The 138,982-nt window shown below is 48.4% G+C and overlaps 2 protein-coding genes and 1 long non-coding RNA gene across 17 annotated transcripts; all 3 read right to left on the bottom strand.

The window, feature by feature from the left end:
• Positions 1–38,356: 38,356 nt before the first annotated feature.
• Positions 38,357–70,847, bottom strand: LOC144112122 (uncharacterized). 15 transcript variants are annotated; one of them, XR_013310214.1, is made up of 14 exons: positions 70,699–70,847; positions 70,157–70,241; positions 69,115–69,226; positions 65,673–65,821; positions 64,091–64,205; positions 60,718–60,866; positions 56,580–56,694; positions 53,148–53,296; positions 52,606–52,690; positions 49,010–49,124; positions 45,576–45,724; positions 45,034–45,118; positions 43,991–44,102; positions 40,685–40,708 (listed from the first exon to the last, which is right to left on the bottom strand). XR_013310214.1 is itself a non-coding variant. In XM_077645177.1 (11 exons), exons 4-10 carry the CDS (start codon positions 65,700–65,702, stop codon positions 45,621–45,623), a joined length of 777 nt encoding a protein of 258 aa, XP_077501303.1. In that variant the 5' UTR covers positions 65,703–65,821; positions 69,115–69,226; positions 70,157–70,241; positions 70,699–70,847; the 3' UTR covers positions 43,991–44,105; positions 45,576–45,620. The 15 variants fall into 15 exon arrangements, 1 of the variants encoding a protein (XP_077501303.1); XR_013310215.1 differs by having other exon boundaries at positions 49,010–49,121; XR_013310210.1 differs by lacking the exons at positions 40,685–40,708; positions 43,991–44,102; positions 52,606–52,690 and adding exons at positions 38,357–38,744; positions 39,948–40,043 and having other exon boundaries at positions 44,931–45,118.
• Positions 70,848–74,140: 3,293 nt separating this feature from the next.
• LOC144112208 (uncharacterized) lies at positions 74,141–86,762 on the bottom strand. Its single transcript, XM_077645178.1, has 6 exons — positions 86,494–86,762; positions 81,981–82,025; positions 79,466–79,595; positions 75,726–75,874; positions 75,081–75,268; positions 74,141–74,252 (listed from the first exon to the last, which is right to left on the bottom strand). The coding sequence occupies exons 1-5, from the start codon at positions 86,507–86,509 to the stop codon at positions 75,213–75,215; spliced, it is 396 nt and encodes a 131-aa protein (XP_077501304.1). The 5' UTR covers positions 86,510–86,762; the 3' UTR covers positions 74,141–74,252; positions 75,081–75,212.
• Positions 86,763–88,669: 1,907 nt separating this feature from the next.
• Positions 88,670–89,518, bottom strand: LOC144112105 (uncharacterized). The gene is made up of 2 exons (XR_013310201.1): positions 89,376–89,518; positions 88,670–88,918 (listed from the first exon to the last, which is right to left on the bottom strand). It is a non-coding gene; the product is annotated as an uncharacterized LOC144112105 (long non-coding RNA).
• Positions 89,519–138,982: the final 49,464 nt, after the last annotated feature.

Below are 138,982 nucleotides of genomic sequence, written 5' to 3'. Positions count from 1 at the left end.
ACCAAGGTAATGTTCAACAGTCTAACAAGGAAACAGCAGTTCAAAATTGGCAGCGAGAGCCTGGAAGTTGTAAACGAATACGTATACTTAGGGCAGGTAGTGACAGCTGATCCGAATCATGAGAGTGAAATAACTATAAAGATAAGAATGGGGTGGAGCGCATATGGCAGGTTCTCTCAGATCATGAGTGGCAGTTTACCGATTTCCCCCAAGAGAAAAGTGTACAGCTGCTGTATCTTACCGGTACTCGCCTGCGGGGCAGAAACGTGGAGGCTAACGAAAAGAGTTCAGCTTAAGTTAAGAACAACGCAGCGAGCCATGGAAAGAAAAATGATACGTGTAACGTTAAGAGACCGGAAGCGGCCAGAGTGGGTGAGGGAGCAAACGCGGGTTAATGACATCCTAGTTGAAATCAAGAGGAAGAAATGGGCTTGGGCAGGGCATGTAATACGAAGGCAAGATAACAGCTGGTCCTTAAGGGTAACGGAGTGGATTCCAAGAGAAAGTAAGCGTAGCAGGGAGCGGCAGAAAGTTAGGTGGACGGGTGAGATTATGAAGTTTTCAGGCAAAGGGTGGATGCAGCTGGCAAAGGAGAAGATTAATTGGAGAGACATGGGAGAGGCCTTGGCCTTTGCCCTGCAGTGGATGTAGTAAGGATGATGATGATGGATCCCAACAAACACAAAACCTCCTCAAAAATCTCCCAGAAATATCCCATCAGGACATTTGGAATCTCCTCAGGAGGTGCTCATTTTTCCCAAAGACATCCAAAAAACGTCCCCATAACTAGCCGTGTCCAAAAAGTTGTGCGTCCCAGAGACAGCCCCAAAATGTTAATGATAAATTTCTCGGGTCTGGCTCAATAAAATTATTTCTTTTTCATGGAGACTTCAGGCGCCTAAGCGCACATATGTGCCAAATTTCAGGCACATGCTTACGTTACAGGTGGCGTAATACATCTGTCCACTCGCGTGAATGCTTGCTGGCTAGGCCATTCAGACTTACCTGTTTGCATGTAATGTGCTTTAACAAGGTGAAAATTTGGGCTGGTTGGTGCATATGATGTGTTATGTTTGCTTGAACTATCGCCAAACCCCAAAGCTACTGGAAGGCTCAATATGTCCTGTCCCAAATCTGGTTTTATACCTTTACAGTCCACCAGAACATCGTTAATGTTTTCTACAATGCTCCCGCATCCTACACAAATATCACTTCCCTGTTCATATATAATCTTGTGACGGGAGCAGCGCAGCACGAGACAAAGAGAGAGAAGAAACACGACGCTGAATAACAACCAGCTTTTTAATGCACGTTCGTCGAATATATACATATCGCTCGTATAAGAAGGAAAAGCAAGAAGCATGAAAACGCAAAGATGTACACGTGGTGAAATATTAAGACATCGCACGCAGATAATCATTTTCTCTGTCACGAAGCGCTATTGAAGGTATGCAGACGCATACGTCGCTCTTTGGTCGGATGTTGAAGGCTTCTTCAATCTCCCTGGTCCGTTGATCAAAATATGACTGGATGACCATTGTGTTGATAAGCTGCGGAGCGCATTCATGTTCTCTCCAGTGTTTTGCTAATTAACTGCTGATGGCGCCCTTGAAGCCGTTTATTCAAACAGCGCCCTGTTTGACCAATGTAGGTGCGTCCACATGACAGGTATTTCATAAACCCCGCTTTCCCTCAATTCACATGTTGTTTTTTTTCTGGTGTTTTTACTTGCATTGATTTTTTCTTTGCTCGCTGTTGACTTTGGCGCACAGGCTTCTTTACTTGTTGGGTGCTGACATGAGCACTTTTACACCAGCTCTTGCTCCTACCTTTTTGAGACTGTGGTAAATGCCATTAATGTAAGGAATGACCGCGTACGGCTTCCTTTATTCTGATGTGGTTGTGACATATTTGCTGCCTCTAAGTGCTTGCAGAATCCCTTCTGCGACACTGGATAGCAGTCTCGTCGGGTAACCTGCTGCTTTCATCCGACAATTCTGGGTGTCAAAACTGCCTTGAACTTCATGATGACAGGATCTCGTCAATGCGGCTCTCATTGCTGCTTTTTTCTACCCCCTCTTGATGATATTGGAGTGCGCAGATGTGTAGGGGAGCAGTCCCTTCTAGCTTCGTGGTCCGTACCGCCAGCATATGTGAGCGCCTAGAAAGGCTAGCGTGAAGTCAAGAAATCGCATAACGTTGTTTTCTAGGAGTTCACTTGTTATTTCTAGTCCTAGTTTTTCTAGTCCTTAGTAAAAGCAGCAATGAGAGCCGCATTGACGAGATCCTGTCATCATGAAGTTCAAGGCAGTTTTGACGCCCAGAATAGTCGGCTGAAAGTAGCAGGTTACCCGACAAAACTGCTACCCAGTGTCGCAGAAGGGATTCTTCAAGCACTTAGAGGCAGAAAATATGTCACAACCAGATCAGAAGAAAGGAAGCCGTATGCGGTCATTCCTTACATTAATGGCATTTCCCACAGTCTCAAAAAGGTAGGCGCAAGAGCTGGTTTAAAAGTACCCATATCAGCACCCAATAAATTAAGAAGCCTGTGCGCCAAAGTCAACAGCGAGCAAAGAAAAATCAATGCAAGAAAAAGCACCGAATAATAAACATGTGAAATGTGTCAAAAGGGGTATATATAATGCCTCTGTCATGCGGACGCACCTAAATTGGTCAAACAGGGCGCGGTTCGAATGAACGGCTTCGAGAGCGCAAAAGATCCCTAAAGGGCACCATCAGCAGTGAATTAGCAAAACATTGCAGAGAGCATGAATGTGACCTGCAGCTTAGCAACACGATAGTCATCACGTCATATTTTGATCAACGGACCACGGAGATTGAAGAAGCCTTCAACATCCGACAAAAGAGCGACGTATGCGTCAGCATACTTTCGATGGCGTTTCGTGACAGCAAAATTGATTATCTGCGTGCGTTTCCCTAATATTTTACCACGTGTACATCTTATGCGTTTATCATTCTTCTGTCCTTTCCTTATTGCACGAGCGAGATGTATATATTCGACGAACGTGCATTAAACATCTGGTTGTTAGTCAGCGTCGATTCCCGCCTCTCTCTTCTTTGTTTCGTGCTGAGCTGCTCCTGCCACAAGAACATGAAATGTGCTACAATCTTACACACAAAAGAAATATGAATTCAAAATATCGCCCGAGCCCGCCCATATAACAGGAAATAGCAGCGCAATGCAGATGTAGTTTCAGTTTATTAGATGTGCTCTTTGCTTTTAAATGAATACAAACAGGAGACGCTGCGTTTGGCGCATGATGGCCTTAGCTGCCTATGTGCCATAAAACCCAACACACACACAAACAGGAGACGCATATGTATGCACCATTTAACACACAATGTATGGAGCACTACAGCACCAGCATAAAATAATGGCCAAATATTTCTCTAGCTATGAGAAATCTGAAAAAAATGAAGCAATATAAACATAATATAGGCTAAAGTTGATGCACTTTAAGCAAACATTCTAAAGGGTACAAAAGCATATATGCACACGCAAAAGCAAACGCATGTAAAGAGCAACCTGGGTGCCAAAAGGAAAGATGATATGGGCGTACGATACAGATAAGCGGATTCAGGTCACGGATCTTCTGCAGGGTGAAACCTCCCTCCCGCTTTGCGTTTCGCACGAGCCTCTGAGTAAGCTGGAGCGTGTTATAAAAAAGGGGGAAAAATTAATTCTACGAGGCGAAAACAAAAAAACGAGCATAAAACAATATACCTTGACGACGTTGCCAACGGAAACCCGGGGATAAAAAATGCTGCAACTATATATATATATATATATATATATATATATATATATATATATATATATATATATATATATATATATATATATATATATATATATATATATATATATATATATATGAATTCAATGCAGCCTTCTGTCCTGCGCCTCCTTACGACACAGCGAACGCTCAAACATACGTGTTACATCCTTGTTACGCCCCCGTTTTATTTTCTTGTAACTCAGTGTGGAGATAAAACTGCTTGGATCCGGATGGAAAGGGGGACGTCTTGAGGTAGGAGCCCTGACGCGCCGCACCCATGGTACAAAAGACAGCGCGTGTGGCACAATATGGCGTGGGAGGCGAGATCAAGATGATCAAGACACAAGCAATCCGGTGGGGGTGGGTTGGGAGTCAGCGACGCGAACACAACACAAACTATACCTCTGCGACAGGACGCCAATGTAGGTAGAGCAGGTTAATCGATGGGCGCTCGCAGCAAGTCTGGTGGGCCTCCGAGGATCTCTCCCGCCTATGACCGCAGTGGACGGCCACGCTGCCACCAACAACACGCCACAGTCGTCGGAGGCACTGAGGGATGCAGAGCGCGCGCTAGGAGTCACCCATTGCCTTGAAATCCGCTGCCGCGAAAGACGCCTGTAAGAGCGCAATTATGGTGTAGGGCCGTGAAGCTGCGCAAAAGACTTGCGATGCGCCGCCCGCCGCTGCACCAGTTCCAAAAGGAATTACGTGGGCACGCCGAGGTGCGCGGGAAAGCTGCCATGAATCCGTAGCTACGAAGTTCACGGCAGCCCACTGATGAGAGCAAGAGCTGCCGCGCGCTGGGGCTTGCGCGCGAGCGGCTAGGGGCTGCGCGAATACGCGTGCGCAAGATGGCTTCCGTCCAGCGAGGAAGCCGGGCGAGCGACGGGAGGCCATTACTGCGCCTCTGCTAGACAGCGGCGCAACGAGGACTGCTGGTAGTTCGAGATGCCTGCAGGGACCGCCGCATCGTGCTGAAGTTGGAAACACTATAGACCTCCTGCATGTTTGTAAACAAACGAGGTGGCGCTGCAGTCGCTCGCGGGTTCGTGGTAGGCAAAAGGTCGGGGAGTGGCGTTGCGGATAGGTGTTGAGCGCGGGTTTTCAAGGTTGTAGGTGCGTTTTCAGTTCCTGCAAATCATAGCAATGGTTGATGCTTCCAACTTAGTAATTTGTCGAAGTACACGAGCTCGCGTTGGCCACGTGCGGCATATTCAGAGAAATAGTTTGCCACTGTGTATTGTATATATGGTTAGTAGTAAACATGCAGAAAGCGTTCTTGCCGTTGATTTATACGGTAGGCATTGAATAAAATAAGTTTTGGCACTCTGCACTAGCCGGAATGATTTTACTTCGGGACAGTAGTGAGGGGAAGTGCTGGCGTTGCTTCGGCGGAGCAGACGTGCGCTCATCTTCTGCTGACATAGGTACATGTAGCTCTGTGAGAAAAGTGGGGACAGCGCATGTCACTTATCGCTGTCTCGCTTAGCGCTGTTTTTAGCCGCATGACCACGCACCAGCCAGGCCTACTTGTCCTCTTGTTAAGCTGGCCGATTTGGTGAAAATTTGATTTCTAGAATTATTTTCTTTCCGAGCCCTGGAGTCTTGTTTCGTGACGAAAAATATAGCAAAATATTGAGTACAAATTTATAAATGACGCTTTTTAGATGTGTGGTCGTCAAAAATTGTGAGGCAATTTCTTTGATTTCAGTGCCGCATTTCTTTGACGAAAGCGAGAGCGAAGAGGCCATAAACGAGGGAATGAACTTTAAGGTTCGGTTTCTGACCTCTCACATTTTCTGCGACTGGATCACTCGCCTTCGTAATTCGCATGAAAATCAAATGATTGCATTTGTCGCAAACTATTCCTGAGACGTTGAGGAGCGTAATCAATCTCTCGATTTTTTCCTACACGTGCAGTACTGTGTTAGTTATTTTTTGTAAGAAACGTTTTCATGTAACTATGCATGCATAAGTACTGATCATCTAGAAAAAGAAATAATCGCGTCATCATACAGAACAGTGCTTTGTGTACGTGCAGGCATAAAAAAATGCGCACTATCTACTCAATTATTTAAGACCTTGGGGTGACTTGACGATGGTGTTAATTATTATTACCCAGAACTGCACCAGGTATAGCAATAATACAAGGAATTACTGAGACTAGCGTAGGAATTTCATATTTGCACAAAGTTTAGTTACATATCGCATGCATAAATAAAGAATGAATGAATGAATGAAAAACTTTATTGGTTCCTTTAGGAAGAAGTAGCAGTAGAGGACGAAGTGTTCGTCTTGAAGCTTGGGTCCTCCTTGTCCGTGGGTGGGCCCCTAGTCCAGGGCTCCACTGAGTCGGGCCACCTCGCTTCCGTGTGCTATGAGGGCCCTTTGGACCCCTAGCTCGCAGCTGGTGAGCCGGCTCTCCCATTGCTCCGCACTTGGTGTTTTGTGTTTGTGGAATGCTTGGTTTCTTCCGCACTCCCATGTGACATGATATAGTGTTGGTTTTGCTCCGCACCACGGACAGTTGGCGCTATACTGTGTGGGGAACATCTTGTTTATTATGTATAAGTTTGGGAAGGAGCCTGTTTGCAGTCTTCGCCATCCTGTGGCTTCCTCCTTGGATAATGCTTTATGTGGTGGGTGGTATTGGAATCTTAGCCCCTTATATAGGTTTAATAATTCCGAATAGCTGTCCCCGCAATTAATCTGGGGCCCCTCCGGGGCTAATGACGTTCCTGCTCGGCTGGTCATTCCTCGAGCTAGGTTGTCTGCCCCTTCGTTGCCCCTGATCCCTGCGTGACTCGGTATCCAGATTATATTGTGTATTGGTCGTCCCTCAGGGAGCAGAGCTCTACTGAGGATCTTGAGTGCCGTGCTGCTAAATCTGCCTCTAGTATAGTTCCGGCACGCCTCTTGCGAATTCGTTAAGATGTTAAGGGATCTCCCTGTCCTATATCCTTCATTCGCTGCCAGGGCGGCAGCAATCTCCTCTGCCTCTATGTTAGATACTTCGGCTGTGAGGCTTGTGATGTGTTCTCCGTGGTAATTTACAACTACTGCTACCGCGCTATTTTTGTGTGTTTGGGGGTATAGGGAGGCATCAGTGTAGACTGTGTTGTCCCGATGCCCCATGCTCCTCTCATAAAATTCTGCCCTAACCTGTCTCCTGTTAGCATGGAGGTTTGGATCCATGTTTCGGGGGATAGGTTGTATGCATAGCTTCTTTCTTAGCGGGTCTGGTATTGCGGCCCTGCTATTTTGTGGCTTTTCTATTTCCCGACCTAGCTTTGTCAGGAGCGCCCTTCCAGTCGTTGTGTTGCTAAGTCTTCGTATTTGTGCCTTGAGCTGGCATTCTCTTAATTCTTCGAAGGTGTTGCTGATTCCGAGTTGCACGAGCTTGTTGTTGGATGTATTTCTTGGGAGATGAAGAGCTGTTTTGTATACCTTCCGGAGTATTGTCGCCGCTTGCTCCTTCTCTGCTTTGATAGTCACATGGTACGGCAATGAATATGTTCCCCGGCTGACCATTAGGCTGTTGACTAGCCTGAGTGTGTCCTCTTCCTTCATGCCATACCTCTTGTGCGCTACTCTGCTGATCATCCGGCCTTCTTGTCCTGCCGCTTTGCTTAGCAGGCTGAGTGTATGACTGCACTTCCGGCTTCCTTGCAGCCACATGCCGAGGATTCTGATCATCTTTTGTTCCGGGATGTTCTGGCCCTCTAGTTTTATTTCGAGTGGAGCATCCGTAGGGTGCCTACCCACTCTAAGGAGCTCAGATTTTTCCGTGGAGCATTTAAGTCCTCTTTGTTTTGTGTATTCCTCAATGCAGGTGGCAGCCTCTTGTAGCGCCTCCTGCTTCTCCCCTAGTGAGCCTTGGGTGGTCCAGATGGTGTATCGTCTGCGTAAATTGCATGACTAATCCCCTGGACTTGGCTGAGTTTCTTGGCGAGGTTGAACATCGCTATGTTAAAGAGTATTGGCGATATTACTGAGCATTGCGGAGCGCCCTTGAATGGCGTTTGAAAGGTGTCACTCCGCAGGTCTCCTAGGCTTACCGTCGCTGTTCTGTCCGTGAGGAAGCTTCTAACGTAGTCATGGACCTTCGTCCCACAGTTGGTGGTGTTAAGTCCTTCCATAATGGCGGCATGAGATACGTTGTCAAAGGCCCCTTTAATATCGATGGCCATGACAACGTTCTCCCCGTTCTTTGGCATTGTTTCGAGTACCTCTTCTTTTAGTTGTAGCAAGATGTCTTGGGTTGATAAATTTGCCCTGAATACGAACATGGTGTTGGGGTACCATTCTCTGTCTTCTAGATGCGTTTGTATTCGTCGGGTAACTGTTCTCTCGTACAGCTTCCCTAGGCATGATGTTAGCGAGATCGGTCTGAGGTTTTCAATTTGGAGTTTCTTGCCGGGCTTGGGGATCATGACGAATACGGCGTGTTTCCACTCCGCTGGGACCGTCCCTTCTTCCCATTGTTTGTTTAGGTATAGGGTGAGTTGGCTGATTGCTTCGTCGCTTAAATTTCGGATTAACGAGTTATGAATCTTGTCCGCCCCTGCTGCCGTATTTTTCGTTGTTGCCCTTATGGCCTCGACGACCTCTTCTCTTGTGATGGGTCTGTCCGTGGTTGGGGTTTCTGCGCCCTGGTAGTCGCCTTGGTAGCCGTCTACCTGGTCCTTCCCGTAGCATTTCTCTCGTACTGCCTGGAGCAGCTGTTCTTCTGTACCTTCGTACTGATGAATTAGCCTTTGGATGGATTTGCTGCTTTCCGCCTTGCTTTTGCTCGGATCCATGAGTGTTCTGAGGATCTGCCACGTTCTAGCCGTGCTGAGGGTGCCATTCAGCGAGGTACTAAACTGCTGCCACCCTTGTCTTGCCAGTTGCGTTGCATATTCCTCTACTTGCCTGGTGATTTCGGCAATCTTCTTCTTTAGCTTTCTGTTTAGCTTTTGGCGCTTCCACCGCTTGGTCAGGCCTCGTCTTGCCTCCCAGAGCCTGAGGAGTCGCTTGTCCACTTCTGGTGCTTGTTCTGTTCGATCCAGATCTTTAGTGTAGAGATCCCTGATTTGTCTAAGCTGTTGGCTCCAATCTTCTGCCGAAGTTATGTCGTCCTTAAGTTGCTTGCAGTGGGTGCGGAAGGTATCCCAGTAAGTTAGGTTTGCCTTGCCGATCTTCCTTTTGACGCTTCCTGCCTCTGTGCTGACCCTAATGATGTAGTGGTCGCTGCCGAGATTTTTTTGCAGGTTCTCCCATTCGACTTGCTTAGCGCCCCTGACAAAGGTTAGGTCGGGACATGTGTCCACGCTTACGCTATTACCCTGTCTAGTAGGCTGACTTTCATCTGTGAGTAACTCGCAGCCTATGTTTTCCGCTGCTGTGCATATGCCGCGCCCCTTTTTATCTTCGATCCTGCTGCCCCACTGTGGGCTTTTCGCATTAAAATCCCCTGCTATTATTAGGGTATTCTGCCCTGCAAGCTTCTTTGCTTCCGCAAAAAGCTTAATGAAGTCTCCTTTATTTTTAGGTGGGCTGTACAAATTTACTATAAAAGTGCTTTTAGCTTTTCTTTTTCTCTTGGGAATCACTTCAGTTATTATGTGTTCTAGCTGTGTGTCTTCAAACTCCTTATGAGCTATGGTTGTGATTTTGTTGCTAATGAGAGTTGCTGTTCTTCCGTTCTCCTGACATGAGTATCCTTTTAGGGTTGGGGTGCAATTTGTCTCTTGTAGAAGTATTAGATCTGGTGGGTTTCCTCTAGTGTTAATGAATTGCTGTAAGAGCCCTTGCTTACACCTGTAGCTCCGGCAATTCCACTGCCATATCTCTAGTTGTTGCTGTCCTGCCATGTTATCGTATTGGTACTATTGTTTGTTCCCTGGGATTCTGATCCAAACCTGCGCTCATTGTAGAGGCGGTCCCTAGCGTCATTTACTGTCTTCTGTGTGTTTTGACTCTTTACATAGTTGCGGAAGCTCTGATCTTGCAGGGCTATCTTTTGATTTAGTTGCTGTATCTGCTGCTGCATCTGCTGCATTTGCTGCTGCATGAATGTCTTTAGATCATCTATTGTTGAGTTTCCTCCTTCATTAGTTTGTAAACTTTCTACACTCTGTTGTGGGGGTGAGGGTGCCCTGACAGGCGAGCAGCCTGCCTTTCGCATCTCTTGCATTTCCGCTATTAATTCGCTTATTTGTTTCTTAAGCTGTCTGTTTTCCTCTCGGGTCTGCTCTTGTTCCTTCCTGATGTTATTAATTTCGGCAGTAAGCCTTTTTCATTTTCTGTCTGTGTGTTTGTGTTGTTGTTGTGCGGAGCAAAAAGCGTCTTGGGAGGGCCGGCTCCCCAGCTCACCTTGACTCCGCCGCTCTTCTTCGGTTGCTGCTTCGGCTTCACCCAGGACTGCTGGCCGCCCAGGGGTGGGTGTGACACGTCCCGCTCCCGGCTCCGGCCCTAGCCCTGGCTGCTGCTGCGCCCCCGGCTGCGACTCCTGGATTCGCTCCGTTAGTAACCTTGCCGCTCCTGGTCCTCGTTCCGGAACCAGCGCGGTCTCCGTGCCCCGCCTCTGCTTCGGCTGCGGCCGCGTCGCTGCTGGCTCTGGGGTCCCCATCGCAGTTCGTTGATTGGCTTCAGTCGTTGTGCACAGTCCTTCGTGCCCGCCGCGTGGGAGCCCCCGCATAGCAGGCACTTGGGTGTACATTGATGTCGTTCTTCCGGATCTTTCTGGCCGCATTGTCTGCATACCTTGATTCCCGGGTTCGGACAGACGTCCGATCGATGTCCGTGTTGGCAACAAACGTAGCATATTTGCCGCGTCGGCCTATAGGGGTAGCACCACATCTCTCCTCCGTAGTACAAGACTTGCTTGGGGAGGATGGGGCCATCAAATGTGATGACGGCTGTGCTCGATCGGCCTAGCATCCTTGCCGCCAGGATCTTCACCTCTTGTGTGCGGGTTCGTAAATTCGCCTTGAGTTCTTCGGCCTGGGTCCCCGGGTCCACTCCGTGGATGACCCCGCGCAGCGTTCCCTCCGGCGCCGCCACGTGTGCGTTGATTCGGTAGCTATGCTCTCCAAACTTCAGTTGCGTGATGCGCCTGATTTGTTGAGCAGCGCTTTCGTTATCGGTACTGATTATTATGATATTCGAGCCGGTGCGCAGTCGGATGATGAGATCTTCTGCCTTGCATCCGTGTCCGGTAGCCGCGACCACCGCCCGCTCCACTTGGTGCGTCTGCAGGTTCTTCACTGCCAGTCCTTTCGGCCGAAGGACTACTTTTAAATCATCCCTGGGAAGCGGAGGCAGCCTTCTCCTCGGCGCTCCTTCCCCCTCTCCTTGTTTAGGTGCAGCTGGCGTACCACCTGTGCTCTTCGCCGCGCCTAGGGAATTTTCGTTCCCTAGCGCTTTTCCCGCCAAATCTCCTGCTTGGCTTCCACGTTGGCGTTTCTTTTGCCGCTTGGACATGGCTATCTCCCAGTCCGCGTCCAAAACCTTGTTCTGACTTGCCTGTAGCGTTGTTGTCGCTGGGGTGCTGCTTTTTAGGGCATGAAAGGCTGTCGCTGGTCCGTGGGCGAGGGTCTCCCCTGTAGCGTCTTGATAGTCTTCTTCCATATTTTCTTGGGTTTCCGCCATAAAATTCGTCTGGTCTTTTAGCGGTGCGCGTTCTACGCTGGGATTTAGTGCATGGGTCATCGCTCCGTCGCCTCTACCGCTGACCGAGGCCGGGAGGGCCGCAGAGCCCCACTACTGTGTTAGGCCTAATAGCCGTAGCTTCGGTCGGCCACGTGGGAGATCTTCAAAACCGTATAAATCCAAGAATATTGGACCCACCGGTTTGAAAGAGGTGTCCTCGTGGCCCGCTTCGCTTTCGGCGTCGCCTCCCACCAAAATTTTGGCAGTCCAGTCGAGTTAACCGGGTCAAAAGTCCCGAAAACTGCAGAGTGCATGTGAAGTGCGTCCGCTCTCCTCGGCTGCTCGCAGCGCCACCATGCATAAATAAAGAAAACACTTTTCATTGCCGCGTCCCCTCTCAATCTCGCCACCTGTCTTTTAGTAGCACGCGTGCGGCTGCTTCTTTCCAAACAAGCTTCGCGATCACGTACTACATCATGAAACATGACACATGCATGATGCAATGAAAAAGCATATGGCGTTTAGCACACTTAAGGTGCGCTATTCTAAGCACACCAGTGCGACTGCGCAAGATTTACACAACTTACCAGACTTCTTTCTACTCGAATCAAATAATTACGTCGTCATATCAAGAAACAGTTTCAAGTAAATATTAAATGCCATAAAACACGCCATTAAAACATGCTGTGCTATTAACAAAAAAAAAACGCATTCCTTGGGGGCGAGTGAACCTGCCGGCACCCCGTGCACACCGGCTCGAGTTGATAAATACGTGTGCAGCTAAATATGTCTTTTTTTCCTTGAGCAATTATCAGCCTACTATCCTGATGTCCAGGTGAATGAACGCAGTAACTTGCATGCTATTAAGTGCATTGAGTGGCAGTGCCTATCGACTCTCAGACTTCGCGCTTTACTACCGTGGCCCAATACCTGTTAGCCAGTTTCCGAATGCGGAATTTATGTGCGAGAAACCTATCGAGGCTAATTTAAATTTTTTTATGCTACTACGCGGATCCAGCAGTGACGCAGCTGATCAATACATGCTGCTTCTGCAGTGCACAGGCTTGAAGCAGCCGCCGGTAGCTGCGGTAGGCACGGGCAAGCGGAACCTCTTTTGCCTACCATGCGAAAGTCGCCGCTAACATCAGCGTCACCGCATCTTGGTGACGTCGCGGGGTGAAGGAGGTCTATAGAAGACGGACACGTTGGTGACCGCCGCTCCCGGCGATGCGATGAAAAGGCAGACCGCCATCGCCTGCTCGCCTGCAGCATGGAGCCGACGGCCCACGAGAGAGATGCGGGGTGAACTGCGCTTCCTTTGGCTGTTCGAACAAAACTGTTTGATCTCTCAAAACGACGAGTGCAAGAGCAAAACCTCTCCCCGTAGCTTTTGGCGCGAGGGATAGAGAAAAGAGTCAATTTGCATTTTTTGTTGAAAAGCATTGGTCGCAAAAGCATTCTCCCAGTTACCTTTCTGGGACCAAAATTCTATGATTTGTTTTGTTTCTGCTGAACACCTTCGAAAAAACGTTTTTAGGTCAATATAGTGGGCGCACTGCCCTACGGCTTGTGTTTCTGTGTCCTGCCTCTACGAAATGGTAATGATAGATAAATGTTGTACAGGGACAGGGACATTCCATCCTTTCTGGGCGCACCTGGGGAGGTACGTTGTTTGCTTGGATCCGCTGAAAGGTGGCAGGCGCAGAACAAAGACCGAAAGGTAGAACATTAAATTCATAACAGCCGTAGGGAGTGACAAAGGCCGTTTTCTCGTGATCCCGTTCATCGACCTCAATTTGTCAGTAGCCACTTTTAGGTCGTTGGACGAAAAATACCGAGCGCGCCGAAGGCGATCGAGAGAGTCGTCAATACGTGGCAATGGGTAAACGTCCTTTTTCGTGACTGCGTTCAGATTCCGGTAATCGACGCAACTACGCAGAGTGCCGTCTTTTTAACGAGGACGACCGGCGAGGACCTGGATGACGTCATCTTCCAGCATCTCCTTAACTTGTGACTTAATGACGTCGCGCTTTGTAGACGATACGCGATAGAGGTGTTGACGGATTGGGTGTACGTCATTGTACATCCCGATGTGGTCCTTGAGTCTGTGCGGCTTGGCTAGGGAGCGTCGCTGTGTCGGGGTGAACGGTGACCGCGGACTTCGGAACCGTCGAGGCGTCGATATGTCGAGGGAGTGTCGCAGCGTTCGAGTGTATGGTGACCACGGACTTCAGAACCGTCTAGACATCGATATGTCGAGTGAGAGTGGCTGCGTCGGAGTGAATGGTGACCGCGGACTTCAGAACGGTCTAGGCGTCGATATGTCGAGGGAGCGTCGTTGCGTCGGAGTGAACGGTGAGCGAAGAATCGGAACAGTCGAGGCGTCAATATGTCGAGGGAGTCTCGCTGCATCGGAGTGAACGGTTACCGCGGACTTCGGAACCGTCGAGGCGTCGATATGTAGAGGGAGCGTAGCTGCGTCGGAGTGAACGCTGACTGCGGACTTCGGAACCGCCTAGCCGTCGATATGTCGAGGAAGCGTCGCTGCGTTGGAGTGAATGGTGACCACGGACTTCAGAACCGTCTAGGCGTCGATATGTCGAGGGAGCGTCGCTGCGTCGGAGTGAACGGTGACCGTGGACTTCGGAACCATCGAGGCGTCGATATGTCGAGGGTGCGTCGCTGCGTCGGAGTGAACGGTGACCACAGATTTGAGAACCGTCTAGGCGTCGATATGTCGAGAGAGCGTCGCTGCATCGGTGTGAACGGTGGCCACGGACTTCAGAACCGCCTAGCCGTCGATATGTCAAGGGTGCGTCGCTGCGTAGGAGAGAATGGTGACCACGGACTTCAGAACCTTCTAGGCGTCGATATGTCGAGGGAGCGTCGCTGCGACGGAGTGAACGGTGACTATGGACTTCGAAACCGTCGAGGCGTCGGTATGTCGAGGGAGCGTCGTTGCGTCGGAGTGAACGGTGACCACGGATTTCAGAACCGTCTAGGCGTCGATATGTCGAGGGAGCGTCGCTGCGTCGGAGTAAACGGTGACCGCGGACTTCAGAACCGTCGAGGCTTCGATATGTCGAGGGAGCGTCGCTCCTTCGGAGTGAACGGTGACCGCGTACTTCGGAACCATCGAGGCGTCGGTATGCCGAGGGAGCGTCGCTGCGTCGGAGTGAATGGTGACCGCGGACTTCGGAACCGTCGAGACGTCGATATGTCGAGGGAGCGTCGCTGCGTCGGAGTGAATGGTAACCGCGGACTTCGGAACCTTCGAGGCGTCGATATGTCGAGGGAGCGTCGCTGCGTTGGATTGAACGGTGACCGCCGAATTCGGAACCGTCTAGGCGTTGATATGTCGAGGGAGCGTCGCTCCGTCGGAGTGAACGGTGACCGCGGACATCGGAACCGTCTAGGCGTCGATATGTCTAGGGAGCGTCGCTGCGTCGGAGTGAACGGTGACCGTGGAATTCGGAACCGTCTAGGCGTCGCGTCGATATGTCGAGGGAGAGTCGCTGTGTCGGAGTGAACGGTGACCACGGACTTCGGAACAGTCGAGACGTTGATATGTCGAGGGAGCGTCGCTGCGTCGGAGTGAACGGTGACCGCGGACTTCGGAACAGTCGAGACGTCGATATGTCGAGGGAGCGTCGCTGCGTCGGAGTGAACGGTGACCGCGGAATTCGGAACCGTCGAGGCGTCGATATGTCGAGGGAGCGTCGCTGCGTCGGAGTGAACGGGGACCACGGACTTCAGAACCGTCTAGACGTCGATATGTCGAGGGAGCGTCGTCGCGTCGTAGTGAACAGTGACCGCGGACTTCAGAACCGCCGAGGCGTCGATATTTCGAGGGATCGTAGCCGCGTCGGAGTGAACGGTGACTGCGGACTTCGAAACCGCCTAGGCGTCAATATGTCGAGGGAGCGTCGCTGCGTTGGAGTGAACGGTAACCGCGGATTTCGGAACCGTCGAGGCGCCGATATGTCGAAGAAGCGTGGCTGGATCGGAGTGAAAGCTGACCGCGGAATTCGGGACCGCCTAAGCGTCGATATGTCGAGGGAGCTTCCCTGCGTCGGGATGAACGGTGACCGCGGACTTCGTTTCAGTCATTCAGTCAGTAGTGGCTTCGTGACCGTGCACCGAACAGAACGTCGTGAAGCGCGTCGTCTCTTCAAGGGTAAGGTTATAGGCGCACGTGACGTAAGGCAAGATCTGGTCCCAGTTCTTATGGTCGGCGTCGACGTGCATAAAAAGCATGTCGGCAATGGTCGTCCTGAGCCGCTCAGTGAGTCCATTTGTTTCAGGATGGTAGGCGGTACTTTTATGGCGACTGGTGACACTTAGCCGCATAACTCTGAGTGAGGGCTATGTGAATGGCGTATCTCTATCAGTTAAAACGACCGCAGGGGCGCCGTGACGGAGGACGGTGCTAACGATGAAAAAGTTAGCAAGTTGCTGCAAGGAAAGACTTTCATCTCACAGCACGAGGCGAGGTAGTCGGTGGCAACTATAAAGTGCCTGTTGCCCGATGATGATGTCGGAAATGGTCCCAGCAAGTCCATGCTGACCTGGAAGAAAAAAATTCGAGGCGGATCAATGCGCTTCAGTTGTCCGGCCGCCTTGAGAGGTGGTATCTTCCGACGTTGCAAATCGCGGCAAGTCTTAACATAGCGCTGGACATTTGTTGCAAGCCTGGGCCAATAAAGCTTCTGACGTACCCGTGCCAAAGTTCGAGAAAAGGGGTGGCCAGACACAACTCGTCGTGGCATGCATGCAGAACTTCGTCGCGAAGCACCGTTGGAACCACGAGCAGGTACGGAGTGTCCTTGGGGCCATAGTTTATCTTGTAGAGGATGCCACTCCGCAAGCAGAACGACGACAGCCCGCGCTTGAAGAAACGAGACGGCCTTTGAGGTAATCTACGAGGGGTCGCAGCTCGACGTCATCTCTTTGTTGTTGAGCGAGGACGGCGTGGTTCAAGCGCCAAGAGAACCGAGATCGCCTTCTATGTCTGAACACGGGACCGGCAGTCGGCATCGCTGTGTTTGTTGCCGGACTTGTACATGACGGTAACGTCGAATTCCTTCAAGAGTAGGCTCCAACGCGCCAGCCTCCCTGAGGGGTATTTATAGTTCGCGAGCCAACAAAGGGAGTGATGATCGCTCACGACTCGAAACGGACGACCATACAAGTATGTGCGAAATTTCGTTACCGCCCAAAGCACTCATTTTCCGTGGTAGAATAATTCGCTTCAGATCACAACAGTGCGCGGCTTGCATAAGCAATCACGCGCTCAACGCCATCTCGCCACTCAACAAGGACGGCACCCAGGCCAATGTTGCTAGCATCGATGGATGTCTAGTTCCGTGTCCACCTCTTCGTCAAAATGGCCAAAGATGGGTGTGGTTTTGATGCAATTTTTGAGGTCCTTGAAGGCCTTCTGCTGTTCCAGGGCCCAGATGAAAGGTTGCTCGTCCTTTGTTAAGCAAGCTAGAGGCTCGGTTAGTCGGGGGAAGTCTCGCACAAAACGTGTGTAATAAGCGCAGAGCCCCAAAAGAATGGCGCACCGCATGCTTATCAGTGGGGGTCGGGAACGCAGTGACGGCAGCCGTCTTGTCGGGGTCAATTGATTGGTAGTCGGTGGCGGGCGCTTGGCCGGAGCTGATCACAGCTTAATTGCAGGTAGCACCTATGTAGCGGCCCTAGATCTACAAACCAGACGGGATCTACAAGGACAAAGCGGACAGTATCACCTCCGATGCGTATCACCTTTAATGCAAGAAGGAGCAGCCTAAAAAAACCACTGCGCAGCGTGGTCACTATCACCAGGGCATCGTGCTGAGCGCTTCCTGCGCCGCCCCGCCGAATTCCAGGAGGATAAAAGGCGCCGTCAGCGAGCACTGCGCGCAGTCGGTGGCGGGCGCTTGCCTGTAGCAGAGCTGTAGCTAATCACAGCTTTATTGCAGGTGAGAGTTGTGCCTTTTGCACTCTCAGATTTGCCTTTTGCCCATCACCGACTGTGTTTCTGTTTCATCGTTCAATTTTGTGACTTTGTCAGTTTCTTTCAGATGTTCGGAAGCAGTGCTCTCCGAAGGCAATTACTTAAACTGTTCTGGTTGCAATAAGGCGTTTCATTATAAAAGATAAGTTCAGGGGTTACTGCAAAGTCTGCTGCGGGAAGAGGTTTTGGAGCATACGCCGACTGGCGCTGTCTGCATTGTCGTTCACGGAGCGGTACGGATTCAGAAAATGAAAACGCGTGTTTGTCAAGAGCTCTCGAGCAGCTCTTTGCTAAGATAGAGAGCGTGTTGCCTGTTAAGGACGTCATCAGCTCACTTTCCCATAGATTGGATGAGCTGCTGTTGCTGAAAACTAACGTTGAGCCGCTAGAAGAATTAGTCGAAAATATATACGCCTCTATTTCTTTCTTATCTGGGAACTATGATGACTTAGTTCAATCCACTGCTGACCAGCAGACCACAATCCAGAAGCTTGAAGATGAAGAGCTTACTCTGAATACCACAGTGGCGGGCTAAAGTGAACAACTACTACACCTTGAGAAAGCGATTAATAACATGGAACAATATAGCAGGCTGCAGAATTTAAAAATGCAGGGCTTCTCTCTTAAGCAAGGTGAGCAGGTGTCAGAGGCACTAAAGAACTTAGCAGAGACGTTGAAAATTGAGTTGACTCAGGTATTGAAGCAGCTCATTGAATCCCGCAGAAAAATGGAAAAAAATAATTCTGCAGGTGAGATTCACTTCTATCGCTGCAAAGGAAAAATGAATGAGTCATCGAAGCCAGATCACGCCCGTAGTGGAAAAGAGGCAGCTACCTGAAATGTACTTTAACGAGAACCTCACCACATCAAACAAGAAACTGCTTTGGGAGGCTATGCAGAAAGGCAAGGCAAATAATTTTAAATTTGTTTGGGTAAGTCATAGAAAATTTTTTACTAGGAAGACCGAAGTATCCTCAAATTTTGAATCAAGGGTTCTACCGGTTTAGATAAACTAGTTTGAATCATGAACTGTGCCTCCCACAATGCGCCAAAGGAGGACGCGTTCTGTGTACTTCTTGTAAACATACGTAGCTTGCGAAAAGATAGGAATGAATTTTTGGTTGTTGTTGACAAGACTAAGAATACTTTTGATGCATTCGTACTTACCGAAATTAACATCCCTTCCACACTTCTCTCCTCTTTTTTGTTACCCAGTTACTCCCCAGCAAACAACGTTCCTCCCCAGGAGCGCCCAGAAAGGATGGAATGTCCCTGTCCCATTACAACATTTTTCGAAAATTTCCAGGCCGTAGAGGCAGGACATAAAAACACAAGCAAAAGGGAAGTGTGCCCACTAATGTCCTAGAAACGTTTTTCAAGGGTGTTAAGCAGAAACAAAAACAAATCATAGCATTTTGGTCCCAGAAAGGTAACTAGGAGGACGTTTTTGGGACCAATGCTTTTCAACAAAAAATACAAATTGACTCCTCGCTCTATTTTTTCTTTCCCTTGCGCTAAAAGCTACGGGGAGAGGAGGTTTTGCGCTTGCACTCGCCGTTTTGAGAGATCAGATAGTTTTGTTCGAACAGCCGAAGGAAGCGCAGTTCACCCAGCATCTCTCTCGTGAGCCGTCGGCTGCAGGCAGGCGACGGCGGTCTGCCTTTTCATCGCATCGCCGGGAGCGGCGGTCACCAACGTGCCCGTCTTCAATAGTGTTTCCAACTTCAGCACGGTGCGGCGGTACCTGCAGGCATCTCCAACTACCAGCAGTCCTCGTTGCGCCGCTGTCTAGCAGAGGCGCAGAAATTGGCCTCCCGTCGCTCACCCGGCTTCCTCGCTGGACGGAAGCCATCTTGCGCACACGTATTCGCGCAGCCCCTAGCCGCCGGCGCGTAAGCCCCAACGCGCAGCAGCTCTTGCTCTCATCACTGGGCTGTCGTGAACTTCGTAGCTGCGGATTCATGGCAGCTTTCCCGCGCACCTTGGCGTGCCCACATAATTCCTTTTGGAAGTGGTGCAGCGGCGCATCGCAAGTCTTTTGCACAGCTTCACGGCCCTACACCATAATGGCGCTCTTACAAGCGTCGTTCGCGGCAGCGGATTTCAAGGCAATGGGCGACTCCTAGCGCGCGCTCTGCATCCCTCAGTGCCTCCGACGACTGTGGCGTGTTGTTGGTGGCAGCGTGGCCGTCCACTGCGGTCTTAGGCGGGAGAGATCTTCGGAAGCCTACTAGACTCTTGCTGCGAGTGCCCATGGATTAACCTGCTCTACCTACATTGCCGTCCTGTCGCTGCGGCATAGTTTGCGTTGTGTTCGCGTCGCTGACTCCCAACCCACCCCCACCGGATTACTTGTGCCTTGATCACCTTGATCTCGCCTCCCACGCCGTATTGTGCAGCCCGCGTGGTCTGCTGTACCATGGGTGCGGCGAGCCAGGGCTCCTTCCTCAAGATGTCCCCCTTTCCATCCGGCTCCAAGCAGTCTTATCTCCACACTTAGTCACAAGAAAATAAAACGGGGGTGTAACGAGGATGTAACGCGTATGTTTGAGCGTTCGTTGTGCCGTGAGTAGGCGCAGGACAGAAGGCTGCGTTGAACGCATATATATAGTTGCAGCATTTTATTTCATCCCCGTGTTTCTGTTGGCAACGTCGTCAAGGTATGTGGTTTATGCTCGTTTTTTATTTTCGCCTCGTAGAAATAATTTTTTTTCCTGTTTTGATAACATGCACACGATTACTCCAAGGCTCGTGCGAGAGGCAAAGCGAGAGGGATGTTTCACCCTGCAGAAAATCCGTAACCTGAAACCGCGTATCTGCGTCGTACGCCCATATCGTCTTTTATTTTGGCACCCAGGTTGCTGCTTACATGCGTTTGCTTTTGCGTGTGCATATATGCTTTTGTACCCTTTAGAATGTTTGCTTAAGGTGCATTAACTTTCATCCTGTATTATGTTTTTATTACTCTATTTTTTTTCAGACTTCTCAGAGCTAGAGAAAATTTTGGCCATTATTATTTGCTGGTGTCGTAGTGCGCCGTACACTGTGTGTTAAATGGTGCATACTTATGCGTCTCCTGTTTGTATTCATTTAAATGCAAAGAGCACATCTAATAAATTGAAATTACATCTGTATTGAGCTGCTATTTCTTGTTATATGGGCGGGATCTGGCTTAAAGCGGGGTTTCTTCATAAAGCGGGGTTTATGAAATACCTCTGTCATGCGGGCGCACATACATTGGTCAAACAGGGCGCTGTTTGAATAAACGGCTTCAAGAGCACGAAAGATCCTTAAAGGACGCCATCAGCAGTGAATTAGCAAAACATTGCAGAGAGCATGAATGCGCTCCGCACCTTATCAACACAATGGTCATCCCGTCGTGTATTGATCAACGGACCAGGGAGATTGAAGAAGCCTTCAACCTCCGACCAAAGAGCGACATATGCGTCTGCATACTTTCATCAGCGCCTCGTGGCAGATAAATTGATTATCTGCGTGCGATGTCTTAATAATTCACCACGTGTACATCTTATGCGTTTTTCATGCTTCTTTCTTTTCCTTCTTATACGCGCGAGATGCATATATTCGACGAATGTGCATTAAAAATCTGGTTGTTATTCAGCGTCGTGTCCCACCTCTCTCTTTGACTCGTGCTGCGCTGCTCTCGACACAAGATCATGCACCAACCAGCCCAAATTTTCACCTTGTTAAAGCACATTTCATGTAAACAGGTAAGCCTGAATGGCCTAACCAGCAAGCATTCAGGCGAGTTGACAGATGTATTACACCACCTGTAACGTAAGCATGTGCCTGAAATTTGGTACATATATGCGCTTAGATGCCTGAAGTCTGTATGGAAGAGAAGAAATATTTTTATTGAGCCAGAGCCGAGAAATCTAGCATTAACCTTTTGGGGCTGTCCCTGGGAAGCACAACTTTTTGGACACGGCTAGTTGTGGGGACGTGTTTTGGACGTCTTCGGGAAAAATGAGAACCTCCTGGGGGCATTCCAAATGTCCTGATGGGATATTTCTGCGAGATTTTGAGGAGGTTTTCTGTTTGTTGGGTCTAGTTTCTTTCACACGCTCAGCTGGGATATGCGGCGGAATTCTTGTTTTTGTTCACAGCAAATGGAATGCCTACCCTTTACGGTCAAAATTTTGCTTTGCAGAGTGCGTTGCATTGTAGATATCATTCTCAAGTTCGGAGGTTACACTTCTAGGAATTTACAGGCCTCCTTCCATAAATGTGAATAAATTTCTTTCTTAGCTAGACAACTTTTTGGGCTCCCTTCTGCTAAATCATCCTATATGCCTCATTGAAGACTTCCATATTTACACCTTGTCTACAGAATTTTCATCTGTTTGCGAATACCTAAATACCTTGGCAAGACATGATATTGAACCGACGATAAAAGTCTACACAAGACAAGAGTACCTGGGAAAGCATTTCGTAGCTTCTTGTATTGATCACATCAATACAAGAGCTCCGTTTGCCCAGTCTTTCTCGTCGGTAATTACATACAAACTTTCAGATCATTGCTTTGTTGGTTCTCATATCCTTATTCCTTCTTTAAATAAATCATACCACAATGAGGAGCGAATTTCATTACAGACACTGCCACATTCAATAATCTTATAGCAGACTTTAACTCGGTTTCGTTGCACGAGGAAGTTAATTCTTTTAACGTGTACGACAGATTTGTTCAGGTTATCAATTCCGCAACTGCCTTACTACAAAAAGGTCAAAGTGATGAAAAAACGCCACCCAAATCTTCTTTCGGTAACAAGTGACGTTCTAAAGACCACTGCAGAAAAAGGCGCCCTTTGGACACGTTGCAAGCGTAGTCCCAAAAACATAAGCTTCAAGGATAATTTCAGGTTGTTTAGAATAAAAGTTACTGCCGTGATTCGAGCCTCGAGACGTAACTACTTCAATTCGGCTTTTCGTAACAACCGACATTCTTCACATAAAACTTGGTCAACTATCAATTGCCTCTCTGTACGAAACCCAAAACAATCGATTAGCGATTCATTTGCTAAATCTTTCGAAGACTCGCCCTCTGCGACCTCTGAGTTTATTGTATTTTCCTCTCAGGTTTCCAGGAAGTTCCCTCTATCACACTATGAGGTTCCGCGGTCTATATAATGCACAGCTTCTTCAGCTTTTCTCCCCTCTATTACACTCCAGGGCCTTCATAGCATAATTTTTAGCTTCAATTCGAAGAAAGATGCAGGTGTTGACAGTATCAGAATAAACGACCTCCAATGTAATTTTACGTGATTGCAATCGGTACATCTTTATATGTGGAACAGTTTTATTACTGAATGCTTCATTCCACACGATTAAAACGTTGCCATAGTTAAACCGTCTCACAGAAGTGGCTTTTTAAAGGCTATTGAAAATTATTGTCCTATTCCAATTCTACCTGCGATTGCGAGATTTTCGAAAAGCACCTACTCAGAGTTACGTACCGTTTTGTTATCACGAATAATATCCTATCAGAGGCACAGTTTGCCACATTGAAGATAAGGGATCGTTTTTTATTAAAAAGTTTTACTGATATTTACTCAAGTTTTAATAATAACGAATTCGCATGTGGTCCATTTTTGGATGCCAGCAAAGCTTTTGATTGTGTTTGCCATGACCTACTACTAGAGAAACTTGATGTCATGGGGTTTAGGGGTTCTTTTAATGATTTGCTGAAAGAATATTTTTTTCTAATAGGGCTCAAACTGTTGAAATAAGCGGGCATCGAAGTTAAGAATCATTTTTGCCAGCAGGTGTTCTCCAGGGCTCTGTTTTATCGCATTTGCTTTTCAACTTATTTATAAATGATTTATCAAATGCTTTAGCAAAATGTTACATTTTTCAATACGCTGATGAGACGCTATTGTCAACAAATGCTTCGCTGCCTCCTGCCAAGGATGCTCTTAGAGCAGTTGTGATGCATGTTATGGACTGGTTCTTAAATAATTCTATTTCAATTAATCAACAAAAAATAACTCATTTGTTTACATAATCCCCATAAAACGCTTTCCTTTGTTGAACCATTGTTTTTACATTCCTCGCATTGTCTTAGTTGCTGTTGCATTCCTAATAATTTTTGAAATAGTGTCATGTACCTTGGTATACTTTTTCACAGAGATATGTCTTGGAATAGTCATGTTACCGTAGTATGTAACAGGCTTCGTGGTTTATCATGTCTTCTATACAATGGTCGATATTTATTACGTTTTCAGACTCGCAAGCTTATTGAACAATTCCTTATTTATGGTATCCTCAGATTTGGAGTCACTGTGTATTATCACTGCTCAAAGACTTCGCGAATGAAATTAAATGTTATACTAAGTAACATCCTTCCATCCCTGGCACACAACACGGACGTTTCACCTCACAACAATTTATTTTCGTTTTGACAGAGGCCCTCTTTTAAAGCCCTCTTCCTTCATGTGGTTATTCGTGCTCACTTTTGGGAGAGTGCATTTTGGTTCCTTTCATTCCTGCTCGTCGTTTTTGACATCACCGTTTTACGCTACCTCGCTGCTACACTCATTATGGCCACTTCACTCGTTATTATTACATACCCAAAATTTTCAATTCTCTGCCTAATTCGACCTTTTCAGTTTCTTCGCTGTCACAACAAAAGCACTTCTTAAAAACCCTTATGTCGGTAACTTAAACTGTTTCTTTGTTCTTGTTTACTTTAGGTATTAAAATTTATCTAGCTGCCGCGGTGGCTCAGCGGTATTGTCGCTCGGCTGCTGACTGTAAAGTCGCGGGTGATCCCGGCCACGGTGGTCGAATTTCGGTCGAGACATATTTGATCTTAGTGAACAAATTTCAGGTGGCTGCCTAGCGAGCAAATGCAAAGAATGTCCTTTTTCTGGAAATCCACATACCCCAAACTTTAATCTATGAGTGTACTTTGTGCCCAACTTGGCGTCAGGTAGCTTGCAACTGTGTGGTAAGGATCCCTATTTTTACACTTGAATTTTTGAGGCATATGAGTGAGACTGCCCGTGGGAGCAGCTGTAGTGTCTTTCACTGTAAACACATTTTTCATGAACTGGTACAAAGCTGTTTTCAGTGGGGCATACTTGTATTTTGTTTCTGCAACTTTTTTGGAGAAGCCAAGTATTTTGCATTTAATGAAATATTCTCACTTCCGTTGCTTACGACTTCCGAGTTCTGCAAGATGTAAACTTGCTCTCACAGCTACTGATGATTACTGGGCACTCTGGAGTTATTGCAAAGAACTGAATGTGGTCTGTCAAATTGGCTTGCTCTAATGACATATTCTGAACTTAGTGTGCACTGTTTTCGGCAGGAAACATGCCCTGTTTGGCTTTTAAATTCGTCTGTGGTCTGTACAGTACCCTTCTTGCTACGTAAACCATCTCTATGGCCAGCTTGAAGATTTTCTTGTGAAGACTGCAGTTAAGTCATTAATAAAATCTGCCCGAATTTGATACGCTTTACAGCTGTGGTCGTTGACTGCTTCACAGTTCCATGCATATAACATACGCCAAGGCGTATGTCAGATTTCGGACATTCTGTGGGCTTTTAATAAACCCATGGCCCCGAGAGATGTACTTGGTGGTTGTAGTTCTAGCTTGCTTCATGATGATGGCGAAGGCAATATACCTGCGAATATCTTCAAAAGATCCGCTGGCGAATACCCGGGATGGTTATATTTCGGCGGATCTCCCACGGATAACCGTGTGCCCCAATGAAGGACATTCCTCGGACATCCGATGAATGTATACTGGTTGATTGGGGTTCACGGAACTTGACGTCGCACTTGCGTCTCTGCAGTCTTACCCATTCTTCCTTGTACTCCTGGGCACTCGGGGGTTGCCGGCAATGAGCTGACTAGCCAGCTCGCCCGTGAAACCCTTGTCCAGGCACCACTGATCCCCTGGCCCAGGTCCTTCCCTTTCGCGACATCATCGAAGGGTATTACAGTGCTCTCCGCCTTGATCGTTAACTCTCTCTCAGCCTGATCTTTCTGTGCAGGAGGATCACATCCTTTCATCGCGATCCTCATGTCCCTACTGCCCTGCCCCTGATGCCAAACTCTAACGCCGTTTATTCTCCTGCCCTGTTGTCGGCAACCCGATTTCCTGTCCTGTTGGTTTCTTCCTCGTCCCTTGTATCTTTTGCGCGGTTTCAAGATGCATTCTACTACTAGTCACCAACTAGCCCGCCTCTCGCTATTATTCTTTCCCACTCCTCCCACACACTCGGAACCTAGCGGGACTGGCTTGGAGCTGTAGGTGGCGACCAACAGGGCCTACTCGTGCAGCAGACATTAATGTCCTACCTGCACCAAAAGTTTTAGAACTAAAGCTCCCTCCATTGGATGAGTGGTTATGGCGCTCGGCTGCCGGCCCGAAAGACGCAGGTTCGATCCCGGCCGCGGCGGTCGAATTTCGATGGAGGCGAAATTCTAGAGGCCCGTGTGCTGAGCGATGTCAGTGCACGTAAAAGAACCCCAGGTGGTCGAAATTTCCGGAGCCCTTCACTACGGCGTCCCTTATAGCCTGAGTCGCTTCGGGACGTTAAACCCCCCTAAACCACAAACCACATCCCTCCATTGGCTGTCTATTGCAGCCCTGCACTGGTCTCATTAGCCAAGCGCGAACTCATCCCTTTATCCTACCAGTGTCGGTAAAACGCCCAAATATGCACACCAGCACGGTTTTACCTGTACAAATTTCGTCGCGATCTTTCATGTCCCTACTGCCCTGCCCCTGACGCCAACCTCCCTATACAGTTTTTTTTTATTTCATGCCCTGTTGTCTCCAATCGGGTTTCTTTCCCACCCCTCCCACACTCGCGGCTCGACAGGCCTGGACGACGAACAGCACGACAGCGACTTCTTAGTACCTAAGTGTTGTGCCTGAATAAAGTCCCAGACTGCTATTATGAAAAACAGGGCCGAGTCTGACAATGCGCAGAACGCTTACGCGATTGTTGGGTGAGGCAACGAATATTCAGCGCCTTGGCACCTTCCATTTGTGTGGCAGCGTTCATGTTCGTTAGTGACTGCGACATTGCAACTAGCGTGGAAAGCACAAGGACAGAGGCAAAAGGAACAGACGAGACAGCACGCTAGACTTCAACTGACGTTTAATGCACACGTAACAGATTTTAACACTTGCTTTCGGCGCATGCTCAGGAGACTGTGCCCCCGCCCCCCTCCACTTTATCAAGAAGCAGGTTGTCAAAACAAGGAATAAACATTTAAATGAAATTGATGCGCAAGTTTTTCAACAAATAGATTATCTCCTTTTTTGTGAGGGCTACTGAGGGTGTGCTCACGCACTTGTCCCCTGCCTTGTCAATGCAAAATGCCTCAAATATTTCCCTGTCACCCTGCCTATGAAGCCGCCTCAGCACTCTGGTGTGGCTAAAGAGTGGAACACATTTATCTTCATTACCGCCTGCTGTTTTTATTTTGCATTTGCGGCAATGTGCGGCCAAATGGCCTCCGGCCATCAGAGCTGCGACTGTAGACAGGTGTTTTCGTAGCCTTTCATTAAGGCACTGGCCTGTTTGGCCAATATAACACTTACCACAGGTCAGTGGGATCAGGTACACTACACCGATGGTGCAGTTCACAAACCGCGTGGCGTGTTTTGTTGCGCAGATTTTTTCCTGGTAAGCATTGTTCACCATTCGGCACATCCTAGACAGCTTTTGTGGGGCTGTCAAAACGACACGGATGCCGCACTTTCCCGCAGCCTTTTTGAGGCAATGGGACAAGTTGTGCATGTATGGCACCGGCACCGGACGTCCCCCCGGGCCGTCATTGCAGCAGCCTGCTGTCTTGCGTCCCTGTCGGAGCTCTTTAATAAGGCTCCCAGCGACGGACGCGAGTATGCTGTCAGGGAAGCCAGCGCTACGCAGACGGAGGACCTGCTGTTCAACACTCACGTTCACTTTGTGTTCACAAGACTTCTGAAGAGCGGCTCTTAGGCAGTTCAGTGCTATCCCTCTTTTTACGGTTCTCGAATGGGCCGAATTATAGCTAAGAACAGGCTTTTTTGAACCAGGGAAGTATGTCCAGCATAGTGATCTACTACTAAAGCTAATGCTGAGGTCAAGGTAACGTAAGCAACCCTCATCAGGAACCTCACGAGTAAAACTCAGACCCTTACCACATTCTTGGAAAACACTAAAAACACTCTTGACCATGTCATCTCTTCCATCAGGCGACACACTTTTTAAAACAACAAGATAATCATCAACGCATCTAAAAATTTTTGCAACAAAAGTCTTGTCCACACGCGAAAAAATTTCTTTGTCAATAGACGCTAAAAACAAGTCGCTTAAAACCGGTGCAATACGCGAACCAATACATATGTCTTGCTTCTGCAAGTACGAAGCATTGTCAAACTCAACAAGTGTAGAAGAAATGTAAAAGCTAAGCAATTCTAAAAAGTTATCTACTGAAATCCCAGATGAATTTTGGAAGACAGTCACACCCAGCGCATCAATGCGCTCTCTGACCGCTGTGCAGAGTTGTGCCTGTGGTATAGAGTAAAAAAGATCTACTACGTCAACGGAAAAAGCATAAAACGCATCACAGGTTTTTTCATGTCTCGAAAGGAAGTCTATTACTTGATTGGAGTTCCGAATTAAAAAGGGATCATCCAGAGTCAACAAGTTAAGGTGTTTTTGTAGAAACTTGGAAAGCTGTCCCCTCCAGCAGAGTTTTTCCGTAACTATTGCCCTAAGAGGTATCCCTTCCTTATGGGTCTTAGCAGAAAAAAACAAGCTCAACCTATCCCTTTCTGAGCAAACAATACTTTTTCCGAGGTTTACAAGGTTCATATCTTGGCATAGCGCAGACGCTCTTTTCTTCACTTTAGAAGGATGGCTCATAACGCGGACGAAATTCTTGCTTATAGCTGCGGCTGCTTTCTCACCAAAAAGTGACCTAGGCATAACAACAAAACAGCCCTCTTTATCAGAAACAAGCAAAGTCAGTGATTTACTTTTTAAGAACTCAACCGTATTTTTGACCGCTGACTTTTTTGCAGATTTTAAGGGACCTGAAGGAAGACAGTCGACGGCATCTGACACACACCTACACTTTTCTTCACTGCTAGCACGGTTCGCTATGTTCCTTACAATACCTAGAAGAGAAACAGGGTTCTCTTCGGGCTCAATGCAGAATTTTGGACCAAGTTTTAACACCACTTCGACCTTTTTAGGTAGCTTCTCCAGACCAATACAAGTTATCGGTGCAGTCCTAGCAGGCAATTTTTTGCAACGGTTCCTCCAAGTAGTTAAGCTCGGCAGGCACTGCTTCCACAAAAATTCGCAAACATTTGAAGCCTCACGAGTTCTCGTTCTAAGCACAGCCTCACAGTCCCGATGTACACTCACTTGCGACGAGGTGACGACACGTAGGCACACATGCAAGTGCCTCACTTGCCGCCATAGTTCTGACAGCATAATTTTGACGATGCGTCTTGCATGTTGAACGGAAGGGGCGCATGGAGCAAACAAGGCTTGAACCTCCAAGGGAACCAGACGGTTGTTGAGCGCAAAGGTAAGAATCCTGGCACGGCACGTTGCGATGGCGATCAGGTTCACAAAGGTCGTTGACGGTTCACGAAGAAGAAAGTTGGGAAGGACAGGGCCCAGTGTACTAGAAAGGAGTATGATCATGGAAGACAGTTGGGCTAGTTGGTGTGTATTCGTTAGTGACTGCGACATTGCAACTAGCGTGGAAAGCACAAGGACAGAGGCAAAAGGAACAGACGAGACAGCACGCTAGACTTCAACTGACGTTTAACGCACACGTAACAGATTTTAACACTTGCTTTCGGCGCATGCTCAGGAGACTGTGCCCCCGCCCCCCCTCCACTTTATCAAGAAGCAGGTTGTCAAAATAAGGAATAAACATTTAAACCAAATTGATGCGCAAGTTTTTCAACAGATAGATTACCTCCTTTTTTGTGAGGGCTACTGAGGGTGTGCTCACGCACTTGTCCCCTGCCTTGTCAATGCAAAATGCCTCAAATATTTCCCTGTCACCCTGCCTATGAAGCCGCCTCAGCACTCTGGTGTGGCTAAAGAGTGGAACACATTTATCTTCATTACCGCCTGCTGTTTTTATTTTGCATTTGCGGCAATGTGCGGCCAAATGGCCTCCGGCCATCAGAGCTGCGACTGTAGACCGGTGTTTTCGTAGCCTTTCATTAAGGCACTGGCCTGTTTGGCCAATATAACACTTACCACAGGTCAGTGGGATCAGGTACACTACACCGATGGTGCAGTTCACAAACCGCGTGGCGTGTTTTGTTGCGCAGGTTTTTTCCTGGTAAGCATTGTTCACCATTTGCACATCCTAGACAGCTTTTGTGGGGCTGTCAAAACGACACGGATGCCGCACTTTCCCGCAGCCTTTTTGAGGCGTAGTAGATATTTTTTACTCTATACCACAGACACAACTCTGCACAGCGGTCAGAGAGCGCATTGATGCGCTGGGTGTGACTGTCTTCCAAAATTCATCTGGGATTTCAGTAGATAACTTTTTAGAATTGCTTAGCTTTTACCTTTCTTCTACACTTGTTGAGTTTGACAATGCTTCGTACTTGCAGAAGCAAGACATATGTATTGGTTCGCGTATTGCACCGGTTTTAAGCGACTTGTTTTTAGCGTCTATTGACAAAGAAATTTTTTCGCGTGTGGACAAGACTTTTGTTGCAAAAATTTTTAGATGCGTTGATGATTATCTTGTTGTTTTAAAAAGTGTGTCGCCTGATGGAAGAGATGACATGGTCAAGAGTGTTTTTAGTGTTTTCCAAGAATGTGGTAAGGGTCTGAGTTTTACTCGTGAGGTTCCTGATGAGGGTTGCTTACGTTACCTTGACCTCAGCATTAGCTTTAGTAGTAGATCACTATGCTGGACATACTTCCCTCGTTCAAAAAAGCCTGTTCTTAGCTATAATTCGGCCCATTCGAGAACCGTAAAAAGAGGGATAGCACTGAACTGCCTAAGAGCCGCTCTTCAGAAGTCTTGTGAACACAAAGTGAACGTGAGTGTTGAACAGCAGGTCCTCCGTCTGCGTAGCGCTGGCTTCCCTGACAGCATACTCGCGTCCGTCGCTGAGAGCCTTATTAAAGAGCTCCGACAGGGACGCAAGACAGCAGGCTGCTGCAATGACGGCCCGGGGGGACGTCCGGTGCCGGTGCCATACATGCACAACTTGTCCCATTGCCTCAAAAAGGCTGCGGGAAAGTGCGGCATCCGTGTCGTTTTGACAGCCCCACAAAAGCTGTCTAGGATGTGCCGAATGGTGAACAATGCTTACCAGGAAAAAACCTGCGCAACAAAACACGCCACGCGGTTTGTGAACTGCACCATCGGTGTAGTGTACCTGATCCCACTGACCTGTGGTAAGTGTTATATTGGCCAAACAGGCCAGTGCCTTAATGAAAGGCTACGAAAACACCGGTCTACAGTCGCAGCTCTGATGGCCGGAGGCCATTTGGCCGCACATTGCCGCAAATGCAAAATAAAAACAGCAGGCGGTAATGAAGATAAATGTGTTCCACTCTTTAGCCTCACCAGAGTGCTGAGGCGGCTTCATAGGCAGGGTGACAGGGAAATATTTGAGGCATTTTGCATTGACAAGGCAGGGGACAAGTGCGTGAGCACACCCTCAGTAGCCCTCACAAAAAAGGAGATATTCCATCTGTTGAAAAACTTGCGCATCAATTTGGTTTAAATGTTTATTCCTTGTTTTGACAACCTGCTTCTTGATAAAGTGGAGGGGGGCGGGGGCACAGTTTCCTGAGCATGCGCCGAAAGCAAGTGTTAAAATCTGTTACGTGTGCATTAAACGTCAGTTGAAGTCTAGCGTGCTGTCTCCTCTGTTCCTCTTGCCTCTGTCCTTGTGCTTTCCAGGCTAGTTGCAATGTCGCAGTCACTAACGAATACACAGCAACTAGCCCAACTGTCTTCCACGTTCATGTTCAATACATATGGCCTCCAAGACAGCGAGATGCGGCGATGTTCAGCCGGGCTCATCAAACCATGTCTTAACGCCGCGATCTATCAATGAGACTTACCGCGATCTCTCAGTGTGAGACATTTGGGATCATTGCGTAGTCGGAGTGGGAATGGAACCAGAATTGAAATATATGACGGAGTGAAAGGTAATGGACTTAGAATTGAAGTCCAATAAGGTGGCGGTTTGGGCTTGTTGGTAGTGCATGACGTAAAATATAGCGCAACACTAGACAAGGACATGAAAGAACACACACGAGCGCTAGCTTCCAACAGTTTATTGCGGAAGAGAGCGTGTAGATATATATGACATGGCGATACACTGCGCAAGCGTGGCAGACACTCAATTGTTAGTGGCTTCTGAGGTAATCTAATTCCTTACGAGATAGCCCAACAGAAAGTTTCGCTATGCACTTATCACCTAAGCTATCTATCATTTCTGCTTCGATTATTTCTCACGTGAGTTTGCAAGTGTTTTTGGCAATGGCAGGCTTGAAAAAGAGGTTTACATTTGGATTCGCATTTTCTGCAGTGCGCATCTAAGAAACCACCTTTCTTTTCTTTAACATTGTAATGATTTTCACTAAGGCACTCGTTCAAGCACCTTCCACTTTGACCTACATACTTCTTTCCACACGTCAATGGTATGCAGTACACAATGAATTCCGTACATTTAACGAACTTGGTTTGATGCTGCACGGGCATGCACGGTCATTTCCAAAAATACTTGCAAACTCACGCGAGAAATAATCGAAGCAGAAATGATAGATAGCTTAGGTGATAAGTGCATAGCGAAACCCTCTGTTGAGCTATCTCGTAAGGAATTAGATTACCTCAGAAGCCACGAACAATTGAGTGACTGCCGCGCTTCCGCAATGTATCGCCTACATATATCTACAAGCTCTCTTCCGCAATAAACTGTTGCAAGTTAGCGCTCGTGTGTGTTCTTTCATGTCTTTGTCTGGTTTTGCGCTATTTTTTACGTCAGAATTGAAGCAGGATCATAAGTGGAATAGAGCTCTTGGCGTGTAAATGGAATGGCAGCAGAATTGAAATAGATTGCGGAGTGAAAGGTAATGGACTTAGAATTGAAGCAGGATCATAAGTGGAATAGATTAGCGTGTAACAGAAAAGTACTATTGCATTTCTTACACATCATTCCAATTGATCGCACCTAATTTTTTTAAAATTTAATGATCATAATCAGTAGAAGTTCAGTGACGCAGGATGTGGAGTATCTGCTGAGAAAATTTAGCATAGTGAGCAGTACGAACGAAAGTAACTTGGAAAAAAATGCCCTGCCTTTTTAGCATAGCCGAGCTTACTTGGGACGAGAAAAAAGGGTAGCTTCTCGGCATGGTTTACGGAAAAAGCGTACAGGCGCAAAAAGACAGAGACAGCACACACACAAGACAGAACTGGCGCCAACTTCCAACTAAGTTTATTCATGAAAAAAACCCTTAATAACCACACGAGCAGGCAAAGATAAAAGTAGAGCAAAAACAAGCATTGATATATAAAAGCAGTCACAACAAAAGCACACGTGCAAAATGACCAAGCAACGATTTTATCACTGATAATGAACCATTAAGGAAACTAATCTCTTCTTCTGGCAACGACACAGATGGCTTGCTTATGCAGATATGACCCCTCTGCTTGATGTGATAAGCTTCTTATGATTTCATGCTCTAATCTGTCTTTAGACCTTGCAATGAATTTATTATTTTCAAAAACCGGACGGCACTTGCAGCTTTTGCAGTGAGTAGCCATGTGGCTGACATAACCATTTTTTATAGCAATCTTGTGCTGCCTCAAGCTTTCGTTAAAGCACTGGCCTGACTGACCAATATATTCCTGACCGCAGCTTAGAGGCACGAAGTACAGAGCGTCAGCCGTACAATCAGTGGCGCGGATTTGGTGGTTCTTATTGCATTGCCTGACCATTCTTACTTTGTTCAAGGTGTAAACGCGCGACAGCTTGCAAGGAGCAGAAAGAACCACATTGACCTTATACCTGGTGGCCGCTTTCTTTATATTGTGTGAAAGCCGATGAATATAGGGAATTACCACTCTCGGTTGCTTTTATTTATTCTTGTTTTTTGGGCCTGATCACCTTTTAACATCGGCTTGCGCTTCTTACAATGTTCTCACTGATACTAGTGATGAGGTGTTTTGGGTGCCCTGCTTGGTTAATGCGTTCAGTTTTCGCATCAAAACTCTATGCCATCTTATGCTCACAAGATTTTTCCAATGATGCATTCAGGCATGCCGCAACGATTCCAAGCTTGATTACCTTGCAATGTGCATTACCGAAGGGAAGTAGCTCTTTGCACGATCTGGGGTTGTATGACCAACCAACATGTCTGTCCTGCATAAAAACAAGTCTCAGGTCAAGAAACTGCAGGCTATTGTCGCGGGAAACTTCTTGCGTAAAAAGAAGCCCTTTGATTCATTTCTGAAAAAAAGGTGACAATGTTTTCAAAGATGGCGCTTGGTTTTGAACCTACGTGATCGGTTAGCACAATTAGGTAGTCATACAGATGTCTGAATACCTTAACAACGTTAGAGGTCAGTAAAAGTCGGCCACTAACACGTTTGTTACCACACGATAAATAAATGCCACTCAATATATGTGCAAGAGACGACCCAATAGAAACACCATCGCGCTGAACATAAAACTGATAGCTGAAAAATATGGTGCCAGTCCTAGCTGTCTTCAGTGTGTGCTGTCTCCGTCTTTTTGCGCCTGTACGCGTAAACCACGTCATGATACAACCAACTAGCTCAAATCAAAGTCTTGCTGTAGCTTCTCGAGCTGGACGTGCTTCGTCGCCAGGAGTCGGTTCTCGACTTTGCATGCTTTACCAGGACCGTTTGAGCGCGTCGAAGGGCGGTAGAGATGACAGGGACGGTCAAGAATAGCGGTTTTCAGTTGCCTTTTGTCAAGAGTTGACAGCAGTACAATCAGTCAAAGCACGACCCCGGCGGGCGCGTCTTAAAGACTGATTCTTTCAATCCGCGGGAGGTGAGTCAGCTCTCACTTCCGTGTAGCCATTCGAAGTAGCCGTCTTTTTATTCCTTTTTTTTGGGGGGGGGGGAGGGGGTGCGTAAAATCGGGGAGGGAAAGGCCAGTTTGTTTTAGGCTAACGATTAGAGTTGATCGAATATGGATGTTTTTTTCTTACAAGTTCGACAAAGGCTATCGTGTAATTGAGTTAGAAATTGCCGTGCTACCAAATAATGACACTCGCAAGGATGTAGCGAAGATAGTTCCCGAGTAGACGATCAACTGCTTGCGTAGGAGGAACCGCTGAGTGCTAGCAAGTTCCTTTGTGTTTGAAATTTTAGAACAGGTTTTCTCTGTATCTTTAGTAGATTCAGACGTGTGAAACTTGGTTGCGGTACCAAGGCTTGTTTCTACAGTGACGGAAGTATGGCTATTGCGTTGCGGAGGCAATAAAAGTAGGTGTATTTGTGCGTATTTGCGTACTTGCGTTTAGCGGCGCCTGGTTAGTTAGCCCATCGGGGCATACGAAGATTAACCAAATGAATGGAGGCTGCAGAATTTTGTGGAGAACAGCTGTAGCAGCTTTGTGTATAGATGACAGTGACGAGGTGTCACAGTGACACAATGAGTTTAAGGGAAGTATCTCGCTAGTACGAGAGTGAGTAAGGTCTGTGATGCGCAGTCGCATCTTTGAGAGTTGAACTGAATCATTGATTCTCGAGCCTCGTGTCTCGAGCGATCAAGCTTCTTTGAGAAAAACCCGCACATTTAACTCAGCGTGGGCCAAATTTTAATCACTTTCAATATTCGGGTGGTTTAGGAGGATCAGATCTTTGATTAATAAGGGATGAAGTTTCTATTCAAAATTTTTAGGCTTTGACACACCACCGCTTATCGTACAACGTGGCAGTCTTTATATGGCGGCCTCAGATGCGACGCGGACGCCCGCTTTGACCCTTAATTCGGGCAAAATTGACGGATCATTATTCTCGAGCATGATTTTGTTTGGCATTAGAAGGAAGCCTGCTGGGTCTTGAGTGAATTCCGGGCGCTTGCGCGTGGGGCAGTGCTTTGTTTTTGAAACGTCCCATCTATGCTTTCATTTGTTAGCGGTTTGGTGCTTTCGTTTTGCTTTTGAAGTTCATATCGCAAGCCAGGAAATCAACGTGGACGCAAGCCCATCTCTTCATCTCCAGCGGTTGGGAACGCTGGCTAGTCGAGATTTTCTGGGCCGCGGAGGTATTGTTCCATTCGGACGTCCGCCAGTCTGCATTAGCGGCGTCGTCTGCAAGGCTTACCTGTTGGAAACCAACACTAAGCTTATCGCGATGGTTCCGAGCCAGGCGATAAGAATCGCTCCCACGTTCCCGACTCGAGTACCCGAGAGTCTCGCCCGGGTGGATTCCGGGAACCAAGTAAGCGAAGCGGAGGCGCCGCCGCAGGAAACCAGCGGCAACAATTTTTCCCAAATGCCCGTGACTAAGCTCAGGGAACTAATGTGACCTCATTCTCGGTAGGAGACGTTCAGCGTGGGGACGCGGCAGTGAGCTGGAGGTCATCGTCTGCTAATCTTCGCAGGCATGGCAAATGACGAAGCGACTCCTTCCGGCTTCTTGACTTGACCGTGCGATCTTGCCCGGCGTGTCGGCTGTGGGTGGGATCTTTCGGCTGGCTACGAAATAATCCTCCCCGCAGTCGGAGCGGACCCGAGGGCATCCTCCTCTCTCCCTGGCTCGACACATGACGAGGGAGTGTTCCTGTGTGCTGTGGTGCGCGTTTGTGCGCGATAATACAAGTTTTAGGCCACGCCCACCCTGGTGGAGACGTCCTCAACCTGGGGAATATAGGGACGGAGAACTGTATAAAACTGGACAGCGAGTGCAGTGAATCATGCTTCTTTGTGGCTCCTTCTGGATGCTCGATCATGTTGTAGAAAACTAACTGATTTAGCTTTCGTTTCTAATGACAGTAGACTGTTATCGTTTATATAACTTCGTTTATTGCAAGAAACAAGAAAGTCAAACTGTTCGTTAGGAGGGGAGCAAGAGCTCGAAAAATTACATGCTCATCGTTGGGGCTCCCCGCTCGTTCTGCCCTTTTGCCTTGCCCCTCCAGACGGAGGAGCTCTCTGCTGGTCTCTACCTTTGGCCCTCTCCCTCGGGTTCCCAGAGTCCCGTCGCCCGAGAGGAGCCGCCGCCGGCCATAAACAAGCGAGAGGTGTCTGGGTTTCGTCCCATGAAGCGTATTTAAGAAAATCACGTACAAAGGACACACAGGTTAAACACGAAAAGAAAACGAAGTTTCAACACATCATGCTCCAATTTGGGATGCTCCATTTTGGGATCCTCCATTATGACCCTACCTTAAGATCCTCTCTTCGGAGAGCAGTTCATTTTGATCTCTATCTATGTAAATAAACCCTATCATAAGCTTCCTCCCATCATCCAACTCCTTTAATTCGTCGGCAGTCCTGTCCTGGTAGTGGTGTTCGGAGCAAGCGTCGTTCCTGACCTGTGGTTTCGTCTAGAGCGACTCCGGATTCCTCATCCAACACCGGACTGATAGTGTCAACGTAATCATCTGAAGAATAGCCTGTACGTTCATTTACGGATGACTTATCTTCCTCTAATTTTCTAAGCAGTTACTCTAGTAAATACCTCGTAGGCAGCGTTCAGTAAGCAGATCGGTCTGTAATTTATGTCCTTGACGTCTCTTTCAAATGTTAATGTGAGCGTTCCTCCAGGATCTCGATACGTTCCAGGTCGTGGGACACTGCGTATACCGAGTGGCTAGTTCTTCTAGCACAAACTCCTCTCCTCTTCAACGTATCTGCAGTTACCTGATACTCAGCACCGCTTTCGTTCGTTTCATTTCTTGGAAAGGTTCACTTACTTCCTCTTTCGCTACCGGCGGAATGTACAGTTAATCTGTACCACTGCTTGTGTCATGTCATCCTTACTATTTCGGGTACTAAAAAGAACTGTTTAGAGTTCCTCGGCCATTTTTATTCTCTGAAACATATAGTAATAACCTTGCCCTGTTTGTCATTTTTTCATATATCTGATTTTCGTTGGTGCATAGCCTCAACTTGACAGCTTTTGGGCTACATACGGCGCATAGAGCATGCCAGCTTCTCTTTACATTTAACTTTCTTGTTCGGTTGCTTCATGTTTACAGATTTCTGTCGTCAGTTAAGTAAGTTCCATGTACGTCTAATGGTTTTATAATTTTCTGCTTCTAAAATGCATTATTTATCCGCCTTTCTGAGAGCTTACCACTATCTTAACTCTCCCAGCGCTTACTTCTTTTGCACGCTCCGTAATGATATTTGCAATATTATACTTCTTCGCTTGCTAAGGCCCTCGTCCCTGGTTAAAGGGTAATACCTCTTCTGCCGTACCATCAAGCTGTCCGCTGCATTTTCTCTGACCACTAACTCATAAATGTTATTCTTATTAGCTTCTTCCCCTCTTCAAACCTAGGCCGATTCCCGAAAGCTCCCTCCATTGGCTGCCTATTGATGCCCAGTACCGTGCTCACCGGCGAAGCACAAACTCTTCTCTCTGCCCTACAGGTGTCACCCATATGCCCGGTTCTGGCGCCAACCGCCATGGAGCCGTCGAGGAAATGCACCCTCACCTGTCAGTTGCCCTCCGGGCGGGCGCGAGTCCTGCCGCAGATACAGAATGGCTGGTGCTGTGCCGGAGCATCCTTTTGTCAGAAATTCCAGCCAATGCAAGGAAGCATGCTGTCATGCAGCCACGGGCATAAAGCAAGCCCGAAAGAGGGGAGCCGAGAGAGCAAAGCATTGAAAAGGTCTTCATCCATCGTTACCGAGAGGGCCCCTTCTGATGAAGCCGTAATGCTGTTGGACTCAGTTCCGAACACTTGTACTTTAATGTTCGAAGTACTCTGCATACAGCTGTTTTCGTTTCATTGCCTTCAGGTTTCTTCGGCTTGTGTGCCTCTGCGTGGGAGCTGCGTCAACTGCCAGAAGGCTCGACCGCACTACCGTGATGACAAATCGCCTATCACTTGTGTGTACTGAGTGTTTGCCTTACACATTGCTGATTCCACGTCTTTGTGGAGCTTTTCGACTACCTCATGCATGAATGAAAGAATGCACAACCTTCAGCTTGTAGCTCTCATTCAGCTTAAGTACAATACTTGCCACTCTGTCATTCATGCTGTAGAATTCCTCTACCTTGAGAGTTATATGTTATATGTCCTTGAACGCTTCATGGATTGCATCCTGTGTTTTCCTCCCTGCATGAAAAACAAGGTTTAGTCAGCAATAATCACCTTGCGGCCTGCAATTAGATTCAGTGTTGCGGGCAAGTGGGCAAGCAATGCAATGGAAGATTTTGTTATAGCCGCCATGTCGTTATCTGCTCTCTCGCTAAAACCTATGTGTGTCACAAAAATCGCCTAAAGCAATGAGGCTACTATCCTCGGCTTTCTGAACTTTACTTGCTGCCATATAATGAAATCTTCCACAAAATGATATAAGCACCCTTACTTCCCCGTCTTGAAAATGTGCTCCACGAAAAACACGTCCAATAATGTCACTACACTTCAATTCAGGTATATCGAACTCAAAGCAGATCGCGAAACACTTTAATATATGATAATTCGATGCAGAAAAGCGGCAATAAGCGTGTTTACCTGTAACCTACAAGCAACAATACACTGCACAAAACTAGTGAGGCGCTTCTTACAGCGACGTGCGGCCCACCAGCATGCGAGAAGTGCACCGCTCCCTAGGTGTTGCTCGGCTTAACCTGCTGCACATCGAAGTCGCAGCAGACGGTGCTTTCCAACAAGCCATTGCCTGTCAGAGGTTGTCTGACCCTCTTAGCAGTAAACTATAAACAGAATATTTTCATCGCAAGATTGGTACAGTTCGTTCCAGCAACACCCCCAGGAGACCGAAGCTCAGCAGGTAAGGGCAGCCGCTAGGCTTCCTTAGGTTGTCTTAACTGCATGAAAGCGAGGTGATAGAAGAGGCCCATTAGCCGCCGCGGTGGCTGAGTGGTTATGGCGCTCAGCTGCTTGCCCGAAAGGCGCGGGTTCGATCCCGGCTGCGGCGGTTGAATTTCGATGCAGGCGAAATTCTAGAGGCCCGTGTACTGTGCGATGTCAGTGCACGTTAAAGAACCCCAGATGGTCGAAATTCCCGGAGCCCTTCACTACGGCGTCTCTAATAGCCTGAGTCGCTTTGAGACGTTAAAGCCCCATAAACCATAAACCAGAAGAGGCCCATTGGGAGAAGCACCACTTGCCACGAGTTCGAGAAACGCGCAAAACACTGGTGCATTTTTTCACAGGACTTTCAAAGCAATGCCCTAACTGTTCGAAATACAGAATAATGCATTATTTCCTCAATAATATTACCTTATTACAAAAGTGCATATGATCAGAACCTCAAGGGTATAAATCAGAGCTAAAAAGTACAGGAGGAAGCCTCACCTGTGAACACTATTTTGCCGGAAGGAAATATAGGAGAAGAGTGACGCGGGGTGCTCCGGGCGGTATATCAGTCTTGGATACAATTTCGGCCCGTAACTGAAAAGATAACACGCACTCTATTGCTGAACCGCCCCCAATCACGAAGACAGATTTCAATACCAAGCACAATATCATTGAAAATCCTCACTTCTATGCGCTCCCAGAGCGTTGTTGGAACCAATGAAACACTTGCGCACAGCACCTACAAAAACAAAACTTTACTCAGCCTCTAAAAAGCCCCTGCCCTGTCTGCAAAAAAACTCGCCCCTCCTCATCCCCCCGTCTAACCAATCCTGAGTATGCCGAGTGCTTCGAAAATGATCCTGGTTACGCAGTCCCGGTGCTAAAATTTAAGTGTATTTGAAGAGCCGAGCACAGCCACAGTCAGCCACAATGTTTGACAACCTTATGTTACTTAGCGCCCAGTCTGAACGACATGATTCTATGGAAAACCAGGCCTCATGAAGAAATCGTTTCTGACACGAGCAAAATTTAATCGTCTCAAATGTATCTCAAATGCAGAGCTCTCGACTGCAGCGTGCGACTGGAGCGACCCAGGATTAGACCACCAACCTGGTGTCCGGGAACAGGCTGGGCCGGCATCAGGACGTTGGCGGCCGAGTCGATCAGGGTTCCATACGGCACCCAGATGGGTGTGCCTTGCGGTGCGGGGGTCGGCGGCCCGCCCATCGCAAACGACCAGCCCAGGGCCCGGAAATCGCCTGTGTGCGTGAATGAGTGTAGGGGAGAGAGAAAGCAAAATCAAAGAGGTTACGTATTAAGTCTACCAGCCAGATCTTATTCTGCCTACCAAATACCGGGTATAATAACACTACAAAAGCGATCATTCCAGATCACTACACAATGATCTCAGCCAGCTCGCAGCTCACCGCTCCGCTGCTCCAGCGCTGGCGGGGCAGAGAATGTCACGTTTTAGGTGTGTGACGGAATGTTGCGATTTTAATGGTCGCTCTGCACCCTCCCAACAGTGTATGGTTTTCAAATGGCGCGAGAAATGGCCCAAATTAGCTGAGAAACATCGGCGAGGGGTAATCGCGGTTTAGAAACCCTAAAACTGAATGGCTAACACTAATGGCCGGCTAAGAATCTTCACTTGAAATCAGCTGCCTATCGGTAATCGCTAAAATTGAATTATTAGAATTTAGTCAATCACTAAATATTTAACGTGACTCACTTGTTTTTAACGTCCGCGAACACTGGTATTACTACATCGAAAAAACCTTCTCTTTAGTCCGGAAACCGTTCTTTTTTTTTTAACTAGTACGAAGCTTCCTTGAAACACCTGGCATATGAAACGCTTGCGCCTGGCGGTGGGATATTTCGGAAAATTTCTTTCAAGTACGGCCAGAGAATTGCTCAGATCTGGAACAAGAAACGGGAAACCAGGGGACATGTTCTCTAATCATTCATTCCATTTCCAATTCCTTTTGGTCGCGACATCAATCTTCGTATACGCAACAGCCAATGAGGATCCAAGCGACCAACCACAAACAAAGTTGCTTTGGCCGTGACACTGCCGCTTACCAGCGGTCAACTTTCTGTGGAACTGCAGCACAGGCTAGGCAAAAGGGGAAGGAGACTGGCCTTTGTTCCCGTGTCATAGGGAATGGGCTATCTCGGCGCTAGAGACCCCGCGCAGTCTCTCCAGCTTCCTCTCTTCACCCCTCATTATCATTATCAGCTTGACTACGGCCCCTGCAGGGCAAAGGCCTCTCCCATGTCTCTCCAATTAACCCTGTCCTCGGACAACTGCGGCCACCATATCCCCACAAACTTCTTAATCTCATTAGCCCAGCTAACCTTCTACCGCCCCCTTCTACGCTTGCCTTCTTTTGGTATCCACTCCGTTACCGTTAAGGAGCAGCGGTTATCTTGCCTTCGGTTTACATGCCCTGCCCAAGCCCATTTCTTCCTCTTAATTTCGACTAGGACGACCCGTTTATGACATCCTTTCACCACTCCGCACCTCTAAACCGAACACCTGCCTATATATAGCCTCTGATGCGATGGCACAGAAAGTTGACTGCGAGTTCACCCACTCCGCATCCAGTTCAGCTGAACTACTTGAACCACCAGTTCCTCTTTTTCTATTTTTTTAATTAGTTTTTGGGGGAAGTAAATGGCACAGTATGTCTGATATATCGTTGGACACCTGAACCGCGCCGTAAGGGAAGGGATAAAGGAGGGAGTGAAAGAAGCAAGGAAGAAGAGGTGCTGTATTGGAGGGCACCGGAATCATTTCGACCACCTGAAATCTTTAACGTGCACTGACATCGCACAGCACACGGGCGCCTTAGCGTTTTGCCTCCATAAACACACAGCCACCGCGGTCGGGTTCGAACCCGGGAACTCCGGATCAGTAGTCGAGTGCCCTAACCACTGAGCCACCGCGGCGGGTACCAGTTCCTCTGACGAGACAGGATTAGCGCCGATCACGGAGTAAGATACACGGGTGGGGACACAGTGACCCACGCAATGCGAAGAACAAGTCCCCTAGTTTCAGTAGGTGTCATGAAACGATTCTCCGATAGGCGGCCCATTTTCGCACGTTATTTTTTGCATGGTTAGAAACGACCGCCCTGATGACAAAACAGTAACTAATAGTGCCCTCTCGTTCTTTCGTTCGTTCAACCGACAGTTGGCCGCCATCCCTTGCGTTACTCAGGCGCTCCCGGTCTGATTGCGCTGAACAATGGCCGGCTGCCCAAACACCACAAAACAAGCCCACGAGCTGGCATCTCGCTTCTGTGGCAAAGAGAAAGTTCATGTATGTCTTCATAGATAGTTCATTTAGCTGTTTCACCGCACGGCGGGTAGAAGACGCTATCACAGGCCTTGTTTGGAGGTGCAAGAATGGTACTTTTTGTTTCGGGCGTCCAGCGCGTTTCGAATGCTGTGTCCTCATGCTGTGTCCATGTGTTGCAGGGAAGATTAAATAATTTTCACAAATAGCATTTTTGAGGCAAATACATGGCTTTTGCGGGCACGGTATTGCCAGGTTTGGCGGACACCAGGAAACCGGTGAATCATTTTAACTCTTAAAATGGTTAACTAATTTTCAATAATTAACTTTCAGAGATAGAAGCCTAGCTGCAGTTAGAGAATTGTAGCCGGTCGAAAGTAACCGCCGTTTTTTTAGATCTTCAAAAACGCGATTACCCTCAGCACTGTGGCCCCACATATTTTGGCTGCATCATACCAAAATACCTGTGCATTTGAAGAGCATGCAGGCAATGCAACCCCTCCAGTGCACACAACTACATTCGAAGTAGCCAAATTTTGTCGATCCACAGCGGCAAGGGTAATCGCGTTTTCTAAATTATAAGAACTGGTATGGCGGTTACTAACAACCAGATAGAAATACAGATCTCTATTTGCAACCGGGTGCCTAAATCTACTAGTGAAAAAGTTAATTATTAAAAATTAGTTAACCAGCTTACTAGTTAAGATCATTCATCGTTTTTCTGGTGTCCACCGACGTTTGCAATACCATGCCGCGAAAGCCATATTTTTACCTCAAAAATCCTATTGTTGAAAATCGCCGAAATTACTTTTTAAAGTCTTCCCTGTAACACCCCGTGTAACTTACGCCGTGGTGCCTATCACACGTTCAAATGCATCGCCCCCGTCGTTCATCGGCGCCGGTCCGCCAGTGTGACATGGGTGCGTGTGCGAGTAAGTGGCGTGTTTCTGCCAAGTTCACCGACGAGTCTTCTCCCATTGCCTACGTCCAATGGCTCCAGACCAAATGTACTAAAACAGAAATTAATCGCTGCAAAATACGACCCCTAATGTCCTTTCACTGTTCACGCACCCTTCCGACCACTTTTCCACCCTTGTTACGTCACAAATCTGGTCTCTCCAAGCGAGCCGTAACGAAGTCGCACGCGTGACAGACGAGGGTACACCGGTGCACAGTACAAACAGAGAGGAAAACCTCGAAAAAACCGACACCGACAACGCCACTCAAAGTGACCACTCACTGATGGGGTAATCGGTCTCGAGGGCCGCGTCCGCATGGCCGAATAGTGGAGAGTCACAGCGCCAAGGAGTCCTTGCCTCGATTTCTTCCACTGGCACAGGAAGGAAGCTCGTCTGCTAATGTAAAAAGAGGATGCGCACAATCATCTCGCTATACACTATTAACACACCTGACAACATGCTGGTGCTTCACAAACGTTGCTGGGCCCGTCCTCACCGTCGCTGCTATCGTTTTCGCCAAGGTATACGTGTGCCGCAGCAGGTTCTGTATATTATTACCTTTCAGAAGGCTACGAAAATAACAAATACGCGTTGCCAATTTCCAATTTTCAGCAACTTCCTAATCCCATCGCTCGCTCGTTACGATTTTTGCAGTCAAAATTTTCCGTAGCCTTGCCTAAAAGTACTAATGCCCTCTGCTTCGTGTTGAACACGAGTGAGACGAATGGTTCGATTCGAGGCCTATCTCCTATCCATTCCTAATAATCGAAAATACACGAATATTTTATACAAATCGGACACTCGAAATTGCAACGACAAGCATGCAAAAATTCTCCCATCAGAGGCCAAGGCTTGGCGAGGTGCATTCAGAGCTGCACAGGAGCACAGCAGACGGACGGAGTTCTGTCACAGCTTCAAGGCGTCAGTTCGTATGATCGCCCGTCATTATTTTTTCACCCACAGGCAATATCCGCACAAAAATGAAACAGACCTTAAAAAAAACTTGTAGAACCAGACAAACGCAATGTAACGGGCACACAAATCAAAGATAGGGTGCGGAAAGCGCAAAGCGGTACAAAGCAGTGCAATGAGGGGCTGCCTGTGCCGCATGCAAGGGCAGGATTGATCAAGCGGCACAGAAGAGCAGGAATGCTACGAAATGCAGAAAAGAAATTGAAATCAAATCGAAAATTAGGCAAAGCTTATCCGCATTTCAAACACCTGAAGCTGCTGTGCCCTTTACGGCCATGTCAGTTTTCTGCTCCTCTGTTGCGCTTTGCGCTATCCTCAGCTTTCGGAGAAAAAGTGCTACGAGTGGCCGCACCTGGCACAGCGTAGGGGGGCACCATGCCTTCACCACCAGAGCCACGTCCGTGCATTCGCATCGCAGGGACCTGCATTAAGACGAACTGCAAAGCAAGCAAAGCAGAAGCCATGTCATGAGGCGTGAACGTGCGCAATCCGAAACGATGGTGCCACAGGGACAACCAAATAAAGACTGCATGGTACGCAAGAGCAGGCCCCTTCCAGTAAACACTCTGCAAGTCAAATACAGCCTGGCCCAATGCAGCACCCCCTTCAACACCAACCAAAGCACAGAGGTGAGGGCTACAGCAAGCATCACGTTCACCTTTAAACAAAGAGGAGTAAAGAGGGAGTAAGCTGTCCCATAGTGCACTTGCGTGTCTTTGTTTAGAGTCCACCAACCGGACGCATGCGCACTGAGTGTCATGGGTTGACCTCGGCAGCCCGAAGAGAAGGACAGAAAATCGGAGGAAGTACGATCCAGATGTTCCACCGGCATCTCAAATGCAGAGCTCTCGAGTGCAGCGTGCGCCTGGAGCGACCCAGGGTTAGACCACCAACCTGGTGTCCGGGTACAGGCTGGGCCGGCATCAGGACGTTGGTGGCCTAGTCGATCCGTGTTCCGTACGGCACCCAGATGAGCGTTCCTTGCGGTGCGGGGGTCGGCGGCTCGCCCATCGCAAACGACCAGCCCAGGGCCCGGAAATCGCCTGTGTGCGCGAATGAGTGCAGGGGAGAGAGAAAGCAAAATCAAAGAGGTAACGTATGAACTCTACCAACCAGCTCTTATTCTGCCTACCAAATACCGGGTATAATAACACTACAAAAGCGATCATTCCAGATCACTACACAATAATCTCAGCCAGCTCGCACCTCACCACTTCGCTGCTCCAGCACTGGCGGGGCAGAGAATGTCACGTTTTAGGTGTGTGACGGAACGTTGCAATTTTAATGGTCGCTCTGCGCCCTCCAGACAGTGTATGGTTTCCAAATGGCGCAAGAAATGGCCCAAATTAGCTGAGAAACAGCGGCGAGGGGTAATCGCGGTTTAGAAACCCTAAAACTGAATGGCTACCACAAATGGCCGGCTAAGAATCTTCACTTGCAATCAGCTGCCTATCGGTAATGGCTAAAATTGAATTATTAGAATTTAGTCAATCACTAAATATTTAACATGACTCGCTTGTTTTTAACGTCCGCGAACACTGGTATTACTACGTCGAAAAAACCTTTTCTTTAGTCCGGAAACCGTTCTTTTTTTTTTAACTAGTACCAAGCTTCCTTGAAACACCTGGCATATGAAACGCTTGCGCCTGGCGGTGGAATATTTCGGAACATTTCTTTCAAGTACGGCCAGAGAATTGCTCAGATCTGGAACAAGAAACGGGAAACCAGGGGACATGTTCTCTAATCATTCATTCCATTTCCAATTCCTTTTGGTCACGACATCAATCTTCGTATACGCAACAGCCAATGAGGATCCAGGCGACCGACCACAAACAAAGTTGCTTTGGCCGTGACACTGCCGCTTACCAGCGGTCAACTTTCTGTGGAACTGCAGCACAGGCTAGGCAAAAGGGGAAGGAGACTGGCCTTTGTTCCCGTGTCATAGGGAATGGGCTATCTCGGCGCTAGAGACCCCGCGCAGTCTCTCCAGCTCCCTCTCTTCACCCCTCATTATCATTATCAGCTTGACTACGGCCCCTGCAGGGCAAAGGCCTCTCCCATGTCTCTCCAATTAACCCTGTCCTCGGACAACTGCGGCCACCATATCCCCACAAACTTCTTAATCTCATTAGCCCAGCTAACCTTCTACCGCCCCCTGCTACGCTTGCCTTCTTTTGGTATCCACTCCGTTACCATTAAGGAGCAGCGGTTATCTTGCCATCGGTTTACATGCCCTGCCCAAGCCCATTTCTTCCTCTTAATTTCGACTAGGACGACCCGTTTATGACATCCTCTTTCACCACTCTGCACCTCTAAACCGAACACCTGCCTATATATAGCCTCTGATGCGATGGCACAGAAAGTTGACAGCGAGTTCACCCACTCCGCATCCAGTTCAGCTGAACTACTTGAACCACCAGTTCTTCTTTTTCTATTTTTTTAATTAGTTTTTGGGAGAAGTAAATGGCACAGTATGTCTGATATATCGTTGGACACCTGAACCGCGCCGTAAGGGAAGGGATAAAGGAGGGAGTGAAAGAAGCAAGGAAGAAGAGGTGCTGTATTGGAGGGCACCGGAATCATTTCGACCACCTCAAATCTTTAACGTGCACTGACATCGCACAGCACACGGGCGCCTTAGTGTTTTGCCTCCATAAACACACAGCCACCGCGGTCGGGTTCGAACCCGGGAACTCCGGATCAGTAGTCGAGTGCCCTAACCACTGAGCCACCGCGGCGGGTACCAGTTCCTCTGCCGAGACAGGATTAGCGCCGATCACGGAGTAAGATACACGGGTGGGGACACAGTGACCCACGCAATGCGAAGAACAAGTCCCCTAGTTCCAGTAGGTGTCATGAGACGATTCTCCGATAGGCGGCCCATTTTCGCACGTTATTTCTTGCATGGTTAGAAACCACCGCCCTGATGACAAAACAGTAACTAATAGTGCCCTCTCGTTCTTTCGTTCGTTCAACCGACCGTTGGCCGCCATCCCTTGCGTTACTCAGGCGCTCCCGGGTCTGATTGCGCTGAACAATGGCCGGCTGCCCAAACACCACAAAACAAGCCCACGAGCTGGCATCTGGCTTCTGTGGCAAAGAGAAAGTTCATGTATGTCTTCATAGATAGTTCATTTAGCTGTTTCACCGCACGGCGGGTAGAAGACGCTATCACAGGCCTTGTTTGGAGGTGCAAGAATGGTACTTTTTGTTTCGGGCGTCCAGCGCGTTTCGAATGCTGTGTCCTCATGCTGTGTCCATGTGTTGCAGGGAAGATTAAATAATTTTCACAAATAGCATTTTTGAGGCAAATACATGGCTTTTGCGGGCACGGTATTGCCAGGTTTGGCGGACACCAGGAAACCGGTGAATCATTTTAACTCTTAAAATGGTTAACTAATTTTCAATAATTAACTTTCAGAGATAGAAGCCTAGCTGCAGTTAGAGAATTGTAGCCGGTCGAAAGTAACCGCCGTTTTTTTAGATCTTCAAAAACGCGATTACCCTCAGCACTGTGGCCCCACATATTTTGGCTGCATCATACCAAAATACCTGTGCATTTGAAGAGCATGCAGGCAATGCAACCCCTCCAGTGCACACAACTACATTCGAAGTAGCCAAATTTTGTCGATCCACAGCGGCAAGGGTAATCGCGTTTTCTAAATTATAAGAACTGGTATGGCGGTTACTAACATCCAGATAGATATACAGATCTCTATTTGCAACCGGGTGCCTAAATCTACTAGTGAAAAAGTTAATTATTAAAAATTAGTTAACCAGCTTACTAGTTAAGATTATTCATCGTTTTTCTGGTGTCCACCAACGTTTGCAATACCATGCCGCGAAAGCCATATTTTTACCTCAAAAATCCTATTGTTGAAAATCGCCGAAATTACTTTTTAAAGTCTTCCCTGTAACACCCCGTGTAACTTACGCCGTGGTGCCTATCACACGTTCAAATGCATCGCCCCCGTCGTTCATCGGCGCCGGTCCGCCAGTGTGACATGGGTGCGTGTGCGAGTAAGTGGCGTGTTTCTGCCAAGATCACCGACGAGTCTTCTCCCATTGCCTACGTCCAATGGCTCCAGACCAAATGTACTAAAACAGAAATTAATCGCTGCAAAATACGACCCCTCATGTCCTTTCACTGTTCACGCACCCTTCCGACCACTTTTCCACCCTTGTTACGTCACAAATCTGGTCTCTCCAAGCGAGCCGTAACGAAGTCGCACGCGTGACAGACGAGGGTACACCGGTGCACAGTACAAACAGAGAGGAAAACCTCGAAAAAACCGACACCGACAACGCCACTCAAAGTGACCACTCACTGATGGGGTAATCGGTCTCGAGGGCCGCGTCCGCATGGCCGAATAGTGGAGAGTCACAGCGCCAAGGAGTCCTTGCCTCGATTTCTTCCACTGGCACAGGAAGGAAGCTCGTCTGCTAATGTAAAAAGAGGATGCGCACAATCATCTCGCTATACACTATTAACACACCTGACAACATGCTGGTGCGTCACAAACGTTGCTGGGTCCGTCCTCACCGTCGCTGCTATCGTTTTCGCCAAGGTATACGTGTGCCGCGGCAGGTTCTGTATATTACAGTCGAACCTCGTTATAACGAACACTGATATAGCGAATTATCGGTTATAGCGAACTAATTACGAATTTTGGTTGGTCATGCTACATTTCAGTGACATTTATTCTTTTATAACGAAACCGAAAACGCGAGATCCGCCGCGATATCGGCTGTAACGAAGAAATATTTGGTTTACACGAGGCTCAGAACTTGAAAGTAGCATAAAAAAAAACAAAAACCAAAATGAAAATCGAAGGCCGATACACAGCTGAATTTTTTTTTTATCGTTTGAAAAAGTTTTGCCGTCTGGCACAAAAATCGCGTTTGGATGGTCGCGTCACCTGTGAACAGAGCGCGAAAACTCTGAAAGCTCATGACATGACAGAGGGCCGAAAGGCGGCGCCACTTGTCCAGCGGTAAAGAAAGGCAAGCGCAGCAACATTGGCAACTTTGAGGCCGGCGTTCTGACATCAGCACAGCGGCCAGTCTTGTTGTTGCAGCGCTCGAAATGGCATCGAAGAGGAAAGCGATCTCGCTCCAGACAAAGCTGCAGATACTGAGAGCTGTGGACAGTGGCCGCAAGAAAAAGGATATTGCTTCGGAATTCGGCGTTCCTCCAAGTACGTTATCCACCATTTTGGCCACTAGAAAGAAGATTGAGGGCAACACCGAGGACGCCATAAAAGCCGACCGTAAATGAGTTAGGCCTTGCCATCACCCGGACGTGGAAGCGGCTTTGCTTTCTTGGTTTAAAGATGTGAGGGCGCGAAATTTGCCGGTGTCGGGAGCACTTCTTCAACGGAAGGCCCACAGCCTGGCCTGCGTACTGGGGCATGACGATTTCTGTGCAAGCAGCGGTTGGCTGCAACGTTTCAAAGATAGGCACGAGATCGCGTGCCACACTTTGTCTGGCGAAGGGTCCGCTGTCGACATGGAGACATGTCAAACGTGGCTGGAGAATTTTCGTCCTCTGCTCCAGGAGTACGACGAGTGCGACGTATACAACGTCGACGAAACCGGCGTGTTTTTCAAGTTGTTGCCAGAGCGGTCACTGGCGATGAAGAACGAGACCTGCCATGGGGGCAAGAAAAACAAAGACCGGGTGACTGTCGTCGTTGCCGTGAACATGGACGGCTCCGACAAAAGACGGCTCACCGTCATCGGCAAGTCGGCACATCCGAGGTGCCTGAAAGGCGTCCGGAATTTGCAGGTTCAATACACGTCGAACAAAAAAGCGTGGATGACGACCAAGCTTTTCGAGGACTGGCTGAGAGCGTTTGACCAGGACATGGAGAGGCAGCACAGGAAGGTCCTGTTGCTTTTGGACAACTGTTCGGCGCATAAAGTTTCGATCGTGCTGAAGGCAGTTCGCTTGCAGTTTTTGCCACCGAACGCAACTTCTGCTTTGCAGCCTTTAGACAAAGGCATTATTCGTTCCCTTAAGTGCAATTATAGGAAGCGTTTGGTGACGCAACTGGTGTTTGACATCGATCGACATAGATCGACAACAATAAACATCAAGACGACACTCGAAATGTTGTACGGGTCGTGGAATGAGGTGAGGCAGTCGACAATAAGGAACTGTTTCGCGGATGCCGGTTTTGTTCTGCCTGCCGACAAAGAAGAAGTGCAGCCCGAAGACCAGGCAGAGCTGGACAGAACTTGGGATCGGCTGGCAGTCCCAGGCGTCGAATTCGACGATTTCGTTTCGGCCGATGAGAACTTGGCCGTGGCGCCCGAGCTGACGGATCAAGAAATTGTGGATCGCGTTTTGTTGCCCGAGGATGACAGCAGCAGCGACAGCGGTGAGAGTGAACGGGATGAACCAACGATGAGCAGTGCGGATGCCGCGGACATGGCCAGGAGGCTGAAAGGATATTTGGAAAAACTCCCGACGACGAAAACTGCTGACGTAGAAAAGGCCCTCTTGAGCATGGACAATGTAGAAAACTTCATTCTGCGCAGCGCTGTGAAAAGCCACCAGACGAAGATAACATCTTTCTTCAAATGAACGAATGCAAACCTGTTTGGCTGATCCCGGGCTGGCGTTGCATATGTCTCCTCGCCCAACGCCGCCTCTCCTCCTTCTCTTCTCGCCCAACGCCCCCTCTCCTCCTCCTCCTCTTCTCTCAAAGCTGCTTTGGCAGCTTTTTTTTTTCAACGGTCCCTCTCGGGGCCACCAATCGCGCTTCGGCAGAGCACGCAGGCGCGATGGTTCCCGCTGTGTCTCACTCGAGTTCCTCTCTCTACACCAAGTCGCCTATGCGCAGACACATGGTGCAGTCGTTTCGCGCCACGCACTTTCACGTGCGCGGCGACGTAAGAACAGTCGTGTCAACCTTCCCATATTCCGGCCTATTTTGATTGAATGCCACAAGGAGACAGGTAAGGATAACCACGTTTGTAGTGGGTTCAAAGCCAAGTATATAATGCATTTTAGTGTCTAGAATATTTGCGCGAGCCAAATTACGAATTTGTCACAGCCGATATTTATGTCTACTGTTACAACGAATATCGGATATAACGAACTGATTTACGGTCCCGATGCTACTTCGTTATAACGAGGTTCGACTGTATTACCTTTCAGAAGGCTACGAAAATAACAAATACGCGTTGCCAATTTCCAATTTTCAGCAACTTCCTAATCCCATCGCTCGCTCGTTACGATTTTTGCAGTCAAAATTTTCCGTAGCCTTGCCTAAAAGTACTAATGCCTTCTGCTTCGTGTTGAACACGAGTGAGACGAATGGTTCGATTCGAGGCCTATCTCCTATCCATTCCTAATAATCGAAAAGACACGAATATTTTATACAAATCGGACCCTCGAAATTGCAACGACAAGCATGCAATAATTCTCCCATCAGAAGCCAAGGCTTGGCGACGTGCATTCAGAGCTGCACAGGAGCACAGCAGACGGACGGAGTTCTGTCACAGCTTCAAGGCGTCAGTTCGTATGATCGCCCGTCATTATTTTTTCACCCACAGGCAATATCCGCACAAAAATGAAACAGACCTTAAAAAAAACTTGAAGAACCAGACAAACGCAATGTAACGGGCACACAAATCAAAGATAGGGTGCGGAAAGCACAAAGCGGTACAAAGCAGTGCAATGAGGGGCTGCCTGTGCCGCATGCAAGGGCAGGATTGATCAAGCGGCACAGAAGAGCAGGAATGCTACGAAATGCAGAAAAGAAATTGAAATCAAATCGACAATTAGGCAAAGCTTATCCGCATTTCAAACACCTGAAGCTGCTGTGCCCTTTACGGCCATGTCAGTTTTCTGCTCCTCTGTTGCGCTTTGCGCTATCCTCAGCTTTCGGAGAAAAAGTGCTACGAGTGGCCGCACCTGGCACAGCGTAGGGGGGCACCATGCCTTCACCACCAGAGCCACGTCCGTGCATTCGCATCGCAGGGACCTGCATTAAGACGAACTGCAAACCAAGCAAAGTAGAAGCCATGTCATGAGGCGTGAAAGTGCGCAATCCGAAACGATGGTGTCACAGGGACAACCAAATGAAGACTGCATGGTACGCAAGAGCAGGCCCCTTCCAGTAAACACTCTGCAAGTCAAATACAGCCTGGCCCAATGCAGCGCCCCCTTCAACACCAACCAAAGCACAGAGGTGAGGGCTACAGCAAGCATCACGTTCACCTTTAAACAAAAAGGAGTAAAGAGGGAGTAAGCTGTCCCATAGTGCACTTGCGTGTCTTTGTTTAGAGTCCACCAACCGGACGCATGCGCACTGAGTGTCATGGGTTGACCTCGGCAGCCCGAAGAGAAGGACAGAAAATCGGAGGAAGTACGATCCAGATGTTCCACCGGCATCTCAAATGCAGAGCTCTCGACTGCAGCGTGCGCCTGGAGCGACCCAGGATTAGACCACCAACCTGGTGTCCGGGAACAGGCTGGGCCGGCATCAGGACGTTGGCGGCCGAGTCGATCAGGGTTCCGTACGGCACCCAGATGGGTGTGCCTTGCGGTGCGGGGGTCGGCGGCCCGCCCATCGCAAACGACCAGCCCAGGGCCCGGAAATCGCCTGTGTGCGTGAATGAGTGTAGGGGAGAGAGAAAGCAAAATCAAAGAGGTTACGTATTAAGTCTACCAGCCAGATCTTATTCTGCCTACCAAATACCGGGTATAATAACACTACAAAAGCGATCATTCCAGATCACTACACAATGATCTCAGCCAGCTCGCAGCTCACCACTCCGCTGCTCCAGCGCTGGCGGGGCAGAGAATGTCACGTTTTAGGTGTGTGACGGAATGTTGCGATTTTAATGGTCGCTCTGCACCCTCCCAACAGTGTATGGTTTTCAAATGGCGCGAGAAATGGCCCAAATTAGCTGAGAAACATCGGCGAGGGGTAATCGCGGTTTAGAAACCCTAAAACTGAATGGCTAACACTCATGGCCGGCTAAGAATCTTTACTTGAAATCAGCTGCCTAACGGTAATCGCTAAAATTGAATTATTAGAATTTAGTCAATCACTAAATATTTAACGTGACTCACTTGTTCTTAACGTCCGCGAACACTGGTATTACTACGTCGAAAAAAACCTTCTCTTTAGTCCGGAAACCGTTCTTTTTTTTTTAACTAGTACGAAGCTTCCTTGAAACACCTGGCATATGAAACGCTTGCGCCTGGCGGTGGGATATTTCGGAAAATTTCTTTCAAGTACGGCCAGAGAATTGCTCAGATCTGGAACAAGAAACGGGAAACCAGGGGACATGTTCTCTAATCATTCATTCCATTTCCAATTCCTTTTGGTCGCGACATCAATCTTCGTATACGCAACAGCCAATGAGGATCCAAGCGACCAACCACAAACAAAGTTGCTTTGGCCGTGACACTGCCGCTTACCAGCGGTCAACTTTCTGTGGAACTGCAGCACAGGCTAGGCAAAAGGGGAAGGAGACTGGCCTTTGTTCCCGTGTCTTAAGGAATGGGCTATCTCGGCGCTAGAGACCCCGCGCAGTCTCTCCAGCTTCCTCTCTTCACCCCTCATTATCATTATCAGCTTGACTACGGCCCCTGCAGGGCAAAGGCCTCTCCCATGTCTCTCCAATTAACCCTGTCCTCGGACAACTGCGGCCACCATATCCCCACAAACTTCTTAATCTCATTAGCCCAGCTAACCTTCTACCGCCCCCTTCTACGCTTGCCTTCTTTTGGTATCCACTCCGTTACCATTAAGGAGCAGCGGTTATCTTGCCTTCGGTTTACATGCCCTGCCCAAGCCCATTTCTTCCTCTTAATTTCGACTAGGACGACCCGTTTATGACATCCTTTCACCACTCTGCACCTCTAAACCGAACACCTGCCTATATATAGCCGCTGATGCGATGGCACAGAAAGTTGACTGCGAGTTCACCCACTCCGCATCCAGTTCAGCTGAACTACTTGAACCACCAGTTCCTCTTTTTCTATTTTATTAATTAGTTTTTGGGGGAAGTAAATGGCACAGTATGTCTGATATATCGTTGGACACCTGAACCGCGCCGTAAGGGAAGGGATAAAGGAGGGAGTGAAAGAAGCAAGGAAGAAGAGGTGCTGTATTGGAGGGCACCGGAATCATTTCGACCACCTGAAATCTTTAACGTGCACTGACACCGCACAGCACACGGGCGCCTTAGCGTTTTGCCTCCATAAACACACAGCCACCGCGGTCGGGTTCGAACCCGGGAACTCCGGATCAGTAGTCGAGTGCCCTAACCACTGAGCCACTGCGGCGGGTACCAGTTCCTCTGCCGAGACAGGATTAGCGCCGATCACGGAGTAAGATACACGGGTGGGGACACAGTGACCCACGCAATGCGAAGAACAAGTCCCCTAGTTCCAGTAGGTGTCATGAGACGATTCTCCGATAGGCGGCCCATTTTCGCACGTTATTTCTTGCATGGTTAGAAACCACCGCCCTGATGACAAAACAGTAAATAATAGTGCCCTCTCGTTCTTTCGTTCGTTCAACCGACCGTTGGCCGCCATCCCTTGCGTTACTCAGGCGCTCCCGGTCTGATTGCGCTGAACAATGGCCGGCTGCCCAAACACCACAAAACAAGCCCACGAGCTGGCATCTGGCTTCTGTGGCAAAGAGAAAGTTCATGTATGTCTTCATAGATAGTTCATTTAGCTGTTTCACCGCACGGCGGGTAGAAGACGCTATCACAGGCCTTGTTTGGAGGTGCAAGAATGGTACTTTTTGTTTCGGGCGTCCAGCGCGTTTCGAATGCTGTGTCCTCATGCTGTGTCCATGTGTTGCAGGGAAGATTAAATAATTTTCACAAATAGCATTTTTGAGGCAAATACATGGCTTTTGCGGGCACAGTATTGCCAGGTTTGGCGGACACCAGGAAACCGGTGAATCATTTTAACTCTTAAAATGGTTAACTAATTTTCAATAATTAACTTTCAGAGATAGAAGCCTAGCTGCAGTTAGAGAATTGTAGCCGGTCGAAAGTAACCGCCGTTTTTTTAGATCTTCGAAAACGCGATTACCCTCAGCACTGTGGCCCCACATATTTTGGCTGCATCATACCAAAATACCTGTGCATTTGAAGAGCATGCAGGCAATGCAACCCCTCCAGTGCACACAACTACATTCGAAGTAGCCAAATTTTGTCGATCCACAGCGGCAAGGGTAATCGCGTTTTCTAAATTATAAGAACTGGTATGGCGGTTACTAACATCCAGATAGATATACAGATCTCTATTTGCAACCGGGTGCCTAAATCTACTAGTGAAAAAGTTAATTATTAAAAATTAGTTAACCAGCTTACTAGTTAAGATTATTCATCGTTTTTCTGGTGTCCACCAACAATTGCAATACCATGCCGCGAAAGCCATATTTTTACCTCAAAAATCCTATTGTTGAAAATCGCCGAAATTACTTTTTAAAGTCTTCCCTGTAACACCCCGTGTAACTTACGCCGTGGTGCCTATCACACGTTCAAATGCATCGCCCCCGTCGTTCATCGGCGCCGGTCCGCCAGTGTGACATGGGTGCGTGTGCAAGTAAGTGGCGTGTTTCTGCCAAGATCACCGACGAGTCTTCTCCCATTGCCTACGTCCAATGGCTCCAGACCAAATGTACTAAAACAGAAATTAATCGCTGCAAAATACGACCCCTCATGTCCTTTCACTGTTCACGCACCCTTCCGACCACTTTTCCACCCTTGTTACGTCACAAATCTGGTCTCTCCAAGCGAGCCGTAACGAAGTCGCACGCGTGACAGACGAGGGTACACCGGTGCACAGTACAAACAGAGAGGAAAACCTCGAAAAAACCGACACCGACAACGCCACTCAAAGTGACCACTCACTGATGGGGTAATCGGTCTCGAGGGCCGCGTCCGCATGGCCGAATAGTGGAGAGTCACAGCGCCAAGGAGTCCTTGCCTCGATTTCTTCCACTGGCACAGGAAGGAAGCTCGTCTGCTAATGTAAAAAGAGGATGCGCACAATCATCTCGCTATACACTATTAACACACCTGACAACATGCTGGTGCGTCACAAACGTTGCTGGGTCCGTCCTCACCGTCGCTGCTATCGTTTTCGCCAAGGTATACGTGTGCCGCGGCAGGTTCTGTATATTACAGTCGAACCTCGTTATAACGAACACTGATATAGCGAATTATCGGTTATAGCGAACTAATTACGAATTTTGGTTGGTCATGCTACATTTCAGTGACATTTATTCTTTTATAACGAAACCGAAAACGCGAGATCCGCCGCGATATCGGCTGTAACGAAGAAATATTTGGTTTACACGAGGCTCAGAACTTGAAAGTAGCATAAAAAAAAAACAAAAACCAAAATGAAAATCGAAGGCCGATACACAGCTGAATTTTTTTTTATCGTTTGAAAAAGTTTTGCCGTCTGGCACAAAAATCGCGTTTGGATGGTCGCGTCACCTGTGAACAGAGCGCGAAAACTCTGAAAGCTCATGACATGACAGAGGGCCGAAAGGCGGCGCCACTTGTCCAGCGGTAAAGAAAGGCAAGCGCAGCAACATTGGCAACTTTGAGGCCGGCGTTCTGACATCAGCACAGCGGCCGGTCTTGTTGTTGCAGCGCTCGAAATGGCATCGAAGAGGAAAGCGATCTCGCTCCAGACAAAGCTGCAGATACTGAGAGCTGTGGACAGTGGCCGCAAGAAAAAGGATATTGCTTCGGAATTCGGCGTTCCTCCAAGTACGTTATCCACCATTTTGGCCACTAGAAAGAAGATTGAGGGCAACACCGAGGACGCCATAAAAGCCGACCGTAAATGAGTTAGGCCTTGCCATCACCCGGACGTGGAAGCGGCTTTGCTTTCTTGGTTTAAAGACGTGAGGGCGCGAAATTTGCCGGTGTCGGGAGCACTTCTTCAACGGAAGGCCCACAGCCTGGCCTGCGTACTGGGGCATGACGATTTCTGTGCAAGCAGCGGTTGGCTGCAACGTTTCAAAGATAGGCACGAGATCGCGTGCCACACTTTGTCTGGCGAAGGGTCCGCTGTCGACATGGAGACATGTCAAACGTGGCTGGAGAATTTTCGTCCTCTGCTCCAGGAGTACGACGAGTGCGACGTATACAACGTCGACGAAACCGGCGTGTTTTTCAAGTTGTTGCCAGAGCGGTCACTGGCGATGAAGAACGAGACCTGCCATGGGGGCAAGAAAAACAAAGACCGGGTGACTGTCGTCGTTGCCGTGAACATGGACGGCTCCGACAAAAGACGGCTCACCGTCATCGGCAAGTCGGCACATCCGAGGTGCCTGAAAGGCGTCCGGAATTTGCAGGTTCAATACACGTCGAACAAAAAAGCGTGGATGACGACCAAGCTTTTCGAGGACTGGCTGAGAGCGTTCGACCAGGACATGGAGAGGCAGCACAGGAAGGTCCTGTTGCTTTTGGACAACTGTTCGGCGCATAAAGTTTCGATCGTGCTGAAGGCAGTTCGCTTGCAGTTTTTGCCACCGAACGCAACTTCTGCTTTGCAGCCTTTAGACAAAGGCATTATTCGTTCCCTTAAGTGCAATTATAGGAAGCGTTTGGTGACGCAACTGGTGTTTGACATCGATCGACATAGATCGACAACAATAAACATCAAGACGACACTCGAAATGTTGTACGGGTCGTGGAATGAGGTGAGGCAGTCGACAATAAGGAACTGTTTCACGGATGCCGGTTTTGTTCTGCCTGCCGACAAAGAAGAAGTGCAGCCCGAAGACCAGGCAGAGCTGGACAGAACTTGGGATCGGCTGGCAGTCCCAGGCGTCGAATTCGACGATTTCGTTTCGGCCGATGAGAACTTCGCCGTGGCGCCCGAGCTGACGGATCAAGAAATTGTGGATCGCGTTTTGTTGCCCGAGGATGACAGCAGCAGCGACAGCGGTGAGAGTGAACGGGATGAACCAACGATGAGCAGTGCGGATGCCGCGGACATGGCCAGGAGGCTGAAAGGATATTTGGAAAAACTCCCGACGACGAAAACTGCTGACGTAGAAAAGGCCCTCTTGAGCATGGACAATGTAGAAAACTTCATTCTGCGCAGCGCTGTGAAAAGCCACCAGACGAAGATAACATCTTTCTTCAAATGAACGAATGCAAACCTGTTTGGCTGATCCCGGGCTGGCGTTGCATATGTCTCCTCGCCCAACGCCGCCTCTCCTCCTTCTCTTCTCGCCCAACGCCCCCTCTCCTCCTCCTCCTCTTCTCTCAAAGCTGCTTTGGCAGCTTTTTTTTTTCAACGGTCCCTCTCGGGGCCACCAATCGCGCTTCGGCAGAGCACGCAGGCGCGATGGTTCCCGCTGTGTCTCACTCGAGTTCCTCTCTCTACACCAAGTCGCCTATGCGCAGACACATGGTGCAGTCGTTTCGCGCCACGCACTTTCACGTGCGCGGCGACGTAAGAACAGTCGTGTCAACCTTCCCATATTCCGGCCTATTTTGATTGAATGCCACAAGGAGACAGGTAAGGATAACCACGTTTGTAGTGGGTTCAAAGCCAAGTATATAATGCATTTTAGTGTCTAGAATATTTGCGCGAGCCAAATTACGAATTTGTCACAGCCGATATTTATGTCTACTGTTACAACGAATATCGGATATAACGAACTGATTTACGGTCCCGATGCTACTTCGTTATAACGAGGTTCGACTGTATTACCTTTCAGAAGGCTACGAAAATAACAAATACGCGTTGCCAATTTCCAATTTTCAGCAACTTCCTAATCCCATCGCTCGCTCGTTACGATTTTTGCAGTCAAAATTTTCCGTAGCCTTGCCTAAAAGTACTAATGCCTTCTGCTTCGTGTTGAACACGAGTGAGACGAATGGTTCGATTCGAGGCCTATCTCCTATCCATTCCTAATAATCGAAAAGACACGAATATTTTATACAAATCGGACCCTCGAAATTGCAACGACAAGCATGCAATAATTCTCCCATCAGAGGCCAAGGCTTGGCGAGGTGCATTCAGAGCTGCACAGGAGCACAGCAGACGGACGGAGTTCTGTCTCAGCTTCAAGGCGTCAGTTCGTATGATCGCCCGTCATTATTTTTTCACCCACAGGCAATATCCGCACAAAAATGAAACAGACCTTAAAAAAAACTTGTAGAACCAGACAAACGCAATGTAACGGGCACACAAATCAAAGATAGGGTGCGGAAAGCGCAAAGCGGTACAAAGCAGTGCAATGAGGGGCTGCCTGTGCCGCATGCAAGGGCAGGATTGATCAAGCGGCACAGAAGAGCAGGAATGCTACGAAATGCAGAAAAGAAATTGAAATCAAATCGTAAATTAGGCAAAGCTTATCCGCATTTCAAACACCTGAAGCTGCTGTGCCCTTTACGGCCATGTCAGTTTTCTGCTCCTCTGTTGCGCTTTGCGCTATCCTCAGCTTTCGGAGAAAAAGTGCTACGAGTGGCCGCACCTGGCACAGCGTAGGGGGGCACCATGCCTTCACCACCAGAGCCACGTCCGTGCATTCGCATCGCAGGGACCTGCATTAAGACGAACTGCAAAGCAAGCAAAGCAGAAGCCATGTCATGACGCGTGAACGTGCGCAATCCGAAACGATGGTGCCACAGGGACAACCAACTGAAGACTGCATGGTACGCAAGAGCAGGCCCCTTCCAGTAAACACTCTGCAAGTCAAATACAGCCTGGCCCAATGCAGCGCCCCCTTCAACACCAACCAAAGCACAGAGGTGAGGGCTACAGCAAGCATCACGTTCACCTTTAAACAAAGAGGAGTAAAGAGGGAGTAAGCTGTCCCATAGTGCACTTGCGTGTCTTTGTTTAGAGTCCACCAACCGGACGCATGCGCACTGAGTGTCATGGGTTGACCTCGGCAGCCCGAAGAGAAGGACAGAAAATCGGAGGAAGTACGATCCAGATGTTCCACCGGCATCTCAAATGCAGAGCTCTCGACTGCAGCGTGCGCCTGGAGCGACCCAGGATTAGACCACCAACCTGGTGTCCGGGAACAGGCTGGGCCGGCATCAGGACGTTGGCGGCCGAGTCGATCAGGGTTCCGTACGGCACCCAGATGGGTGTGCCTTGCGGTGCGGGGGTCGGCGGCCCGCCCATCGCAAACGACCAGCCCAGGGCCCGGAAATCGCCTGTGTGCGTGAATGAGTGTAGGGGAGAGAGAAAGCAAAATCAAAGAGGTTACGTATTAAGTCTACCAGCCAGATCTTATTCTGCCTACCAAATACCGGGTATAATAACACTACAAAAGCGATCATTCCAGATCACTACACAATGATCTCAGCCAGCTCGCAGCTCACCACTCCGCTGCTCCAGCGCTGGCGGGGCAGAGAATGTCACGTTTTAGGTGTGTGACGGAATGTTGCGATTTTAATGGTCGCTCTGCACCCTCCCAACAGTGTATGGTTTTCAAATGGCGCGAGAAATGGCCCAAATTAGCTGAGAAACATCGGCGAGGGGTAATCGCGGTTTAGAAACCCTAAAACTGAATGGCTAACACTAATGGCCGGCTAAGAATCTTCACTTGAAATCAGCTGCCTATCGGTAATCGCTAAAATTGAATTATTAGAATTTAGTCAATCACTAAATATTTAACGTGACTCACTTGTTTTTATCGTCCGCGAACACTGGTATTACTACGTCAAAAAAACCTTCTCTTTAGTCCGGAAACCGTTCTTTTTTTTTTTAACTAGAATGAAGCTTCCTTGAAACACCTGGCATATGAAACGCTTGCGCCTGGCGGTGGGATATTTCGGAAAATTTCTTTCAAGTACGGCCAGAGAATTGCTCAGATCTGGAACAAGAAACGGGAAACCAGGGGACATGTTCTCTAATCATTCATTCCATTTCCAATTCCTTTTGGTCACGACATCAATCTTCGTATACGCAACAGTCAATGAGGATCCAAGCGACCAACCACAAACAAAGTTGCTTTGGCCGTGACACTGCCGCTTACCAGCGGTCAACTTTCTGTGGAACTGCAGCACAGGCTAGGCAAAAGGGGAAGGAGACTGGCCTTTGTTCCCGTGTCATAGGGAATGGGCTATCTCGGCGCTAGAGACCCCGCGCAGTCTCTCCAGCTTCCTCTCTTCACCCCTCATTATCATTATCAGCTTGACTACGGCCCCTGCAGGGCAAAGGCCTCTCCCATGTCTCTCCAATTAACCCTGCCCTCGGACAACTGCGGCCACCATATCCCCACAAACTTCTTAATCTCATTAGCCCAGCTAACCTTCTACCACCCCCTTCTACGCTTGCCTTCTTTTGGTATCCACTCCGTTACCATTAAGGAGCAGCGGTTATCTTGCCTTCGGTTTACATGCCCTGCCCAAGCCCATTTCTTCCTCTTAATTTCGACTAGGACGACCCGTTTATGACATCCTTTCACCACACTGCACCTCTAAACCGAACACCTGCTTATATATAGCCTCTGATGGAATGGCACAGAAAGTTGACTGCGAGTTCACCCACTCCGCATCCAGTTCAGCTGAACTACTTGGACCACCAGTTCCTCTTTTTCTATTTTTTTAATTAGTTTTTGGGGGAAGTAAATGGCACAGGAGGGAGTGAAAGAAGCAAGGAAGAAGAGGTGCTGTATTGGAGGGCACCGGAATCATTTCGACCACCTGAAATCTTTAACGTGCACTGACATCGCACAGCATACGGGCGCCTTAGCGTTTTGCCTCCATAAACACACAGCCACCGCGGTCGGGTTCGAACCCGGGAACTCCGGATCAGTAGTCGAGTGCCCTAACCACTGAGCCACCGCGGCGGGTACCAGTTCCTCTGCCGAGACAGGATTAGCGCCGATCACGGAGTAAGATACACGGGTGGGGACACAGTGACCCACGCAATGCGAAGAACAAGTCCCCTAGTTCCAGTAGGTGTCATGAGACGATTCTCCGATAGGCGGCCCATTTTCGCACGTTATTTCTTGCATGGTTAGAAACCACCGCCCTGATGACAAAACAGTAACTAATAGTGCCCTCTCGTTCTTTCGTTCGTTCAACCGACCGTTGGCCGCCATCCCTTGCGTTACTCAGGCGCTCCCGGGTCTGATTGCGCTGAACAATGGCCGGCTGCCCAAACACCACAAAACAAGCCCACGAGCTGGCATCTGGCTTCTGTGGCAAAGAGAAAGTTCATGTATGTCTTCATAGATAGTTCATTTAGCTGTTTCACCGCACGGCGGGTAGAAGACACTATCACAGGCCTTGTTTGGAGGTGCAAGAATGGTACTTTTTGTTTCGGGCGTCCAGCGCGTTTCGAATGCTGTGTCCTCATGCTGTGTCCATGTGTTGCAGGGAAGATTAAATAATTTTCACAAATAGCATTTTTGAGGCAAATACATGGCTTTTGCGGGCACGGTATTGCCAGGTTTGGCGGACACCAGGAAACCGGTGAATCATTTTAACTCTTAAAATGGTTAACTAATTTTCAATAATTAACTTTCAGAGATAGAAGCCTAGCTGCAGTTAGAGAATTGTAGCCGGTCGAAAGTAACCGCCGTTTTTTTAGATCTTCAAAAACGCGATTACCCTCAGCACTGTGGCCCCACATATTTTGGCTGCATCATACCAAAATACCTGTGCATTTGAAGAGCATGCAGGCAATGCAACCCCTCCAGTGCACACAACTACATTCGAAGTAGCCAAATTTTGTCGATCCACAGCGGCAAGGGTAATCGCGTTTTCTAAATTATAAGAACTGGTATGGCGGTTACTAACATCCAGATAGATATACAGATCTCTATTTGCAACCGGGTGCCTAAATCTACTAGTGAAAAAGTTAATTATTAAAAATTAGTTAACCAGCTTACTAGTTAAGATTATTCATCGTTTTTCTGGTGTCCACCAACGTTTGCAATACCATGCCGCGAAAGCCATATTTTTACCTCAAAAATCCTATTGTTGAAAATCGCCGAAATTACTTTTTAAAGTCTTCCCTGTAACACCCCGTGTAACTTACGCCGTGGTGCCTATCACACGTTCAAATGCATCGCCCCCGTCGTTCATCGGCGCCGGTCCGCCAGTGTGACATGGGTGCGAGTAAGTGGCGTGTTTATGCCAAGATCACCGACGAGTCTTCTCCCATTGCCTACGTCCAATGGCTCCAGACCAAATGTACTAAAACAGAAAATAATCGCTGCAAAATACGACCCCTAATGTCCTTTCACTGTTCACGCACCCTTCCGACCACTTTTCCACCCTTGTTACGTCACAAATCTGGTCTCTCCAAGCGAGCCGTAACGAAGTCGCACGCGTGACAGACGAGGGTACACCGGTGCACAGTACAAACAGAGAGGAAAACCTCGAAAAAACCGACACCGACAACGCCACTCAAAGTGACCACTCACTGATGGGGTAATCGGTCTCGAGGGCCGCGTCCGCATGGCCGAATAGTGGAGAGTCACAGCGCCAAGGAGTCCTTGCCTCGATTTCTTCCACTGGCACAGGAAGGAAGCTCGTCTGCTAATGTAAAAAGAGGATGCGCACAATCATCTCGCTATACACTATTAACACTCCTGACAACATGCTGGTGCGTCACAAACGTTGCTGGGTCCGTCCTCACCGTCGCTGCTATCGTTTTCGCCAAGGTATACGTGTGCCGCGGCAGGTTCTGTATATTATTACCTTTCAGAAGGCCACGAAAATAACAAATACGCGTTGCCAATTTCCAATTTTCAGCAACTTCCTAATCCCATTGCTCGCTCGTTACGATTTTTGCAGTCAAAATTTTCCGTAGCCTTGCCTAAAAGTACTAATGCCTTCTGCTTCGTGTTGAACACGAGTGAGACGAATGGTTCGATTCGAGGCCTATCTCCTATCCATTCCTAATAATCGAAAAGACACGAATATTTTATACAAATCGGACACTCAAAATTGCAACGACAAGCATGCAATAATTCTCCCATCAGAGGCCAAGGCTTGGCGAGGTGCATTCAGAGCTGCACAGAAGCACAGCAGACGGACGGAGTTCTGTCACAGCTTCAAGGCGTCAGTTCGTATGATCGGCCGTCATTATTTTTTCACCCACAGGCAATATCCGCACAAAAATGAAACAGACCTTAAAAAAAACTTGTAGAACCAGACAAACGCAATGTAACGGGCACACAAATCAAAGATAGGGTGCGGAAAGCGCAAAGCGGTACAAAGCAGTGCAATGAGGGGCTGCCTGTGCCGCATGCAAGGGCAGGATTGATCAAGCGGCACAGAAGAGCAGGAATGCTACGAAATGCAGAAAAGAAATTGAAATCAAATTGAAAATTAGGCAAAGCTTATCCGCATTTAAAACACCTGAAGCTGCTGTGCCCTTTACGGCCATGTCAGTTTTCTGCTCCTCTGTTGCGCTTTGCGCTATCCTCAGCTTTCGGAGAAAAAGTGCTACGAGTGGCCGCACCTGGCACAGCGTAGGGGGGCACCATGCCTTCACCACCAAAGCCACGTCCGTGCATTCGCATCGCAGGGACCTGCATTAAGACGAACTGCAAAGCAAGCAAAGCAGAAGCCATGTCATGAGGCGTGAACGTGCGCAATCCGAAACGATGGTGCCACAGGGACAACCAACTGAAGACTGCATGGTACGCAAGAGCAGGCCCCTTCCAGTAAACACTCTGCAAGTCAAATACAGCCTGGCCCAATGCAGCACCCCCTTAAACACAAACCAAAGCACAGAGGTGAGGGCTACAGCAAGCATCACGTTCACCTTTAAACAAAAAGGAGTAAAGAGGGAGTAAGCTGTCCCATAGTGCACTTGCGTGTCTTTGTTTAGAGTCCACCAACCGGACGCATGCGCACTGAGTGTCATGGGTTGACCTCGGCAGCCCGAAGAGGACAGAAAATCGGAGGAAGTACAATCCAGATGTTCCACCGGCATCTCAAATGCAGAGCTCTCGACTGCAGCGTGCGCCTGGAGCGACCCAGGGTTAGACCACCAACCTGGTGTCCGGGTACAGGCTGGGCCGGCATCAGGACGTTGGTGGCCTAGTCGATCCGTGTTCCGTACGGCACCCAGATGAGCGTTCCTTGCGGTGCGGGGGTCGGCGGCTCGCCCATCGCAAACGACCAGCCCAGGGCCCGGAAATCGCCTGTGTGCGCGAATGAGTGCAGGGGAGAGAGAAAGCAAAATCAAAGAGGTAACGTATGAACTCTACCAACCAGCTCTTATTCTGCCTACCAAATACCGGGTATAATAACACTACAAAAGCGATCATTCCAGATCACTACACAATAATCTCAGCCAGCTCGCACCTCACCACTTCGCTGCTCCAGCACTGGCGGGGCAGAGAATGTCACGTTTTAGGTGTGTGACGGAACGTTGCAATTTTAATGGTCGCTCTGCGCCCTCCAGACAGTGTATGGTTTCCAAATGGCGCAAGAAATGGCCCAAAATAGCTGAGAAACAGCGGCGAGGGGTAATCGCGGTTTAGAAACCCTAAAACTGAATGGCTACCACAAATGGCCGGCTAAGAATCTTCACTTGCAATCAGCTGCCTATCGGTAATGGCTAAAATTGAATTATTAGAATTTAGTCAATCACTAAATATTTAACATGACTCGCTTGTTTTTAACGTCCGCGAACACTGGTATTACTACGTCGAAAAAACCTTCTCTTTAGTCCGGAAACCGTTCTTTTTTTTTTAACTAGTACCAAGCTTCCTTGAAACACCTGGCATATGAAACGCTTGCGCCTGGCGGTGGAATATTTCGGAACATTTCTTTCAAGTACGGCCAGAGAATTTCTCAGATCTGGAACAAGAAACGGGAAACCAGGGGACATGTTCTCTAATCATTCATTCCATTTCCAATTCCTTTTGGTCGCGACATCAATCTTCGTATACGCAACAGCCAATGAGGATCCAGGTGACCGACCACAAACAAAGTTGCTTTGGCCGTGACACTGCCGCTTACCAGCGGTCAACTTTCTGTGGAACTGCAGCACAGGCTAGGCAAAAGGGGAAGGCGACTGGCCTTTGTTCCCGTGTCATAGGGAATGGGCTATCTCGGTGCTAGAGACCCCGCGCAGTCTCTCCAGCTCCCTCTCTTCACCCCTCATTATCATTATCAGCTTGACTACGGCCCCTGCAGGGCAAAGGCCTCTCCCATGTCTCTCCAATTAACCCTGTCCTCGGACAACTGCGGCCACCATATCCCCACAAACTTCTTAATCTCATTAGCCCAGCTAACCTTCTACCGCCCCCTGCTACGCTTGCCTTCTTTTGGTATCCACTCCGTTACCATTAAGGAGCAGCGGTTATCTTGCCATCGGTTTACATGCCCTGCCCAAGCCCATTTCTTCCTCTTAATTTCGACTAGGATGACCCGTTTATGACATCCTCTTTCACCACTCTGCACCTCTAAACCGAACACCTGCCTATATATAGCCTCTGATGCGATGGCACAGAAAGTTGACAGCGAGTTCACCCACTCCGCATCCAGTTCAGCTGAACTACTTGAACCACCAGTTCTTCTTTTTCTATTTTTTTAATTAGTTTTTGGGAGAAGTAAATGGCACAGTATGTCTGATATATCGTTGGACACCTGAACCGCGCCGTAAGGGAAGGGATAAAGGAGGGAGTGAAAGAAGCAAGGAAGAAGAGGTGCTGTATTGGAGGGCACCGGAATCATTTCGACCACCTCAAATCTTTAACGTGCACTGACATCGCACAGCACACGGGCGCCTTAGTGTTTTGCCTCCATAAACACACAGCCACCGCGGTCGGGTTCGAACCCGGGAACTCCGGATCAGTAGTCGAGTGCCCTAACCACTGAGCCACCGCGGCGGGTACCAGTTCCTCTGCCGAGACAGGATTAGCGCCGATCACGGAGTAAGATACACGGGTGGGGACACAGTGACCCACGCAATGCGAAGAACAAGTCCCCTAGTTCCAGTAGGTGTCATGAGACGATTCTCCGATAGGCGGCCCATTTTCGCACGTTATTTTTTGCATGGTTAGAAACCACCGCCCTGATGACAAAACAGTAACTAATAGTGCCCTCTCGTTCTTTCGTTCGTTCAACCGACCGTTGGCCGCCATCCCTTGCGTTACTCAGGCGCTCCCGGGTCTGATTGCGCTGAACAATGGCCGGCTGCCCAAACACTACAAAACAATCCCACGAGCTGGCATCTGGCTTCTGTGGCAAAGAGAAAGTTCATGTATGTCTTCATAGATAGTTCATTTAGCTGTTTCACCGCACGGCGGGTAGAAGACGCTATCACAGGCCTTGTTTGGAGGTGCAAGAATGGTACTTTTTGTTTCGGGCGTCCAGCGCGTTTCGAATGCTGTGTCCTCATGCTGTGTCCATGTGTTGCAGGGAAGATTAAATAATTTTCACAAATAGCATTTTTGAGGCAAATACATGGCTTTTGCGGGCACGGTATTGCCAGGTTTGGCGGACACCAGGAAACCGGTGAATCATTTTAACTCTTAAAATGGTTAACTAATTTTCAATAATTAACTTTTTAGCTATCAGAGATAGAAGCCTAGCTGCAATTAGAGAATTGTAGCCGGTCGAAAGTAACCGCCGTTTTTTTAGATCTTCGAAAACGCGATTACCCTCAGCGCTGTGGCCCCACATATTTTGGCTGCATCATAACAAAATACCTGTGCATTTGAAGAGCATGCAGGCAATGCAACCCCTCCAGTGCACACAACTACATTCGAAGTAGCCAAATTTTGTCGATCCACAGCGGCAAGGGTAATCGCGTTTTCTAAATTATAAGAACTGGTATGGCGGTTACTAACAACCAGATAGATATACAGATCTCTATTTGCAACCGGGTGCCTAAATCTAATAGTGAAAAAGTTAATTATTAAAAATTAGTTAACCAGCTTACTAGTTAAGATTATTCACCGTTTTTCTGGTGTCCACCAACGTTCGCAATACCATGCCGCGAAAGCCATATTTTTACCTCAAAAATCCTATTGTTGAAAATCGCCGAAATTACTTTTTAAAGTCTTCCCTATAACACCCCGTGTAACTTACGCCGTGGTGCCTATCACACGTTCAAATGCATCGCCCCCGTCGTTCATCGGCGCCGGTCCGCCAGTGTGACATGGGTGCGTGTGCGAGTAAGTGGTGTGTTTCTGCCAAGATCACCGACGAGTCTTCTCCCATTGCCTACGTCCAATGGCTCCAGACCAAATGTACTAAAACAGAAATTAATCGCTGCAAAATACGACCCCTAATGTCCTTTCACTGTTCACGCACCCTTCCGACCACTTTTCCACCCTTGTTACGTCACAAATCTGGTCTCTCCAAGCGAGTCGTAACGAAGTCGCACGCGTGACAGACGAGGGTACACCGGTGCACAGTACAAACAGAGAGGAAAACCTCGAAAAAACCGACACCGACAACGCCACTCAAAGTGACCACTCACTGATGGGGTAATCGGTCTCGAGGGCCGCGTCCGCATGGCCGAATAGTGGAGAGTCACAGCGCCAAGGAGTCCTTGCCTCGATTTCTTCCAATGGCACAGGAAGGAAGCTCGTCTGCTAATGTAAAAAGAGGATGCGCACAATCATCTCGCTATACACTATTAACACACCTGACAACATGCTGGTGCGTCACAAACGTTGCTGGGTCCGTCCTCACCGTCGCTGCTATCGTTTTCGCCAAGGTATACGTGTGCCGCGGCAGGTTCTGTATATTATTACCTTTCAGAAGGCTACGAAAATAACAAATACGCGTTGCCAATTTCCAATTTTCAGCAACTTCCTAATCCCATCGCTCGCTCGTTACGATTTTTGCAGTCAAAATTTTCCGTAGCCTTGCCTAAAAGTACTAATGCCTTCTGCTTCGTGTTGAAGACGAGTGAGACGAATGGTTGATTCGAGGCCTATCTCCTATCCATTCCTAATAATCGAAAAGACACGAATATTTTATACAAATCGGACACTCGAAATTGCAACGACAAGCATGCAATAATTCTCCCATCAGAGGCCAAGGCTTGGCGAGGTGCATTCAGAGCTGCACAGGAGCACAGCAGACGGACGGAGTTCTGTCTCAGCTTCAAGGCGTCAGTTCGTATGATCGCCCGTCATTATTTTTTCACCCACAGGCAATATCCGCACAAAAATGAAACAGACCTTAAAAAAAACTTGTAGAACCAGACAAACGCAATGTAACGGGCACACAAATCAATGATAGGGTGCGGAAAGCGCAAAGCGGTACAAAGCAGTGCAATGAGGGGCTGCCTGTGCCGCATGCAAGGGCAGGATTGATCAAGCGGCACAGAAGAGCAGGAATGCTACGAAATGCAGAAAAGAAATTGAAATCAAATCGAAAATTAGGCAAAGCTTATCCGCATTTCAAACACCTGAAGCTGCTGTGCCCTTTACGGCCATGTCAGTTTTCTGCTCCTCTGTTGCGCTTTGCGCTATCCTCAGCTTTCGGAGAAAAAGTGCTACGAGTGGCCGCACCTGGCACAGCGTAGGGGGGCACCATGCCTTCACCACCAGAGCCACGTCTGTGCATTCGCATCGCAGGGACCTGCATTAAGACGAACTGCAAAGCAAGCAAAGCAGAAGCCATGTCATGACGCGTGAACGTGCGCAATCCGAAACGATGGTGCCACAGGGACAACCAACTGAAGACTGCATGGTACGCAAGAGCAGGCCCCTTCCAGTAAACACTCTGCAAGTCAAATACAGCCTGGCCCAATGCAGCGCCCCCTTCAACACCAACCAAAGCACAGAGGTGAGGGCTACAGCAAGCATCACGTTCACCTTTAAACAAAGAGGAGTAAAGAGGGAGTAAGCTGTCCCATAGTGCACTTGAGTGTCTTTGTTTAGAGTCCACCAACCGGACGCATGCGCACTGAGTGTCATGGGTTGACCTCGGCAGCCCGAAGAGAAGGACAGAAAATCGGAGGAAGTACGATCCAGATGTTCCACCGGCATCTCAAATGCAGAGCTCTCGAGTGCAGCATGCGCCTGGAGCGACCCAGGGTTAGACCACCAACCTGGTGTCCGGGTACAGGCTGGGCCGGCATCAGGACGTTGGTGGCCTAGTCGATCCGTGTTCCGTACGGCACCCAGATGAGCGTTCCTTGCGGTGCGGGGGTCGGCGGCTCGCCCATCGCAAACGACCAGCCCAGGGCCCGGAAATCGCCTGTGTGCGCGAATGAGTGCAGGGGAGAGAGAAAGCAAAATCAAAGAGGTAACGTATGAACTCTACCAACCAGCTCTTATTCTGCCTACCAAATACCGGGTATAATAACACTACAAAAGCGATCATTCCAGATCACTACACAATAATCTCAGCCAGCTCGCACCTCACCACTTCGCTGCTCCAGCACTGGCGGGGCAGAGAATGTCACGTTTTAGGTGTGTGACGGAACGTTGCAATTTTAATGGTCGCTCTGCGCCCTCCAGACAGTGTATGGTTTCCAAATGGCGCAAGAAATGGCCCAAATTAGCTGAGAAACAGCGGCGAGGGGTAATCGCGGTTTAGAAACCCTAAAACTGAATGGCTACCACAAATGGCCGGCTAAGAATCTTCACTTGCAATCAGCTGCCTATCGGTAATGGCTAAAATTGAATTATTAGAATTTAGTCAATCACTAAATATTTAACATGACTCGCTTGTTTTTAACGTCCGCGAACACTGGTATTACTACGTCGGAAAAACCTTCTCTTTAGTCCGGAAACCGTTCTTTTTTTTTTAACTAGTACCAAGCTTCCTTGAAACACCTGGCATATGAAACGCTTGCGCCTGGCGGTGGAATATTTCGGAACATTTCTTTCATGTACGGCCAGAGAATTGCTCAGATCTGGAACAAGAAACGGGAAACCAGGGGACATGTTCTCTAATCATTCATTCCATTTCCAATTCCTTTTGGTCACGACATCAATCTTCGTATACGCAACAGCCAATGAGGATCCAGGCGACCGACCACAAACAAAGTTGCTTTGGCCGTGACACTGCCGCTTACCAGCGGTCAACTTTCTGTGGAACTGCAGCACAGGCTAGGCAAAAGGGGAAGGAGACTGGCCTTTGTTCCCGTGTCATAGGGAATGGGCTATCTCGGCGCTAGAGACCCCGCGCAGTCTCTCCAGCTCCCTCTCTTCACCCCTCATTATCATTATCAGCTTGACTACGGCCCCTGCAGGGCAAAGGCCTCTCCCATGTCTCTCCAATTAACCCTGTCCTCGGACAACTGCGGCCACCATATCCCCACAAACTTCTTAATCTCATTAGCCCAGCTAACCTTCTACCGCCCCCTGCTACGCTTGCCTTCTTTTGGTATCCACTCCGTTACCATTAAGGAGCAGCGGTTATCTTGCCATCGGTTTACATGCCCTGCCCAAGCCCATTTCTTCCTCTTAATTTCGACTAGGATGACCCGTTTATGACATCCTCTTTCACCACTCTGCACCTCTAAACCGAACACCTGCCTATATATAGCCTCTGATGCGATGGCACAGAAAGTTGACAGCGAGTTCACCCACTCCGCATCCAGTTCAGCTGAACTACTTGAACCACCAGTTCTTCTTTTTCTATTTTTTTAATTAGTTTTTGGGAGAAGTAAATGGCACAGTATGTCTGATATATCGTTGGACACCTGAACCGCGCCGTAAGGGAAGGGATAAAGGAGGGAGTGAAAGAAGCAAGGAAGAAGAGGTGCTGTATTGGAGGGCACCGGAATCGTTTCGACCACCTCAAATCTTTAACGTGCACTGACATCGCACAGCACACGGGCGCCTTAGTGTTTTGCCTCCATAAACACACAGCCACCGCGGTCGGGTTCGAACCCGGGAACTCCGGATCAGTAGTCGAGTGCCCTAACCACTGAGCCACCGCGGCGGGTACCAGTTCCTCTGCCGAGACAGGATTAGCGCCGATCACGGAGTAAGATACACGGGTGGGGACAGAGTGACCCACGCAATGCGAAGAACAAGTCCCCTAGTTCCAGTAGGTGTCATGAGACGATTCTCCGATAGGCGGCCCATTTTCGCACGTTATTTTTTGCATGGTTAGAAACCACCGCCCTGATGACAAAACAGTAACTAATAGTGCCCTCTCGTTCTTTCGTTCGTTCAACCGACCGTTGGCCGCCATCCCTTGCGTTACTCAGGCGCTCCCGGGTCTGATTGCGCTGAACAATGGCCGGCTGCCCAAACACCACAAAACAAGCCCACGAGCTGGCATCTGGCTTCTGTGGCAAAGAGAAAGTTCATGTATGTCTTCATAGATAGTTCATTTAGCTGTTTCACCGCACGGCGGGTAGAAGACGCTATCACAGGCCTTGTTTGGAGGTGCAAGAATGGTACTTTTTGTTTCGGGCGTCCAGCGCGTTTCGAATGCTGTGTCCTCATGCTGTGTCCATGTGTTGCAGGGAAGATTAAATAATTTTCACAAATAGCATTTTTGAGGCAAATACATGGCTTTTGCGGGCACGGTATTGCCAGGTTTGGCGGACACCAGGAAACCGGTGAATCATTTTAACTCTTAAAATGGTTAACTAATTTTCAATAATAAACTTTTTAGCTATCAGAGATAGAAGCCTAGCTGCAATTAGAGAATTGTAGCCGGTCGAAAGTAACCGCCGTTTTTTTAGATCTTCGAAAACGCGATTACCCTCAGCGCTGTGGCCCCACATATTTTGGCTGCATCATACCAAAATACCTGTGCATTTGAAGAGCATGCAGGCAATGCAACCCCTCCAGTGCACACAACTACATTCGAAGTAGCCAAATTTTGTCGATCCACAGCGGCAAGGGTAATCGCGTTTTCTAAATTATAAGAACTGGTATGGCGGTTACTAACAACCAGATAGATATACAGATCTCTATTTGCAACCGGGTGCCTAAATCTAATAGTGAAAAAGTTAATTATTAAAAATTAGTTAACCAGCTTACTAGTTAAGATTATTCACCGTTTTTCTGGTGTCCACCAACGTTCGCAATACCATGCCGCGAAAGCCATATTTTTACCTCAAAAATCCTATTGTTGAAAATCGCCAAAATTACTTTTTAAAGTCTTCCCTATAACACCCCGTGTAACTTACGCCGTGGTGCCTATCACACGTTCAAATGCATCGCCCCCGTCGTTCATCGGCGCCGGTCCGCCAGTGTGACATGGGTGCGTGTGCGAGTAAGTGGCGTGTTTCTGCCAAGATCACCGACGAGTCTTCTCCCATTGCCTACGTCCAATGGCTCCAGACCAAATGTACTAAAACAGAAATTAATCGCTGCAAAATACGACCCCTAATGTCCTTTCACTGTTCACGCACCCTTCCGACCACTTTTCCACCCTTGTTACGTCACAAATCTGGTCTCTCCAAGCGAGCCGTAACGAAGTCGCACGCGTGACAGACGAGGGTACACCGGTGCACAGTACAAGCAGAGAGGAAAACCTCGAAAAAACCGACACCGACAACGCCACTCAAAGGGACCACTCACTGATGGGGTAATCGGTCTCGAGGGCCGCGTCCGCATGGCCGAATAGCGGAGAGTCACAGCGCCAAGGAGTCCTTGCCTCGATTTCTTCCACTGGCACAGGAAGGAAGCTCGTCTGCTAATGTAAAATGAGGATGCGCACAATCATCTCGCTATACTCTATTAACACTCCTGACAACATGCTGGTGCGTCACAAACGTTGCTGGGTCCGTCCTCACCGTCGCTGCTATCGTTTTCGCCAAGGTATACGTGTGCCGCGGCAGGTTCTGTATATTATTACCTTTCAGAAGGCTACGAAAATAACAAATACGCGTTGCCAATTTCCAATTTTCAGCAACTTCCTAATCCCATCGCTCGCTCGTTACGATTTTTGCAGTCAAAATTTTCTGTAGCCTTGCCCAAAAGTACTAATGCCTTCTGCTTCGTGTTGAACACGAGTGAGACGAATGGTTCGATTCGAGGCCTATCTCCTATCCATTCCTAATAATCGAAAAGACACGAATATTTTATACAAATCGGACACTCGAAATTGCAACGACAAGCATGCAATAATTCTCCCATCAGAGGCCAAGGCTTGGCGAGGTGCATTCAGAGCTGCACAGGAGCACAGCAGACGGACGGAGTTCTGTCTCAGCTTCAAGGCGTCAGTTCGTATGATCGCCCGTCATTATTTTTTCACCCACAGGCAATATCCGCACAAAAATGAAACAGACCTTAAAAAAAACTTGTAGAACCAGACAAACGCAATGTAACGGGCACACAAATCAAAGATAGGGTGCGGAAAGCGGAAAGCGGTACAAAGCAGTGTAATGAGGGGCTGCCTGTGCCGCATGCAAGGGCAGGATTGATCAAGCGGCACAGAAGAGCAGGAATGCTACGAAATGCAGAAAAGAAATTGAAATCAAATCGAAAATTAGGCAAAGCTTATCCGCATTTCAAACACCTGAAGCTGCTGTGCCCTTTACGGCCATGTCAGTTTTCTGCTCCTCTGTTGCGCTTTGCGCTATCCTCAGCTTTCGAAGAAAAAGTGCTACGAGTGGCCGCACCTGGCACAGCGTAGGGGGGCACCATGCCTTCACCACCAGAGCCACGTCCGTGCATTCGCATCGCAGGGACCTGCATTAAGACGAACTGCAAAGCAAGCAAAGCAGAAGCCATGTCATGAGGCGTGAACGTGCGCAATCCGAAACGATGGTGCCACAGGGACAACCAACTGAAGACTGCATGGTACGCAAGAGCAGGCCCCTTCCAGTAAACACTCTGCAAGTCAAATACAGCCTGGCCCAATGCAGCACCCCCTTCAACACCAACCAAAGCACAGAGGTGAGGGCTACAGCAAGCATCACGTTCACCTTTAAACAAAGAGGAGTAAAGAGGGAGTAAGCTGTCCCATAGTGCACTTGCGTGTCTTTGTTTAGAGTCCACCAACCGGACGCATGCCCACTGAGTGTCATGGGTTGACCTCGGCAGCCCGAAGAGAAGGACAGAAAATCGGAGGAAGTACGATCCAGATGTTCCACCGGCATCTCAAATGCAGAGCTCTCGAGTGCAGCATGCGCCTGGAGCGACCCAGGGTTAGACCACCAACCTGGTGTCCGGGTACAGGCTGGGCCGGCATCAGGACGTTGGTGGCCTAGTCGATCCGTGTTCCGTACGGGACCCAGATGAGCGTTCCTTGCGGTGCGGGGGTCGGCGGCTCGCCCATCGCAAACGACCAGCCCAGGGCCCGGAAATCGCCTGTGTGCGCGAATGAGTGCAGGGGAGAGAGAAAGCAAAATCAAAGAGGTAACGTATGAACTCTACCAACCAGCTCTTATTCTGCCTACCAAATACCGGGTATAATAACACTACAAAAGCGATCATTCCAGATCACTACACAATAATCTCAGCCAGCTCGCACCTCACCACTTCGCTGCTCCAGCACTGGCGGGGCAGAGAATGTCACGTTTTAGGTGTGTGACGGAACGTTGCAATTTTAATGGTCGCTCTGCGCCCTCCAGACAGTGTATGGTTTCCAAATGGCGCAAGAAATGGCCCAAATTAGCTGAGAAACAGCGGCGAGGGGTAATCGCGGTTTAGAAACCCTAAAACTGAATGGCTACCACAAATGGCCGGCTAAGAACCTTCACTTGCAATCAGCTGCCTATCGGTAATGGCTAAAATTGAATTATTAGAATTTAGTCAATCACTAAATATTTAACATGACTCGCTTGTTTTTAACGTCCGCGAACACTGGTATTACTACGTCGAAAAAACCTTCTCTTTAGTCCGGAAACCGTTCTTTTTTTTTTAACTAGTACCAAGCTTCCTTGAAACACCTGGCATATGAAACGCTTGCGCCTGGCGGCGGGATATTTCGGAACATTTCTTTCAAGTACGGCCAGAGAATTGCTCAGATCTGAAACAAGAAACAGGAAAACCAGGGGACATGTTCTCTAATCATTCATTCCATTTCCAATTCCTTTTGGTCGCGACATCAATCTTCGTATACGCAACAGCCAATGAGGATCCAGGCGACCGACCAAAAACAAAGTTGCTTTGGCCGTGACACTGCCGCTTACCAGCGGTCAACTTTCTGTGGAACTGCAGCACAGGCTAGGCAAAAGGGGAAGGCGACTGGCCTTTGTTCCCGTGTCATAGGGAATGGGCTATCTCGGCGCTAGAGACCCCGCGCAGTCTCTCCAGCTCCCTCTCTTCACCCCTCATTATAATTATCAGCTTAACTACGGCCCCTGCAGGGCAAAGGCTTCTCCCATGTCTCTCCAATTAACCCTGTCTTCGGACAACTGCGGCCACCATCTCCCCACAAACTTCTTAATCTCATTAGCCCAGCTAACCTTCTACCGCCCCCTGCTACGCTTGCCTTCTTTTGGTATCCACTCCGTTACCATTAAGGAGCAGCGGTTATCTTGCCTTCGGTTTACATGCCCTGCCCAAGCCCATTTCTTCCTCTTAATTTCGACTAGGACGACCCGTTTATGACATCCTCTTTCACCACTCTGCACATCTAAACCGAACACCTGCCTATATATAGCCTCTGATGCGATGGCACAGAAAGTTGACTGCGAGTCCACCCACTCTGCATCCAGTTCACCTGAACTACTTGAACCACCAGTGTCTCTTTTTCTATTTTTTTAATTGGTTTTTGGGGGAAGTAAATGGCGCAGTATGTCTCATATATCGTTGGACACCTGAACTGTGCCGTAAGGGAAGGGATAAAGGAGGGAGTGAAAGAAAAAAGGAAGAAGAGGTGCCGTAGGGGAGGGCACCGGAATCATTTCGACCACCTGAAATCTTTAACGTGCACTGACATCGCACAGCACACGCCTTAACGTTTTGCCTCCATAAAAACACAGCCACTGCGGTCGGGTTCGAACCCGGGAACTCCGGATCAGTAGTCGAGTGCCCTAACCACTGAGCCACCGCGGCGGGTACCAGTTCCTCTGCCGGGACAGGATTAGCGCCGATCACGGAGTAAGATACACGGCTGGGGACACATTGACCCTCGCAGTGCAAAGAACAAGTCCCCTAGTTCCAGTAGGTGTCATGAGACGATTCTCCGATAGGCGGCCCATTTTCGCACGTTATTTTTTGCATGGTTAGAAACCACCGCCTTGATGACAAAACAGTAACTCATAGTGCCCTCTCGTTCTTTCGTTCGTTCAACCGACCGATGGCCGCCATCCCTTGCGTTCGTCAGGCACTCCCGGTCTGATTGCGCTGAACAATGGCCGGCTGCCCAAACACCACAAAACAAGCCCACGAGCTGGCATCTGGCTTCTGTGGCAAAGAGAATGTTCATGTATGTCTTCATAGATAGTTCATTTAGCTGTTTCACCGCACGGCGGGTAGAAGACGCTATCACAGGCCTTGTTTGGGGGTGCAAGAATGGTACTGTTTGTTTCGGACGTCCAGCGCGTTTCGAATGCTGTGTCCTCATGTTGTGTCCGTGTGGTGCAGGGAAGATTAAATAATTTTCAAAAATAGCATTTTTGAGGCAAATACATGGCTTTTGCGGCACGGTATTGCCAGGCTTGGCGGACATGAGGAAACCGGTGAATCATTTTAACTCGTAAAATGGTTAACTAAATTTCAATAATTAACTTTTAACTATCAGAGATAGAAGCCTAGCTGCAATTAGAGACTTGTAGCCGGTCGAAAGTAACCGCCGTTTTTTGGAACTTCGAAAACGCGATTACCCTCAGCACTGTGGCCCGATATTTTGGCTGCATCACACCAAAATACATGTGCATTTGAAGAGCATGCAGGCAATGCAACCGCTCCAGTGCACGCAACTACATTCGAAGTAGCCAAATTTTTTCGATCCACAGCGGCAAGGGTAATCGCGTTTTCTAAATTATAAAAACTGGTATGGCGGTTACAAACAACCAGATAGACATACAGATCTCTATTTGCAACCGGGCGCCTCAATCTAATAGTTAAAAAGGAAATAGAAATATTAATAATTCATAAATGCGAGATCAATAGGGCAATTATTTGAACATTACTGATCATAAAGGAGAATAAAAACAACCACACGCCGCTGGTGGGATCTGAACCCGCGACCTCGAATCCCACCGGAGGCATGTGGCTGCTGTTTCTTCTGCTTTCGAATCAATTATTAAAAAAGTATTTATTTTATTAAGCTTATATTCATGACCACCAGACATTATTTTTAAAACAATACATCCCCTATGCTTCGTGGTGTCGATGACTACAGGCTTTTGTCATGTATACGTTTTAACGAACTTCTATTTTCCCTTCCCCTTGTCTGCTCTCTAGCAATGTTTGAAATATCCGTATATATACATTCGTAAAGAGCTTGATCCCTTAATGTTCCGAGAAAAGGTGCAAGAAAGTAAATGTCCTGTTTCAATGTTCTCACAGTTATCCCATCATGCACTTTTGCCAGGTTTGTGCGAGATTTACGACTGCTGCGACCTGACAATCGCCCATGGCCTTCAGTGAAAGTCTCACGAACTCGTGGCTCCTCTATTCCCGAGAACATTAAACTGTTCACCTCTCAGTAAAATACTGACATTACTAAATAGCTGTATTTGGTCATGCATCACAAAAACATAGCGCGCGACGACGAAGCGCAGCGAAGGAGTACAGGTTTTTGTTTCCTCAACGTATTTCCTTCTCTCATCCAGCGCTGAAATGGCAGCGCTCTACCAGTAAATTATATGTGCTTGCAATTGAAGCAGAAGCGCGGATCTACCCAAGCGGATCCCAAAAAGCACTTGCCCTCAAAGCCACCATCGTTGTTCGACTGAAGCGCCCCTCTAAATATAGCCAGCTGGCGAGCGTTCCAATCCATGTACTTACGATTCGCGGCGCTTGTAATCTTCCGCCTGCTCCTTGTACATCCGCCTCCTAGTCCGACGGGACTGACGCTGGACCCGTTGAAAGTATAGATGCCCGCTTGGGATGTAGCCAGAATTCCCGGGAGCAATATCTGCGCATCAGTCACGCTGCAGGCACTGAGCAAGGACCGTGGCCCCCTTTCAGAGGAACGCTGAGGACAACATACATCGAACTTCTAACCAAAAAAGAAATTTCCAGCCCCACCCCCCAAAAAAAATTGGGCAGACACACTCAAGAGTGCCTGCGTGTGAGAATGCGAAAGCATTACTGTCCCTGGGAGCACTGTTCACGTGTGTAATGTTCGTACATGCATTAAAGTTCTTTTGTGCTTCTTCGCCGTTTGCGTGTTTGCGCGGGCGACCACGGTTCACTTTGTGTGGTGCCGATGTCGGAACTTTAGACGTTAATGGTTCGCTGTTCATTACACGAGCACACACACAACTGGCCGCAATAAAATCCAGTGACGATGTATGACACCACCCATCCACACACGCTCACATATGACACTAGCCGGAACGCTGTACGACGAACGATTGCATCAAAATTCTGGTACGAAAAACTGGGAATTGAGGGTGCATATGAAGTCGTTTCAAACCCCTGTCGCAAGCTCAACTCCAACTTGACTACCACGTATGCAACCTGTAGGGGTCGACGAGTCGGCATCGAAATCTGTCGCAGTAATGGCCTGGATCGAGATAGTGGCTGGTGGCAGGCAGCTAGCTACATGGGCGCCGTATTGTCGAACACCGGCAGCCGTTGGGAAGACAGGCACAACCATGTGGCCGCCTGTCAACCGTTCGTCAGATGGCAAGGGCCAATGCCTTGGTGCATGCAAACCGAAGAGCTTCATTCGACCCGACACCGTCCCTTTAGGAAGCCGCCGGTGAAAGCAGAGGTCGCTACGGGGCGCAACAAAGATTGTCCCCCAAAGGGAGACTGATTGCGCGACAGTGACCTCTCCAACTTACCACACCGTCGTAAGCGTGGACACCGCACGGGGTGTCATAACTAAAGGTGTTCTACGAAGGCACCGGATTGACCCATGCAGAAAGGGACTCCGGGATCCGTAGATTTTTTTGTTACCTTGAAAGAGGGTTTCGTGTGCACTATCAAAGTTGTAGGGCGGGACCCGCTTTTGCGCAGATTGCTCTGTGCATTGCATTTTGTTGATAATATGATTACTTTTTTGGACTTTGTCTTTTGGGGAGGAGTTATTAATACTGCCAAAGTTGAAGGGGGCAGCACGCAGCAATGCAGCAATCGTGTTGAGGCTTGCCTGCTTCCTGTATGTGCCCGAGGGTTTAAAACCGAGACCACGGGACCCCAATCCGTCGTTCTGGGCTGGGTTTAGATGCTCTGTATCTTTGGTTATGACGAGGAGGGAAGATTTTGCTGTTAGCCATTTCCGTCTCATTTGCCACTGTCTTTAATATGCTGTACATTGTGTAAATCTCCTGTATATAAACTTCCGTCCATTCTCGCGTCAAGTCCCCCCGTTGCTAGCCGTAATTACACCGTACAGGGCACATCAGGTGCAAGGAGCCTTCAAGTCAACAAACAGTCTCTGACGGCGCACCCCTGGTGCAAGGAAGAGAACCATCGTAACTTTACTGACGGTATATACCTTAAGTAAAGTTACGATGGTACTCCTCCTTGCACCATTGGTGCGCCTTCAGAGCCGGTTTGTATATGCAACGAGAAATCATATGACACCACAAGGGACGGTGTACGACAAACGGTTGCGTCAAAATTTCGGCACTAACGTAGTCGGCAGAACTGGCGCCACATTGAGGCCAGCTAGTGGGGAGTGTGTATAGACAAACATGTACGTGAATATCTGAAATGGTGGTGCTCAGCTTGTGTGCGCGTCATAAGGCCGCTTGATGACGTCACCCTAATTTTGTTGCCATCACTAGGATTTTGTGTGCCATCTGAGGGTACACACATACACACGCCACCGGCTTTTCTCGTAATTGAACTAGTAATGCTTTCACATTTAAATAAAAAGCAGTCTTGAGTGCACCGCTTTTTTTCTTTGCGGAGATGATCGCTGGCGTCAACACCTGTAATTGGCTGTTGGTATTCTCTAGCATATAAAACCTCTATTTTCAACGAGAATGGCCTCAGTAGTTTACAGATTAAAGTCAAGTTAAGTTTGTCCTCAAGTGCCCAATAAATGTAAGTGATTTTACAAACACATCAGTCCATGCATCGCGTCCACATTTCTTCACAAGTGAGTCGACGTTTACTCTGCGAATGTCGTTACGAAGCGTAGCTTATCTTTTTAAGTTGGCTTCCTGCGCACGCGTTTTGCTAGCAATTCTTTCTCATGTTCGACACAAGCGTAAATGAAAATACTGTTGTAGGGTGTGCACGCCGCTTTTCCTTCATTAGCGGCAGCACCTGTGCGTAACCCTATCGCCTACTGCATGGGCGCAAGATAAAGGCGGCTATAGAAATAGTTGAGGGGACTTACCCAGGTCCCAGTTCTCCTCCTCGACGCTTTCCTCTGGATCCGTTCCTGCAAAGAAACGTCGGTGTCACATGTTCAGGGGCTTCGACGTGTTGCCACGCGACCAAAGTTGCTCGTTGCGTGCTCTGCAGACTGCGCGAACTCAGTCCACGGGAAAACTGAAGAAACAAGCAGCGGCGTGACTCATGCAATCGCACTGGTATCAGTTAAGTCCTAAATGGGCGACAAGTTTACCGAGCAGGAAAGTGGTTTGGTTTGCTTTGGTTTACGCGGGTTTAATGTCCCAAAGCGACCGAGGCTATGAGAAACGGCATATCCAGAAATTTTGACCACCTGGTGTTTTTTAACATACACTGACAACGTACAGTACACGGTCCTGTAGGATCCATCGAAATTGTACCGCCGCTGCGGGAATCGCATCCGCGTCTTTCGGGTCTGCAGCCGAGCGCCGTAAACACTGAGCCACCTCGAAGGCAGGCGACAAAACACCGTGAAGCACAGGGTACCGGAATCGTGCATAAGGCAGACACATGCTTGACTGAGAAAAGGATAGGATTATTAATAAACGAATTCTGAGATAAGCACCAACAACGGAACGGGCTATAGGAAAAACATTGGTGCTAGTAAAAGAGAAGCTTCAAAAGTCCGCGTACATTTAGTGAGGTTTTTTTGCCGAAAGTTTTCTATTCTGGAAAAATACTACCCGTAATCATTCCCTTCTGTACATAACCTCCATACATATCACAGCTCCCTTGAAGGAGGCAGATCTACTATTGAAAGCACTCGTGAATTTTTTTTTTTGCACCACGGTGCGGATGACGTATTTTCAAACTACGCAGTTTTTCCAACGCACGCTCGCCTTTGTTCTGGACAACAGACAAAAATCGAGGAGAGCTAGGTCCGGTGATTCAGTTGGATGATGCAAAAAAAAAAATGATTCTCAAGAGGTGAATGATGAAGGCGATGGTCATGTAGCGATGGGCTGCACGTTGCCGCCGTGAAGGAACTAGTTGCAGAAATGTTTGACCAGGGATGGCACGCTTTGTGTCACTCGAAAAACTTCCCCGAGTTGTTTCACAGACCGCACATCGCCTGTAACGGTCTGCTTCTCCCCAAATTCCGTCCTGAGTGGAAAGCAAAAATGGCGAACATCCATCAGACGGATTGCATTAAACTGAGCAGTTGCGCTAGTTGGCACGTGTTCATGGTTAATGAACGACGACGCTGCGTTGACCACGACGTCTTTTTGGGCTCGTTAACCGTGATCACTCAGATGAACTTCATTTATCTGGCTTTGCCTGTTCCGGTGCTGATTTTCACTGCGGGAACCCTTTTACGGAGCCCACAGTGGGCCTGCGCCCCTGTAGCGACGTCGATGACGAAGAGGTTGGAGCCTGAAGCGTGAGCTCGAGCGCTCGCGGGTCTCAGAACATTATCTGCAACTGGCCCAGTCAGCAGCGTCTACGGACCGCTCCGCTGTCTCACCAGCCGTAGCTACCTGGCATCCCTCAATAAATGTGGACGACGTTCAACACATCCCCCCTCCAAGGCCCGGAGGATATCCCGGAAGTTCTTCCGATCCGTTGCGATTCACTGCGATCGTTCTATGATAACTCAAGAGGCAGTGAAGCGCTTTAAAGCTACATCAGGGTGCCTCATAACGCGCAGGTACAAAAGGAAACATAATCAAGATGACACATGTGCACTGTGCGGTAAATTTGTGGAAACAAACACCTTATACTCGAATATCCAGGCACATTCACTCTCCTTGAGGCACTAGAGTTTAGAGATAACATTGGTCACGTAAGTAAATCAGCGCGATAGAAGTTAGCAAAAACAAGATTGGTGGCTCAAAAGCAGAGAGGTGACATAAGGTTAGTAGTGTAGGACTGAAAGCATACTTAAACGGCGAACTTTAACACGCAGTTGTGACAGTTAAATAAAAATAAAGCCGGGCATAGTGGCAACTGCCTCCACACGGTTTCAAAGGGGTCGCTACTTTCTTCCGTTTTTCATTCCTCCCTCCGTTTTCCTTCCCTTCCTTCCTTCCATCCCTCTCTTCCTTGAATAATTGTGCGGCGCGTCGCAGCAGAAATTTCCAACTTGATGTAACCTCGCCGCTCATCGCCACGACGACTCAAAACAGGTTTTTCCGCCGCGGTGGCAGGATTCGCTAGCATTTTCGCTTGCATGTGGAACAGGCTTTTCCCAGCGCAGAGTAGCACATCACCACTGCTTCAACAGCAGAAAATTTTTATCGCTTCACTAACGAGTTTTCTCTTAATTCCTGTTGGCAGTGAAATCTTGACTTTGTTCCCTCTTTATGTAATGCCTTCGGGCCTTCAAGGGGGACATGCATAAAGAAACGATTTTTTTTCCTAAAAGTACCCTTTTTGGTATTTTCTTGCATTATTATGTGTAAGCCTTCCTCTTCCATGTCCAACAATACCAGCGTCAAATATACACGCGGAATTACCACAACCTCCGATATAAGCATGCCACGTGGCCGAAAAATGACCAGAACTGAACTACTTTCAAGACTGTAACAAATCTTAATACCGGCGTTTCTCACCATTGCCGCGCTGCAGGTCGGCAGAGAAAGCCTTCTTCTTTCAGGCGCGTCCTCCAGTAGTTTCACAGCTCTAAAAAATAGAATGTCGAAGCTACCGATCTCGGCTACTGGTCCGGTGTTCCCGGGTTCGAACCCTACCGCGGTGGCTGCGTTTTTATGGTGGCAAAACGGTAAGGCGCCCGTGTGTTGTGCGATGTCAGTGCACGTTAAAGATCCCCAGGTGCTCGAAATTATTCCGGAGCCCTCCACTCCGGCACCTCTTTCTTCATTTCCTCTTTCACTCCCTCCTTTATCCTTTCACATGTCCAACGATATACCAGACAGATACTGCGCAATTTCCTTTCCCCAAAAACCAATTATTATTATTATTAAGCTACTGATCTCGCGTCCCCAGATGCTGCACTGTCTCATTGAATAAATTCAAACGCGTTTTCCTGCTTTTATCCTTTTCAAGCAACCTCAGTGCCTGTGCACGGCATTCTTGCACTTATGCTTGTTACATCCCATAGAAATTTGGTGTGGATATGCTTCACTGCAAGCAGAATGCAGTTGTGCTATATTTATTGCAATTCTTAGTTGCGGATAGAATTCAACTCTTTTACAGTCATTGTAAAATGATTATTTTTTCACAGATATGTAAAATCACTGTAAAATGATTTTAAACAGACATTCTGAACAGTATGATTTTATTCGGAAATTTCATGCCAGCCACTCTTTTTCTCACAGCATAAAATGTATCATAGTCGGTATAATGGGATATTTTTCAATGCTGTTGTATATTTATACCGGTGACGAATAGATGCACAATAGCTTCGGTATATTTCATCTGCATGACCTGCAAAAATTAAGCCAAGCAAGATAGGCGAGAAGGAACACCGCATATAGAAACAACTAACAAAGGTCTCTCTTCTGCAAAATTTTCAGCCACTTGGAACAAATATTTACAAAAATGTTTTCTTCCTGGAGGGTGTCCCCTTAAGGAAACAAAAAATGCATATGGTTTACGGGGATTTAACGTCCCAAAGCGACTCAGGCTATGAGAGACGCCGTAGTGGAGGGCTCCGGAAATTTCGACCACCTGGGGTTCTTTAACGTGCACTCTCATCGCAATAAATTAAATATATGCCAACGTTGCCTCTAGTACGAATTCGTAGTATGCTGCGTAAGAGCTAGTACATGCGACAGTTGGTCTAGTATGAACTAGAATATGAAAAACATCAACTGATATGGGACACCCGCAAGCACACATCAGCTCTTATGTGTTTGGTATGAAACATATCGGCTCAAGAGTAGCTCGTATATAAACTCGTGCGTGTTTCGTTTGGGCTGAAGTATGCTACATTCATGCTTGCACAGTCCTGACTTTCTCTAAAAAAATAAAGAAAGGCTTCGAAGCTTCAGTATGACTTCTAAAACACACATCATTCTTGAGACCACGTGGCCATCCACTTGAAGGCTGCAGTGCGGCAAACTAAGTATCACAGGGACCGTTACGCTGTGATCACTGCATACTCACAGCAAAAACTGCCTACATAAAGTTGGAGCTTATTTTCATTAGAAATTAGAGTTCCGCTTCAGTACAAAGCGGTAGTGCAGCTTGGTTTGGTTAATCGCGTTTTAACGGCCCAGAGCGACTCAGGGTATGAGAGACGCACATAAAACATGACATGAAAAGTAGTAGATGAATGAGGTATAAAAAACTGTTTAACTGATTATGATGAAAAGGTTTATAGCAAAAAGTGGACTAAATCAGATTACTACCTATAGCGATGGTAGCAAGTGAACTGGCACAGTATATCACACATTTTGCGCGGCAAGATTGTGATGTTCGCGGCTAACAAAGAAACCATCACCTCGTGCTTTCAACCCCAGTCTCTTACGAACAAATGCTATATGATCCTTCTGCATGGCCCGAAAGTAATTTTCCAGCACTGTACTACTCACCTTCATAGGCAACCATCTATGGCATTCACACTAAGCCGTACCACCTATGGCATTCACACACAGCCTTCTTTCATCCAAAGTCAGCGCAGTACAGCATTCCAGCGTTCCAGAAGAGCTTCAGGCGCTTCCTGCGTCTTTCGAATTGCTCAAGTGCCACACCGCTTTTGTCCGCCGACCAAACAAAACCACGCTTCGGTAATAACAGAGATCTAAAGCAGCACCACGCCACACAACAAAATGACTACGGTGCCGCATGTTGACTGTTGGATTGGATTGGACTGACCGCAAACTGACATATGTGAAGACGATGACAGAAGTATTTTGCGGGAGTTTTGAATTTACGAATGCTTTCAATTGAAAGTTTAACGAACAAAGTGGATATGATGTCGCACAATTTCGATAATTTGTAGAGGTATTATAAACTTAGAATTAGTAACTGAGATGCTTCAAAATTGTGCAACACCTGCTTCCACCCTTAAATTACTTTGGGCCATTGGCGGCCCTTGCTCTACAGAAAGGATCGTGGAATCGGTCCAGTTTACAAAAGTATTCGCGTCAAACCCTGTAGCTGATGCAAAAAATTTCATGGAAGCAGATACGCATTTTGAATTAACGCGATTTCGAGCCAACTTGCGCATAATATTCATAAAATCTATTTCCGGGCTAAGTCTTGATAAACAGAATACAAAATATACATGCACGAAAGGCGCAATTTTTTGTGCGAAAAATAAAAAAACGTCCATACTCATGTCCTGGGAAAATACTCAGCCGTACATACCTCGGACGTACGCTTCGTCTCTCATGCGGATATACAATACTGGACACTGGTCGTACGTCCGATGAACGTACGGATAATTATGTCCGAAACCGGATTCTGTTCGTACGTCCGATGGACGTCCAATATCGTCAAAGGACGTTCGGTTCTAGTTCGGACGTCCGACGGATATCTGTGGTTGCTTGGGTGGCGCACACGCATAGAGAAAAAAAGTACAGGGCAGATTGCTTATTCAACCGTTTTTGTGCACTAAACTACCGTGGATGGTGTCGTCATACTCCGCTCCTTTTATGGGTACCGTCGCTTGCCGCAGTACACGGTGAAATAATAAAGGTTCATAAAAAATGGTGATGATATATCTCTGGTTAAACCTGGAGTGATGCGATAGCTACCGCTGGCCGAGTGTAACTTGTTTGGTTGAATTGCAAAATCAATCTTTCGCCGCTCCGTTTCTCTGGGCGTTCTTTCTTCATCTTCGTCCCACTTGACACGGAGAATGCGCACAGCTGTTGCAGCTCGGTTTCGCCGGGGCGCCGCGCTGAAGGCAGCAGCAGGTGCTCCGAACCACGTGGCTGGTCGCATGACCAACCACGTGACCAGCCACGGCGCCGCTCCGCCGGCAGCTGCTCCGCATCACGTGACCAAGTGGCGGTGGCGGCGCGCCGCCACCACCACGCTGAAGGCTCGAAATGCTACCGCAATGTTGCTATCTCTACAAAAAAGCAACATCCATTATGGCAGGTTGTCCACCTTACACGGCTATTAATACTGCGATATAGCTGCATAGTAAAAGCATTCCGCAAGAACCTGGCATCATGTGAATTGATGTGTGAAGCCTCCCTCCCCCCTGCAGAGGCAACGCGCACCAGCCACGTGCCCACCCCCTCATCATAGCAAGGGGACTGCCAGCCTACCTCTTCACCCCTCCTCTACGCTGGAATTAACTGTGCGTTCCCTGCAGATAAGTTGTATCCTACTACAAAGCGCAAGAAGAGGCGAGGAGGAAAGAAGCGCAGCTATGGCGCCATGGGCAAGGCGAAAACATTGCAAAGGCAATAAGCTGTGCCAGCAAGAAGGCAAAGCATTTGTCGTAAAAGCGAAAGCGAGGTTGAAAAAAGGAGATGCGAAAGACAAAAGCACCCTGCTCTCGCAGCTTCAAGGCGTCAGTTCGTATGATCGCCCGTCATTATTTTTTCACCCACAGGCAATATCTCCACAAAAAATGAAACAGGCCTTAAAAAAACTTGTAGAAACGGACAAACGCAATGTAACGGGCACACAAATCAAAGATAGGGTAAGGAAAGCGCAAAGCGGTACAAAGCAGTGCAATGAGGGGCTGCCTGTGCCGCATGCAAGGGCAGGATTGATCAAGCGGCACAGAAGAGCGGGAATGCTACGAAATGCAGGAAAGAAAGTGAAATCAAATCGTAAATTAGGCAAAGCTTATCCGCATTTCAAACACCTGAAGCTGCTGTGCCCTTTACGGCCATGTCAGTTTTCTGCTCCTCTGTTGCGCTTTGCGCTATCCTCAGCTTTCGGAGAAAAAGTGCTAGGAGTGGCCGCCCCTGGCACAGCGTAGGGGGGCACCATGCCTTCACCACCAGAGCCACGTCCGTGCATTCGCATCGCAGGGACCTGCATTACGACGAACTGCAAAGCAAGCAAAGCAGCAGCCATGTCATGAGGCGTGAACGTGCGCAATCCGAAACGATGGTGCCACAGGGACAACCAAATGAAGACTGCATGGTACGCAAGAGCAGGCCCCTTACAGTAAACACTCTGCAAGTCAAATACAGCCTGGCCCAATGCAGCACCCCCTTCAACACAAACCAAAGCACAGAGGTGAGGGCTACAGCAAGCATCACGTTCACCTTTAAACAAAAATAAGTAAAGAGGGAGTAAGCTCTCCCATAGCGCACTTGCGTGTCTTTGTTTAGAGTCCACCAACTGGACGCATGCGCACTGAGTGTCATGGGTTGACCTCGGCAGCCCGAAGAGAAGGACAGAAAATCGGAGGAAGTACGATCCAGATGTTCCACCGGCATCTCAAATGCAGAGCTCTCGACTGCAGCGTGCGCCTGGAGCGACCCAGGCTTAGACCACCAACCTGGTGTCCGGGTACAGGCTGGGCCGGCATCAGGACGTTGGTGGGCGAGTCGATCCGGGTTCCGTACGGCACCCAGATGAGCGTGCCTTGCGGTGCGGGGATCGGCGGCCCGCCCATCGCAAACGACCAGCCCAGGGCCCGGAAATCGCCTGTGTGCGCGAATGAGTGCAGGGGAGAGAGAAAGCAAAATCAAAGCGGTAACGTATTAACTCTACCAACCAGATCTTATTCTGCCTACCAAATACCGGGTATAATAACACTACAAAAGCGATCATTCCAGATCACTACACAATAATCTCAGCCAGCTCGCACCTCACCACTTCGCTGCTCCAGCGCTGGCGGGGCAGAGAATGTCACGTTTTAGGTGTGTGACGGAATGTTGCGATTTTAATGGTCGCTCTGCGCCCTCCCAACAGTGTATGGTTTTCAAATGGCGCGAGAAATGGTCCAAATTAGCTGAGAAACAGCGGCGAGGGGTAATCATGGTTTAGAAACCCTAAAACTGAATGGCTACCACTAATGGCCGGCTAAGACTCTTCACTTGCAATCAGCTGCCTATCGGTAATCGCTAAAATTGAATTATTAGAATTTAGTCAATCACCTAAATATTTAACGTGATTCGCTTGTTTTTAACGTCCGCGAACACTGGTATTACTACGTCGGAAAAAGCTTCTCTTTAGTCCGGCTTCGTGTTGACGTCCTGTCGGGCGGGCATAACGACATAAGTCTGCTGACATGAGCACACCGACTGCCACTGCCTTAACTGCTATTTCATTGCGAGTGCAGGTTCTTGGGTTTTTCTCAGAGCACCCCACGCTAATATTGCTCCGTCTTTGCCAGCCCGGCAATAGAACGCAATATTTCGGGATGAGTTATCCTCTATTAGCCTTTCCAGGCACATGCTCTCAAACAACCTCTCACTACCCTCCACACTGCCATACGTGTCGTCCGCCGGGCATCCACAAGGCACTCGGACTTCTACGAGGCTTATGTCTGTCATCGTGCCAAGCCATCGAACTCAACAAAATTCTCTACTATGTTCCCTATCCTACCGTTACGCAAAGACAACTAGAGAAGTTAGGACCCGATCTTTAATCCCTCTACGACCAGCCCACCAGCTCCCCATCCAAACTTCTACACCACATTTCCGCGATGCCGGACTCTTTCTCATTACACGATCCGAACTTAATCTTATACGTCTATCGTCAACTTGTGCAAATCTCCTCCAGACACCAATGAAGATGGATCCTCTCTCAGCCTCAAATTCCTTTTATACCCACAAGACATAGGTCCCTGACCTCTCAGATGTCTCATCTTGCGCCCATTCCCATAAAAATTTGCCCGCCCCTTCACCTACAGCGGCAGCAGGCTCAAGATGGCCATCACTCCCTGCCACTCTATACAGTCACCCATACCTTACGCTGGCGCCTCCATACTCGGATGTCTCGCCGCGGCAGCTAAGCTGACACACTCTCCTTTTCCTGTTTTCTAGCGTGTAATGGGATTTCGCCTCGGAGATCCTCTCAATCGTGTATGCTGTCCAGGAATTCGCTCATCTTGCCCCAACCGAGCCGTACGTCGAGCACACTGACTCCCAAGCCGCATTCCGTGATTTTCAAAAGCAAATCATAGCCCCGGATATACTCGTACATTCCGGACAAGGTGTAGCTCTTCTGGATAAGATACCTCGTACACTTACAACAATAAGGATCCCTGGGCATTCAGGATTGCTGGAAATGAGCGATGCAATCAGCTCACCAGCGAGACTCTTCACCGAGCTCCAGCGGTTCTCTGGTAAAGCTCATCACTGTGTGACGAGGGCCTTTTTTTTAAAAAAACCATCTCCCAGACCTACCCTGTAATGTGGAAGAAGTTAGCCAATCTCCCTGCCTCACATCTTCGTCTCTCTATTTTCCACGCCCATAGCAATTCGCGAAATTCACACACACTCATCGAACGAGCCAAACTTTATTTATACCACTTCTCTTCTAATCCCGCCTGCCCCAGCTGCCATATAGGCGTGTAGAACTAAATAACTCCAAAGGGCCCCTTTCTATCCAATGGGGAAGTTCAATTCTCATGACCCTTTTAATATGACAAAGGAGGAATTAGTAGATGAAAGGAGATAATCCATTCACTCTGTGGTAGGAGGAAGGCCCCTATCTCTATTGTGGCGCCCCTCCCTGCATTGTGACGCTACCAAAGTCATGAGACGTCATTGGCTAGAAGGGGGTTCTTTGACGCGGAAAAGCCGCTGCGTTCTTGAGTTCTATCCGACTATAGATTTATGCCGGTCTTGAATACCTTGTTTTCTACTGTGCGGTCGCTCTTATACTCTTACTACCCACCTTCATCCACACTCATCACTTGGCGTGCTTGGCTGTTTTCTTCCCGTGAAGAGGACCAGCTAGGCCTAGTGTGGCAGACAGAGCATGTTTTGAGCTCTTGATTTCTGCGCTGCAAGAAGCGTTACTACTACTACTGTTGCTATTGTGCTATATAACTACTGCAGAACGCGGGAACTATACATTTCCGCCGCGGTGGCTAAGTGGCTGGGGCGCTCGGCTACTAAGACGAAAGATCAGGGTTCTTTCCCGGCCGGATTTTGCAGCCGAAAGAGAGAAGGCGCCCGCGTGCCATGCGATGTCAGCGGTCGTTGACAGCACAGTTCGTCAAGATCAATCTGAAGGAGCCCTCCCATGCGACGTCCCTTATAGCCTACGTGTTGCTTCGGCACTTTGAACCACGCAATTTGCTATTTACAATTGGAGGCAGCAGAAAAACAAGTTTGCGTGTCCCCTTTCTCTAAAACCTGGAGCTCCCAAAAGCACATTATGTCTGTGGAACTTTATGACTAAGCTTCCGAACATTTGCAAACCAAACCAACAGTAATGAATGGAGGGCGTGTGTAAAGTAAAAAAGAGATGCAGATACCCACGCAAAACACGGGGTAAAAATGCCACGGAAGCGCATTCCCACTCAGAGCCTGCATTATGCCAAGGCTGTCTTTCTTTCCGCCTACTGCTTCATCATCTTCGTATTCTCAGAAGGTCATCTAGATGAAAAAACGTAGCACGTCATCCTGTTTCCTCCACGAATTCAATATCGCTATTTTCTTGGTCATATTTATGCCATGCACGCTTTCTTCTGGAGTCATTTCTCTTCTTTATTCTCATACAGGTGTTGATACGCAATTCCTTATGAACTCGACCGTCCCAGAAGCTTGGAAGAACGCAAATATATTCCTAATTCATAAGAAAGGAGAAGTCAAGGACTTCAAATATTACATACTGATCAGCTTGCTGTATTTTGCCTGCAAGGTGTTTACTAAGGTTTTCGCTAAAAGAATCAGGGCAACCTTAGAATTTAATCAAGCAAATGATCAGGCAGGCTTTCGTATACGATATTCCACAATAGATCATATTCACGCTATCAATCAGGTGATAGAGGAATGCGCAGAATATAACCAACCCCTGCATATTGCTTTCATTGATTATTCGAAAGCATTTGACTCAGTGGAAATCTGAGCAGTCATAAAGGCATTGCGGAATCAGGGTGTAGATGAGCCTTATGCCAAAATACTGGAAGATATTTATATAGGAACTGCTCAGCTACCATAGTCCTCCATAAAGTCAGCTATAAAATTTCAATAAGGAAAGCCGTTAGGCAAGGAGACACGATCTCGCCAATGCAATTCACCACCTGTTTACAGGAGGCATTCCGAGGCCTGAATTCAGTACAGTTTGGGATAAGAGCTATGGAGAATACCTAAATACTCTGCGATTTGCTGATGACATTGCCTTTCTGAGTCACTCAGGATATGAACTGCAAATTATGATCAATGAGTTAGACAGACAGAGCAGCACGGTGGGTCTAAGAATTAATATGCAGAAAACAAAATTAACGTTCAACAGTTTAGCAAGGAGGCAGCAGTTCACAAATGGCAATGAGGTGTTGGAAGTGGCAAAGGAATACATCTTCTTAGGGTAGGTCGTGGAAGCTGATCCGCATCATGGAACGGAAATAACGAGAAGGATAAGAATGTGGTGGAGCGCATATGGCAGGTTCCATCAGATCATGAACAGCAGGTTACAAATATCCCTCACGAGAAAACTGTACAACAGCAGTATCTTACAGGTACTCACCTACGGTGCAGAAGCGTGGAGGCTAACGAAAAAGGTTCAGCACAAGTTAAAGACAACACGGCGAGCCATGGAAAGGAAGATGATACGTTTAACTTTAGATACCGGAAGAAGGCAGAGTGGGTGATGGAATAAACGCGTGTTAATGACATCCTAGTCGAAATCAAGAGGAAGAAATGGTCTTGGGCAGGAAAGGTACTTTCTGCGAAGGCAAGATTACCGTTGGTCCTTAAGGGTAATGGAGTGAATATTCCAAGAGAAGGCAAGCGTAGCTGCGGGCGGCAGAAGGTTGGGTGGGCGGATGAGATTAGGAAATTTGCAGGCATACGGTGGGCGAGGCTGGCAAAGGACAGGGGTAATTGAAGAGACATGTGAGAGGTCTTTGCCCTGCAGTGGGTGTAGTCAGGCTGATGATGATGATGATGATGATGATGATGATGATGAGGTGTTTATGTTGTACTTGGACTGGTAGGCAGCAGTGATTTTCAGCGAGGCCACACAAGCTTAGCAACAAAGTGTGAACAGAAAAGTGGCTGAATACGCGGCGGAAAATCCGACTTTCAAGCACCATAATGTGTCTTCGTACTCAAACAATTGCGTGGAGTACTAATACTAATATAGCAGATTCGAGAGATGTGATAGAAACTTCTGCTCTGTAATACTGTTTTAGATTTGATTTCATTGTTGTTACGATAGTTTTTATTATTGAAGCATGTGGACTCGACCACTTGCATTGCCTCTATGAGGCCATATAAACTACACCCGCTACCTTAATTACCCACTAAATTGCCCGGCGCACCACCTACGGTACAGAGGGTAAAAATACGAATCATTTTTTTTAAATTCTGGTCGCGCAACAGGATTTGATGGAATAAACTGAGATGTACCCTTTTAAAACACCTGAAATCAAAGCAAGGTCAAAGAGTCTGCTGTCAATGATACGTGCAGGAGACCCGCTTACTTTCGGGACACCCGATTATTTCATTTAATTTTTCTCGTTATATTTATTTCTCATAATTAAATATGAACGGCCAAGGAAAACACTAAACGGAAAAACTTGAAACACCGACCGTCGCAGGTTACACCTGGCAGCATTGTCAAATATACGTAGGTTACTTGCGGGCAGAAAATATTACGCAATACAAATTATTTGCGGAACAAAATCGTAAGAGATTCTTCTCTGCACACAGAAACAAAATACTGAAGAAAGTGCACTAATATGCAGTAATGGAACGGTTACAAAGAAAAAGATGTCTTTTGGTTAATGGGGTATGAACTTCCCCATTTATTTGCGGAACAAAATTGTAAGAGATTCTTCTCTGCACACAGAAAGAAAATACTGAAGAAAGTGCACTAATATGAAGTAATGGAACGGTTGCAAAGAAAAAGATGGTTTTTAGCTAATGCGGTATTAACTTCCCCACTAATTTGCGGAACGAAACCGTAAGAGATTCTTCTCTGCACACAGAAACAAAATACTGAAGAGAGTGCACTAATATGCAGTAATAGAACGGTTACAAAGAAAAAGAAGGTTTTTGGTTAATGGGGTATTAACTTCCCAAAGCCACACAGGCTATGAGAGACGCCGCATTGGAGGGCTCCAGAAATTTCGACCACATTGGGCTCTTCAACGTGCACAGACATCGCACAGTACACGGGCCTTTAGAATTTCGCCTCCATCGAAATTCGCCCGGTGCGGCCGGGATCGAATCCGCTTCTATCGGGCCAGGAGCCGAGCGCAATAACCGCACAGCCAGCACGGCGGCTGCATCCAAACTAAGCCAAATAAATGAGTTCATTCAGAAAAAATATGCTGTAGATGCAAGCAGAAAATAATTTCCAGGAAATGATCTTCTAAAGTATGTTTTCATGACCGCGGAACGTCAATATTTTCTGCGTTAAGCATATTCACAAGGGGTGGTTATGCATTGATATACTGTGTAGGCTAAAGTTTGTTCTAAACGTTTGAACGTTCCGGAATTCAGGTTTACGACTTGTGTACATTAGTACATTGCATTTAAAATTAGCAAGCCTGTGTAGGTCATTAAGATTTTTATAGTTTTTCTACAGATATCTACCTTTGTTTCACAACTTTTGTACGAAGAATACTGACCAAGTATTCTTCGAAGAAATGAGCCACGTGAGCCCTTAAATAAGGCTTGTAAATGCATCGTAATGCAAATTCTTGCAGAGAAAAAATAATTTGTTTCTTAACTGTAGTGGTCGTTCCCCAGAGTGAGCATAGTTTAAGTGCAGGATAAAAAAAGATGCACGCAAAGGTGATTTAGCTCCAGCAGGAACTTAGTAACGATGTCGACTCCTAACCACTACAGTTCTATATAGCCTATCAATTGCAGTATTTATATAGTTGTTCCGGCTGTCTCTACATGGTTGACCCAAATGAGAAACGCAGTAGGTGTCGATGGGCGCGGCGAATGGTTGTAGAGCGCAGAAGGTGAAGGACTTGCCGTCACAATGAAAGAGTTGAGCAGATGATGAGCAGTTGAATCAAGGTCCAGGACGTCAAAAGAGAAACAGGTCACTAGAAGACAACGCCTAGGCCCATGGACGCACCCAACGGCAGGGGCGAGGGTGCCGTGTTCTCATGGTTGGGTGGACAGTGAGGTCTCGGTCGTGGCAGAGGTCTCGAATAAGTGAGATTTTAGTCATGCTGTTTTAACTTCTGGTATCTCGGCTTTGGGCGGTCAGTAGGCTCTCAGGTCAGTGGCCGTGGTCGCAGAGCAGTGGGGTCGTCGTTACGTCGTCGTGTCTTCTGCTCAGGGCTGGGGGCCAGGCGGAGGAGAGCTGCTACGTCGTGAGATATCTAGCAGGCTGGGGCAATTCCGGAAGTTGCGAAACGACGCGCGCTCCATAGAAGATATCAGAGGGCGGCGAGCTCCGAAGCTCCGGGAGCGGGATGACGAGTGTATCCAGCTCCTCACACCCAATGGTCACGCCGCCAAACATTTTCCTCCACCACGGTCATCGAACGATGTGCGCAACGTTGTCGGCCTCGCTCTTAATTTGGCCGTTTGATCAGATACCGCCGGCATCGCTCGTCCTCTCACCGACCTTGTTAAGAACAACACCCCCTTCACATGGTGCTCTTCCTAGGAATAAGCATATTCTGCGCTCATCCGCCGGCTGACCACTCCGCCCATTTTAGCACATTTCCACCCGTATGCTCCCACTTAAGTTCGCACCGACATCTACGGATACGGGATCGGCGCTGTGCTCGCCCAATGTCATCAAGGTCACGACCGCGTTATGGCTTATGCCAGCTGCATGCTTTGCATCGCCGAGAAAATTCATTCAATTACTGAGCACAAGTATTTCGCCCTTGTCTGGGCAGTGGCCAGATTTAAGCCCTACCTGTTCGGCCGTTATTTCTTGGCTGTCACGGACCACCAGGCTCTTTGTTAGCTTTCATCACAAGAAATCCCACCGGCCGCCTTGGTCTTTGGACGCTGCGCCTACAAGAACATGCGTAAGCATCTTGTAAAAGTAAGGCGTCTCCCACCAAGACGCTAACTGCCTTACTCGCTACCCTGCCGAGCCGCCTAATCTTGGTGAAACAGACACCCTGCCTTGCCTCTTTGCCTTCCCTGATGTCCTCAACTTTGACCAAGTTTCATCCTTACTACCCCTCACTGATCGCCTCAGCTCTTCTTACCAAATCAATTCCTAAAACTATGTTCTTCAGAATGCAATTCTCTACCGCCGCCGCCTACTACCTGTTGGGATAGCACTACTGCTGGCCAATCGCTGACAGCTACACTTCTCTCTTCCAGAAGGCCTCAGTGACCTGCCGACAGCCGGACACCTTGGTGTGTCTTGCACATATGATGGGTCCCGCTGCCAATCGTTTTGACCTGCTTTATATCCCGCCGTCAAGCCTTACATCACCGCTAGTGACGTTGTCCGCCTGCCATCTGAAATCCATTGATGTCCATCAGGAACATTTCTATCTTGTTGGCCTGGACCTTCCCGGCTTTTTTTCACATAGTCATGCGGCAACAAGTGTGTCGCTGACGCAACCAACTGTGCGATTTGGTACGCCATCAGACGTCATCAGCTGAACTGCGCTTGTTGCAGATTTTCTCTTACACAGTTTCATTAGCATACAGCTCTCCTCGCCAACTACTAACCAATCGCGGCAGCCATTTTCTCTCAAGACTCGTTGACGACATCCTCTGTTCATGGTCCACGCAGCACAAGCTCGCAACAGCGTTGCACCAGCTTACCGATAGGCTTCCCGAGCGGCGCAACCGAACTCAGACAGCAATGTTATCTATGTATGACCACCCGGTCTATCGATATTAAGACATTGCTTTTCGTTTTGCAACCTAGGTGTATAATTCCTCATGGCTTGACACACGGCCCAATTTTCCTTTCAAACTTTTGTTTGGTAGACACGGAACCTTCGGCACTCTCACGCCGCCGTCTCCAGCCCCCGTCACCGCTTATATCCCTGACGACATCGCTGAAGCTACCCAGGCGTGCCAAATATCCAGCAATCGACTCGAAGCCTCGCAAGCGTCCCAGTAGTGCGTCTACGACCGCCGGCACAATGAAGTAAACTTCGAACCGAGACCAGTCTTCCTTCTTTTGTCGCCATATCGCCCTGTCGGAATCTCTGCGAAGCGATGTTCAACTGTGATAAAGCTTGTGGTTGGTATAGTTGGAGCATGACTTAGATGGGAAACAGCGCACAAAAAAACGAGGATGGCAGGAAGGTGACACAGGTGACGATAATTACAACTGATCGCTTTTATTCGAGCGCTTTGAAATATGTAGCACGAAGGGAAGGAAGATGGCGCGAAAGATGCCTGAGCGAGACTCACACGTATCATTGAATCACCGCCTCTTTAATGGATAGCAGAGTTGTTATAATGACTTGTCAAAGGAATAAAAACAAGACAAACACATCACAAAGTACTGCATGCCAACAAAGAACATGATTTCTCTTCTTGAGTAAAATAGAGATGTAGTGACGCGATTGTCTCCTTGATGTATCCGTAGCGCTACAATTATCTCCATTGTGCGCGCGTATCAGTACATTCCAATCGTCAGAATCTTGTTATGGAGTGGCTTGCGGCAGCCTGTGCATTTCAGACAGTTGATTACCAGATTGCTTCCCCTATATTCACAAGGACTGCCAGCAAAGCAGAAGCACGTGTTTTGAACTCCGCCCTAGAAAAGCTCGAGGCCTATGCAAAAAAGTGAATGCCTTATAAAGAAACACGGCAAGCTGCACCATAAAAGATGCTATCTAACATGTCGATTGCAGTAGCAACGTGGCGTAGAAGACACCACTATCGTGTAGACGCACTGCTGCATAGGTCAGACCGGGCGCTGTTTAAACGAACTGCTGTGCGAACACACTAGCACCTTCAAGGGGACGACTGGAAGCAATCTGGTAATTCACTGTCGCAAATCCGAAGGCTGCAAGCTATTCCTTAACAAGACTAAAACGATAGGAACGCACAGAGACGGGTGCACAAGGGAGATGTTTGAAGAGCTGCGGATACATAAAAAAGGAAACACTTGCGTCAGCACGCCTACTATATCGCTCCATTAAGAGGAAATAATATTTCTTGGAGGCTACAGTGCCTTCTGCTGTGCTTTGTGATGTTTTTATTCATTTGACCCGTTACTATCAGTCACCCTGATATTCATTCTGGAATTCATAGTATTGTCATCTGTTTACTGTCGCTCATTTGTTTTTCGTGTCATTTTTTTTCCTTATTGATATTTTTTAAACGCTCGAATAAACGCGAACAGCTGTTAGCGCGAGTTCGTGTCACCTTCTTCTAGAACTCGTTTTTTGTGCGCCGTTTCCCGCCTCAGTCTTCTTTCTAACTGCTGTGGCCCCTACCGTGTCCTGCGCCGAGAGTCTGGCGTCAGTTATGATGTCGCTCTCCATGTGTCCTCGCAGTCCTCCAGTCGTCCTGTCAACGACGACGAAGGTCTCCCGGCGAACTCAGCGCAGCTCGCAGCTATCTATCTCGGGTGCCGTCATCATTGTTGCTGTAAATGCTTGTAATTATATTCTTTCTGTCACAGAATCACTAATATATAAGTTAAAAAGAACAGGTCCTAACATGCAGCCATGTAGGACAATGGGAATTATCTGCCTCAACAATTAAAAAGATTGCTGGAAGATAAATAATGAGTGCAAAATGTAATTCCAGAGCAAAAACCGCCTGAAATCACTGCTGCCACAATGTTGCAGTAAATTTTTCACTTGGCTACTCTCAGTGCCTGCGTATTTTCGCTGAGTTTTATTGTCTTTAGGCTTTCAGAAAGGGTCAAAATTGGGCAAATGCAACGAAAATGAACATATTTTACTTGATAAATGTTTTTTTACGTTTCTTGAATGAAGAGGCCATTAGTGATGAAATAGTTAGAGTTCATAACATTTAACAGGCGCATTGCATGCAAACGACGAAGAAGTAAAATAATCAGCTGCCGCTCCGGCGTAGGTGTGTGCCTTTTCAAGGGAAGGAATAACAGCAAGTATATATAGAGTGACCGTTAAAGCTGCTATTGTTGTCAGCTTCGAGTGAGTAGCTTGTGTTTCGTCTACCTACGGCGACGAGTCAACCGTTCTTCGGCGTCGACTTGGTGTCCTCTCGGACCTCCATTTCCCCAACCCCGCTTGCTTGAGGACAGGACATCGAGCCGCGCTAAGTGCTTTCGCCCGAGAATTAGTGAGTGTGGGGACGTGCGTCGGGACCCACGAGAGGAGGGCCACGAAGAGCACGCACAAGTCAACGAGAGGGACCTTAACGACGCGTCCCGTCAACCGCCAGCGTGGCTGAGCTCTACCGGTGAGTTTGAGGGCGCTGAGCCGCAGAACAGGGGTGTCAACGAGGCTGGAGTCCGCATTAGGACAGGCTCACCGCTCTGCGACAGAGAAGTCTCAGTCGATCGACATCTTGAGGGCTTCAAGCACATGGAAAACACTCCGCGTAAGGACGTGCCCGTCCCGCTTGTGAAAGAGTTCTCTGCCACAGACGGCGCCCGTGAAGTAACTCAGGCGCAGTCTTCTGATTCTCCTGATAGCCGCACAAAGAGCAACCGAGATTTCAAAATTAAGGCTGAACAAACGACTAAAGACTATGGGGAGTTTGGCAGGAATCTCGCAGTGATTATGGAGAAGCTGGCAGATGAGAGAAGCCGGCGAATAGACCTCACTGATTACTGTGAAATTCTCGAAGAAAACTTGAAGGCAGCCCGGCGGCAAATAGATCTTCTCGAGACGGCAGCAAATTCAAGACATCATACTGAGCAGAAAAAGCCGGTGCCAAATGAAGCCTTGGACCAGCCGCGTGAAATAGAAGAATCACGAACCTTCACACCACCGTCAGAACAGAAGTCTGGGGAGACTATGATGCTCTCTGAGGATCTTAAAGATGAGTTACTGCGTGTCATCGAAGACCTAAAGTCAGCTGAACACTCTCGTCGCACTGCCGAGAAAGAACGTGACGAGCTCCAAAAAGTGGCGTCCTCGGACTTCTGCAAGCTTAGGTTTCTTCTGAATGAAGAACATAAGCTAGAAAGTAACTTGCATGCTGCTCAAGAAGCGCTCAAAGAGCAGAAACAAAACACTCAGACTGCGCGCGAGAAGGTGCGTGAAGTCAATGCATTGGTGTACATGTTGAAGGTTAACCTCGAAAATGAGAAGTTCACCTCCAAGCGCTTCGAAGCAGCAGCTCTTTTTTATAAGGGCCAGAACGAGCAGCTCCGCCGTGAACTGGACGATGTGAAAAGGTCCTGCTGCTTACAGCTGCCGTCAGCCACAAGCCGGTCGGAAAGCTGCTCGCGTGACATAACATCACCTCAGGCGGGACATGAGCCTCAGTGTGCTACCACGCTGCGTGACCCGATATTCAGCAGAGCTGCACTACGCGACGCCTACATTGATACCACTAAGCCCATGTGCTCGCTGGAGAAGGAGCCGGGCTGTAACCTTCAGGTTCAAGTTGAGGAAACTTCAAAACTCCGCGAGAAGTGCACCAGTGCCCTAGCCGGTGCCCGTAGCCGACTCTTTCCACCTCGTGCTGGCCCAGTTGGTCCTTGTAGCACTGGACACTTCACTAGCACTGCTCAAAAGCCAGAAAGCCATTCCCGCCTGCCTGTGGAGAACCGCCCTGGTTTCCTGGACCGTGAGTTGGGCGAACAACTGGATCAACTGCCTTTGTGAATAAAGCTTCTCGGGTCGCTGAGTGACGAGTAGACTTTACTAAGAGTCTTTGATAACGCTTAGTGTGGTCATTGTATTCTTGTTGGCCACTTAGGGCTGGGGTCTATTCGTTGCCTCCAGCATTTTGTCCTCACCTCTGGGATGCACTTCAGTACACCCACGCTCCATCGTAGTGTATGACGATGGCATCGGCGTTGCGCACTCAGCCCGTGCGTTTAAACCCTCTAGCCGTTGTTACTGTCATGCAGCTTGATTTCTTTATCCGCCGGTAACTCCTGTTTCCTTAAAAGGTTACCACGATGCGCATGTTTATCCTTCATGCAATATGGTATGCTTAGTCTGACATCCTTGTTCAGCTTCCTTGCTTTCAGAGTCGCAAGAGTCGTACAACGAGCTCCGGACGTTCTCATTTCAAGCCTAGTAGCTCTGCGGATACCATGAAAGGCATAGACTGGTTTTTCTTGGACTAAAAGGGAACCGAAGCTCAGATATTAGTCGGTGAAGCGTCGCTTTCGTACTGTACAAAGCAGGAGGTTCCATTCTGTTCCGCGGTGCCACGACAAGACCTCTACATACGTGCCTAGTGCTGTCGCTCTTCCTACGCGAACAGTTGGCAACTTTCTATTGTCTTCCACATTTCTACCTCGAATTTAACAGAAGAAGATAGTCCGCTGCACTGGGCGCCGTTGAGGTGGACTCGATTAACCTGAGTGGTCGTTAGTCAGACAGCATCGACCAGGCAGCCGACTTATCCTGCACCTCGAGGCGTGGTGCTGTAATTGAACCCTGACTGCCGAGAACGGGACAGCCTGATTCTTTTTGTTCGCCGTAGTTCTGCATAGGGCATGTTCCGAGGGCCGGCTTTGGGACGCAGCGGCTGTCGTCGCGCTGCCCCTTCCTACACGCCTGCTGTTCTGCTCGTTCTGTTTCGCTGATTCGGCCCCAACGGTGAATGGCGCCCTACCAACCTTTGCGCTGATTCGGTCCAGGATCGCGGAACAAGACGCCGATACGAACGTTGGCGAATGCGTGCTGCCAACATCAAGCACAAGTAAGGCAAGTTCATTCTGACGAGGGCTTAATTGTTTCTCTGCTGACTTCAAATGGGAGAGCGAAAGTAATTTATTTCTACGTGTTTATTTTGGGGTTCATGCATTTAAAATCTCCCGTCTATACGAAACTAGGAGTGGCAGAAGAGGCGGCTATAGCCCTCGCCCTAGCACATACCCAAGGGAGCATCATCCTCAGCGATTCCAAAATGGGTATCAATAATTTCGCTAAAGGGCGAATTACAAACACCTCCCTTAGAATCCTTAACGCAACCAAATTCTCACCAAATTATTCCGAATTGATATGGGTCCCAGCCCATTCGGGGAATCCGGGGAACGAGGCAGCCCACAATAAAGCCCGAGGTTTCGTCGACTGGGCAGTGGATGAGTCTGGCTCCCTGAATTTCACGAAGGACCATAAAGACTAGGCTACAATGTTATTTTTCAAAATGAGTCTATTGAAAAACACCGCCGTACCTAAATAAGCACAGCATCTAAAGCGAAATACTGAAGTCACAGAATGAGGTCCTCGTGGTGTCTATAAAGATGATAGAAATAGTAGATTATCACTTAAAGGGCATGTGTCTTCTTTCTTGGTCCCGTCTGATGCGCTGTTTCTAATGCACTGAAAGGGCGTCGTAATACCGGGCGCGATGAGGCTATCTACATAACGCTAGACATGCGCTGTATTCGAACTCTACACTAGTATTGATGCTTACAAATACAGGTGCTCACAGAAAATTTAAATCACACGGCAAACAAACGAAAATATTATAACAATGTGAGAACGTGTTGAAAGTCACGTATGGGCAATAGCCTAAGAGAGGGGGGAGGAGGGAGAGATTAGTGGCACATTTGCGAAGAGATTTGGGATCCCTCTCTTTCTTGATGCTCTGTTCAATTTTGTATTTGATTAAAAGGAGTTTCTCTGTTCCTGGTCTTCCTAAAAATGATCGGTAGTTTCTGCAATCTTAACCACTGTGTTACAGTCTCAACCTTGAAAAAAAATTAGATAATGATCGCGGCAGTTGCTGATACACTCTCTGGATAAGGCCACGTCGCGAATTGGATTAAACTTTTGGTTCTCGCACATTATCAAGACCCAAAGGCCGAGGATGCTGCTGAGTTTTGGAGTGTACTGCTCATCGGTCTCACCGTCATGAGGCTTAAGCAGACGGAATTTCGGGCGATATCAGAAAATCCTCATGTACCCGCGCCCTCTGCCGGTGTCGCACGTTGTCAGCCGCAAGGTTGCAAGTGGCACATTGGCAGGTGGCTCTTTCCACCTGCAAAGGTCGTTAAACGAAAGAACCAGCTGCGGCCTGCCACGTGCCACAGTTGTCAGGTAGCCGGCCGCAGCTGGTTCTTCCATTTACCATGGCTGCTAAAGGAGATTATACTGCGCCGCTTGAGTGGAGTGAGTACGCTGCAGCTCCATTTTCTGCCATGGCCCGGGGAATTCTTCTGCTCATGCGTTTTTCCGTGTTCGTGTCATTGCGACCGAATCACCAGTGCGTCCGAATCACCGCGCAAGCGTAGCTGCAAAAGGCGAACGAAACAGCGGCGGAATACGTTGGCGAAAATCTGATGTACAAGCACCATAATGTATCTCAGCATTGAAAGAAGAGCGCAGAGGACTGATAGCAACATACACTACCTCGAGAGATGCCATAGAAAATACTGCGTAGTTACTATCTATTACCTTTGATTTCACAGTTGTTACCATTGTTTTTATCATTGAAGGATGTCGACTCGACCACTTGCATCGCCTCTATGAGGGCACTTAAACTGCACCCGCTACCTTAATTAACTACTAAATTGCCCGGCGCATCACCTACATCACAGAGTGTAAAATACGAATAATTTTTATACTTCCTGTCGCACAGCAGGTATTGTTGGCATATTCTGAGATACAGTCTGATGCAGTACCTGAATATTTGAAAAATAAGGGACACCGCCAGTGAAAAAAAGTTCGTTCTTGACGTTTGAGCTTCCACTTGGAAGCCTTGTTCACAATGAATTCATCACCAAACACGGGTCGTTTAAATATGGTTGAATAATTGGCGCAAGGAGCGTGCGTATATTGGGTTTAAATTTCCTTCGTTCCGGTTTAACGTGTGTGACGTAGCTTGTATGATTAGAGATTCCAAATGAAGCCGTAATGCTGCCACTTTTTCCGTTGCGATGATCCTTGCCTTGTCACAGTCAATTCTGTGGCCATTCACGACGGCCATTCACGCCGCAAAGAGGCCCGCACCCGAGTGGTAAGCGCACTAAACGCCGTTCATCGCGGACCTTCCCGCTCAGCGTTGTCACGTGCAGACCGTGACGCTATCAAGAGTCTCCATGAAAATGAACACATTTTGGTTCTACCAGCAGATAAAAGCAATGCGACGGCCTCCTGGACAAGACCGTCTATGAAAAGAAGATGCTATCTCTTCTGGAAGACGGTGAAACCTATGTCCGCCTGAAGAAGGATGCAACACTAATGTGCTGCAAAGAGAATTCCAAAAGCTCCTGTCCGACGTTTTTCCGGCCCTTTCTGCAAACCATAAAGCAATCTACTACAAACTGCTTAGCCACAACGAGTCCGCACCTGCTTTCTATGGATTGCCCAAAATTCATAAACCAGACGCTCCTTTGCGTCCCATCGTGGACTGCACTCACTCCCCCCTGCATAACCTCTCGAAGTTCTTGCGCCGAGTCCGTTCTCCACTCATTGGTCAGAGTCCCAGTCACGTCCGCAATTCGTACGACTTTGTCGAGAAGAACCGCAGCACGTCGATCGATGAAGATGAGGTGATGGTGTCGTTTGACGTTAAGTCCCTGTTCACGAGCGTCCTGATAGATCTTGCTGTCAGCGTTTGCACAACTGCCCTCGAGGCTGGTGTAAATTTTCCGGAGAGATCACCGATAGACGTACCGGAACGGCGCAGGCTTCTGGACTTCTGTCTAAAGAACACGTACTTCGTTTTCATGGGAAATTTTTACAAACAGGTGCACGGGACCGTCATGGGCGCCTCAGTTTCGGTTACGGCTGCCAATCTCACCATGAAAAAGCTGGAACAGAGGGCGTTGGCCTCCTTTGTCTCTTCCCCTAAGGTGTTTTCCCGCTACACCGATGACTGCTTTTGCATCATCCAAAAAGGCGTGGTGACCAAGTTTCTGATCCATCTTAACAGCCTGGAAAGAGCCATTCACTTCACTATAGAAGAGAAATTAGCCGCCAAACTACCGTTCCTTGATATCCTTGTTTCACGTGAAGGCCAGGGTCTGTCTTTCAGCGTATACCGAAAGGAGACGGACACTGGCTGCTATATATGTATACCTCAATTTCAAATCAGTGCGCCCTGCCAGCCATAAGAAGGCCGTTGTTAGCACGTTCCTGCAGCGTACGAAAAAGTTGTGCACAAGGCCCGAGGATGTGACCCTGGACGCGACAAAGGTACGGGATCACCTCAGACACTGTGAATACCACAGGCGCTTCATCGACGTGGTGGGACGTCAGCTGTCAAAACAAGAACAAACGGACGCCCGCCCTCCGCTCAAAAAACGGGCTTCTGTGCCGTATATCCCGGGAACTAGTGAATGCCTAGCACGTGTCCTACGGGAATATGACGCGCCGGTGGTATATGTCCCAGCCAGAAAGACGCGCATCACCTTGTAAAGGTGAAGACGCACTGCCAAAGGAAAGATTCCCCGGAGTTGTTTACGAAATCCCCTGCGCGGACTGCAACGGTGCGTATATCGGGGAAACTGGAAACTACCGGAAGCGAGAACAGCAGCACGCTCGGAACATGAAGAACGAAAACATTCGCAGCAACGCCTTAGCGGAGCACGCCGTCGTGAATGACCACAAAATTGACTGTGAGAAGGCAAGGATCATCGCAACGGAAAAGTAGGAGCATCACGGCTACATTAATTTAAGTCAAGCTTTCAAACGGGAGGTAAAAGAGAATTTACAGTTCCTTCATGAGTTATCTAATCTCACCAGGAACACACATTCTTACATCACAAGGTGTCCGGAACAGTGGAAGGTAGTCACTCCGCGTGCCAATTATTCTACGCAAAATATATCATACACACTACCAACACTTTTAAATTTGTTTCTGAATCAAGTCTTGATATTTATATAACTGATGTACGAGCTTTACGTCAACACTTTGTCTCTCAATCTTTATTAAATAATTGAAGAGCGTTTCGCAGGTAATTTCTGTTTTTGCGTTTATTTTTTGTGCAAATTTCACATGTGGTGAATTACTATGTTTATCTCCTGCTCAATCGCTCTTTGCCTTGTAAAGGAGACTGCGGGCTCTAGTCAAGTCGCTTGCCTCTAAAGCGACTTTTACTCGCAGTCTCCTCCATCACTGATGGAAATAAAGAAGTTATTATTATTCTTGTTATTATTTGGAGTCCCTACTACGTGACACACATTAAACCGGAACGACGGAAATCTAAACCCGATAGACGCACGCTCCTTGCGCCGATTATTCGAGCATATTTATACGACCCGTTTTTGGTGAAGAATTCATTGTTAACAAGGCTTCCGTGTGGAAGCCGAAGTGTCAAGAACGAACCTTTTTTCACTGGTCGGCGTCTCTTATTTTTCAAATGTGCGCTCCCGGCCAGACGGGATTCAACGTACGCTCAGCTTCAGTGCCTGAATATCAAAGCAAGGCCAAAGTGTCTGTTGTCACATACATGTAGAAGACCAGCTTATTTCCTTTCATTTAATCTCGCTATTTTTTTCTCGTAACATACATTGGAACGGCCAAGCAAAACGCCGCCCGGGGCAGCTTGGAATGCCCACCGCCACAAGTTACCAGTGGCAGCGTTCGCAAATACGCGTAGGTTTCTTGCGGGCAGAAATTATTCCGCAATACAAATTATTTGGGGAATAAAACCGTAACAGATTTATCTCTGCACACAGAAACAAAATACTAATGAGAGAGCACTAAAAAACATGGAATTTATTATACAATGGCTGTAAAAATACGGTCACATATAAAAGGAACACATGCAGCCATCCTTCCAAAACAAACGCTTTCATTCACACAAAAACATACAGTAAAGGCAAACCAGGAAATTATTTTTAAACGAAGTTTTAATGAACGTGGCACGTCAATATTTTTTGTATTAAGTACGCTCACAAGGTGTGGTAAGGCATTTGATATGCATTGTAAGCTAAAGTTAGTTCTACACGTTGTAACATTCCAGATTCCAGGTTTTCGACTTCAGTAGAATGGTAGATTGCATTTCAAATTGTCAAGCCTTCGTAGGTTATCAAGATTTTTTATGGATTCTTTAACATATATCTCCCATAGTTTCAGACTAACAGAAAAGTTCTGATCAAGTAGTTTTAGAAGAAATGAGTTTGTGAGCCCTAAAATTAGGATTCCAAGTGAATCGTAATGCAAAATCCTGCAGAGAAAAAATAATTTGTCTCTTAACTGCTGCGGTGGTCCCCTATACTGATCATACTATAAGTGTGACATAAATAGAGATGCATGCAAATGTGATTTAGCTTTAGTTGTAACTGAATAACGAAGCTGACTCCTAACCACTGCAGTTCTAGATAACCTATTGATTACAATATTTGCGTGGTTGTTCAGGCTGTCCCTACATGGTGGCCACAAATGAGAAACGCAGTAGGTGCGATGGGCGTGGCAAATTGTTCAAGAGACCAAAAAGTGAAGGGCTTGCTGCCACGATGAAAGAGATCAGCAGACGAAGAGCAGATGAAGCAAGGTCCACGACGTCAAAAGAGACACAGTTCACTGGAAGACAGCGGCTAGGCCCATGGACGCACCCAACAGCAGGGGCGGGGGTTTGCAGTGTTCTAATGTGTGGGTGGTCAGTGGGGTCTCAGGCCAGCGGCGGAGCTCTCGGATCAGTGGGGTTTTAGTCATGCTGTCTTTTCTCCTGGTTTCTCTCGTGTGGCTTGTCATTAGCGTCTGAGGTCAGTGGCGGTGGTCACAGATCATTGGGGTCGTACAAACATCGCACTGTCTTCTCGTCGCAGCTAGGGCGAGGCGAAGGAGAGCGGCGACGTCGTGTCATATCTGACAGGCTGGGGCAATTCCCGGAGGTACGAAAACATTGGCGCAACACGAAAGGTGTTGCGGGCCACAGGCTCCGAAGCTCAGGGATCGGGATGACGAGTGCACCCCCTACCTCACAACGAAATTCACCTGCCAAACATTTTCCGCTACCACGGTCATTGAAGGATGTGCGCAGCGTTGTCGGCTCTCGCTCCTAATTTCGCCGTTTCATCAGATTTCGCCGCATTACTCGTCCTCTCACCGACCTTGTTAAGAACGACACCCCCTTCACATGGGGCTCTGTCGAGGAAAACGGATTATCTTCGCTCATCCGCCAACTGACCACTACGCCCATTTTAGCGCATTTCCACCCGCATCCTCCCATTTAAGATTGCGCCGACGCCTACGGATACGGGATCAGCGCTGTGCTCGCCCAAAGTCATCAAGGTCACGACCGCGTCATTGCTTATGCCAACTGCACGATTTCCATCGCCGAGAAAAATTACTCAAATACTGGGCGCGAGTGTTTCGCCCTTGTCTGGGCAGTGGCCAGATTTAAGCCCTACCTGTTCGGCCGTTATTTCTTGGCTGTCACGGACCACCAGGCTCTTTGTTAGCTTTCTTCACAAGAAATTCCACCGGCCGCCTTGGTCTTTGGACGCTGCGCCTAAAAGAACATGCGTAACCATCTTGTAAAAGTAAGGCGTCTCCCACCAAGACGCTAACTGCCTTTCTCGCTACCCTGCCGAGCCGCCTAATCTTGGTGAAACAGACACCCTGCCTTGCCTCTTTGCCTTCCCTGATGTCCTCAACTTTGACCAAGTTTCATCCTTACTGCCCCTCACTCATCGCCTCAGCTCTTCTTACCAAATCAATTCCTAAAACTATGTTCTTCAGAATGGAATTCCCTACCGCCGCCGCCTACTACCTGTTGGGATAGCACTACTGCTCACTATTCCCTTGCAGATACGCTCCTCCCTTCTAGAAGGACTCATGACCTGCCGACAGCCGGACACCTTGGTGTGTCCCGCACGTATGGTTGGACCCGGTGACACTCGTTTTGGCCTGGCTTATATCCCACCGTCAAGCCTTAGATCACCGCTTGTGACTTGTGTCACCGCAGGAAAAGGCCCGACACGTTGTCCGCCGGTCATCTGAAATCCATTCTTGTCCCTCAGGAACCTTTCTACCTTGGTCGCCTCGACCTTCCCCGTTCTTCTCCCACATCGTTATCCGGCAACATGGGAATCGACTTCGCAACCGACTGTGCGATTCGGTACGCTATGAGACGTGCTTTGCCAGAAAGCTGCACAGCGCATGTCGCGGACTTTCTCTTACACAATGTCATCCTTCAGCATACAGCCCTCCTCGCCAACTACTAAACTATCGCGGCCGCCATTTTCTCTCGCGAGTCGTTGACATATTCCGTTCATGGTCCACGCAGCACAAGCTCGCAACAGCGTTTCACCAACATACCGAATGGCTTATCGAGCGGCGCAACCGAACTCAGACAGCCATGTTATTGATGTATGTCCACCCAGTCTATCGATATTAAGACATTGCCTTGCGTTTTGCTACCTTCGTGTATAGTTGCTCATGGTTTGCCACACCGCGCTATTTTCCTCCCTAACTTTTGTTTGGTATGCACGGCACCTTGCCCTTCGGCACTCTCACGCCGCCGTCTCCAGCCCCCATCACCGCTTACATCCCTGACGACATGGCTGACGCTAGCCATGCGCCCCATATACCCAGCAATCGAATCGAAGCCTCTCAAGCCACCCAGTACTGCGTGTACTACCGCCGGCACCATGAAGTCGACTTCGAATCGAGACCAATCTTCCTTCTGTGGCCGCCATATCGCCCCGTCGGTCTCTCTGCGAAGCTACGTTCAACTGTATTAAAGCTTGTGTTTGGGATAGTTGGTGCATGACTTAGACGGGAAACAGCACAAAAAAACGAGGATGGCAAGAAGGTGACACAGACTCGCGGTGACTTACAACTGATCGCTTTTATTCGAGCGCTTTGAAATATATAGCACGAAGGGAAGGAAGATGGCGCGAAAGATGCCTTAGCGAGACTGAAACGTATCACAGAATCACCGCTTCTTTAATGGATAGCAGAGTTGTTAAGAATGACTAGTCAAAGGCATAAAATGAAGACAAAAAAAACAAAGCACTGCATGCCATCAAAGTACATGATATCTTTATTCTTGAGTAATATAGAGATGTGCTGACGCGATTGTCTCCTTGATGTATCCGTCGCGCTTCAATTATCTCCCTTGTGCGCGCGTCTCAGCACGTTCCTATCGTTAGAATTTTGCTATGGAGTGGCTTGCAGCCTGGGCATTTGAGACAGTGGATTACCAGGCTGCTTCCCTTTATTCACAAGGATTGCCAGCAAAGCAGAAGCATGTGTTTTGAACTCCGCCCAAGAAAAGCTCGGAGGCGTATGCAAAAAAAGTGAAAGCCCTCGAAAGAAACACGGCAAACTGCACCATAAAGTACGCTATCCCGCATGTGGATTGCAGTAGCATCGTGATGTTGAAGACACCACTATCGTGTGGACGCATTGCTGCATAGGTCAGACCGGGCGCTGTTTAAACTAACTGCTGTGCGAACACACTAGCGCCTTGAAAGGGACGACTGGAAGCAATCTGGTAATTCACTGTCGCAAATCCGAAGGCTGCAAGCTATTCCTTAACAAGACTTAAACAATAGGAACGCACAGAGACGGGTGCACAAGGGAGATGTTTGAAGCGCTGCGGATACATAAAGAAGGAAACACTTGCGTCAGCACGCCTACTATATCGCTCCATTAAGACGAAATGATATTTCTTGGAGGCTACAGTGCTTTGTGCTGCGTTTTGTGGTGTTTATATTCATTTGACCCGTTACTATCAGTCACTCTGCTATTCATTCACGAATTCATAGTTTTGTCATCTGCTTACTGTCGCTGATTCGTTTTTGGTGCCATCTTTTTTTTTCCTTATTCATATTTCTTTTAAAACGCTGGAATAAACGCGAACAGTCCTCATTTTTTGTGCGCCGTTTCCCGCCTCAGTCTTCTTTCTAACTGCCGTGGCCCCTACCGTGTCCTGCGCCGAGAGTCTGGCGTCAGTTATGATGTCGCTCTCCATGTGTCCTCGCAGTCCTCCAGTCGTCCTGTCAACGACGACGAAGGTCTCCCGGCGAACTCAGCGCAGCTCGCAGCTATCTCGGGTGCCGTCATCTTTGTTGCTGTAAATGCTTGTAATTATATTCTTTCTGCCACAGTATCGCTAATACATAAGTTAAAAAGAGCCGGTCCTAAGATGCTGCCCTGTAGGACAATGAAAATTATCTGCATCAACTATCAAAAATATTGCTGGAAGATAAATAAATACATGCAAAATGTAATCACAGAGCCAAAACTACCTGAAATCACTACTGCCACAATGTTGCAGTCAATTTTTCAGTTGGCTTCTCTCAGCGCCTGCGTATTTTCGCTGAGTATTATGGTCTTTAGGCTTTCAGAAAGGGTCAAAATTGGGCAAATGCAATGAAAATGAGCATATTTTACTTGATAAATGTTTTTTTACGTTTCTTGAATGAAGAGGCCATTAGTGATGAAATAGTTAGAGTTCATAACATTTAACAGGCGCATTGCATGCAAACGACGAAGAAGTAAAATAATCAGCTGCCGCTCCGGCGTAGGTGTGTGCCTTTTCAAGGGAAGGAATAACAGCAAGTATATATAGAGTGACCGTTAAAGTTGCCATTGTTGTCAGCTTCGAGTGAGTAGCTAGTGTTTCGTCTACCTACGGCGACGAGTCAACCGTTCTTCGGCGTCGACTTGGTGTCCTCTCGGACCTCCATTTCCCCAACCCCGCTTGCTTGAGGACAGGACATCGAGCCGCGCTAAGTGCTTTCGCCCGAGAATGAGTGAGTGTGGGGACGTGCGTCGGGACCCACGAGAGAAGGGCCACGAAGAGCACACAGAAGTCAACGAGAGGGACCTTAACGACGCGTCCCGTCCACCGCCAGCGTGGCTGAGCTCTACCGGTGAGTTTGAAGGCGCTGAGCCGCAGAACAGGGGTGTCAACGAGGCTGGAGTCCGCATTAGGACAGGCTCACCGCTCTGCGACAGAGAAGTCTCAGTCGATCGACATCTTGAGGGCTTCAAGCACATGGAAAACACTCCGCGTAAGGACGTGCCCGTCCCGCTTGTGAAAGAGTTCTCTGCCACAGACGGCGCCCGTGAAGTAACTCAGGCGCAGTCTTCTGATTCTCCTGATAGCCGCACAAAGAGCAACCGAGATTTCAAAATTAAGGCTGAACAAACGACTAAAGACTATGGGGAGTTTGGCAGGAATCTCGCAGTGATTATGGAGAAGCTGGCAGATGAGAGAAGCCGGCGAATAGACCTCACTGATTACTGTGAAATTCTCGAAGAAAACTTGAAGGCTGCCCGGCGGCAAATAGATCTTCTCGAGACGGCAGCAAATGCAAGACATCATACTGAGCAGAAAAAGCCGGTGCCAAATGAAGCCTTGGACCAGCCGCGTGAAATAGAAAAATCACGAACCTTCACACCACCGTCAGAACAGAAGTCTGGGGAGACTATGATGCTCTCTGAGGATCTTAAAGATGAGTTACTGCGTGTCATCGAAGACCTAAAGTCAGCTGAACACTCTCGTCGCACTGCCGAGAAAGAACGTGACGAGCTCCAAAAAGTGGCGTCCTCGGTCTTCTGCAAGCTTAGATTTCTTCTGAATGAAGAACATAAGCTAGAAAGTAACTTGCATGCTGCTCAAGAAGCGCTCAAAGAGCAGAAACAAAACGCTCAGACTGCGCGCGAGAAGGTGCGTGAAGTCAATGCATTGGTGCACATGTTGAAGGTTAACCTCGAAAATGAGAAGTTCACCGCCAAGCGCTTCGAAGCAGCAGCTTTTTCTTATAAGGGCCAGAACGAGCAGCTCCGCCGTGAACTGGACGATGTGAAAAGGGCCTGCTGCTCACAGCTGCCGTCAGCCACAAGCCGGTCGGAAAGCTGCTCGCGTGACATAACATCACCTCAGGCGGGACATGAGCCTCAGTGTGCTACCACGCTGCGTGACCCGATATTCAACAGAGCTGCACTACGCGACGCCTACTTTGATACCACTAAGCCCATGTGCTCGCTGGAGAAGGAGCCGGGCTGTAACCTTCAGGTTCAAGTTGAGGAAACTTCAAAACTCCGCGAGAAGTGCACCAGTGCCCTAGCCGGTGCCCGTAGCCGACTCTTTCCACCTCGTGCTGGCCCAGTTGGTCCTTGTAGCATAGGACACTTCACTAGCACTGCTCAAAAGCCGGAAAGCCATTCCCGCCTGCCTGTGGAGAAACGCCCTGGTTTCCTGGACCGTGAGTTGGGCGAACAACTGGATCAACTGCCTTGGTGAATAAAGCTTCTCGCGTCGCTGAGTGACGAGTAGACTTTACTAAGAGTCTTTGATAACGCTTAGTGTGGTCATTGTATTCTTGTTGGCCACTTAGGGCTGGGGTCTATTCGTTGCCTCCAGCATTTTGTCCTCACCTCTGGGATGCACTTCAGTACACCCACGCTCCACCGTAGTGTATGATGATGGCATCGGCGTTGCGCACTCAGCCCGTGCGTTTAAACCCTCTAGCCGTTGTTACTGTCATGCAGCTTGATTTCTTTATCCGCCGGTACCTCCTGTTTCCTTAAAAGGTTACCACGATGCGCATGTTTATCCTTCATGCAATATGGTATGCTCAGTCTGACATCCTTGTTCAGCTTCCTTGCTTTCAGAGTCGCAAGAGTCGTACAACGAGCTCCGGACGTTCTCATTTCAAGCCTAGTAGCTCTGCGGATACCATGAAAGGCATAGACTGGTTTCTCTTGGACTAAAAGGGAACCGAAGCTCAGATATTAGTCGGTGAAGCGTCGCTTTCGTACTGTACAAAGCAGGAGGTTCCATTCTGTTCCGCGGTGCCACGACAAGACCTCTACATACGTGCCTTGTGCTGTCGCTCTTCCTTCGCGAACAGTTGGCAACTTTTTTTGTCTTCCACATTTCTACCTCGAATTTAACAGAAGAAGATAGTCCGCTGCACTGGGCGCCGTTGAGGTGGACTCGATTAACTTGAGTGGTCGTTAGTCAGACAGCATCGACCAGGCAGCCGGCTTATCCTGCACCTCGAGGCGTGGTGCTGTAATTGAACCCTGACTGCCGAGAACGGGACAGCCTGATTCTTTTTGTTCGCCGTAGTTCTGCATAGGGCATGTTCCGAGGGCCGGCTTTGGGACGCAGCGGCTGTCGTCGCGCTGCCCCTTCCTACACGCCTGCTGTTCTGCTCGTTCTGTTTCGCTGATTCGGCCCCAACGGTGAATGGCGCCCTACCAAACTTTGCGCTGATTCGGTCCAGGATCGCGGAACAAGACGCCGATACGAACGTTGGCGAATGCGTGCTGCCAACATCAAGCACAAGTAAGGCAAGTTCATTCTGACGAGGGCTTAATTGTTTCTCTGCTGACTTCAAATGGGAGAGCGAAAGTAATTTATTTCTACCTGTTTATTTTGGGGTTCATACATTTAAAATCTCCCGTCTATACGAAACTAGGAGTGGTGCACTGAAGTGTGACGTGCTGTTGTAGAGCGTGCTTCTAGGAACAAGCTATAGACGGTATACATGGATGACTTCATGAAGATATCTAAGGACCATAAAGACTAGGCTACAATGTTATTTTTCAAAATGAGTCTATTGAAAAACACCGCCGTACCTAAATAAGCACAGCATCTAAAGCGAAATACTGAAGTCACAGAATGAGGTCCTCGTGGTGTCTATAAAGATGATAGAAATAGTAGATTATCACTTAAAGGGCATGTGTCTTCTTTCTTGGTCCCGTCTGATGCGCTGTTTCTAATGCACTGAAAGGGCGTCGTAATACCGGGCGCGATGAGGCTATCTACATAACGCTAGACATGCGCTGTATTCGAACTCGACACTAGTATTAATGCTTACAAATACAGGTGCTCAGAGAAAAATTAAATCACACGGCAAACAAACGAAAATATTATAACAATGTGAGAACGTGTTGAAAGTCACGTATGGGCAATAGCCTAAGAGAGGGGGGAGGAGGGAGAGATTAGTGGCACATTTGCGAAGAGATTTGGGATCCCTCTCTTTCTTGATGCTCTGTTCAATTTTGTATTTGATTAAAAGGAGTTTCTCAGTTCCTGGTCTTCCTAAAAATGATCGGTAGTTTCTGCAATCTTAACCACTGTGTTACAGTCTCAACCTTGAAAAAAAATTAGATAATGATCGCGGCAGTTGCTGACACACTCTCTGGATAAGGCCACGTCGCGAATTGGATTAAACTTTTGGTTCTCGCACATTATCACGACCCAAAGGCCGAGGATGCTGCTGAGTTTTGGAGTGTACTGCTCATCGGTCTCACCGTCATGAGGCTTAAGCAGACGGAATTTCGGGCGATATCAGAAAATCCTCATGTACCCGCGCCCTCTGCCGGTGTCGCACGTTGTCAGCTGCAAGGTTGCAAGTGGCACATTGGCAGGTGGCTCTTTCCACCTGCAAAGGTCGTTAAACGAAAGAACCAGCTGCGGCCTGCCACGTGCCACAGTTGTCAGGTAGCCGGCCGCAGCTGGTTCTTCCATTTACCATGGCTGCTAAAGGAGATTATACTGCGCCGCATGAGTGGAGTGAGTACGCTGCAGCTCCATTTTCTGCCATGGCCCGGGGAATTCTTCTGCTCAGGCGTTTTTCCGTGTTCGTGTCATTGCGTCCGAATCACCAGTGCGTCCGAATCACCGCGCAAGCGTAGCTGCAAAAGGCGAACGAAACAGCGGCGGAATACGTTGGCGAAAATCTGACGTACAAGCACCGTAATGTATCTCAGCATTGAAAGAAGAGCGCAGAGGACTGATAGCAACATACACTACCTCGAGAGATGCCATATAAAATACTGCGTTGTTACTATCTATTACCTTTGATTTCACAGTTGTTACCATTGTTTTTATCATAGAAGGATGTCGACTCGACCACTTGCATCGCTTCTATGAGGACATTTAAACTGCACCCGCTACCTTAATTAACTACTAAATTGCCCGGCGCATCACCTACATCACAGAGTGTAAAATACGAATAATTTTTTTACTTCCTGTCGCACAGCAGGTATTGTTGGTATAATCTGAGATACAGTCTGATGCAGTACCTGAATATTTGAAAAATAAGGGACACCGCCGGTGAAAAAAAGTTCGTTCTTGACGTTTGAGCTTCCACTTGGAAGCCTTTTTCACAATGAATTCATCACCAAACACGGGTCGTTTAAATATGGTTGAATAATTGGCGCAAGCAGCGTGCGTATATTGGGTTTAGATTTCCTTCGTTCCGGTTTAACGTGTGTGATGTAGCTTGTATGATTAGAGATTCCAAATGAAGCCGTAATGCTGCCACTTTTTCCGTTGCGATGATCCTTGCCTTGTCACAGTCAATTCTGTGGCCATTCACGACGGCCATTCACGCCGCGAAGAGGCCCGCACCAGAGTGGTAAGCACACTAAACGCCGTTCATCGCGGACCTTCCCGCTCAGCGTTGTCACGTACAGACCGTGACGCTATCAAGAGTCTCCGTGAAAATGAACACATTTTGGTTCTACCAGCAGATAAAGGCAATGCGACGGCCTCCTGGACAAGACCGACTATGAAAAGAAGATGCTATCTCTTCTGGAAGACGGTGAAACCTATGTCCGCCTGAAGAAGGATGCAACACTAATGTGCTGCAAAGAGAATTCCAAAAGCTCCGGTCCGACGTTTTTCCGGCCCTTTCTGCAAACCATAAAGCAATATACTACAAACTGCTTAGCCACAACGAGTCCGCACCTGCTTTCTATGGATTGCCCAAAATTCATAAACCAGACGCTCCTTTGCGTCCCATCGTGGACTGCACTCACTCCCCCCTGCATAACCTCTCGAAGTTCTTGCGCCGAGTCCGTTCTCCACTCATTGGTCAGAGTCCCAGTCACGTCCGCAATTCGTACGACTTTGTCGAGAAGAACCGCAGCACGTCAATCGATGAAGATGAGGTGATGGTGTCGTTTGAGGTTAAGTCCCTGTTCACGAGCGTCCTGATAGGTCTTGCTGTCAGCGTTTGCACCACTGCCCTCGAGGCTGGTGTAAATTTTCCGGGGAGATCACCGATAGACGTACCGGAACTGCGCAGGCTTCTGGACTACTGTCTAAAGAACACGTACTTCGTTTTCGTGGGAAAGTTTTACAAACAGGTGCACGGGACCGTCATGGGCGCCTCAGTTTCGGTTACGGCTGCCAATCTCACCATGAAAAAGCTGGAACAGAGGGTGTTTGTCTCCTTTGTCTCTTTCCCTAAGGTGTTTTCCCGCTACACCGATGACTGCTTTTGCATCATCCAAAAAGGCGTGGTGACCAAGTTTCTGATCCATCTTAACAGCCTGGAAAGAGCCATTCACTTCACTATAGAAGAGAAATTAGCCGCCACACTACCGTTCCTTGATATCCTTGTTTCACGTGAAGGCCAGGGTCTGTCTTTCAGCGTATACCGAAAGGAGACGGACACTGGCTGCTATATATGTATACCTCAATTTCAAATCAGTGCGCCCTGCCAGCCATAAGAAGGCCGTTGTTAGCACGTTCCTGCAGCGTACGAAAAAGTTGTGCACAAGGCCCGAGGATGTGACCCTGGACGCGACAAAGGTACGGGATCACCTCAGACACTGTGAATACCGCAGGCGCTTCATCGACGTGGTGGGACGTCAGCTGTCAAAACAAGAACAAACGGACGCCCGCCCTCCGCTCAAAAAACGGGCTTCTGTGCAGTATACCCCGGGAACTAGTGAATGCCTAGCACGTGTCCTACGGGAATATGACGCGCCGGTGGTATATGTCCCGGCCAGAAAGACGCGCCATCACCTTGTAAAGGTGAAGACGCACTGCCAAAGGAAAGATTCCCCGGAGTTGTTTACGAAATCCCCTGCGCGGACTGCAACGGTGCGTATATCGGGGAAACTGGAAACTACCGGAAGCGAGAACAGCAGCACGCTCGGAACATGAAGAACGAAAACATTCGCAGCAACGCCTTAGCAGAGCACGCCGTCGTGAATGACCACAAAATTGACTGTGACAAGGCAAGGATCATCGCAACGGAAAAGTAGGAGCATCACGGCTACATTAATTTAAGTCAAGCTTTCAAACGGGAGGTAAAAGAGAATTTACAGTTCCTTCATGAGTTATCTAATCTCACCAGGAACACACATTCTTACATCACAAGGTGTCCGGAACAGTGGAAGGTAGTGACTCCGCGTGCCAATTATTCTACACAAAAGATATCATACACACTACCAACACTTTTAAATTTGTTTCTGAATCAAGTCTTGATATTTATATAACTGATGTACGAGCTTTACGTCAACACTTTCTCTCTCAATTTTTCTTAAATAATTGAAGAGCGTTTTGCAGGTAATTTGTGTTTTTGCGTTTATTTTTTGTGCAAATTTCACATGTGGTCAATTACTATGTATATCTCCTGCTCAATCGCTCTTTGCCTTGTAAAGGAGACTGCGGGCTCTAGTCAAGTCGCTTGCCTCTAAAGGGACTTTTACTCGCAGTCTCCTCCATCACTGATGGAAATAAAGAAGTTATTATTATTCTTATTATTATTTGGAGTCCCTACTACGTGACACACATTAAACCGGAACGACGGAAATCTAAACAAGATAGACGCACGCTCCTTGCGCCGATTATTCGAGCATATTTATACGACCCGTTTTTGGTGAAGAATTCATTGTTAACAAGGCCTCCGTGTGGAAGCCGAAGCGTCAAGAACGAACCTTTTTTCACTGGTCGGCGTCTCTTATTTTTCAAATGTGCGCTCCCGGCCAGACGGGATTCAACGTACGCTCAGCTTCAGTGCCTGAATATCAAAGCAAGGCCAAAGTGTCTGTTGTCACATACGTGTAGAAGACCAGCTTATTTCCTTTCATTTATTCTCGTTATTTTTTTCTCGTAACATACATTGGAACGGCCAAGCAAAACGCCGCACGGGGCAGCTTGGAATGCCCACCGCCACAAGTTACCAGTGGCAGCGTTCGCAAATACGCGTAGGTTTCTTGCGGGCAGAAATTATTCCGCAATACAAATTATTTGGGGAATAAAACCGTAACAGATTTATCTCTGCACACAGAAACAAAATACTAATGAGAGAGCACTAAAAAACATGGAAGATATTATACAATGGCTGTAAAAATACGGTCACATATAAAAGGAACACATGCAGCCATCCTTCCAAAACAAACGCTTTCATTCACACAAAAACATACAGTAAAGGCAAACCAGGAAATTATTTTTAAACGAAGTTTTAATGAACGTGGCACGTCAATATTTTTTGTATTAAGTACGCTCACAAGGTGTGGTAAGGCATTTGATATGCATTGTAAGCTAAAGTTAGTTCTACACGTTGTAACATTCCAGATTCCAGGTTTTCGACTTCAGTAGAATGGTAGATTGCATTTCAAATTGTCAAGCCTTCGTAGGTTATCAAGATTTTTTATGGATTCTTTAACATATATCTCCCATAGTTTCAGACTAACAGAAAAGTTCTGATCAAGTAGTTTTAGAAGAAATGAGTTTGTGAGCCCTAAAATTAGGATTCCAAGTGAATCGTAATGCAAAATCCTGCAGAGAAAAAATAATTTGTCTCTTAACTGCTGCGGTGGTCCCCCAGACTGATCATACTATAAGTGTGACATAAATAGAGATGCATGCAAATGTGATTTAGCTTTAGTTGTAACTGAATAACGAAGCTGACTCCTAACCACTGCAGTTCTAGATAACCTATTGATTACAATATTTGCGTGGTTGTTCAGGCTGTCCCTACATGGTGGCCACAAATGAGAAACGCAGTAGGTGCGATGGGCGTGGCAAATTGTTCAAGAGACCAAAAAGTGAAGGGCTTGCTGCCACGATGAAAGAGATCAGCAGACGAAGAGCAGATGAAGCAAGGTCCACGACGTCAAAAGAGACACAGTTCACTGGACAGCGGCTAGGCCCATGGACGCACCCAACAGCAGGGGCGGGGGTTTGCAGTGTTCTAATGTGTGGGTGGTCAGTGGGGTCTCAGGCCAGCGGCGGAGCTCTCGGATCAGTGGGGTTTTAGTCATGCTGTCGTGTCTCCTGGTTTCTCTCGTGTGGCTTGTCATTAGCGTCTGAGGTCAGTGGCGGTGGTCACAGATCATTGGGGTCGTACAAACATCGCCCTGTCTTCTTGTCGGAGCTAGGGCGAGGCGACGGAGAGCGGCGACGTCGTGTCATATCTGGCAGGCTGGGGCAATTCCCGGAGGTACGAAAACATTGGCGCAACACGAAAGGTGTTGCGGGCAACAGGCTCCGAAGCTCCGGGATCGGGATGACGAGTGCACCCCCTACCTCACAACGAAATTTCACCTGCCAAACATTTTCCGCTACCACAGTCATTGAAGGATGTGCGCAGCGTTGTCGGCTGTAGCTCCCAATTTCGCCGTTTCATCAGATTTCGCCGCATTACTCGTCCTCTCACCGACCTTGTTAAGAACGACACCCCCTTCACATGGGGCTCTGTCGAGGAAAACGGATTATCTTCGCTCATCCGCCAACTGGCCACTACGCCCATTTTAGCGCATTTCCACCCGCATCCTCCCATTTAAGATTGCGCCGACGCCTACGGATACGGGATCAGCGCTGTGCTCGCCCAAAGTCATCAAGGTCACGACCGCGTCATTGCTTAGGCCAAATGCACGATTTCCATCGCCGAGAAAAATTACTCAAATACTGGGCGCGAGTGTTTCGCCCTTGTCTGGGCAGTGGCCAGATTTAAGCCCTACCTGTTCGGCCGTTATTTCTTGGCTGTCACGGACCACCAGGCTCTTTGTTAGCTTTCTTCACAAGAAATTCCACCGGCCGCCTTGGTCTTTAGACGCTGCGCCTAAAAGAACATGCGTAACCATCTTGTAAAAGTAAGGCGTCTCCCACCAAGACGCTAACTGCCTTTCTCGCTACCCTGCCGAGCCGCCTAATCTTGGTGAAACAGACACCCTGCCTTGCCTCTTTGCCTTCCCTGATGTCCTCAACTTTGACCAAGTTTCATCCTTACTACCCCTCACTCATCGCCTCAGCTCTTCTTACCAAATCAATTCCTAAAACTATGTTCTTCAGAATGGAATTCCCTACCGCCGCCGCCTGCTACCTGTTGGGATAGCACTACTGCTCACTATTCCATTGCAGATACGCTCCTCCCTTCTAGAAGGACTCATGACCTGCCGACAGCCGGACACCTTGGTGTGTCCCGCACGTATGGTTGGACCCGGTGACACTCGTTTTGGCCTGGCTTATATCCCACCGTCAAGCCTTAGATCACCGCTTGTGACTTGTGTCACCGCAGTAAAAGGCCCGACACGTTGTCCGCCGGTCATCTGAAATCCATTCTTGTCCCTCAGGAACCTTTCTACCTTGGTCGCCTCGACCTTCCCCGTTCTTCTCCCACATCGTTATCCGGCAACAAGGGAATCGACCTCGCAACCGACTGTGCGATTCGGTACGCAATGAGACGTGCTTTGCCAGAAAGCTGCACAGCGCATGTCGCGGACTTTCTCTTACACAATGTCATCCTTCAGCATACAGCCCTCCTCGCCAACTACTAAACTATCGCGGCCGCCATTTTCTCTCGCGAGTCGTTGACATCTTCCGTTCATGGTCCACGCAGCACAAGCTCGCAACAGCGTTTCACCAACATACCGATTGTGTTATCGAGCGGCGGAACCGAACTCAGACAGCCATGTTATTGATGTATGTCCACCCAGTCTATCGATATTAAGACATTGCCTTGCGTTTTGCTACCTTCGTGTATAGTTGCTCATGGTTTGCCACACCGCGCTATTTTCCTCCCTAACTTTTGTTTGGTATGCACGGCACCTTGCCCTTCGGCACTCTCACGCCGCCGTCTCCAGCCCCCATCACCGCTTACATCCCTGACGACATGGCTGACGCTAGCCATGCGCCCCATATACCCAGCAATCGAATCGAAGCCTCTCAAGCCACCCAGTACTGCGTGTACTACCGCCGGCACCATGAAGTCGACTTCGAACCGAGACCAATCTTCCTTCTGTGGCCGCCATATCGCCCCGTCGGTCTCTCTGCGAAGCTACGTTCAACTGTATTAAAGCTTGTGTTTGGGATAGTTGGTGCATGACTTAGATGGGAAACAGCACAAAAAAACGAGGATGGCAAGAAGGTGACACAGACTCGCGCTGACTTACAACTGATCGCTTTTATTCGAGCGCTTTGAAATATATAGCACGAAGGGAAGGAAGATGGCGCGAAAGATGCCTTAGCGAGACTGAAACGTATCACAGAATCACCGCTTCTTTAATGGATAGCAGAGTTGTTAAGAATGACTAGTCAAAGGCATAAAATGAAGACAAAAAAAAAAACAAAGCACTGCATGCCATCAAAGTACATGATATCTTTATTCTTGAGTAATATAGAGATGTGCTGACGCGATTGTCTCCTTGATGTATCCGTCGCGCTTCAATTATCTCCCTTGTGCGCGCGTCTCAGTACGTTCCTATCGTTAGAATCTTGCTATGGAGTGGCTTGCAGCCTGGGCATTTGAGACAGTGGATTACCAGGCTGCTTCCCTGTATTCACAAGGATTGCCAGCAAAGCAGAAGCATGTGTTTTCAACTCCGCCCAAGAAAAGCTCGGAGGCGTATGCAAAAAAAGTGAAAGCCCTCGAAAGAAACACGGCAAACTGCACCATAAAGTACGCTATCCCGCATGTGGATTGCAGTAGCAACGTGATGTTGAAGACACCACTATCGTGTGGACGCATTGCTGCATAGGTCAGACCGGGCGCTGTTTAAACTAACTGCTGTGCGAACACACTAGCGCCTTGAAAGGGACGACTGGAAGCAATCTGGTAATTCACTGTCGCAAATCCGAAGGCTGCAAGCTATTCCTTAACAAGACTAAAACGATAGGAACGCACAGAGACGGGTGCACAAGGGAGATGTTTGAAGCGCTGCGGATACATAAAGAAGAAAACACTTGCGTCAGCACGCCTACTATATCGCTCCATTAAGACGAAATGATATTTCTTGGAGGCTACAGTGCTTTGTGCTGTGTTTTGTGGTGTTTATATTCATTTGACCCGTTACTATTAGTCACTCTGCTATTCATTCACGAATTCATAGTTTTGTCATCTGCTTACTGTCGCTGATTCGTTTTTGGTGCCATCTTTTTTTTTCTTCATATTTCTTTTAAAACGCTGGAATAAACGCGAACAGTCCTCATTTTTTTGTGCGCCGTTTCCCGCCTCAGTCTTCTTTCTAACTGCTGTGGCCCCTACCGTGTCCTGCGCCGAGAGTCTGGCGTCAGTTATGATGTCGCTCTCCATGTGTCCTCGCAGTCCTCCAGTCGTCCTGTCAACGACGACGAAGGTCTCCCGGCGAACTCAGCGCAGCTCGCAGCTATCTCGGGTGCCGTCATCTTTGTTGCTGTAAATGCTTGTAATTATATTCTTTCTGCCACAGTATCACTAATACATAAGTTAAAAAGAGCCGGTCCTAAGATGCTGCCCTGTAGGACAAGGAAAATTATCTGCATCAACAATCAAAAATATTGCTGGAAGATAAATAAATACATGCAAAATGTAATCTCAGAGCCAAAACTACCTGAAATCACTACTGCCACAATGTTGCAGTCAATTTTTCAGTTGGCTTCTCTCAGCGCCTGCGTATTTTCGCTGAGTATTATGGTCTTTAGGCTTTCAGAAAGGGTCAAAATTGGGCAAATGCAATGAAAATGAACATATTTTACTTGATAAATGTTTTTTTACGTTTCTTGAATGAAGAGGCCATTAGTGATGAAATAGAGTTCATAACATTTAACAGGCGCATTGCATGCAAACGACGAAGAAGTAAAATAATCAGCTGCCGCTCCGGCGTAGGTGTGTGCCTTTTCAAGGGAAGGAATAACAGCAAGTATATATAGAGTGACCGTTAAAGTTGCCATTGTTGTCAGCTTCGAGTGAGTAGCTAGTGTTTCGTCTACCTACGGCGACGAGTCAACCGTTCTTCGGCGTCGACTTGGTGTCCTCTCGGACCTCCATTTCCCCAACCCCGCTTGCTTGAGGACAGGATATCGAGCCGCACTAAGTGCTTTCGCCCGAGAATGAGTGAGTGTGGGGACGTGCGTCGGGACCCACGAGAGAAGGGCCATGAAGAGCACGCAGAAGTCAACGAGAGGGACCTTAACGACGCGTCCCGTCAACCGCCAGCGTGGCTGAGCTCTACCGGTGAGTTTGAGGGCGCTGAGCCGCAGAACAGGGGTGTCAACGAGGCTGGAGTCCGCATTAGGACAGGCTCACCGCTCTGCGACAGAGAAGTGTCAGTCGATCGACATCTTGAGGGCTTCAAGCACATGGAAAACACTCCGCGTAAGGACGTGCCCGTCCCGCTTGTGAAAGAGTTCTCTGCCACAGACGGCGCCCGTGAAGTAACTCAGGCGCAGTCTTCTGATTCTCCTGATAGCCGCACAAAGAGCAACCGAGATTTCAAAATTAAGGCTGAACAAACGACTAAAGACTATGGGGAGTTTGGCAGGAATCTCGCAGTCATTATGGAGAAGCTGGCAGATGAGAGAAGCCGGCGAATAGACCTCACTGATTACTGTGAAATTCTCGAAGAAAACTTGAAGGCAGCCCGGCGGCAAATAGATCTTCTCGAGACGGCAGCAAATACAAGACATCATACTGAGCAGAAAAAGCCGGTGCCAAATGAAGCCTTGGACCAGCCGCGTGAAATAGAAAAATCACGAACCTTCACACCACCGTCAGAACAGAAGTCTGGGGAGACTATGATGATCTCTGAGGATCTTAAAGATGAGTTACTGCGTGTCATCGAAGACCTAAAGTCAGCTGAACACTCTCGTCGCACTGCCGAGAAAGAACGTGACGAGCTCCAAAAAATGGCATCCTCGGACTTCTGCAAGCTTAGATTTCTTCTGAATGAAGAACATAAGCTAGAAAGTAACTTGCATGCTGCTCAAGAAGCGCTCAAAGAGCAGAAACAAAACACTCAGACTGCGCGCGAGAAGGTGCGTGAAGTCAATGCATTGGTGCACATGTTGAAGGTTAACCTCGAAAATGAGAAGTTCACCGCCAAGCGCTTCGAAGCAGCAGCTTTTTTTTATAAGGGCCAGAACGAGCAGCTCCGCCGTGAACTGGACGATGTGAAAAGGGCCTGCTGCTCACAGCTGCCGTCAGCCACAAGCCGGTCGGAAAGCTGCTCGCGTGACATAACATCACCTCAGGCGGGACATGAGCCTCAGTGTGCTACCACGCTGCGTGACCCGATATTCAACAGAGCTGCACTACGCGACGCCTACTTTGATACCACTAAGCCCATGTGCTCGCTGGAGAAGGAGCCGGGCTGTAACCTTCAGGTTCAAGTTGAGGAAACTTCGAAGTTCCGCGAGAAGTGCACCAGTGCCCTAGCCGGTGCCCGTAGCCGACTCTTTCCACCTCGTGCTGGCCCAGTTGGTCCTTGTAGCACTGGACACTTCACTAGCACTGCTCAAAAGCCGGAAAGCCATTCCCGCCTGCCTGTGGAGAAACGCCCTGGTTTCCTGGACCGTGAGTTAGGCGAACAACTGGATCAACTGCCTTTGTGAATAAAGCTTCTCGCGTCGCTGAGTGACGAGTAGACTTTACTAAGAGTCTTTGATAACGCTTAGTGTGGTCATTGTATTCTTGTTGGCCACTTAGGGCTGGGGTCTATTCGTTGCCTCCAGCATTTTGTCCTGACCTCTGGGATGCACTTCAGTACACCCACGCTCCACCGTAGTGTATGACGATGGCATCGGCGTTGCGCACTCAGCCCGTGCGTTTAAACCCTCTACCCGTTGTTACTGTCATGCAGCTTGATTTCTTTATCCGCCGGTACCTCCTGTTTCCTTAAAAGGTTACCACGATGCGCATGTTTATCCTTCATGCAATATGGTATGCTCAGTCTGACATCCTTGTTCAGCTTCCTTGCTTTCAGAGTCGCAAGAGTCGTACAACGAGCTCCGGACGTTCTCATTTCAAGCCTAGTAGCTCTGCGGATACCATGAAAGGCATAGACTGGTTTCTCTTGGACTAAAAGGGAACCGAAGCTCAGATATTAGTCGGTGAAGCGTCGCTTTCGTACTGTACAAAGCAGGAGGTTCCATTCTGTTCCGCGGTGCCACGACAAGACCTCTACATACGTGCCTGGTGCTGTCGCTCTTCCTACGCGAACAGTTGGCAACTTTCTATTGTCTTCCACATTTCTACCTCGAATTTAACAGAAGAAGATAGTCCGCTGCACTGGGCGCCGTTGAGGTGGACTCGATTAACCTGAGTGGTCGTTAGTCAGACAGCATCGACCAGGCAGCCGACTTATCCTGCACCTCGAGGCGTGGTGCTGTAATTGAACCCTGACTGCCGAGAACGGGACAGCCTGATTCTTTTTGTTCGCCGTAGTTCTGCATAGGGCATGTTCCGAGGGCCGGCTTTGGGACGCAGCGGCTGTCGTCGCGCTGCCCCTTCCTACACGCCTGCTGTTCTGCTCGTTCTGTTTCGCTGATTCGGCCCCAACGGTGAATGGCGCCCTACCAACCTTTGCGCTGATTCGGTCCAGGATCGCGGAACAAGACGCCGATACGAACGTTGGCGAATGCGTGCTGCCAACATCAAGCACAAGTAAGGCAAGTTCATTCTGACGAGGGCTTAATTGTTTCTCTGCTGACTTCAAATGGGAGAGCGAAAGTAATTTATTTCTACCTGTTTATTTTGGGGTTCATACATTTAAAATCTCCCGTCTGTACGAAACTAGGAGTGGTGCACTGAAGTGTGACGTGCTGTTGTAGAGCGTGCTTCTATAAACAAGCTATAGACGGTATACATGGATGACTTCATGAAGATATCTAAGGACCATAAAGACTAGGCTACAATGTTATTTTTCAAAATGAGTCTATTGAAAAACACCGCCGTACCTAAATAAGCACAGCATCTAAAGCGAAATACTGAAGTCACAGAATGAGGTCCTCGTGGTGTCTATAAAGATGATAGAAATAGTAGATTATCACTTAAAGGGCATGTGTCTTCTTTCTTGGTCCCGTCTGATGCGCTGTTTCTAATGCACTGAAAGGGCGTCGTAATACCGGGCGCGATGAGGCTATCTACATAACGCTAGACATGCGCTGTATTCGAACTCGACACTAGTATTGATGCTTACAAATACAGGTGCTCAGAGAAAAATTAAATCACACGGCAAACAAACGAAAATATTATAACAATGTGAGAACGTGTTGAAAGTCACGTATGGGCAATAGCCTAAGAGAGGGGGGAGGAGGGAGAGATTAGTGGCACATTTGCGAAGAGATTTGGGATCCCTCTCTTTCTTGATGCTCTGTTCAATTTTGTATTTGATTAAAAGGAGTTTCTCTGTTCCTGGTCTTCCTAAAAATGATCGGTAGTTTCTGCAATCTTAACCACTGTGTTACAGTCTCAACCTTGAAAAAAAATTAGATAATGATCGCGGCAGTTGCTGATACACTCTCTGGATAAGGCCACGTCGCGAATTGGATTAAACTTTTGGTTCTCGCACATTATCACGACCCAAAGGCCGAGGATGCTGCTGAGTTTTGGAGTGTACTGCTCATCGGTCTCACCGTCATGAGGCTTAAGCAGACGGAATTTCGGGCGATATCAGAAAATCCTCATGTACCCGCGCCCTCTTCCGGTGTCGCACGTTTTCAGCTGCAAGGTTGCAAGTGGCACATTGGCAGGTGGCTCTTTCCACCTGCAAAGGTCGTTAAACGAAAGAACCAGCTGCGGCCTGCCACGTGCCACAGTTGTCAGGTAGCCGGCCGCAGCTGGTTCTTCCATTTACCATGGCTGCTAAAGGAGATTATACTGCGCCGCTTGAGTGGAGTGAGTACGCTGCAGCTCCATTTTCTGCCATGGCCCGGGGAATTCTTCTGCTCAGGCGTTTTTCCGTGTTCGTGTCATTGCGTCCGAATCACCGCGCAAGCGTAGCTGCAAAAGGCGAACGAAACAGCGGCGGAATACGTTGGCGAAAATCTGACGTACAAGCACCGTAATGTATCTCAGCATTGAAAGAAGAGCGCAGAGGACTGATAGCAACATACACTACCTCGAGAGATGCCATATAAAATACTGCGTTGTTACTATCTATTACCTTTGATTTCACAGTTGTTACCATTGTTTTTATCATTGAAGGATGTCGACTCGACCACTTGCATCGCCTCTAAGAGGGCATTTAAACTGCACCCGCTACCTTAATTAACTACTAATTTGCCCGGCGCATCACCTACATCACAGAGTGTAAAATACGAATATTTTTTTTACTTCCTGTTGCACAGCAGGTATTGTTGGTATAATCTGAGATACAGTCTGATGCAGTACCTGAATTTTTGAAAAATAAGGGACACCGCCGGTGAAAAAAAGTTCGTTCTTGACGTTTGAGCTTCCACTTGGAAGCCTTTTTCACAATGAATTCATCACCAAACACGGGTCGTTTAAATATTGTCACGTAGTGGTGACGGCAGTCGAAGCAGCGATGAAGACTGACGAAAGGGTCTTCTGAAAGAACTGTTTATTGGGCTGACTTGCACCCAAAATGGACTGAATCACTCGGCGGCGGCGAAGCGACAAGCGTGCTCGGCGGTCGACGAACAGAATGCCCGCCGCTGTCGGCCGTGCTCAATTTAAAGCTGATAGCGAACATTCGAGATAAAGGGCGCAAAGTTACTAGAACATTCCGGAACAACGTAGAATCAGCTTTGCCTGGCTGCGATCAATCGAGATAAATCTAGTCGCGTCTTGCGTCGCAAACGAAGCGATAAGGTGGTGTCGCGGCAGATTTGAAAAACGAATAAACACTGCAAATATTCGCGGCATTACTCCCCTCTCAAAGAAGCATCGACCCGATGCATTAAGACAAATAATGCGACTAGTAAGGGAAAAAAAACGGATCTTGCGAAAATAGAGCATGGAAATGCAGCGGCCTTTAGCGCGCATAATACGGCTTCAGACGGACTACATGGACAACTTCTGGTCGTACGCGGCGTCGCTGGGATGCAGTCATTGCGTCAGGGATGACTTCATAATCCAGTTCACCCAGCCGACGAAGAACCTTGTACGGGCCGAAATAGCGGCGCAAAAGCTTTTCACTCAATCCACGGCGGCGAATGGGCGTCCACACCCAGACTTGGTCTCCTGGCTTGTATTCCGCGTTGCGTCTTCGTAGGTTGTAGCGTCTGGCGTCGGACCGCTGCTGATCTTTGATCCGTAATCGGGCAAGCCTTCGAGCTTCTTCTGCGCGTTGAAGGTAGGCGGCAACGTCGACGTTCTCTTCTTCTGTAACGTTGGGCAGCATGGCGTCTAGCGTGGTCGTGGCATCCCTGCCATGGACGAGCCTAAAAGGCGTCATCTGGGTGGTCTCCTGCACTGTGGTGTTGTAGGCGAAGACGACGTAAGGCAGGATGACATCCCAGGTTTTATGTTCGGCATCGACATACATAGCGAGCATATCGGCGATGGTTTTGTTCAGGCGCTCGGTCAGTCCGTTGGTCTGCGGATGGTATGCAGTTGTCCTCCGGTGGCTGGTTTGGCTGTAGCGCAGGATGGCTTGCGTGAGTTCCGCCGTAAATGCTGTTCCTCTGTCCGTGATGAGCACATCGGGGGCGCCGTGTCGAAGAAGAATGCACTCCACGAAAAATTTGGCCACTTCTGCTGCTGTTCCGTTCGGTAGGGCTTTCGCCTCGGCGTAGCGGGTCAGGTAGTCGGTCGCTATGATGATCCACTTATTTCCAGATGTTGACGTTGGAAAAGGGCCAAGCAAGTCCATGCCAATCTGCTGAAAGGGTCTTGAGGGAGGTTCAATGGGGTTCAGAAATCCTGCTGGTCGTGTGGGAGGAGTCTTTCGTCGCTGACAATCTCGGCATGTTTTCACATAGTGTGCGACATCGGCAGACAGTCGGGGCCAGTAATACTTGTCTTGAATGCGGCGGAGGGTGCGAGTAAACCCGAGATGTCCAGCTGTCGGCTCGTCGTGTGAAGCCTGTAGAACTTCTTCGCGGAGACAAGTAGGTACAACAAGGAGGTAGGCTGTTTTGTTCGCTGTAAAGTTCTTCTTCACAAGGACCTCATTCTGCACACAGAAAGAAGACAGTCCTCGCTTGAATGAAGCGGGGGGTGAAGAAACCTTGCCTTCCAGGTACTCGATGAGGCCTTTTAGGTTGGGGTCCGAGCGTTGCTGCTGAGCAAAAGAGCTTGCGCTGATGGGTCCCAGGAAGGCGTCCTCATCGTCTTCCAGCGGCGGTGCATCTACAGGGGCTCGTGAGAGGCAATCGGCGTCAGTGTGCTTGCGTCCGGACTTGTAAACGACGGTGACGTCAAACTCCTGGAGACGCAGACTCCATCGAGCGAGTCGGCCAGAGGGATCCTTCAAATTGGCAAGCCAGCAGAGCGCGTGGTGGTCGCTGACCACCTTGAACGGCCGTCCGTAGAGGTAGGGGCGGAATTTCGACGTAGCCCAGATGATGGCAAGGCACTCCTTCTCAGTGGTCGAATAGTTAGCCTCGGCCTTAGAAAGAGAACGGCTAGCGTATGCGATGACCTTCTCCAGCCCGTCACTTTTTTGAACGAGAACGGCGCCTAGTCCCACGCTGCTTGCGTCGGTATGAACTTCAGTATCGGCGTTTTCATCAAAATGCGCAAGGATCGGTGGGGACTGTAAACGACGCTGAAGTTCTTTGAAGGCTTCTGCTTGCGGCGCTTCCCATTTAAACGGCACGTCTGCCTTCGTCAGTTGGGTCAGGGGCTCGGCGATGCGCGAAAAGTTTTTCACAAATCGTCGGTAATATGCGCATAGTCCGAGAAATCTGCGCACTGCTTTCTTATCGGCCGGCGGTTGAAACTGTTCAATAGCGGCTGTTTTCTGCGGGTCTGGGCGTACTCCTTCCTTGCTAACGATGTGGCCTAGAAACAGCAGCTCTTCGTAGGCAAAGTGGCATTTCTCTGCTTTCAAGGTTAGGCCAGACGACTTGATTGCGTCTAGTACTGTTCGAAGTCTTTTGAGGTGCTCTTCAAAGTTCGAGGCGAAGACAACGACGTCATCTAAATATACCAGACAAATTTTCCACTTCAGGCCTGCCAGCACTGTATCCATTACTCGCTGAAACGTCGCTGGTGCGGAACAGAGACCAAATGGCATCACCTTGAACTCAAACAGCCCATCCGGAGTTATGAATGCTGTCTTCTCGCGATCTCTTTCGTCGACCTCAATTTGCCAGTAGCCGCTCTTGAGGTCCATAGATGAGAAATATTTGGCGTTGCAGAGGCGGTCCAGTGTGTCGTCGATGCGGGGGAGGGGGTAGACGTCCTTCTTTGTTATGTTGTTCAAGCGGCGGTAATCCACGCAGAATCGAAGTGCGCCGTCTTTCTTTCTCACTAGAACAACCGGTGCCGCCCATGGGCTGTTTGAAGGCTGGATGACGTCATCGCGAAGCATTTCTTCGACTTGGTCCCGGATGGCTTGTCGTTCTCGCGGAGACACACGGTAGGGGCTTTGACGGAGAGGTCGGACGTGTTGATCCGTTATAATGCGATGCTTGGCAATTGGCGTCTGTCGCACCTTCGGCGATGTCGAAAAGCACTCACTGTAGTTTTGAAGCAGATTGCGGATCTGGTCTTGTCTGTTCCGGTGCAGGGCTGGGTTGATGTCGAAAGTGGGCGAGTTCTCTTGGTCAGGCGGATCTTCTGCGGAGGGGTCGGAGAGGGCGAAGGAATCTCGTACGTCAGATATTTCGTCGTAGAAAGCAATCGTCGTTCCTCTGTTAATATGCCGGTATTCTTCGCTGAAGTTAGTCAGCAGTACTTCGGCCTGGCCATTGCGGAAATGTGCGATGCCTCTTGCGATGCTGATTCCTCGGTCTAGTAGCAACTGCATGTTCCCCTCGATGATGGCTTCAGTGTTTATGGCTTTCGTGGCGCCTACGGTCACGATAACGCTTGAACGGGGTGGGACGCTCACTTCTTCCTCCAGGACACTTAGGGCAACGTGATTTTCCCGAGGTTTCATCGAAGCGATGGCTTCGTCCGTCGAAAGCGTGACCAGCTTGGATCGCAGGTTGATGATCGCCTGATGTTCATTAAGGAAATCCATACCCAAGATCACTTCGCGGGACCATTGCGGTAGCACAACAAAAGTCGCAGGATAGGTATGTCCTTTGACAGTCACTCGCGCTGTGCATTGTCCTGATGGCGTAATGAGGTGGCCCCCAGCGGTGCGAATTTGTGGGCCGTCCCAAGCCGTTGTGACTTTTCTGAGCTGCACAGCGAATGTTCCATTCATCACCGAGTAATCGGCTCCTGTGTCGACTAGAGCGGTAACTTTCCGGCCGTCGACAGTCACTTCTAAGTCAGAGGTCCTGGCTCTTGCATTGCACGTCGCTCTTTTGGCGTCGGGTCACGGCTTCGTCGCGTATGCAAGCCGCGGGTGGGGCGTGTGGTCGAAGCTCTTCTGGGTGGCGGCGTCGTTTTGAAGGCAGCCTGCGTCGTGGTCGGGGTTCTCATTGTGTTTTCGGCGTCGGTGCAGCGAGTGTCGGTTCTTCATGCGGCGTCGCGGGTGAAGCGTCTTCATGGGGCGTGATCGGTGGAGAATCTTCGGCGTTTCGCTCTTGAGCAACCTCACCTCCAGAGGTTGCTGCCTTCAGTTTCCCCTACGGCGGCTGGGAGACCTTCCTCGTACCGCGGCTGCGTAGTTGCGGCGTGGCGACGCAAAGCGCGAGGTTGACGGCGATGGTGAGCGCGAAAAGCGGTTCGGCGTGTACTCTTCTCGACGCAGGTACTCGTCGATTTCCTGCGGACGTTGCCCGAAGCGTGGTCGTGGGGCGTTAATGGCAGATCCTCAAAGACAGTTACGTCGGTACGGGCAGTGACGAAGAATATGGCCGGCCTCACCGCAATGGAAGCACAACGGCCGGTTGTCGGAAGTCCTCCAGGCGTCGCATTTCCTGGGGCTTGAGCGTCGGTCATAGGCTGGGTGGGCGGGGGCTGGGAGGCGGCGTTGTGGAACAAGTGGCTCATCTCGGGGAGGACGGGGGGGTTGTCGTTGGGGTTGGGCAGTCCTTACTGCAGCGGCGGAGGTCATGGCCTGGGGTTCTTTGGCCGTAGGGGTGCCAAGTGCCTGTTGCACTTCTTCCCGTACCACGTCCATCAGAGTCGCTGCTTGTGGCTGTGGGGAGGATGGCAGTAATCGGCGTAGCTCCTCTCGGACGATTTCGCGGATAACTTCCCGCAAGCTGTCGCTGGTGGTGGCCGGCGTGTCCAAACGGATTGCACAGGCAGAGGAAGGACGATTGTACTGCCGAGCTCGGACGTCGAGGGTTTTCTCAATCGTGCAGGCTTCTTGCATGAATTCCTCGACTGTTTTTGGCGGCTCGCGGACGAGGCTTGCAAAGAGTTGTGCTTTTACGCCGCGCATTAAAAACTGAACTTTCTTTTCCTCGGTCACCCCGGGGTCGGCGCGTCGAAATAGGCGCTTCATCTTCTCGACGTAACCGCGGACTGGCTCATTCGGAAGCTGGATCCTGGACTCGAGGAGTCGTTCGGCTCTTTCTTTCCTCACGACTCTGGTGAATACCTTCAATAGTTCTCTCTTGAGTAGCTCCCATGTCGTAAGGGACGACTCGTAGTTTTCGTACCACGTGCGTGCGGAGCCATCTAATGAGAAGAACACGTGTCCAATTTTTGCCGCATCATCCCACTTGTTGAATGACGCCACGCGCTCAAATTGATCCAACCATTCTTCACGGTCTTCGCCTCGGGATCCATTGAAAGTTGGCGGCACCCGCGGCTGCTGCAGTATGATCGGTGTCGACATCTTCGGCGAGATCGCGGTGCTCGTAGCCGCGTCTTTTCGCTATCTTGTACGGTCCGGCAGTTTCCCGAACTCAGGCTCCTCTCCCTGGAGACGTCGGCTGGCTCGCTGAGCTGCTGGCTGGTCCTCGGGTGAGAAGCGCTCAGGGCTGGCTTCACGACTTGAAGGGGGCGTCCGGAACATGGAAGGCTATCCAGCACCTCCACCAGATGTCACGTAGTGGTGACGGCAGTCGAAGCAGCGATGAAGACTGACGAAAGGGTCTTCTGAAAGAACTGTTTATTGGGCTGACTTGCACCCAAAATGGACCGAATCACTCGGCGGCGGCGAAGCGACAAGCGTGCTCGGCGGTCGACGAACAGAATGCCCGCCGCTGTCGGCCGTGCTCAATTTAAAGCTGATAGCGAACATTCGAGATAAAGGGCGCAAAGTTACTAGAACATTCCGGAACAACGTAGAATCAGCTTTGCCTGGCTGCGATCAATCGAGATAAATCTAGTCGCGTCTTGCGTCGCAAACGAAGCGATAAGGTGGTGTCGCGGCAGATTTGAAAAACGAATAAACACTGCAAATATTCGCGGCAATATGGTTGAATAATTGGCGCAAGCAGCGTGCGTATATTGGGTTTAGATTTCCTTCGTTCCGGTTTAACGTGTGTGACGTAGCTTGTATGATTAGAGATTCCAAATGAAGCCGTAATGCTGCCACTTTTTCCGTTGCGATGATCCTTGCCTTGTCACAGTCAATTCTGTGGCCATTCACGACGGCCATTCACGCCGCGAAGAGGCCCGCACCAGAGTGGTAAGCACACTAAACGCCGTTCATCGCGGACCTTCCCGCTCAGCGTTGTCACGTACAGACCGTGACGCTATCAAGAGTCTCCGTGAAAATGAACACATTTTTTTTCTACCAGCAGATAAAGGCAATGCGACGGTCTCCTGGACAAGACCGACTATGAAAAGAAGATGCTATCTCTTCTGGAAGACGGTGAAACCTATGTCCGCCTGAAGAAGGATGCAACACTAATGTGCTGCAAAGAGAATTCCAAAAGCTTTTGTCCGACGTTTTTCCGGCCCTTTCTGCAAACCATAAAGCAATCTACTACAAACTGCTTAGCCACAACGAGTCCGCACCTGCTTTCTATGGATTGCCGAAAATTCATAAACCAGACGCTCCTTTGCGTCCCATCGTGGACTGCACTCACTCCCCCCTGCATAACCTCTCGAAGTTCTTGCGCCGAGTCCGTTCTCCACTCATTGTTCAGAGTCCCAGTCACGTCCGCAATTCGTACGACTTTGTCGGGAAGAACCGCAGCACGTCAATCGATGAAGAGGAGGCGATGGTGTCGTTTGACGTTAAGTGCCTGTTCACGAGCGTCCTGATAGATCTTGCTGTCAGCGTTTGCACCCCTGCCCTCGAGGCTGGTGTACATTTTCCGGAGAGATCACCGATAGACGTACCGGAACTGCGCCGGCTTCTGGACTTCTGTCTAAAGAACACGTACTTCGTTTTCATGGGAAATTTTTACAAACAGGTGCACGGGACCGTCATGGGCGCCTCAGTTTCGGTTACGGCTGCCAATCTCACCATGAAAAAGCTGGAACAGAGGGCGTTGGCCTCCTTTGTCTCTTCCCCTAAGGTGTTTTGCCGCTACATCGATGACTACTTTTGCATCATCCAAAAAGGCGTGGTGACCAAGCTTCTGATCCATCTTAACAGCCTGGAAAGAGCCATTCACTTCACTATAGAAGAGAAATTAGCCGCCAAACTACCGTTCCTTGATATCCTTGCTTCACGTGAAGGCCAGGGTCTATCTTTCAGCGTATACCGAAAAGAGACGGACACTGGCTGCTATATATGTATACCTCAATTTCAAATCAGTGCGCCCTGCCAGCCATAAGAAGGCCGTTGTTAGCACGTTCCTGCAGCGTACGAAAAAGTTGTGCACAAGGCCCGAGGATGTGACCCTGGACGCGACAAAGGTACGGGATCACCTCAGACACTGTGAATACCACAGGCGCTTCATCGACGTGGTGGGACGTCAGCTGTCAAAACAAGAACAAACGGACGCCCGCCCTCCGCTCAAAAAACGGGCTTCTGTGCCGTATATCCCGGGAACTAGTGAATGCCTAGCACGTGTCCTACGGGAATATGACGCGCCGGTGGTATATGTCCCGGCCAGAAAGACGCGCCATCACCTTGTAAAGGTGAAGACGCACTGCCAAAGGAAAGATTCCCCGGAGTTGTTTACGAAATCCCCTGCGCGGACTGCAACGGTGCGTATATCGGGGAAACTGGAAACTACCGGAAGCGAGAACAGCAGCACGCTCGGAACATGAAGAACGAAAACATTCGCAGCAACGCCTTAGCAGAGCACGCAGTCGTGAATGACCACAAAATTGACTGTGACAAGGCAAGGATCATCGCAACGGAAAAGTAGGAGCATCACGGCTACATTAATTTAAGTCAAGCTTTCAAACGGGAGGTAAAAGAGAATTTACAGTTCCTTCATGAGTTATCTAATCTCACCAGGAACACACATTCTTACATCACAAGGTGTCCGGAACAGTGGAAGGTAGTCACTCCGCGTGCCAATTATTCTACACAAAAGATATCATACACACTACCAACACTTTTAAATTTGTTTCTGAATCAAGTCTTGATATTTATATAACTGATGTACGAGCTTTACGTCAACACTTTGTCACTCAATCTTTCTTAAATAATTTAAGAGCGTTTTTCAGGTAATTTGTGTTTTTGCGTTTATTTTTTTGTGCAAATTTCACATGTGGTCAATTGCTATGTATATCTCCTGCTCAATCGCTCTTTGCCTTGTAAAGGAGACTGCGGGCTCTAGTCAAGTCGCTTGCCTCTAAAGCGACTTTTACTCGCAGTCTCCTCCATCACTGATGGAAATAAAGAAGTTATTATTATTCTTATTATTATTTGGAGTCCCTACTACGTGACACACATTAAACCGGAACGACGGAAATCTAAACCCGATAGACGCACGCTCCTTGCGCCGATTATTCGAGCATATTTATACGACCCGTTTTTGGTGAAGAATTCATTGTTAACAAGGCTTCCGTGTGGAAGCCGAAGCGTCAAGAACGAACCTTTTTTCACTGGTCGGCGTCTCTTATTTTTCAAATGTGCGCTCCCGGCCAGACGGGATTCAACGTACGCTCAGCTTCAGTGCCTGAATATCAAAGCAAGGCCAAAGTGTCTGTTGTCACATACGTGCAGAAGACCAGCTTATTTCCTTTCATTTAATCTCGTTATTTTTTTCTCGTAACATACATTGGAACGGCCAAGCAAAACGCCGCACGGGGCAGCTTGGAATGCCCACCGCCACAAGTTACCAGTGGCAGCGTTCGCAAATACGCGTAGGTTTCTTGCGGGCAGAAATTATTCCGCAATACAAATTATTTGGGGAATAAAACCGTAACAGATTTATCTCTGCACACAGAAACAAAATACTAATGAGAGAGCACTAAAAAACATGGAAGATATTATACAATGGCTGTAAAAATACGGTCACATATAAAAGGAACACATGCAGCCATCCTTCCAAAACAAACGCTTTCATTCACACAAAAACATACAGTAAAGGCAAACCAGGAAATTATTTTTAAACGAAGTTTTAATGAACGTGGCACGTCAATATTTTTTGTGTCAAGTACGCTCACAAGGTGTGGTAAGGCATTTGATATGCTTTGTAAGCTAAAGTTAGTTCTACACGTTGTAACTTTCCAGATTCCAGGTTTTCGACTTCAGTAGAATGGTAGATTGCATTTCAAATTGTCAAGCCTTCGTAGGTTATCAAGATTTTTTATGAATTCTTTAACATATATCTCCCATAGTTTCAGACTAACAGAAAAGTTCTGATCAAGTAGTTTTAGAAGAAATGAGTTTGTGAGCCCTAAAATTAGGATTCCAAGTGAATCGTAATGCAAAATCCTGCAGAGAAAAAATAATTTGTCTCTTAACTGCTGCGGTGGTCCCCCAGACTGATCATACTATAAGTGTGACATAAATAGAGATGCGTGCAAATGTGATTTAGCTTTAGTTGTAACTGAATAACGAAGCCGACTCCTAACCACTGCAGTTCTAGATAACCTATTGATTACAATATTTGCGTGGTTGTTCAGGCTGTCCCTACATGGTGGCCACA

Source organism: Amblyomma americanum, chromosome 1 (genome assembly GCF_052857255.1).
Source record: "Amblyomma americanum isolate KBUSLIRL-KWMA chromosome 1, ASM5285725v1, whole genome shotgun sequence".
In the NCBI taxonomy this organism is placed as follows: domain Eukaryota; kingdom Metazoa; phylum Arthropoda; class Arachnida; order Ixodida; family Ixodidae; genus Amblyomma; species Amblyomma americanum.
This window is presented reverse-complemented; position numbering and strand designations above follow the sequence as displayed.

Bases quoted from the DNA above. Each gene is read 5' to 3' on its own strand.
- LOC144112122 (XM_077645177.1), bottom strand. From the start codon at position 65,702: ATGCCGGCCCAGCCTGTACCCGGACACCAG. The intron at 60,867-64,090 runs GTGAGTGGTCAC...TCACGCACACAG, and splicing joins CGAGACCGATTACCCCATCA to GCGATTTCCGGGCCCTGGGC. The intron at 45,725-49,009 runs GTGAGTGGTCAC...TCGCGCACACAG, and splicing joins CGAGACCGATTACCCCATCA to GCGATTTCCGGGCCCTGGGC.
- LOC144112208 (XM_077645178.1), bottom strand. The intron at 75,875-79,465 runs GTAAGTACATGG...TCGCGCACACAG, and splicing joins GATTACAAGCGCCGCGAATC to GCGATTTCCGGGCCCTGGGC. The intron at 75,269-75,725 runs GTTGGTGGTCTA...CTTGCTTTGCAG, and splicing joins AGCCTGTACCCGGACACCAG to TTCGTCTTAATGCAGGTCCC.